Source organism: Pristiophorus japonicus, chromosome 13, assembly GCF_044704955.1.
Source record: "Pristiophorus japonicus isolate sPriJap1 chromosome 13, sPriJap1.hap1, whole genome shotgun sequence".
Taxonomy (NCBI): Eukaryota; Metazoa; Chordata; class Chondrichthyes; family Pristiophoridae; genus Pristiophorus; species Pristiophorus japonicus.
This window is the reverse complement of record NC_091989.1, coordinates 65,821,005-65,965,183: the sequence shown is the minus strand read 5'-3', so window position 1 is coordinate 65,965,183 and position 144,179 is coordinate 65,821,005. Positions and strand designations below refer to the sequence as shown.

Sequence of the window (144,179 nt, the reverse complement as noted above, 5' to 3'; positions counted from 1 at the left end):
CACACTTCCACACACACACACCCCCCGTGATGTTCCGGCCCTCAGTGGTCTTCTTTCCTCCCCCCACCGATATAACAAAGTCTATTGGGGACTGCACCAATACACCCACCTGTAGAATGGTAGAGTCTCCCTCCTTCCACACTGGATTTTGTTGTTGGTCTTTCCCCCTCTCTCTAACTCTTTGTAGAAATGGTAAAGTGTTCAAAGTTTTCTGCTTCCCTCCTCTCCCACTGGGTGAAAGTTGGTGGTGAAGCCCCTTCCTTCCTTCTCTTCCTGGGCTGTTCTCAGGGCTCTCCAGGCCTTCCAGGCAGGAGCGAAGGTTGGTAGCTGCTCCTATCTCAGCAGCTCAGCTCCAACTGTGCAGGACACGCCTCCACTGCTCCACAATTGGTCCTTGTGCATGAAACTCTTTTGAGTTTATCTGTAAAATAAAAAAACATTAAACCTTGCCACCCGCCCTGGATGACACAGCAGACATTTACAAGGCCCTTTTTTTCCCCTTTTTTGTGTTTTTTTTTTGTTTTTCTTTTTTTTTGGTTTTTTTTTGGGCGCTAAAATCACATTTTTCCAAGTGCCCCCTATAAAAGGGGAGGGGGACACTAAAAGCACCGGCAATTAAAACAAATTAAACTTTAAAACGTAAAATCAAATTAAAATTTGGTTGCCGGGCGTGATGATGCACTCCAGTCCCTCCGGTGCCCATCTTTCGCGGAAGGCCGCGAGCGTACCGGTGGACACCGCGTGCTCCATCTCCAAGGACACCCTGGATAGGATGTAAGAGCAGAAGAGAGGCAGGCAGTCAGGTTGAACGACCCCCTCGACCGCCCGCTGCCTGGACCGGCTGATGGCACCCTTGGCCGTGCCCAGGAGCAGTCCTACGAGGAGGCCTTCGGACCTACCCGCTCCCCTCCGCACAGGGTGCCCAAAGATCAGGAGAGTGGGACTGAAGTGCAGCCAGAATTTCAGGAGCAGCCCCTTCAAATAATAAAACTGGGGATGCAACCTCGTGCATTCCATAAAAACATGGAACACGGACTCTTCCAGACCGCAGAAATTGCAGGCGGCCTGGGAGTCCGTGAACCGGCTTAAAAATTTGTTGCACGGCACTGCTCCGTGCACCACCCTCCAGACCAAGTCCCCGATGAATAGTGGGAGGACCCCTGCGTAGAGTGCCCTCCATCGGGGACCCCCGCCTCCTCCGGACGGCAAGATGGTACACCATGGCGTGTCCGGACAGCCGGCGAGGATGGCAAAGTTGAGAGTGTGCAGGAGCAGCCCGTACAGGAAACCCCTCCGCGCGGAACTGAAAGGCACGGAGGAGATTTCCCCGAGGCGGCTCAAGTTGTGAGGCGCCGGCCCCCGAGGGAGGTTCCGGGGTTTGGCGCCGATGAGGAATTCCGTCCGGACGGGGGTCAGTTCGGACGGGATCTCCCCACGTGCTTGAGCCTCCTCGATGCACCTAACGGAGTCAGAGCCCAGACCTGTTTTTAGCGACTCGATGGCATCGGCCGCGTGGCGGACGTTGGCAGAATTTAGGTGCCGCGCCAGCGTGTCTGGCGCCATCCAGCCCGCTCCTCCGCCATCGAGCAGGTCCCTGACCCTGGTCACCTCACCAGTCACAGCCCTCTCTTCCGACCGCCACATAAAACCTCGGTCGTGGAGGTACGGATTCCCGAGCAGCGGCTCCTGCAGGACGGCCGCCACTCCAGCCGGCGGAGAGCTGCGCTTGGTGGAGACTTTGTTCCAGACCCTGATGAATTCCTTGTAAAAGACAGGCAGCTCCCGGAGGGCGGTCCTGACACCCCCCAAGTTCACAAACAGGAGCTGCGTGTCGTAATTGAGGTTGCGCTGCTGGCGGAAGAAATACGTCGCCAGAGCACACCACCTAGGAGGGGGCTTGACGTAAAGGTATCTCTGCAGGGTCTGAAGACGGAAAGTCGCGAGCTGGGCGCTGACGCACACCAACGACTGACCGCCCTCCTCAAGCGGGAGACTCAAGACCGCAGCAGAGACCCAGTGCTTCCTGTTGTTCCAGAAGAAGTCCACCAGCTTCTTCTGTATCTTGGCGACAAACGCAGGGGGAGGGGTCAAAGTGACCAGCTGGTACCACAACATTGCGGCCACCAGCTGGTTTATGACTAGCGCTCGACCCCTGTAGGACAGCACTCGGAGCAGTCCTGTCCAGCGCCCTAGGCGAGCGGCGACCTTGGCCTCCAGCTCCTGCCAGTTCGCCGGCCAGGCTCCCTCGTCGGGGCTAAGGTAGACTCCCAGATAGAGGAGATGGGTCGTGCTCCAGGCAAAAGGCCTGAGCTCCTCCGGCAGGGAGTCCACCCGCCACTGACCCACCAGGAGTCCGGAACATTTCTCCCAGTTGATCCTGGCGGAGGACGCGGCCGAGTAAATCTCCTGGCACTCACGCATCCTCCGCAGGTCAGCGGGATCCTCTACCGCGAGGAGCACGTCATCGGCGTAAGCCGAGAGGACGACCTCCACGCCCGGCCCTTGCAGAGCCAGTCCCGTCAACCTCGTCCGCAAGAGGCGCAGGAAAGGCTCCACGCAAACGGCGTATAACTGGCCGGACATGGGGCATCCCTGGCGCACCCCTCTCCTAAAGCGAAGGGGCGCCGTCAAGGACCCGTTAACCTTAATCAGACACTCCGCGGCGGCGTACAAAAGTCGGATCCGGGCGACGAAATGCGTCCCGAACCCGAAAGCGCGCAGAGTTCCGAGCAGATAGTCGTGATCCACCCTGTCGAACGCCTTCTCTTGGTCGAGGGATAGGAAGGCGACCGACAGACCAGCCTCCTGGGAACAATGGATGAGGTCCCGGACCAGATGGATGTTATCGTGGATTGTCCGGCCCGGGACCGTGTAGGACTGGTCGGGGTGGATCATGTGGTCCAGCACGGCACCAAGGCGAGCAGACATCGCCCTGGCGAAGATTTTGTAGTCCGTGCTGAGGAGGGAGACCGGGCGCCAGTTCTTAAGGAGGCGGAGATCGTCCTTCTTAGGCAGCAGGACGATGACTGCCCTGCGCCAAGAGAGGGGCATCTCCCCGGTCGCCAGACTTTCCCCCAGGACCCGCGCGTAGTCGCTCCCCAGGACGTCCCAGAACGCCCTGTGGAACTCCACGGTCAGCCCGTCCAGCCCCGGGGATTTTCCCCTCGAGAGCCGGTCGAGGGCACCGGTCAGCTCCGCCAGGCTTAGCGGAGCTTCCAGATTTTCGGCGCCCTCCGGGCTGACCTTCGGCAGGTCCTCCCACAAAACTCTACGCACTTCCTCGCTGGACGGATCCGGAGAGAACAGAGCCCCGTAATATTCACGGGCCCTGTTGTTGACGCCCTCCGGATCCGAGACGAGAGAGCCGTCGTCGGCCAGCAGCGTCAAGAGCTGCTTACGGACACTCTGCCTTTTTTCCAGCGAGTAGAAGAAGGGGGAGCCGCGGTCCAGATCCCGCAGGAACCGGATCCGCGACCTCACGAACGCGCCTCGGGACCCGACGAGCTACAGGTCCTTCAGCGCGGCCTTCTTCGCTTCGTACACCGTCCGCAGGGCCGGGTCCTGGACGACTTGACCGAGACGGGCTTCCAGGTCGAGCACCTCCTTTTCCAGGCGCCCGACCCTGGCTGCCCGCCTCTTGGTCGACCCCCTCGCGTACTCTTGACAGAAGACGCGGACGTGAGCCTTGCCCACGTCCCACCATAGCCTCAACGAGGGGAAGCCCCCCTGCTTCCTTCTCCAGTCGGACCAGAATCGACGGAACGAGTCCTGGAACCGCACGTCCTCCAGCAGCCGGTTGTTAAAGTGCCAGTACGCGGACCCCGTCCTCGCGCGGAGCGAAGCGAGCTCCGCCCACACCAGGTGGTGGTCCGAACACGGCACCGGCCGCATGGAGGCTGCCGGGACGCAGGAAACGTACGCCCGAGACACGTAAAGGCGGTCGACTCTGGACCATCCTACTCCAGGCCTCACCCAAGTAAAGGCGCTGGAGTCGGGGTGGAGATTTCGCCAGACGTCCACCAAGTCGAAGGACCCGACCAGGTCCCTCAACTTCTCCATCGCCGTCATGCACTGCGGGGCACCGGAGCGGTCCCTCGCCTCGAGGGTGCAGTTAAAATCCCCCCCGAGGACAATGCAGTCGCCGACGTCGACGGAGCCAAGAAGAGCGGACACCTCTTCAAAGAAGCGCGTTTGCTGCGGGCCGGGCTGAGGGGCGTACACGTTCAGGAGATGGAGCGGCACGTCCCCCAGGCGAACCGTTACGTGCAGCAAGCGGCCTGGCACGGGCTCCTCGACCCCCAAGATCTCCGGCTGAAAATGCGGGCCCAGCAAGATGGCCACCCCACTAGAAATGGCGGTGAGGTGGCTCATGCGGACCTCTCCTTGCCATTCCAGGAGCCACGTGGCTTCGTCTCCCGGAACGGTGTGGGTTTCTTGCAGGAAGCACACCGCATATTTCCCCTCCCGCAGGAGCGAAAAATTGTTAAATCTACGGCGTGCCCCTCTGCCGCCGTTGATGTTGAGGCTGGCTATGGTTATCTTCATGGCAAAAGCATAGTGCAACCTCTACCTTAACCTATTGTGGGGAGGGAGTGGAGTCGTTTGTTGACCTCCACTCCTTCAGCAGCCCAGCGAGGAACTTTTTGTGCCGGCGCAGCTCAAGGCCTTGAGCCTTTGATAAGGGCCCGCCCGCGGCCATGCTTTTAGCGGCGGCGCGGACGGACGCGACGAGCAGCCCCGGCTCGGACCATCTTTCCAGGGCCAGACGGGCTTGGTCGCGGCAACCCCGGCACTGGACCAAAAAGTCCCGGAGTTCCTCTGCGGGAATGAGGAGGGTCTCAGTGGCGGCCGCGAGCAGATCCACCGCCTCACTGGCGATGGACTCGAGATCTTCACCCGCGTCCTCCACCGAGTCCCCGTCCCCCTCCGGGAGGTCGCCGCTAGCAGCCGGCCCGTCGACCGCACGAGGTACGGCAAACGGCCCGGCCGCTCCATCTGGCCCTGGCTCTGCCCCGATCCCACCCCCAGGATCGTCGGCAGAGGAGTCCCCACTGGGCTCTTTTAAAATTGGTGCTGGGTCGGGAAGCGACAGCGGAAGGGGTTCCCCCTCCGCCCCAGGAACCGGGGAACAGGGAGAGACCTGGTCAAAGTAATGTTCCAGGTCCTCCAATTCCCCCAGCTCCACAGTAGGGGGCGAGGGTTGTTGTTCTTCTCCCTCCCCGCTGCCACCCCCCAGCCCAGCGTGTACAGATTCAGTAAAAATTTTCATATTTCCAGTTTCTGCCGAGTCGAGCAAATCCCGGGGGAAGTTGGGTATTGGCTGGGCGGGCTCAGGTCCGGCCTTTTCGGCCCCGCCCGCCTCAGTCCCCGGGATGCTCGAGCCGGCGGCTACGCATTCTTCCGCTGGCCCCACGCCCCCCATGACAGGCAGATCTTCCACTCCATTCCCAGGAGGCAGCGGCTGGGCAGCCTCGACTGCCTCACCCTCCCCGGGGACAGACTCCTCGCGCCTACAGCGCAATTTGGGGGCGCTGGTGGGGGACGCGGGACACGCGGCGGGCACCGCCTCCTCCGCGGAGGGATGTTGTTCCCCCTCCGCCTCATTGGGGCGGTGCCTCCTTTTGTTCCTGGGGGTGCGCGGAGGCAGGGAGACCTCCATGTCTGCCGAGGCCTCCCGCTCCGCCCCCCCCCTTTTCCTTATCTTGCCCTCGCCCGAGCCCCTCTGCGGTATTGATCAAGGGCTCGGGCACGGGCTCAGGGCACCCCGCGCTCGCCGGTGACTGGGTTGGGCTGAGCGCGGTGGTCAAACTTTCTGGCGCACTGAGGGGATCCGCCTCTGGATGTTTTGCCTTCTTCCGCGCCTTCTTTCCGTTCGGACGCTCTCCCTCCCCCCCACCGGAGGCCGTGAAAACAAAGGCCCCCGGCGATGCCCGCGCACCTACGGCTCCCGGCACGCGGACGCAACTAGGGGGAGGGGTGGCGGCGGCGCCAGCCTTGGCCGCCCTCGGTGGTTTGGCGGCCTTGGAGGCGGGGCAGTTCTTACGAACATGCCCCACCTCCCTGCAGGCATGGCACCGCACGCCGTCCGACGTCCAGAAGACGCGGTAGGCAGTCCCCTCGTGCACCACATTGAAATTTCCCTCCGTCGTCTCCTCCCGCGCCAGCCGGACAAAGAGCTGGCGGCGGAAGGAGAACACGTGGCGCAGGCTGTTCTCCCTGAGGCCGAGCGGTATGGGGTTGATCCCCGACCTTACCTCCCCCAGTTGTTGTAGGTGAGGGAGGAGGAGCTCAGCGGGAACAAAGGGCGGGACGTTTGAAATGATGACCCTCTGCGCGGTGGCCTCGAGAGGGTCCACCGGCAGGAACGTCCCGCCCACCGTGAGCTCCTTTTCGAGGGCCAGGGACACCGCCCGCTCCGACCCCAGGAAGAACACGGCCTTTCCAGACATCTTGGAGGCTGCGACAATGGCCGAGGGGCCGACTACCCCAGCCATCGCCCGCACGCACTCCTCGATGGTCATTGTGGGGTGAGTGTAGCCCTTGACCCCGTGTTTTTTTTGTAATAAGTCGAAAAGGTGGCAGGGCAGCGGGTGGCGCAGGAGGTGCCGTGGAAGTGGTTGCCACCTGCGCATATGTCCTTGCTGGCCCTGCCACCGGCGTGGATGGGGTCGCCATCACGGGGTCCCTTTAAGGGCTACACCCACCCCAAAGTCACAGGCCTTAATGGTCTTAATTGGCCTCTTGTCTAAAGACTGAGCAGAGGAGCCCTTAATGAGGCACACCTCTCCCCTAGTTGGCAATTGGGGAGGGGCCTTGCTCCCTCTGCTCAGTTGTCTCAATTGTTTTTTTTTAATTAATTTGGGAGGAAAAGGGCTCTCAGAGAGAGAGGGGAGAAACAGAGAATAACAGAGAAAGAGAGAGGGGGGTGGGAAGGGGGGGGAACTGCGAGGGCAGGTCTCCCCTCGCAGCTGTGGGTGGGTGCAATCCCCAGATGGCAAAACACAAAAATAGTCTTTGGGGTGGTCTTCAGGTGAGGGGAGAAGATGTCTTCACCTGGGGCAGCTAGAGCCACCAGGCACACACTCCTAACGATGTTAAAAATGGGTATTTAAAGAAAAGAAAATAAATCTTCAGCCTGGTAGCTCCAGCTACCCCAGGCTAGGCAATTGAGGGGGGGGGGTTCAGTTGTGTGTGAGGCCTAGTTGTAAGCAAGGCCCCCACACACACTTTCCACACACACACACCCCCCGCGATGTTCCGGCCCTCAGTGGTCTTCTTTCCTCCCCCCACCGATATAACAAAGTCTTTTTGGGAAATGCACCCACACCCACCTGTAGAAGATGTAGAGTCTCCCTCCTTCCACACTGGATGTTGTTGGTCTTTCCCCCTCTCTCCAACTCTTTGCAGAATGGTAAAAAGTTGTTAAAAAGTTTTCTTTTCTCCTCCTCTCCCTCTGGGTGAAAGTTGGTGGTGAAGCCCCTTCCTTCCTTCTCTTCCTGGGCTGGTCTCAGGGCTCACTCCAGGCCTTCCAAACAGGAGCTAAGGTTGATAGCTGCTCTCCTCACTGCAGCTCAGCTCCAACTGAGCAGGACACGCCTCCACTGCTCCACGATTGGTTCCTTGTGCATGAAACTCTTTTTGGAGTTTATCTGCAAAAACAAAAGACATTAAACCGTGCCACCCTACCTGGGTGACACACCAGACATTTACAAGGCCCTTTTTTTTCCTTTTTTTTGTTTTTTTTGTGTTTTTCTTTTCTTTTTGTTTTTTTTTGGGGTACTAAAATCACAATTTTTCCCCAGTGCCCCCTATAAAAGGGAAGGGGGACACTAAAAGCACCGGCAATTAAAACAAATTAAACTTTAAAACGTAAAATCAAATTAAAATTTGGTTGCCGGGCGTGATGATGCACTCCAGTCCTTCCGGTGCCCACCTCTCGCGGAAGGCCGCGAGCGTACCGGTGGACACCGCGTGCTCCATCTCCAAGGACACCCTGGACCGGATGTAAGAGCGGAAGAGAGGCAGGCAGTCAGGTTGAACGACCCCCTCGACCGCCCGCTGCCTGGACCGGCTGATGGCACCCTTGGCCGTGCCCAGGAGCAGTCCTACGAGGAGGCCTTCGGACCTACCCACTCCCCTCCGCACAGGGTGCCCAAAGATCAGGAGAGTGGGACTGAAGTGCAGCCAGAAATTCAGGAACAGCCCCTTCAAATAATGGAACAGGGGCTGCAATCTCGTGCACTCAATAAAAACATGGAACACGGACTCCTCCAGACCGCAGAAATTGCAGGCGGCCTGGGAGTCCGTGAACCGGCTTAAAAATTTATTGCACGGTACTGCTCCATGCACCACCCTCCAGGCCAAGTCCCCGATGAATAGTGGGAGGACCCCTGCGTAGAGTGCCCTCCATCGGGGACCCCCGCCTCCTCCGGACGGCAGGATGGTACGCCATGGCGTGTCCGGACGGCCGGCGAGGATGGCAAAGTTGAGAGTGTGCAGGAGCAGCTCGTACAGGAAACCCCTCCGCGCGGAAACGAAAGGCACGGAGGGGATTTCCCCGAGGCGGCTCAAGTTGTGAGGTGCCAGCCCCCGAGGGAGGTTCCGGGGTTTGGCGCCGATGAGGAATTCCGTCCGGACGGGGGTCAGTTCGGACGGGATCTCCCCACGTGCTTGAGCCTCCTCGATGCACCTAACAGAGTCAGGGCCCAGAGCTGTTTTTAGCGACTCGATGGCATCGGCCGCGTGGCGGACGTTGGCAGAATTTAGGCGCCGCGCCAGCGTGTCTGGCGCCATCCAGCCCGCTCCTCCGCCATCGAGCAGGTCCCTGACCCTGGTCACCTCACCAGCCACAGCCCTCTCTTCCGACCGCCACATGAAACCTCGGCCGTGGAGGTACGGATTCCCGAGCAGCGGCTCCTGCAGGACGGCCGCCACTCCAGCCGGCGGAGAGCTGCGCTTGGTGGAGACTTTGTTCCAGACCCTGATGAGTTCCCTGTAAAAGACAGGCAGCTCCCGGAGGGCGGTCCTGGCACCCCCCAAGTTCACAAACAGGAGCTGCGTGTCATAATTGAGGTCGCGCTGCTGGCGGAAGAAATACCTCGCCAGAGCACACCACCTAGGAGGGGGCTTGACGTAAAGGTATCTCTGCAGGGTCTGAAGATGGAAAGTCGCGAGCTGGGCGCTGACGCACACCAACGACTGACCCAAAAAGTTAGTTTGCAGGTGCAGCAGGTAATCAGGAAGGCGAATGGAATGTTGGCCTTCATTGCGAGAGGGATGGAGTACAAAAGCAGGGAGGTCCTACTGCAACTGTATAGGGTATTGGTGAGGCCGCACCTGGAGTACTGCGTGCAGTTTTGGTCACCTTACTTAAGGAAAGATATACTAGCTTTGGAGGGGGTACAGAGACGATTCACTAGGCTGATTCCGGAGATGAGAGGGTTACCATGATGACAGATTGAGTAGACTGGGTCTTTACACGTTGGAGTTCAGAAGGATGAGGGATGATCTTATAGAAACATTTAAAATAATGAAAGGAATGGACAAGATAGAGGCAGAGAGCTTGTTTCCACTGGTCGGGGAGACTAGAACTAGGGGACACAGCCTCAAAATACGGGGGAGCCAATTTAAAACCGAGTTGAGAAGGAATTTCTTCTCCCAGAAGGTTGTGAATCTGTGGAATTCTCTGCCCAAGGAAGCAGTTGAGGCGAGCTCATTGAATGTATTCAAATCACAGCTAGATAGATTTGTAACCAATAAGGGAATTAAGGGTTACGGGGAGCGGGCGAATAAGTGGAGCCATGATGTTGTTGAATGGCGGAGCAAGCTCGAGGGGCTAGATGGCCTACTCCTGTTCCTAATTCTTATGTTCTTATGTTCTTAGCTTTAAGTTGAAACTGCCCCTTTAAATTTTTTTGGTTACCGGTCTCCTTTAAGGGAGCCTTCAAATCCAATTGGCCACTTGGTGTCACGTGTCACTCCTCCAATGCTGCCCCTCGTGGTCTGGTCGCAGCCATTTTGATTTTAGGTTCTTCTCCTCATGGTGTGGCAGCCATCTTCTGGCTCTCCTCCAGGTAGGCTGTGGTGATCTTTTCTTCCTCAGGTTCGGCCATGGACGTTGGGAATCCACTTCTTTCGATGATGTTCACCTCTTGGAGTCCTGCCCAGGCCCGGAAAGGGGAGTTTGGGTTTCTGGTCCTGGAGATTTCGTAGTGTGGTCCTGGAGATTTCGCCACGCAGTCGAGCTGGACAGTGGGATATCGAGATGCAACGATGGATCCATGTTCGATGTCGATTGCTGGAGCCCAGAGGCCGTTGCCACTTCGACTGATTTGGACCGAGGGTTCATCCAATTCTTTCCCAGCAGCGTGGGACCATCTCCAGCAACGATCCACAGGGGGAGTTTGTTCAACACGCCACCCTGGGAGACCTGGACTTCCATGCTGCCAACGATTTGGATTTTACCTTTGGTGTAGGTGAGCAGTTGCACCTGGACAGGAGACAGTTTTGGTAGCATGGCGGGATTGATCCAAATTTTTTCAAAGGTCGCTTGGCTCATCACAGACTGGCTCGTCCCTGTGTCGATCTCCAAGGAAACTGGGACCTCGTTGATGTCTACTTCCATCGTCCACGGAGAACTTTCGGTAGAGCAGATATAAACTCCATACTCTTCTTCTAGGGATTGAGCAGTTTCATCTTCATCTGTGTCGGAGCCCCAGTGATCAGCCAACTCTTCAGTGACGCGGTGAATAAAGCTTTTTCTGCACATTCTCTGAAGGTGCCCTTTGTCTTTGCAGCCTTTGCATGTATAGTCTTTGTAGCGGCACTGGTGGGCCCTGTGGTTTCCTCCACAGCGCCAGCACGGGGCCAACCGGTTTGCCCCATGTGGCGGACTCAGGGTTGCGGGACTCGGAGCAGCATTTCTGCCTTTAGAAGTAGCCATGCAGTGCACTGCGTTAGCCGGTTTAGAGTCCTGGGTCAATATTTACCTGGAGTCGCCGGTCGAAACCATGTCGGCCTGGCTCACTTGAATTGCTTTCTGCAGGGTGACTGTGATGTCCGTGGAGAGCAATTTGTATAGGAGGCCCTCGTGGCCGATTCCAATGACAAATATGTCCCTTAGTGCTTCATTAAGGTGGTCTCCAAAATCACATGGTGCAGCTAGTCTTCTTAAATGTGTAGCATACTTAGTAATTTCTTGGCCTTCGGGTCACCGGTAAGTGTAGAACCGGTGCCTGGCTGTGAGGATGCTTTCTTTTGGTTTTAATTGCTGTTGTATTAGTGTCACAAGTTCCTCTTAGCTCTTGGTGGTTGTCTTCTCCGGGGCTAGCAAGTCCCTGACGAGACAATGGATGGTGGGCCCACAACTGCTAAGCAGGATGGCCCTGCGCTTTTTCGGTCGTGTAGCCGTTGTGTCCCCATCCAGGTCGTTGGCTATGAAGAAATGTTCCAATCTTTCTACAAAAGCGTCCCAAACTTCCCCATTGGTAAATTGCTGAAAGTTGCTGAGATTCAACATGCTGAGCGTGTAGTTCGTGACCTCGTCACCAGTTGTAGTGTATGCAGACACCTTTGGTAATGACTCCACGAGGCAGGGTATGGTACTTAAACTGTGTAGACTGTAGTCCTTTATTTGCAGCTCCTCGAGTGAGGACACCAAGCTGTGAGCTTCCTTTTATACTGGGTTACCCGCAGTGTGCCGGTAACCCTTAGGTCTCCAGCAGCAGCACCCTCTGGTGTATAGTAAGGTGTGTACAGTGTAAGGTACATTCAGTGTTACAAACATCATATAACAATACAAGCAAGCATACATAACACCCTGCATGGTTGAATAAGCTACCGGACTTCACGGTTAAGGATCACGTAGGGAGAGTATCCACTTGGGTGAGATACCAGAGGGCTGCTGGTACCCGTGGAAACAGAGAAACAGTGTTAACGTTTCAGGTCGATGATCTTTCATCAGAACTAGAAAAAGTTAGAGATGTAACAGGTTTTAAGCAAGTCATCAACGTTATCATAGGCAGTCCCTCGGGATCGAGGAAGACTTGCTTCCACTCTAAACATGGGTTTTCAGGTGGCTGAACAGTCCAATACGAGAACCACAGTCCCTGTAACAGGTGGACAGTCATTGAGAGAAAGGGTGGATGGGACTGGTTTGCCGCATGCTCTTTCCGCTGCCTGCGTTTGTCTTCTGCATGCACTCGGCGATGAGCCTCGAGTTGCTCAGCGCCCTCCCGGATGCACTTCCTTCACTTAGAGCGGTCTTTGGCCAGGGACTCCCAGGTGTCAGTGGGGATGTTGCACTTTGTCAGGGAGGCTTTGAGGATGTCCTTGTAACATTTCCTCTGCCCACTTTTGGCTCATTTGCCGTGTTGGAGTTCCAAATAGAGTGCTTGCTTTGGGAATCTCGTGTCTGGCATACGAATTATGTGGCCTGCCCAGTGGAGCTGATCAAGTGTGGTCAGTGCATCAATGCTGGGGATGTTGGCCTGGTCGAGGACGCTAAAGTTTCAAGTCAATGACCTTTCATCAGAACTAGGAAAAGTTAGAGATGTAACAGGTTTTAAGCAAGTACATAGGCAGGGAAAGGAGGGGAGGGGAGGAAAGAACAAAAGGGAAGGTCTGTGATAGGATGCAAGGCAGAAGAGATTAAATGACAAAAGTGATGATGGTGCGAGGCAAAAGGAGATGGTACTGAAACAAAAGATAGGTCGAGATGAGGTGTAAATGGCAATAACAGAATCATTACCAACTGCTGCTGTCTGAAAAAATGGGAGCAGTGATTACAGTGTGATATTTCCCATTTCCCACTCCAGCCATCCTGTGGTCTTCCATGGAGTGAGATTGCTGATATGGGGGTTGAAGTATCAGGATATGAGCACGGTGAGTTTTGAGCTCACCAAAGTTGGGTTGGTCTGACTGTTAGAACAATCCTTATTCCCCTTACTTTAATGTAATCCCATGGACTCAAAGAGACGTCTGATCGATAACCTTTATTTAGCAAACACTACAGACCCAACATACATAGCCGTTAGGAGGTCAGAACCAATACTCACAGCTAAAGAGCTCATTGGGGATTAACAAACTGAGTCCTCTGATTGCTCACGGTAGCCTGATACAAGACTAGAGTTCTTTGAGTTTACCGGAGTGTCCCATCTTTATAGAATCAGAGAATAATACAGCTTAGAAGGAGGCCATTCAGCCCATTGTGCCTGTGCCAGCTCTTTGAAAGAGCTATCCAATTAGTCCCAACCCCGTGCCCTTTCCCCATAGCCCTGAAAATGTTTCCCTTCATGTATTTATCCAATTCCCTTTTGAAAGTTATTATTGAATCTGTTTCGAGCACCGTTTCAGGCAGTGCTTTCCAGATCATAACAACTCGCTGCCTGAATTTTTTTCCCTCATGTCACCTCTGGTTTTTTGCCAATACTGTACAATACGCAAGGTTAATGTACAGTTGATACGTAAGTGTTGTGTATCTGCAAAGCATGCATTCCCATGTTCAACTGCTGTTCACATGGAACCCTTCTCCATTTCGGCCTTCAAAGTTCTCGTTTGAATATTTGCTACTACCACCAAGATCTGCACCTGCGTCGGCTGCACCCGAGCCCGCGCCCTGGGCTTCCGTGCTCACCGCAGCAGCCCTCCTACTCATTGCGGCCTAGCCCCCGCGAGCTCTCGATTGATGGCGAGCTAACACAGATGAGACTGCACACAGGGAGGTTAAAGTAACAGTGACCTCAGTCTTTATGAAGACACTCCAGAGTGAGGAACAGGCCTTAGGGGCCGGTTTATATACAATGCTCCCAAGGGATGCTGGGATCCCTTGGGACTTCAGGGGATGCGCTCCCTGGTGGCAGAACATGGAAGTGCATGCTTTACAGATACACAACATCACTCCCCGCCAAAGTCAAAGTGAAAACTATTTACAGGGTGAAACATAGAAACATAGAAACATAGAAAATAGGTGCAGGAGTAGGCCATTCAGCCCTTCTAGCCTGCACCGCCATTCAATGAGTGCATGGCTGAACATGAAACTTCAGTACCCCCTTCATGCTTTCTCGCCATGCCCCTTGATCCCCCGAGTAGTAAGGACTTCATCTAACTCCCTTTTGAATATATTTAGTGAATTGGCCTCAACTACTTTCTGTGGTAGAGAATTCCACAGGTTCACCACTCTCTGGGTGAAGAAGTTTCTCCTCATCTCGGTCCTAAATGGCTTACCCCTTATCCTTAGACTGTGACCCCTGGTTCTGGACTTCCCCAACATTGGGAACATTCTTCCTGCATCTAACCTGTCTAAACCCGTCAGAATTCAAAACGTTTCTATGAGGCCCCCTCTCATTCTTCTGAACTCCAGTGAATACAAGTCCAGTTGATCCAGTCTTTCTTGATAGGTCAGTCCCACCATCCCGGGAATCAGTCTGGTGAATCTTCGCTGCACTCCCTCAATAGCGAGAATGTCCTTCCTCAAGTTAGGAGACCAAAACTGTACACAATACTCCAGGTGTGGCCTCACCAAGGCCCTGTACAACTGTAGCAACAGCTCCCTGCCCCTGTACTCAAATCCCCTCGCTATGAAGGCCAACATGCCATTTGCTTTCTTAACCGCCTGCTGTACCTGCATGCCAACCTTCAATGACTGATGCACCATGACACCCAGGTCTCGCTGCACCTCCCCTTTTCCTAATCTGTCACCATTCAGATAATAGTCTGTCTCTCTGTTTTTACCACCAAAGTGGATAACCTCACATTTATCCACATTATACTTCATCTGCCATGCATTTGCCCACTCACCTAACCTATCCAAGCCACTCTGCAGCCTCATAGCATCCTCCTCGCAGCTCACACTGCCACCCAACTTAGTGTCAACTGCAAATTTGGAGATACTACATTTAATCCCCTCATCTAAATCATTAATGTACAATGTAAACAGCTGGGGCCTCAACACAGAACCTTGCGGTACCCCACTAGTCACTGCCTGCCATTCTGAAAAGTACCCATTTACTCCTACTCTTTGCTTCCTGTCTGACAACCAGTTCTCAATCCACGTCAGCACACTACCCCCAATCCCATGTGCTTTAACTTTGCACATTAATCTCTCGTGTGGGACCTTGTCGAAAGCCTTCTGAAAGTCCAAATATACCACATCAATTGGTTCTCCCTTGTCTACTTTACTGGAAACATCCTCAAAAAATTCCAGAAGATTTGTCAAGCATGATTTCCCTTTCACATATCCATGCTGACTTGGACCTATCATGTCACCTTTTTCCAAATGCGCTGCTATGACATCCTTAATAATTGATTCCATCATTTTACTCACGACTGAGGTCAGGCTGACCGGTCTATAATTCCCTGTTTTCTCTCTCCCTCCTTTTTTAAAAAGTGGGGTTACATTGGCTACCCTCCACTCGATAGGAACTGATCCAGAGTCAATGGAATGTTGGAAAATGACTGTCAATGCATCCGCTATTTCCAAGGCTACCTCCTTAAGTACTCTGGGATACAGTCCATCAGGCCCTGGGGATTTATCGGCCTTCAATCCCATCAATTTCCCCAACACAATTTCCCGACTAATAAAGATTTAGAAACATAGAAACATAGAAACATAGAAAATAGGTGCAGGAGCAGGCCATTCAGCCATTCTAGCCTGCACCGCCATTCAATGAGTTCATGGCTGAACATGAAACTTCAGTACCCCATTCCTGCTTTCTCGCCATACCCCTTGATCCCCCGAGTAGTAAGGACTTCATCTAACTCCCTTTTGAATATATTTAGTGAATTGGCCTCAACTACTTTCTGTGGTAGAGAATTCCACAGGTTCACCACTCTCTGGCTGAAGAAGTTTCTCCTCATCTCGGTCCTAAATGGCTTACCCCTTATCCTCAGACTGTGACCCCTGGTTCTGGACTTCCCCAACATTGGGAACATTCTTGCTGCATGTAACCTGTCTAAACCCGTCAGAATTTTAAACGTTTCTATGAGGTTCCCTCTCATTCTTCTGAACTCCAGTGAATACAAGCCCAGTTGATCCAGTCTTTCTTGATATGTCAGTCCCGCCATCCCGGGAATCAGTCTGGTGAACCATCGCTGCACTCCCTCAATAGCAAGAATGTCCTTCCTCAAGTTAGGAGACCAAAACTGTACACAATACTCCAGGTGTGGCCTCACCAAGGCCCTGTACAACTGTAGCAACAGCTCCCTGCCCCTGTACTCAAATCCCCTTGCTATGAAGGCCAACATGCCATTTGCTTTCTTAACCGCCTGCTGTACCTGCATGCCAACCTTCAATGACTGATGTACCATGACACCCAGGTCTCGTTGCACCTCCCCTTTTCCTAATCTGTCACCATTCAGATAATAGTCTGTCTCTCTGTTTTTACCACCAAAGTGGATAACCTCACATTTATCCACATTATACTTCATCTGCCATGCATTTGCCCACTCACCTAACCTATCCAAGTCACTCTGCAGCCTCATAGCATCCTCCTCGCAGCTCACACTGCCACCCAACTTAGTGTCATCCGCAAATTTGGAGATACTACATTTAATCCCCTCATCTAAATCATTAATGTACAATGCAAACAGCTGGGGCCCCAGCACAGAACCTTGCGGTACCCCACTAGTCACTGCCTGCCATTCTGAAAAGTACCCATTTACTCCTACTCTTTGCTTCCTGTCTGACAACCAGTTCTCAATCCACGTCAGCACACTACCCCCAATCCTATGTGCTTTAACTTTGCACATTAATCTCTTGTGTGGGACCTTGTCGAAAGCCTTCTGAAAGTCCAAATATATCATATCAACTGGTTCTCCCTTGTCCACTTTACTGGAAACATCCTCAAAAAATTCCAGAAGATTTGTCAAGCATGATTTCCCTTTCACAAATCCATGCTGACTTGAACCTATCATGTCACCTTTTTCCAAATGCGCTGCTATGACATCCTTAATAATTGATTCCATCATTTTACCCACTACTGAGGTCAGGCTGACCGGTCTATAATTCCCTGTTTTCTCTCTCCCTTCTTTTTTTAAAAGTGGGGTTACATTGGCTACCCTCCACTCGATAGGAACTGATCCAGAGTCAATGGAATGTTGGAAAATGACTGTCAATGCATCCGCTATTTCCAAGGCTACCTCCTTAAGTACTTTGGGATGCAGTCCATCAGGCCCTGGGGATTTATCGGCCTTCAATCCCATCAATTTCTCCAACACAATTTCCTGACTAATAAAGATTTCCCTCAGTTCCTCCTCCTTACTAGACCCTCTGACCCCTTTTATATTCGGAAGGTTGTTTGTGTCCTCCTTAGTGAATACCGAACCAAAGTACTTGTTCAATTGGTCTGCCATTTCTTTGTTCCCCGTTATGACTTCCCCTGATTCTGACTGCAGGGGACCTATGTTTGTCTTTACTAACCTTTTTCTCTTTACATATCTATAGAAACTTTTGCAATCCGCCTTAATGTTCCCTGCAAGCTTCTTCTCGTACTCCATTTTCCCTGCCCTAATCAAACCCTTTGTCCTCCTCTGCTGAGTTCTAAATTTCTCCCAGTCCCCGGGTTCGTTGCTATTTCTGGCCAATTTGTATGCCACTTCCTTGGCTTTAATACTATCCCTGATTTCGCTTGATAGCCATGGTTGAGCCACCTTTCCTTTTTTATTTTTACGCCAGACAGGAATGTACAATTGTTGTAGTTCATCCATACGGTCTCTAAATGTCTGCCATTGCCCATCCACAGTCAACCCCTTAAGTATCATTCGCCAATCTATCCTAGCCAATTCACACCTCATACCTTCAAAGTTACCCTTCTTTAAGTTCTGGACCATGGTCTCTGAATTAACTGTTTCATTCTCTATCCTAATGCAGAATTCCACCATATTATGGTCACTCTTCCCCAAGGGGCCTCGCACAATGAGATTGCTAATTAATCCTCTCTCATTACACAACATCCAGTCTAAGATGGCCTTCCCCCTAGTTGGTTCCTCGACATATTGGTCTAGAAAACCATCCCTTATGCACTCCAGGAAATCCTCCTCCACTGTATTGCTTCCAGTTTGGCTAGCCCAATCTATGTGCATATTAAAGTCACCCATTATAACTGCTGCACCTTTATTGCATACACCCCTAATTTCCTGTTTGATGCCCTCCCCAATATCACTACTACTGTTTGGAGGTCTGTACACAACTCCCACTAACGATTTTTGCCCTTTGGTGTTCTGCAGCTCTACCCATATAGATTCCACATTATCCAAGCTAATGTCTTTCCTAACTATTGCATTAATCTCCTCTTTAACCAGCAATGCTACCCCATCTCCTTTTCCTTTTATTCTATCCTTCCTGAATGTTGAATACCCCTGGATGTTGAGTTCCCAGCCCTGATCATCCTGGAGCCACGTCTCCATAGTACCAATCACATCATATTTGTTAACATCTATTTGCACAGTTAATTCATCCACCTTATTGCGGATACTCCTTGCATTAAGACACAAAGCCTTCAGGCTTGTTTTTTTAACACCCTTTGTCCTTTTAGAATTTTGCTGTACAGTGGCCCTTTTTGTTCTTTGCCTTGGGTTTCTCTGCCCTCCACTTTTCCTCATCTCCTTTCTGTCTTTTGCTTTTGCCTCCTTTTTGTTTCCCTCTGTCTCCCTGCATTGGTTCCCATCCTCCTGCCATATTACTTTAACTCCTACCCAACAGCACTAGCAAACACTCCCCCCCTAGGACATTGGTTCTGGTCCTGCCCAAGTGCAGACCGTCCGATTTGTACTGGTCCCACCTCCCCCAGAACCGGTTCCAATGCCCCAGGAATTTGAATCCCTCCCTGCTGCACCACTGCTCAAGCCACGTATTCATCTGCGCTATCCTGCGATTCCTACTCTGACTAGCACGTGGCACTGGTAGAAATCCCGAGATTACTACTTTTGAGGTCCGACTTTTTAATTTAGCTCCTAGCTCCTTAAATTCGTTTCGTAGGACCTCATCCCTTTTTTTACCTATGTCGTTGGTACCAATGTGCACCACGACAACTGGCTGTTCTCCCTCCCTTTTTAGAATGTCCTGCACCCGCTCCGAGACATCCTTGACCCTTGCACCAGGGAGGCAACATACTATCCTGGAGTCTCGTTTGCGGCCGCAGAAACGCCGATCTATTCCCCTCACCATTGAATCCCCTATCACTATCGCTCTCCCACTCTTTTTCCTGCCCTCCTGTGCAGCAGAGCCAGCCACGGTGCCATGAACTTGGCTGCTGCTGCCTTCCCCTGATGAGTCATCCCCCCCAACAGCACTCAAAGCAGTGTATCTGTTTTGCAGGGGGATGACCACAGGGGATCCCTGCACTACCTTCCTTGCACTACTCTTCCTGCTGGTCTTCCATTCCCTATCTGGCTGTGGACCTTTCTCCTGCGGTAAGACCAACTCGCTACACGTGCTACTCACGTCATTCTCAGCATCATGGATGCTCCAGAGTGAATCCACCCTCAGCTCCAACTCCGCAACGCGTGAGGCGGTTGGGAGCATTTCTTTACCTGGTGGACCGCCTCAGTACAAATGTCTGTTCTGGTGTGTTGGCTGTGCCCTCGCTGGGCTGGCGTGTTGTTGACCCTGCAGGGATGCTGGGTGAGCCTGGCCTTGCTGGGCTGTTGGGCATGATGGGTTCGATTTCCTGGTCCGGGGTGGTGTCGTTGATCCTTTGGGTGTGTGTTGTGGGCTCGAAAAAGGTGGTGTCTGCTGTGGGTTGTTCAGGGCAGTCTGTGAACCGCAGCCTCATTTGGTCCAGGTGCTTTCTGAAAATTTGTCCATTGTCCAGTTTGTCTGCAAACACCCTACCCCCTTCTTTAGCTATCACCGTGCCCGCGATCCACTTGGGACCATGTCCATAGTTTAGCACATACACAGGGACATTTCGATCAATTTTCCGTGACACAGTGGCGCGACCATTGTTTACATTTTGTTGCTGCCGTCTGCTCTCTACCTGATCATGCAGGTTGGGGTGAATCAGCAAGAGACTGGTTTTAAGGGTCCTTTTCATGAGTAGCTCAGCCGGGGGCACCCCTGTGAGCGTATGGGGTCTCGTGCGGTAGCTGAGCAGTACTCGGGACAGGCGGGTTTGGAGTGAGCCTTCTGTGACTCGCTTAAGGCTCTGTTTGATTGTTTGTACTGCCCGCTCTCCATGCCCATTGGAGGCTGGTTTAAACGGGGCTGAGGTGACATGTTTGATCCCATTGCGGGTCATGGATTCTTTAAATTCGGCACTGGTGAAACATGGCCCATTGTCACTGACCAGTATGTCAGGCAGGCCGTGGGTGGCAAACATGGCCCTCAGGCTTTCAATGATGGCAGTGGCGGTGCTTCCCGACATTATTTCACATTCAATCCATTTTGAAAAAGCATCCACTTCACCAGGAACATTTTACCGAGAAACGGGCCCGCATAGTCAACATGGATCCTCGACCATGGTCTGGAGGGCCAGGACCACAAACTTAGTGGTGACTCTCTGGGCACGTTGCTCAACTGAGCACACATGCTGCATTGCTGTACACAGGACTCTAAGTCAGAATCGATATCGGGCCACCACACGTGGGATCTGGCTATCGCTTTCATCATTACTATACCCGGGTGTGTGCTGTGGAGATCTGAGATGAACGTCTCCCTGCCTTTTTTGGGTAGCACTATACGGTTACCCCACAACAGGCAGTCTGCCTGAATGGAAGCTCGTCCTTTCGCCGCTGGAACGGCTTGATTAGCTCTTGCATTTCAACGGGGATGCTGGCCCAGCTCCCATACAGTACACAGTTTTTTACTAGAGACAACAGAGGATCTTGGCTGGTCTAATCTGGCGGGCCGTGACAGGTGATTTGTCATTTTCAGCACTTCCATGACCATTAACAAATCTGCGGGCTGCACCACCATCAACAAGTTGGCAGGCTGCGCCATTTCCACCCCCGTGAGCATCCGCACAGTTCTCGGTGCCTGGCCTGTGGTGGATGGTATAGTTATACGCTGATAGCGCGAGTGCCCACCTTTGTATGTGGGCTGAGGCATTCGTATTTATCCCCTTGTTTTCAGCGAACAGAGATATGAGGGGCTTGTGATCGGTTTCCAGCTCAAATTTGAGGCCAAACAGGTACTGATGCATTTTCTTTACCCAGAACACACACGCTAATGCCTCATTCTCAATCATGCTGTAGGCCATCTCGGCTTTAGTCAAGCTCCTGGAGGCATAGGCGACAGGTTGCAACTTCCCCGCAATGTTAGCTTGTTGTAATACACACCCGACTCCGTACGACGATGCATCACATGCTAGCACAAGTCTGTTACATGGGTTATACTGTACAAGCAGCTTGTTGGAGCATAAAATGTTTCTGGCTTTTTCAAAAGCAATTACTTGTTTTTTTTTTCCCCATACCCAGTTCTCACCTTTATGCAATAACACATGTAGGGGCTCTAAAAGGGTGCTTAACCACGGGAGGAAGTTAACAAAATAGTTGAGGAGTCCCAGGAATGACCGCAGCTCCGTGACGTTCTGTGGCCTGGGCGCGTTCCTGATAGCCTCTGTCTTGGCGTCTGTGGGCCGAATGCCGTCCGCCGTCATCTTTCTCCCCAAAAACTCCACTTCCGTTGCCATGAAGACGCATTTCGACCTCTTCAGCTGCAGCCCTACGCGATCCAGTCGCTGGAGGACCTCCTCCAGGTTTTGTAGGTGCTCGGCGGTGTCCCGACCCGTGACCAAAAATGTCATCCTGAAAAACCACCGTGCGTGGTACTGACTTGAGTAGGCTCTCCATGTTTCTCTGGAATATCACTGCAGTCGATCGAGTTCCAAACGGGCATCTGTTGTAGATGAACAGTCTCTTGTGCGTGTTGATGCAGGTGAGGTACTTTGAAGACTCCTCCAGCTCCTGTGTCATGTAGGCCGAAGTCCGGTTGAGCTTGGTGAACGTCTTGCTTCCTGCCAGCGTCGCAAATAGGTCGTCTGCCTTAGGTAGCGGGTATTGGTCCTGTAACGAGAAATAATTAATAGTTACTTTATAATCGCTGCAAATCCTGAGCATGCCATCACTTTTGAGTACTGCAACAATCGGGCTGGCCCACTCACTGAATTCCACTGGGGAGATGATGCCCTCGTGTTGCAGCCTGTCCAGCTCGATTTCCACTCTCTCCCTTATCATGTGAGGTACCGCTCGCACCTTGTGGTGAATGGGTCATGCCTCTGGGACCAAGTGGATCTGCACCTTCACCCCGGAAAAGTTTCCAATGCCTGGTTCAAAAAGGGAAGGAAATTTGTTCAGAACCTGGGTACATGAGGCCTCATCGACATGTGATAGTGCTCGGATGTCATCCCAGTTCCAGCGGATTTTGCCCAGCCAGCTCCTTCCAAGCAGTGTGCGGCCATCGCCCGGGACAATCCAGAGTGGCAGTGCGTGCACCGTGCCTTCATAGGTGACCTTGACCATAGCGCTGCCTAGGACAGTGATGAGCTCTTTGGTGTACGTTCTCAGTTTCGTGTGGCTGGGGCTCAGAGCTGGTCTGAGTGCCTTGTTGCACCACAGTCTCTCAAACATCTTTTTACTCATGATGGATTGGCTAGTGCCAGTATCCAGTTCCATGGCTACAGGTAAGCCTTTCAATTTTACATTTAGCATTATAGGTGGACATTTCATCGAAAATGTGTGCACCCCGTGTACTTCAGCATCTGCCTCCTCTCTCTGAGGCTCGAAATTGCTTTGATCCACCATGGACCGATCTTCCTCTGCTACATGGTGGTTAGCAGGTTTTGCAGAGCTTGCAGCTCGTCTGCAAGCTCGTTGGAGGTGCCCCATTGTTCCACAGCTCTTGCAAACATACCCTTTGATGCGGCATGAACAGGCTGAATGGAAGCTTCCACAATGCCAACAAGGTGTGAATTGCCTTGCATTCATCCAGAGTCCGGACTCTGAGTCATCTGGGTCACCTGAGGCCTGCTGGCAGTTGCAGACTCATGGTTTCTGCCCTGTACATTTCTGCTCGCAAACACAGTTCCAGTTAATTTCTGAACATTGCTAGCACTTGTGTGCTGAGAGATTTGTTGATATTATCACTGGTGGACATAAACGCCTGTGCTATCGCAATGGCCTTACTGAGGGTCGGTGTCTCTACAGTCAAAAGTTTTCGTAGGATGGTCTCATGGTCAATGCCCAGTACAAAAAAGTCTCTGAGCATCTGCTCCAGGTAGCCATCAAACTCACAATGTCTTGCAAGTCGCCTTAGCTCGGCGACATAACTCGCCACTTCCGGACCTTCAGATCGCTGGCACGTGTAGAACCGATACCTCGCCATCAGCACGCTCTCCCTCAGGTTAAGATGCTCCCGAACTAGTGTACACAGCTCCTCATATGACTTATCTGTGGGTTTCGCCGGAGCCAGAAGATTCTTCATGAGGCTGTAGGTCGGTGTCCCGCAAACCGTGAGGAGGACCGCTCTCCTTTTTGCAGCGCTTCCTTCTCCATCCAGCTCATTGGCTACAAAGTACTGGTCTAGCCATTCGACATCAACTTCCTAGTCCTCACTCTCCGAGAACTTCTCCAGGATGCCCACAGTTTGCTGCATCTTTGCGTTGGATTCGTATACTCGTCGCCAGTTATTGTGTTCCTACCACAAATGAGACTGCACACAGGGAGGTTAAAGTAACAGTGACCTCAGTCTTTATTAAGAGACTCCAGAGTGAGGAACAGGCCTTAGGGGCCGGTTTATATACAATGCTCCCAAGGGATGCTGGGATCCCTTGGGACTTTAGGGGATGCGCTCCTTGGTGGTGGAACATGGGACTGCATGCTTTACAGATACACAACAGTAAGTATGCCTTTAGTATGTGATGTTCGTACATTAGCTGTATGTGGGGTTAGTACGTCAGTACTAAAGCTGTACATGGGTTTAGTACCTGAGTACGTTAGCTGTATGTGGGGTTAGTCCGTGAGTTACTACCTGAAAAAGTGCAACAACCCCACTGACACCTGGGAGTCCCTGGCCAAAAAACGCCTTAAGTAGAGGAAGTGCATCCAGGAGGTCACTGAGCACCTTGAGTCTTATTGCCAAGAGCATGCAGAAATCAAGAAACGGCAGTAGAAAGAGCGTGCGGCCAACCAATCCCACCCACTCTTTCCCTCAACGACTATCTGTCCAACCTGTGACAGGGACTGTGGTTCTCGTATTGGACTGTTCAGGCACCTAAGGACTCATTTTAAGAGTGGAAGCAAGTCTTCCTTGATTCCAAGGGACTGCCTATGACGATGATGATGATGATGGCATTAGCTGTACGTGGGGTTAGTACCTGAGTACATTAGCTGTACATGGCGTTAGTACGCGAGTACGTTAGCTGCATGTAGGTCTAGTACGTATGCACATTAGCTGTACATGGGTTAGTACATGAGTCTGCCTGGGATCACACAGGCCACCTCCCCTTTCTCGCACATGTGCATTGCAACTTTATTTGTTCATTGTTCTCTGGACATTTCACCATCTTGAAAGATCAAGCTGGCCTTGCAGTCTGTACCTTCTTCTCTCTTCAGACATTTTTCACATCCGCTCATCTCCGACACTTATCACTTCTCTGCGGATTGTTTGCCGTGCATCTGCCACTTCACATTCGTTTTTTTCCAACAGCATCTCTTAGTTTCACAGGTTTTGCTGATTGGAGCTGGAATTGAGCCTATTTAACCCCATAATTACCATATCTCTCCATTAGTGATCTAACTTACTGCTATCTCAGTAAAAGAGTAGTCAAAGGAAGGGTTTGGCCGATTCGGGACCAAAAAGATCATCTTGTGAAAGCAGAGGCCATGGCTGAGGTACTAAATGAATACTTTGCATCTGTCTTCACCAAAGGGAATGCTGCCACTATAGCAGTAAAGGTGGAGGTAGTAGAGAAATTGAACGGGGTAAAAATAGATAAAGAGGAGTTACTTAAAAGGTTGCCATTCTTCAAAATAGGAAAGTCACCCTGTCTGGATGGGATAGACCCTTGGTTACTGAGGGAAATAAAGGTGAAGAGAGAGAAGGCTCTGGCCACAATGTTCCAACCCTCCTTGGTGGGAGTGGTGCCAAAGGACTGGAGAATTGCCAATGTTTCAACCCTGCTCAAAATAGGAGACAAGGGATAAAGCTCGCAACTCCAGGCCAGTCGGTCTAACAGGGATACTTTTAGAGACAATAATCAGAGACAAAATTAATTGCCACTTGGAGAAATATATGAGTTAATAAATGACAGCCAGGATTTGTTAAAAGTAATTATGGAGGGTGAGCAAGAAAATCAATCCTTGAAATGATGAAGGCCATGGCTTTTGTCAGCACAGAGGGGGAGATAAGGACACAAATGGGCAATAATTGAGAGATAGAAAAATAATGCCCAACCATGCAAGTGAGCTCTGAAATTAACCAGTAGTATTATATTTTGGATATATTTATAATCACATCCCTGCTATTTGCCAGCCCAGTTTAGCTTTAGCCGGTAGTTGCATACATTTTGTTTATTTAACCTTTGTTCACAAAGTGAAGTATCAGTTACCTAATAAAAAAAAGAAAAAGATGCAAGAGAGATAGTAAATTGTACATTGATGTGTGTATTTACTGTGTTCTGGTGAACTTCTGTACAGTGAACTTTTTCTGTGTCAGTTGTATGGGCTCCCTACTAGTAAGTGCCCCGCACTAGTGGAAACTTGCAGTAGGATGACTATATATCGCCAAGCACAGAGCTGCACAAGACACAGAAAACCCATTAACTTAATATTTGCAACTCACTCGAGGGATCTGAACCAGGGCCAGGCTCTTGTGAAGCACCTAAGTGCGCTATATAAATGCAAGTTGTTACGTCGATAGGGTTAGGTGAAATAGAGTGGGAGGAAGCTCATGTGGAGCATAAACATGGCATAGACCAGATGGGCCAAATGTAAATTCTATGTAATATAATATGTAACAATTTCATTAACATCTCATTAAAATGTTTGAAAAATATGGTTATTACACATTTTTTCCACCATTTCATCTGGCGATCAGCTTCACTACATAACATGCTTTGGGAGTACCACAAATTATTGTAGCACCCTCGCCTCTGAGTCAGAAGGTTGTGGGTTCAAGTCCCAGTCCAGAGAGTTGAGCACAAAAATCCAGGCCGACTCTCCAGTGCAGTTCTGAGGGAGTGCTGCACTGTTGGGTGTGCTGTCTTTTGGATGAAATGGAGATGTTAAGGGAAACAAGGATTTTAATCAGTTGAGGGGCGATTTAATCAAGGTGGTTAAAATGATGCAAGAATTTGATACAGTTGACACAAAGAGACGATTTCCTCTGGTGGGGGAATTCAGAACAAGGGGGCACAATCTTAAAATTAGGGTTAGTCCATTCTGGAATGAAATCAGGAAACACTTTTTCATGCAAAGTGTAGAAGAAATGTGGAACGCGCCCCAGAAAGCTATGGATGCTGGGTCAATTAAAATTTAAAACGGAGATTAATAGATATTTTTGTGAGGTAAGGGTATCAAGAGATATGAATCAAAGACGGGTAAATGGAGCTAAAATAATCAGCTATAATTTAATTGAAAGGCGGAACAGGCTTGACGGCTGAATGGCCTACTCCCATTACTATGGGCTAAAAATTAGTTTGCTCCTGAAAACACCTTGCTGCCTGCTGATTAACATGATTGTGGCATTCATCCCAGCGCTGAACACGCTGCTGAGTGGCTGAACACACAGCAAGTGGCTCACGTTCATGCGAGACTAGCACCAATTAAAACTAACCTGCACAACTTAAAGGCAGTCTGCACCTCTTAAAGGAGAGGTGCATTCTGTCTACAGCAGGTCATTCAACTGGCCGGGGAAGAGAGTCAGAGCAGCAAAAAAAAAACAATGATGTCACAACCGGGGAGAAAGCATGCTCCATGGTCCTCTGATGCAGCACTGGGGGCCTTGGTGCAGGAGGTTAATAGCAGGAGAGAAGTCCTGTTTCCACAGGGGGCCAGGAAAACCCTCCAAGCAAATGCTGAAAAAGCAATGGGAGCAGTTCGCCGTCATGATGAATGCCAGCAGTATAGCCCTGAGGACATTGATGCAGTGTGGCAAGACATTTAATGACCTCACATGAGTGGTCAAGGTCAGTGAATTCATCTTCAAATGACATATCCCACCATCTGCACCAGTGGCCTCATACACTGCTCAATGCACCAAACCCCCATCACTCACCTACCAACAATCGCTACCAAACATGATTCATACCTCACATTCATAGCTTCACCTCACCCTCACACACTTACCACTGCTTGCACACACTATCAGCTATTCAACCACGACAGGCATATCACCCAAACACATTGCACCACACTCACTGATACACTTCCCTTTCTCTTGCAGGCCAAGATGGCTCACAACTGGCACCAGGAGGACCTAACCGGACAGGGGACAGGCATGCCTGCATAACCTGACCCCAATGGAGGAGATGGTGCTGGCCATTATTGGGAAGGACATCGCTGAGCCCATGGCCAGCAGCGGGGCTGAAAAAATACAAGAAGACGGTATCCTCATAAGTAATCCTCCTTCTCACATTCCACTTCCCCCTTGTCCCAGAATGTATTGATTTTTAGGCTGCACATGCCCTTAGTGCCCGTCTTCAATGTGCCCTTGCCTATCGTCCAGCTACCCCTGTGGCTGCGGCCTTTCAGTGGGGGGCACTGCAGATCGCCTTGCAGCTATTGTCACCCAGTAGCCTCGCTCTGGTTTGTCATGGTGCCTCAAATACTGAGGGAGCAGCATACTGGCGCAGAATAAAAGCTTCATGACTGTTGCCCAGAATACCGGGCATTCACCATCGTGATGTGCTCAGCATGGTCACACACCGACTGCTCATTTAGCGAGTGGTCACCTTTGCGGTTGCAGTACATCTCAGCATTTAGATATGGTGCCCGCAAAGCCATGTATGTGCAATCGATGGTGCCCTGCACCATGGGGAAGCCCACTATCCTCAGGTCAGAGAGAAGACAATGAAGTCCCCTCTCCTGGCATAAAGAACATCTGACATCGGCCTTAGGCAGCAGTGGATGGCAAACTGGGAGATGTTACAGATGCCACCTGCTCCAGCCTGGAAGGATCCTGATGCGAGAAAATTCAGGACCATGGTCACCTTCACAGCCACTGGCAGCGCTGTCCATGGTCTGGAGTGAGGGTGAGGGTCTTGTAAGAGGTGGCAGAGTTCTGTGAGCACCTCCTTCATAAAGTGCAGGCACCTCACACACAGAGCTCCTGGCTCGGGCTGAGGTAAGAGAATTGTAAGGCCTCCTCCTGAGAGCCCTTCTCCCCCATCTCCTCCCTCTACAAGCAGTGTGTCCTCTTTGCTGCCTCTGCTCCATCTCCCTGTCATGCTGCAGGCCAAGAGGGATGATAACTGCATCACCCATGAGCAAGTGGTCTGACCAGAACCCTTGAAGTCAGAACCAAGGCCTTCTCCACTTGCAGCAGCACCACTCTCCATCACCTCACTAACTTTAAACAATTCTGGAAAGCTCCAAACACTTCCACAAACTTTCACAGAGCCAGCAGAAATTAATCAGCAACTAACTCGAGAGTGGTTGTTGATCCTTATAAATATCGCTGCTGGGGGCGGTGGGCGGGTGATCCTTGCTGCTGCTGAACACGTTCAGCTGTGCGAGGTTAAGACACGGTGTTAGCTGCAGCATTGAAGATGAAAATGGCACCAGTGGCATTACGATTTGACCACTCAACATACTTGTGGCACAAGTTCCCAACACCAGCCGATCGCCCTCCCCAAAATGGCATCCGACGTGACCCACACCAGAAGTATGCGCATGTGCGCAGACACCATTTACGACACAAGGTGGCACCCGTAGCGCCAAAAAATCGAGCACTATGGAGTCACATTTCTAGTCCTATGTTTCTAAACTACAGGAGCTGATGTAGTAGAGATGATTTAAACATGTTTTAAAATGAAACAAAGTTTGCTTTTTGTTTCACTGTTTTTCATAAAAGTGGCAGAGAAAGGATTTCAGGGAAAATATTTTTATTTAAGAATCAAGAACAGTGCAAAGATAAATATTTAAAACAACAGATCTAAAGCAGCTTCACCATTCATCCCTTTTCATTCTGTCTGGCAAACGGTTACTGGACTCTGCCACTAAGTGCTGGTATAAAGGTAGAATTAGGCTGCAGAGCAGCCAAATATCAAAAGTAGAGCTATTCAATTAAGTGATCCACTAATTTGGATTTATAAAGCTACGTATAATGATAACTTGCGATGATCCAATTGATGGAAAACATTTATAGCTCGATGAATAAGATCAATGAATAAGCCAATCTACAGAAATGTTCTGCCCCAAACTATATCAAATTATCAAGCCTGCTTGACAGGCATGTGTCAGTCTCTTGAGGCCTAACAACACTACATCGGTCCAAGATTGGTGAGAAAAAGCATTTAAAATGGCACATTTTAGAACCGCCTGTGCCCAATGGTTGTGAAAGAATGGGGGGGGGGGGGAAATTGGGAGTCTTCGGCAGGAGCATGAAATGGCTTGTGGTGAATCCACTGCCCATTTTACGCTATGCCCCATTTTCCATGCGAAATGTGCGTGGTGTAGGAGTGGCTGCCGATTTGCTAAGAGCCCGTTTTATGCTACTGGCGAAGGGAAGATCCCAAATTTCTCCCCCATTGCATTCAGGCATCAGATAAAAGTATAGTTTTCAGTTCACAGTCGTCGTTCCACAGACACAACAATTCGTTACGAAAAATCACCCTGATGTAAAGCATCCAATCTAATAGTCGACTTTACTCTGTCCCCACACATTTATTTAAAGGCACAGTTAGTTTGGTACTTAATATAATTCTTGGAATTTTTTTTATATAGATTACTTAGATTTTATAATTAGCAAAAATAAAACCTTTCTAACAAACGTTTTGGTTTCTTTTCCTAAAATGTTTGACTCGAAAAATCGACAACATTATTAAATTTTTTTTACACTGGGGACGAAGTCCTTTTTTCAAACATGCGATTCCCTGTCTAGGTCACTGGTTGTTTTGACTGAAAGGTCTCCATTGTCTGACCTATGGTCCTTGTCCTGATAAGGTATCATTGCAGAACCACAATTGGATGCCGTGCAATGGTCCTTGACTTGGAACTGTTTCTTTACTAGCTGCAAGATACCAAGAAACAGAACCAAGCCCACTCCACGCAATCCTGTTTGCAATCCCAGGAAGATATGCCTGCATGGAAATAGAGAAGTACAATGCATTAAAACTAAAGCTTTCTCTCTTTGATATAAAGTGGCTCAGCTGGTTAGGGCAGTACGCCACGAAAATAAGCTTGCAGCTTCGGTCTGCCCCAAGGTAACTGTTCTCAGTTGAGTTAGCATGCTCCAATTGAGCTAGGATGGGAGATTCCCCACTCCTGGTTGCTCTCCAACCAGCCCCTGTTGGAAGGCATGTGTTTACAGGCACCCAAGTGAACACAGGAATGGATACAGCCGCCATGCTCCCTTGTGGTCGCATAGCCCATCAATGCTCACCGTCTGTGCATCTACATGACCAATGAGCACTCGGAAGAGGCACCAGAAGGGTAGCCCGAGCTTTTTGAAACCAGAGCCCAACAGGAATCAACATTCTGGGGAGAGAAAGATGGCGGAGGGAAAATAAAGTCGCAATTTTGTTTTCGCAAATGTTAATGGGTTAAAATAATTAAAAATGGTAAAGAGGTGGGATGTCTAATTACTTAGATAGGAAGGGCCCATGCTACAACAGCTGAACAGATTGATTGCAAACCTGATCCTTTGCAGAATGCCATTTGGGCTTATCGTTGGGAGTCAGCCCCAATTAAGGGCAAGATCTTCGGATCATTTCTAACATATGCTTATGGAAAGTCTTGTGCAGCAAGAAGTTCCACCAAATCAGATGCTATTTAATGGCATCTGGACAACACTTAATTCAGGGCCTATCCATGGGCTCAATTTTCCCTGGTGATTTGCGCCGTTTTTTTTGAGCAGGCTGCTCTTTTTGGCCTAAGTTGAAAAACCACAGTTTCCACAGTCAATTTGCACCAGTGTAACTCAGTTAGTTACAATTTTTTCAGGTCAGTTTTGTTTTCAGCCACAGGGGGGCGTAACCTGTCACCTATGCCAATTCTGGCCATTTAAGCAAGTTTGGCCAGCTGAGAATTACTCCAGTTGTGATTAGGCCAGCGTATGTGGCCTCTGCAGGAAAAACCTTCCGGAGAGTTAAGGAAATCGGTGCAGCAGATGCCCGGGCACACTAAAAGAATTGAAAAACTTACCTCCAACCCCACCCGAAGGCTGTCCGGTCCCATTCTCGGTCCCCGGTGTGTGTGTGTGTGTGTGTGTGTGTGTGAGAGAGATGAGAGAGAGATATGAGAGATAGAGATAGAGATAGAGACCGGGAGAATGGGGACTGAGAATGGGACCGGACGGGAGAATGGGGACCGAGATTGGGACCAGACCGGTAAGCCCTTTGGGCGGGGTTAGGGGTAAGTTGCTGCTTTGTGTTTTTCAATTCTTTTAATGTGTTGGAAGCTGGCTGTATGCTTCACTTTGCAGCCTCAGCTCGGTCTGTGTTGCTGGTTACCATGGCAGCCCGATCTTTTTAGCGCAGATCAAGGCTCCACCCCCAAAACTAAAGGTCGGGTTAGGCCATGCCAAAATGAAGAAATCCAATGGGGAAACTTAGAATTTTTTTTTGGCGTACTTAGGCCCCAAAAAATCGGGCGTAACTCTTCAAGTACGCCAAAAAAATGCTTTGGGGAAAATTGAGCTCCATCATGGGGTATTGCCAAAGATCTCCAGTGTGGCAAATGGAGCAGATACAATTGGGTATATCTTGTGCTTCTGTTCTGGAAGCACAGGTCACAAAGGGGGTCGCAACACTGCAGCACCACTTCCCTGCCCCACACTCCAGTTGAGTCATGCTGGGAGCACAGGATCATGGTATTAACCCCAAAAAGTCAAAGTTGTTGCAATGGATAGAAATGCAGCTAACAGTTATCTGCTCCTGGACCAACCTTCACAGGACAGGTTTTGTATTGGCATAATAAAGTGCCTCATCTTTATCTGTGCAGAGGAGGGTAAAGAGCTGCTAATTTAGGTGTCAGCCTTGCTCAATTGGTATCACTCTCGCATCTGAGTCAGATGGCTCTGGGTTCAAGTCCCACTCCAGAGACTTGAGCACATAATCCAGGCTGGCACTTCAGTGCTGTGCTGAGGGACGCCACGCTGGCTTTCAGAAGAGATGTGTAACCGAGGCCCCATCTGCCCTCTTAGGCAGATGCAAAAGATCCCATGGCACTTTTCTGAAGAGCAGGGGAGTTACAGGCCAATATTTATCCCTCGACCAACATCAGTAAAGAACAGATTATCTGTTTTTTTATTTCATTGCTGTGTAGTGGGATCTTGCTGTGTGCAAATTGGCAGCTGCGTTTCCTACATTACAACAGTGACTGCACTTCATTGGATGTAAAGTGCTTTGGGTCGTCCTGCCTGAGGTCATGAAAGGCGCTATATAAATACAAGTCTCTCTTTCTAGCTAATATACCCAGTTAGAGGGCCGATTATACCTTCTGATTTCACCTTATTGAATTTGTGCCCCATGCTCTCAATTCTTTACTTTAAAACTTCTAATTCATTTCACTCCTTACGTCAACCATGTCTACAGAGCCAATGAACCCTTCTTACCTGAAACTGTCTGCGTCGTAAAATCTGCAGGCCCCTCGGCCCCCACATCTCTTGGTCCCCCATTTCAGACACGTTGTGTCTATCAAAGCTCCAAAGTAAATCGGAGCAGGAATTCCAGCTGGAAGAGGAAGAAGGAGGCACTTGCAATAGTTATTCCAGCCTTATCCTACAACCATTTACACAATTATGTTAAACCGCTTCATTTTCACAATCACAGAATCATATTATCCCAACGCACATCTTTGTTCAGTCCGGTCATCAGTTATTTATAGAAGCACATTTAAAATGTATTAAGCACAGGATGCAGGAGCCTTAAAACCTTTTTTGCATGGCTGGTTTTTCTTTACCTAACAGAATATCTTGCCGTTAAACGTGATTTATTTTTCACCTCCAGGTAAAAAGCAACATTCAGCCATGCCAATTTCAGTCAATGTCTCTTTTCTCCCACTCTGACGATCTTGAAAAGTACAGACCACAAATTGAATCATCCCCTTTGTTGCTTGCACATTATTCTGTTTACGAAGCTTCAGGACTTTAGCGTCTTGAAAACTATACCTGGGAAAAGGATGGGCACATGGGTTTGGAACGATTGCTTGTGTTGAGTATAAAGACCAACACGGGCTGATTGGACCCATCCACCTCTTTCCGTGTTGTAATTTCTATGTAGTAGCACTGAGTTATACTGCTGGCTCCGCACCGCTCTGATTAAAGGAGGCAGAGCTTAGCACGTGCCTGTAAACTCAAGTATGCAGAGCTCTGCTCACCAGCATTCAATTTTCGAACTGGAGAGTCGGTCATATGCTAAAGTTACAAACTAGGTGATGAATAAAAAAGGTCCCAAGAGGCCACTGAGAACATTCTTGAAGTTGCTTGTATTGGATCTAATCGTACCAAGGTCAACACAAGGCAGAAGTGCGCATTGCACAATTACATTGGGGAGTGGTTATTTAAATTGAGAGAAATTACATAATGCTGCCATACATAGGGACCTGGGGATACTTGTGCATGAAACACAAAAAGTTAGTACGCAGGTACAGCAAGCAATCAGGAAGGCAAATGGAATGTTGGCCTTTATTGCAAGGGGGATGGAGTTTAAAAGCAGGGAAGTCCTGCTACACCTGTACAGGGAGTTGGTAAGACCACACCTGGAGTACTGCATGCAGTTTTGGTCTCCTTATTTTAGGAGGGATATACAGGTTGAGCGTCCAGAATCTAGAGTTCCGGAATCCGTAATATTCCGGAATCCGGACTTCAGGACAATCCGTGGCAGGGTCGTCCGGAATCTGTAAAATGTTCCGGAATCCAGACTGGACGACCCTGCCGACCTCGGGGCCTTGCCTTGCCGCCGCTTGCCTCACCGCCCTTATCTCGGGGCCTCCTCGCCGGCCCGCCCAAACACCTTCTTGGCGGGGCCCGCCCAAACACCACCTCGGCGGGGCCCACCAGACGACGACATCCTTGACAGGGCCCGCCGGCCCAACAACCTCCTTGGTAGGGCTGGACGGTCCAAACAGTTCTTCGGCGGGAATTTTCTTCCGGCTTTCTGACGTTCCGAAATCTGGAAATACCCGAACCTGGGCTTGGGTGTTTCCGGATGTTGACGTTAGAAAGACGTTCCAAAGTCCGGAAAAACACAAAATTCAGAACAGCCTTGGTCCCGAGGGTACCGGATTTGGGACTCTGCACTGTACTTGCATTGGAGGAAGTTCAGAGAAGGTTCACTAGGTTGATTCCTGAGATAAAGGGGTTGACTTATGAAGAAAGGTTGAGTAGGTTGGGTCTATATTCATTGGAGTTTAGAAGAATCAGAGGTGATCTTATTGAAACACATAAGAGACTGAGGGGGCTCGACAAGGTAGATGCAGAGAGGATGTTTCCACTCGTGGGGAATCTAGAACTAGGGGGCATAGTTTCAGAATAAGGAATCGCCCATTTAAAACTGCGATGAGGAGGAATTTCTTCCCTCAGAGGGTTGTAAATCTGTGGAATTCTCTACCCCAGAGAGCTGTGGAGGCTAGGTCATTGAATATATTTAAGTTGGAGATAGACAGACTTTTGATCAATAGGGGAGTCAAGGGTTATGGGGAGAGGGCGGGGAAGCGGAGCTGAGTCCAAGGTCAGATTGAATGGTGGAGCAGTCTCGAGGGGTCACATGGCCTACTCCTGCTCCTATTTCTAATGTTCTTATGGTTTCACACTGTCTCTCAAATGGAATCCGGCTGCATTCTCTCCGGTTGCCCTGATGATTCCTTACGGATTCAGGTTGAACCATTGCAAAAACCTGCGCTATTACTGATTCATAAACCTCACACACCAATTTATTCAAGGGCACTGCAAGGTATTAGGGGCTTGATCTTCTGGTCCTTTGCGCTCAGGATTTCGCCGGTTGGGTTTTGCAGCGGCGCTGAGCAGCATTGCCGTGAACAGCTGCTTCCGGTGTGCAACGCCTCTGGTCGCGACACCGGCAGTACTTTGGACTTTTGCCCGGAAGTGCGCCTGCAATGACCGCCTGGGAAATCAGTGCGGTCCAGCATAGCCGCCGGCGGTGATGAAGGTAAAGTACTCCGAAGGTAAGTGCGAGTGTTTGTTCTTTTAATTTTTTTTGTGATTTGTGTTGTGATGGTGTGGGCAATGTTTTGGGAATGTTTTTGTGTTTCTCACCCCCCGGTCAGGCCTCTCTCGGAGTGCACAATGCCTGGCTCTTTAGTTTGCGAGTTGCCCATCATTGCGCCACGAAAGGTGTACAACGCCTCCCTTTGTGCTGCCCCCCTGACGCAGGGCCCAGACGTTCGAACTTCTATACCAATGCACAAACTATTCCCGGCCGGTAACTTTCCCGCCCCACCACCGTTTTCGTCCCGAAGACAGAAAAGCCTAAAATCCAGCCCATTGGCTGTGTGTAACACTTGTTCTGATCTCACTGAGCCACAGACCAACCAGGGCAATCGAGGTGGGTGTAAGGGGCTTACTCCAGGCCTCCCCCTATGCCTCTCTTCATTGCCTGTTAGCTGGTGCGTAGGACATCCTGTGTACTGTGGCTGCTATAGAATTATCAGTGAAGTAAGGAAGGAACTTAAAGCAGTATCTGTCCAATGCATGATGCAGAGTGCAACAATCGCTACACTGCCTGCCTAGCCGCTTAACCTGCATCTTCTCCTTCTCTTTTAATTTCGGTTTTAGTTTGGCTACTGGAAAAACTCTCACTGCATGTTTCATGCTTTTTTTGCTGAATGTTTTATTAAGTTGCTTCACTTCCTATTGATTGTTGCTTTCCATCTTCGTCCCTTCACTCAGTCTTTTACCTCTCTTTTTGTTTATCTTCTCTTTCTATTTAATTCCTTTTTCTGCTTTCCTCCATCCCTAGCTTGGTGTCTTTCCTCTCTCCATCCCTGACGCTTGGATCTTCTCGGACCGAGAGGATGACTGGCTCGACAGCATTGAAGAGTCACCATTCTGAACAGAATAATAAATAGCACCAAGGCACAGCAAGGCTCAGAGCCTTTCTGCTCATTCCCCATTAACAAGAAACTGTAGATCTGACCATGATCAATAGCCTTCAAATAAAACAGCTTTAAACTACATTTTGGGTGTTTTTCTTTTAAACTAGCTCTTGCTGTATCCAGCATTATTTTTTACAAGCTGCTACATTTCAAACTTACAACACCTTTACATCATAGCTTCTAAATTAACCTCAAATTTTAAATTATCATTCTTGTTTTCAAATCCCCCTCTGGCCTTTCCTCTCCCTATCTCTGTAACCTCCTCCATCTCTACAACCCTATAACAAATCTACATTCCTCTGACTCTGGTCTCTTGTACAACCCCAATCTCCTTCGCCCCACCATCAGCTGTCCAGGATCCAAGCTCTTGAATTCCCGCCCTAAACCTCTCTGCCCCTCTTTCTCCTCATTTGAGACAAAACTACCTCTCACTAAGCCCCAATACCTTCTGATCTGGCTCGCTGTCAATTATCGTCTGGTAACACTCCTGTGAAACGCCCCTTGGGACATTTTGCTATGTTAAAGAAATGCAAGTTTTTCTTGACCTATACTGAATTAGTTTGTTTAACTGGGAAAACTAGACTGCAGTATCGTTTAGTCTATCCTGGGATGAAGATCTCCTTTGGTTGTTTTGCATTAGTGGCATTGTAAATGGCACGAACCCCAAAAGACTGTGGATTCTGGGACAAATGAAGCTTTCAAGACTGAGATCAATACATTTTTGTTGGAGCTAAAGTTGGTAAATGGAGTTGAGGTACAGGTCAGCTATGATCTAAATGAATGGTGGAGCAGGTTTGAGGGGCTGAATGGCCTACTCCTGTTCCTATGTTCCTATTTCCCCAGTTGCTATTTCTAGCAAAATCATTAAGAAGGCATTAAAAAATGTTTTTGGAAACAAAATGAGAGAGGAAGTTGTCTCAACCAGGTCTCCCCCTTCCCCTAGTTATTGCGACAAACTTTTTTTCATTTATCAATAAAGGAAAATGAAGTGACTCACCCAGTGTTCTTGATGTCAAGGTGTATATACCTATTGCCAGTGATTTCAGCTCCGGCTCATTACACCTAACCACAATGAGAAACATTGCTGTCAATGTCAAGGCAAATACATGAAAGAAATATGAGTGTGGAGTATCTTACTGACCAACACTATGTTTGCAGTAGCACTATATTGGTCAAGGGCAGAGGATGGGTGGGTTGAATGCAGGAACACTATTTATACAACATTATAACATTACAACAGTAACTACACTTCAAAAAGTACTTCATTGGCTGTAAAGCGCTTTGGGACATCCGGTGGTTGTGAAAGGTGCTATATAAATGCAAGTCTTTCTTTCATAAAAAGCTTGCATTCTGCTTAACTTAATCTAAGGAACAACCAATATTGGTGAATGACCACACTAAACTATAGACTGATTGTGAAGAGAAAACTCCACAAAGTATAATTGACTGGAGACAGGGAAGATAGTACAAGGTTTAAAACTCTACGGGTTAGAAATTAGCCCCCTCTATAAACTCCATTGAATGGAGTACAGAGGCTTTACCGGCCGGGAGCAGACCCGTCCGAAATTGTCCCCCAGGTCGGAAGTGGCGAGAACAGGTTTCCGCACTGCCCGCGCTGCCGCACTGTCAGGCACGCATTGACCCCACACCGATTGGCCAGTGCCCCTAACAGCTTTTGCCAGCAGAAAGCCGTGTGTGCATGGGCGCGCCTCCATTTTATTTTCATTGTCGGCCGACTGCCATGTTGGCCCGACAATGGCGGCCATAGGTTCGGCCGGGCCGCCAATAGGCAGCCTGGACCTCCCTATTGGGTGCCAGGCCGCTGGCCCGGCCCAAACCCTCCCTGGTGGCCCAGTGAACCTAACTAAAATATCTGGAGAGTTCGCAGCGGCCCTCCTCTTTAACTGAAGGGGAGGGACGTTGTGAGGTGTTAGCGATGCGCAGATGACAGAACGGCACTCCATCTGCGCATCACTGACGCCATGGATTGGGGCGGAGAAAAATGAAAAAAAAAACACAGTAATTGCGCCCCGTTTCAGGCGGAGGGCTATTTCGACCCCTACAGTTATTCAAAAAGAAATTCCACACTTAATAAGTTAAACATAGAATGCACGCTAGACTTTCCTCCTTCTATCACACAGGCAAAGTATTAAATGGAGTAATTTTGCCAAGCAAGGCTCCTATAATGGAGGCTTGTTAGACGGGAGCATGGGCCACAGAATTGAGTCAAGAGTGTTACAGCACGAGGTCTAATGACCTCCCATCTGATTGAGGAGCAATATCTCACAAAATTCTCCTCAGAACATAAATCGTGACCATCAGAAGCTGCTAGGAGATGAATTTAAATAGTGTTAGGATCAGGGTTCACAATGGACAGCCTTAATAATAGAACGCTTGTCATATTGAAATTCACAGGCTCTTTTAGGCTCCTTGCTTTTTTGCCAACCAGTGAGTCAGGGAGCTGCAGTGAACACTTAAATCTGTGACTCAGTATAATCAGAAACTTAAACTATCTTTTTTCAATTTGTCATCCACCACTGCATACATTGCAGAGAGGGCAAGTACAGTACCACTGGTGTAAGCTGTCTGAATAGATTAGGTTTACAGCCATATTTAGAATGACAGGTCATGTCAAGTGCCCTCTACAACTGATGTGATTATTCTGAACAATGAAGAAAGGTACTGGGTCCCAAGTTAATGATTTAATTTGAACCATTAATTTAATTTGGGCTCTTTTGCATCCCGAAAACCCTTTGCCACACCATTAGCGGCTGTGCCTTCAGCCATCTAGGCCTCAAGCTCTGCAATTCTCTCCCTGAACCTCTCCACCTCCCTCTCTTTCTTTAACGACTCTCCTTAAAGCCTACCTCTTTGACCAAGCTTTTAGCCACAGTTCCCGATATCTCCTTCTTTGGATCAGAGTCGATTTTTGCCGGATTTCTGTGACGTGCCTTGGGATGTTTTTTTCTACATTGAAGGCGCTATATAAATGCACGTTGTTGTGGGCAGTGGAAACGTTACAAGGACACCCTCAAAACCTCCCTGATAAAGTGCAACATCCCCACTGACACCTGGGAGTCCCTGGCCAAAGACCGCCCTAAGTGGAGGAAGTGCATCCGGGAGGGCGTTGAACACCTTGAGTCTCGTCAGCGAGAGCATACAGAAATCAAGCGCAGGCAGCGGAAGGAGTGTGCGGCAAACCAGTCCCACCCACCCCTTCCCTCAACGACTATCTGCCCCCCCTATGACAGAGACTGTGGTTCTCATATTGGACTGTACAGCCACCTAAGAACTCATGTTAAGAGTGGAAGCAAGTCTTCCTCGATTCCGAGAGATGGCCTATGATGATGATGATGTTGTTATTAAGGAGGTAGTCAGTTTAACAAGAGCTCAGAATGCGAGAACTGGATCGTTGAGGAATGTTTATTTACGTACTGTAAGCAAGGGCTCCAGGAAGCACTATTTCTGCAATATCGAGGTAAATCTGGGTGAGGACGATACTCTTGGTGAAGCACATGGAAATGTAGGATTAACCCCGACTGTCAACAGACTGTGATACTCCAGGAGTGGTGGGCCATCTTTGAGAGGGACAAAGATGGCATGCAACCCAACACAAAGTAAGTTCACTACTGAACAATGAGGCCACGGTAGCCTACAGATGTCATGAGCTCCCATACCACAATGGCAAATTGTGAAATGGAATCCATTAAATCTGGTCATTTTGGGGGCTGGTGCTGGAAAATGACCACAAAAGTTGCCAGGTTGGTGTAAAAACCCAAGTGGTCGACTCATGTCCTTCAGGGAAGGGAACCTGCCACCTCTATCGCAACTGGCTCTGGGCTGGTCAGTCACTACCGCCTTGACCATGTCAGTGAAATGCCAAGACTAAGTAACACAAAATATTTAAAAACTCAGCTTTAGATTGCAGAGTCACTAAAAAAACATGGATTGTGTTGTAATCAGCCTAGCCAGTGACTTACAGGACAGGAATTTATATACAGTCCCCACCACTACTAGGGAGCGTGTTGGTCGAACCACAATTAACCCGCAGACAGTATCATAGAATCATAGAATAGTTTCAGCACAGACGACCATTCGGCCCGTCGAGCCCGTGCCAACTCTCAGCCAGTCCCACTCCCCCGCCCTTTCCCCGCAGCCCTGCAATCTTTCTTCCTTCAGTTACTTATCCAATTCCCTTTTGAAAGATAAAATTGAGTCTACCTCCACCACCTTTTCAGGCAGCGCATTCCAGATCCTAACCACTCGCTGTGGAAAAAGGTTTTTTTCTTACGTCGCCTTTGGTTCTTTTGACAATCACCTTAAATCTGTGTCCTCTGGTTCTCAACCCTTCTGCCAATGGGAACATTTTCTCTCTATCTGCTCTGTCCAGGCCCCTCATGATTTTGAACACAGTTAAAGCACAAAATGTCGAATGTCAGCAGCCAGTGTAGCTGCCAGCTCCATATTACTTCGGGGAGCAGCGCGAGCTGGTGCAGGAGGGCGACGTCAGCGAAGAGTGACATCATCAAAGTCCAGGTCAGATTGGAGCGTGGACAGATAAAGCAGGAGCGGCGAGAGATTGTTGAGGGATGTGATCGGGGCCCTGGAGAGGCGTGAGTTCGAGCCCAGGGGCAGCACGGGCCAGCCCACACTGTGATATGTGTGCGCACTAGGTCCATGTAGCAGAGCAGGTCTCCAGTCGTCCTGGTTAACCCTTGCCACTGGACCAAGACCTGGCTCTGTCAAGCCCATGGGGTGGCTGGTGTGCAACGACCACCACATGTTAAAAAAATCCATGCACAGGCACCTTCCACCCTTCAGGATGTAGTTCGGAATCTGGAATATTAGGTCCTTCATTGAAACACCTGTGAACTCATCCCTTTTTGGCGTGGCAGCAAGTTATCGCCGGTTCGAGGGACTGCCTATGATGATGTTGTTCATTCTAAAGAGAGGGACAGTACTTGGCAGATGATGGAGAAAATGACAATGACATCTTACAGCCCCAGCGATGTCCAGCTCTTGCATCACTCAGATGCTATTTCACTACAATATATCAGAAATCAGGGGTGTCCAAATTGTATGTGGTTATGCAACTATAACTGTGACGCAAAAAATGCTGTGTTTAAATGGTTATGTCTTGAACTGGAGACAAAGGGGCCAAACTTCAGCTCCCAAAAAGGCCACTTACCGCCAGAAAGCAGCGGCCAGGCGGTGGAGTCGATCGGCCACCGACTTCCGGTCCAATGGCCGCCACCAGCGAAATCCAGCTCGGGGATTTTTCTGGCGGTTCCCACTTCCACCCCCGATCTTCTGCATCTCCATCGCACCTCCCATGAAATTTAGCTGCAAGAAGCTATAATCTGCCGCGCGCTGCCCCCGACAGCTTTTTCTGTCGGTGCACCTTGCTTTCAATCTGTGAGCCATGACAGTGCGGTGGCCCCTCAAGGGGAGGGCGCACTGCCGCTACAGCCATGTTTTTTTTGTCGGCCGACTGCCAGGTCGGGCCGACAATTATGGCCCCGGGTTTGGCCAGGCCACCAACAGGCAGCCTGGCACCCCCCCTCTTGGGTGCCAGGTCACTGGTCCGGCTGAAACCCTTCCTGGGCCGAAGTTTTAAAATGCCGAAGGCTCTCCCCTTTAAGTGAAGGGGAGAGCATGGTGACGCACACGCGTCATGACATCATCGCCGCTCCGCTGCTGATTGACAGTGGCAGAGACTCGGTCCCACCTCCAGTTCCGCCCCTCTAGAGTACTTACCACCCAAATTCTGCCCCCATTATGACCTACTTCTGGTCTGCCAGGAAAAAACGTCAAAGAGCTGAATTTACCGAAAGAGGCGACCTCATCCACAGCGGCAGAAAAAACATTTAAGGAGTGGAAGGTGCGATCTGTTTTGGACAGAGGTAAATTTCGGCCCGAAGTATCTCCTCAGACTGGGATTAGATACTTAGAAATGCTAATATTTTGGTTCCCTGATGAGATGTTATAGCATTCTGCACTTTGACAACAATTATCTGTTGTTTTCCAGTTAAGACTTCAACTTTGTGTATGTATCTTTAAGACAAAGTGTTAAACATTTGCTAAATCACAAAGGAAGTAACACTCTAAGTTTCTGGTTTGGCCTCATGAGATCAAAGGCAGGTTAGAGGTGAAAGATAAGACACGAATTTCAAAGGATGAATCCTGGGAAAGTATAAACAAAGAAAGACATGGGCCAAAATCATGAGACATCTTTAGGGCGGGTTTTGACACAAGAATCGAAACAAAGAATTCAAAACCTCATTGAGTATTGAGTTTTTAGGGGAAATTCTATAGGCCAAAAGGTCTTGTCAGGCCCACCCCTAAAAAGAGAATAAAAGTGGCGTCCTCAAGGCTGTCCTCACAGAGTGATCCCATGCTTTACTGAAGGAAGCTCTAGATGTACAGAAAGAGGCTGCAAGCCAGAGAACTGCTCACGTGCAACATCCTTTTGTTTGATCGGATCAGTATCAGCTACTAGTCACAGTCATATGTTTTTCCTGTATAACTAATGTGTTATATTCTGTCTTAAACTCTAATTAAACATAATATATCCACCAGATTGGTTTACAGTCGATCCTGATTATTAAAGTGACCAGAGATTGCCTTAAACTTAGCTATTTCTAATAGCTCCCCATACAAGCAATGGCACTGCAGTACTGAGACACTTATCTCCTCAGGTGAATAGTTAATGTTACGAACCAAAAGGTATTTAATAAACCCTTCAATTTACCTGAAATGAGTGGAGCTTTTAAAACAGAATATAGGAGAAGATTAATTAATTGAAGTATAAAAAAAGAAAATGCTGGAAATACTCAGCAGGTCAGGCAGCATCTGTAGAGAGACGAGATCTCTGATTTTCACCCTCCATGACATTGCCCGACTCAGCCCCTGCCTCAAGCTCATCTGCTGCTGAAACCCTCATCCATGTCTTCGTTGCCTCTAGATTTGGCTATTCCAATGCACTCCAGTCCAGCCTCCCATTTTCTACCCTCCATAAACTTGAGGCCATCCAAACCTCGGCTGCCCATGTCCTCACTCGTACCAAGTCCCATTCACCCATCACCCCTGTGCTCGCTGAACTCCATCAGCTCCTGGTGAATCAACGCCTTGATTTTTAAAATTCTCATCCTTGTTTTCAAACCCCTCCACGGCCTCGCCCCTCCCAATCCATGTAATCTTGTCCAGCCCAACAACACTCCGAAATATCTACGCTCCTCCAATTCTGGCCACTTGAGCACCCTGATTTTAAATCGCTCCACCATTGGCAGCCGTGCCTTCAGCTGCCAAAGCTCTAAGCTCTGGAATTCACTCCCTCAACCTCTCTGCCTCTCTTTCTTCCTTAAAATCCATCTCTATGACCAAGCTTTTGGTCATCTGCCCTGATGTCTCCAGCTGCGGCTCGATGTCAAATTTTGTTTAATAACGCTCTAGTGAAGCACCTTGGGACGTTTTGCTATGTTAGAGGCATTATATAAATGCTTGTTGTTGTTGTTGAGAGAAAGAAACAGAGTTACCGTTTCAGGTCGATGAACTTTCATCAGAACATTCTGATGAGAGGTCATTGACCTGAAACATTAACTCTGTTTCTCTCTCCACAAATGCTGCCTGGCCTGCTGAGTATTTCCAGCATTTTCTGTTTTTATTTCAGATTTCCAGCATCCGCAGTATTTTGCTTAAGTGATTAAGGTAATCGCACTTAAACATGGTGCAAAGGGGCTTGTTGAATTGTCTGAAATAGTTAGGGCAGTTAGTACATTGTAATCGATGCTTTTGTAATTGACTCCTCATTCATTCCTCATTCATAGGTGGTCCCTCAAACGGGAATGACTTGCTTCCACAAGAGTTCACAGATGTTTCAATGAAGGACCCGATGTTCCAGTCCCGAACTCCAATTGAGGGGGTGAAAGATGCCTGGACGTGGATTTTTTTTAACGTGTGTTGACCGTTGCACATCAGCCACCACTTGGGCTCGACAGAGCTAGGTCTTTATCCAGTGGCAAGGGTTGAACCAGGATGCCTGGAGACCTGCTCTGCTGCACGGACTTAGTGCGTACACATATCGCAGTGTGGGCTGGCCCGTGATGCCCCTGGGCCCTTGGCTCTTCTGGGCCCTGCACCCTCATTCACTGCACCTTCACCCACGATGTTCCAGGGCCTGGCGCTCCAGCTCTATTTATAGCCCTCTATATGGTCTATGTGTTAACTCCTATGGTGATGGTCAATGCTTCATTTATGGTTATAGACTGCCATAAGCGTGGTCAGTATAAGTAGCGGGGACTGTACCTGAATCTGGAGCAGGAAGGGCTGTGGACTACTTTAAGTCAAACAAAATTTTTACCTGAGTAATATCATGAATCCGGGAACCGCTCCGAAGGAAAAACTAAAAGCACTGATCACAGTGATCGCCAAGTAGTAAGTGAACACCCTCCCGCAATCATCTGCCCTTGAGCACTGCCCCAGAAGGGCTGAGGAATTTCCGTTCGTCAAAGCAGAAATACAGCTGCAGTTGTGGAATTCCTGTGTAGAAAAAAAAGAGTCAGTCTGGATTTGTGAGGAGATCGTAGTATTTCTATCCGTCGTATTATAAATGTTTTAGGAAGTAAAGCAGAAGTCTTTTTAAACAAAAAAAACAGGGGTGGGAAACAGGGGTGATATTTTCTGTTCTACACAGTTATTTAGAAAGTTCCATTGATTGAGGATCATGGTGACTTTGTACGATAGTGTAACATGGGCGATAGTGAATCCACAGCCCGGTTTATATCTCTCACGATTTTTATTTCCATTGAAGACAAATCAGAAGAGAGGTAAAGCGAGTTGCCAATTTGCCATCACTCGTTTTACACTAACACACAAAGTCAAAGTTACCCAACTGATGGTAAATCCCAACAACAAGCAAGATGTTGTACTGCAGGGGAGTCAAGGGTTATGGGGGACGGGCAGGAAAGTGGAGTTGAGGCCAAGATCAGATCAGCCACAGCCTTATTGAATGGCGGAGCAGGCTCGAGGGGCCAAGTAGCCTACTCCTGCTCTGAATTCTTATGTTCTTAGGAAGCTACTAAAACATTACACCAAATAAATTGGGGAAATAAATCCTGCTCTAGTATGGAAAAACAGCCTATGTAGTTGGGTCCAGCCAACGAGAGCCCATTTGTGATGGGGGTTGCTCCAATATCCAAAATAGAGAGTGAGCTTCAGGAGGGCAAGAACAGGTAAAAATGTTAAAATTTGTAATTAAAAGAGAAATAACAAATGCACAATAAAAGGGGGAATTATACAACAGAGAGGTCTGTTAGATTGGATAGCGAGTAATAAAATAGTAAAATTAAAATAAAATAACAAGGAAATAGGGAAGGTAAAACCAGGATAAGCAGAATTGAAGTGGAATAATTTTAGGGAATATAGGAATTGCTAGAAAAAAGACTACGGTCTATCTAGTTCACCTTCTATCATCTGGTAGTCACATCAAACAACGATAGTGGAGTTATTGACTAATCATGGCAATCAATCTCTATCAATGAATCTACAATTGACCTAGACATGAGCCAAGGAAAACCCCCAGTGGTGGAGATCATTGGGAAGCATAGGTCCAAAGTTACCTAATCCTCCCAAGCGCACTACACTTACCACGTCACGTCTGAAATTAACGATATGCCGTATCCCAAAATAAAGCAATCTCATTTGCAATTGAATGAATGACTCCCAACTGCTACCACCACATCCCTAGGGAACCTGTTCCATAGATTGACTGCTTGCACACTGAAATATCGGCTCCGATATTAACAGGGAGGTGAGGAAGGTGGAAACCCGGCAAGCCCAGGGACTTGGTGGCCCTGCCGATCTTAATTGCAGGGCCTCATTGAAATAAAAGAATGCAGAGTCCCACCCGACACTTATAATAGTGGCTCAGTGAGTAGCACTCTCGTCTCGGAGTTAGAAGCTTGTGGGTTCAAGTCCCACTCTAGGCGCTTGAGCATAAACAAATCCAGGCAGTGCGGAGGGAATGCTGCACTGTCGGAGGTGCCGTCTTTCGGATGAGACGTTAAACTGAGGTCCGGTTTGCTCTCTCAGGTGGACGTAAAAGATCCCATGGCACTTTTTCGAAGAAGAGCAGGGGAGTTAACCCTGGTGTCCTGGCCAATATTTATCCCTCAATCAACATAACAAAAAACAGATTATCTGGTCATTATCACATTGCTGTTTGTGGGAGTTTGCTATGTGCAAATTAGCTGCTGTGTTTCCTACATTACAACAGTACTTCATTGGCTGTAAAGTGCTTTGAGATGTCCGGTGGTCATGAAAGGCGCTTTAGAAATCCAAGTCCTTTTCTTTGACACCCGGCAGATTGACAACCTGGCCATCGGGCGGGAACAGGAAGTTGTGGCAGGAAGCTGCAGCCAGAGACCCGTGGGAAGAGCCCCCAGCAGTTAGTGCAAGGTATGGCCTGGATCGAAGGGGGGAGGAGGCTTCTGGTCACTAGCAGGAAGGAGGGGCCTGGTGCCATTGGGGGGGAGGGACCTGGCCACTATCAGAGGGAAGTGTGGATCTGGCCTTGATTGAGGGAGAGGGTAGCCCGGCGCAAGGGAGGCCCAAGGCCTCCTTGTGAGGGTCAGAGTGCTCCTGCCCCTCCTCGCCCACAAGGCAGCCTTAAAAATACATTAACAAAAACTGACCTTCGAGGCCTCTTGTCCAGGATCTGACTGCCGGCAGGCTTTACCTGACAGTGGGCCTGACACTGTCCCTCCCCCCACTCAGGTCTCAGCTTGAACTTGGAACTCTGGTCCCGATGGCATAGTCGAAACTGATCTACACATTTAAAGTAGGGCCCCGCTGCCTTTCTGTGGGTGCCCTGCTCAAAAGAGCAGATTAATATGGGACACAGCAGGAAGTGGGATCAGCGTGGGTAACTGACTCCCATTATTTTAACTGCCCCCCTTGTCCGGTTTCTGCCAGGCAGGGGCAGTTAAAATTCGGCCCATTGTTTCCGTAGATGAGTTTTGAATTTACCTCCCTTCAAGCACAGGGCGTGTCCTCTGGTTCTAAAAGTCTGGACAAGGTAAAACAGCTGTTCGTGGGCTATATTATTTGGTCCTTTTAGAATGCTCAAAACAGCAATCAGATCACATTTTCACCTCCTCTTTTCTGATGAGAATGTGCCCAATTTACAGAATCATTCCTCATAATTCAATCCCTCCCCTCATTTATTTTGGATTCAATTATATTTGAGCTGTTTATTGTGAATGCAAAGTTGAGCAGCAAGTACTAGTTTTCAAATTTGGAGTCTTGTAAAATGGATCACAATTCTCATCTGGCTCTGCACTTGACTATGGTTCAAGTCATTTTATCCTTGTAACGTCAGCAGTCATTCTAATATTAAATTGCACAACTTGAAAACAGCAGCACATGACTCCCTCTGTACCTGCCGGGATGTTTTTGGCTCAACCAATGCGGATTTGTTTCAGCAGTGGGTAGCACACTCGCCTGAGTCAGAAGGTTGCGGGTTCAAGTCCCACTCCAGAGACCTGAGCACATAAATCTAGGCAGACACTCCAGTGAAGTGCTGAGGGAGTGCTGCAATGTCACAGGTGCTGCTTTTTGATGAGACGTTAAACCGAAGCCACGTCTGTTCTCTCAGGTCGGCATAAAAGATGCCATGGCATTATTTCAAAGAAGAGCAGGGGAGCTATTTATCCCACATCCAACATAATTAAAAAAGAGGGGTAGAAATTCACCCCCGGGGAAATCTGGAGCACCTACCATTTTCAAAGTGTTGTTACTGTCGTGTCAGGCGAGGTGGACAAGTGATCGATTTTCAGGTCTTTGGCAACTTTTTAGAGCTGACCGGGAGTCGATCATAATGGGGGCGGAAGTGCGGCGGTAAGTACTGGTGAGGGGCGGAAGTGGGGGCGGGGCAGAGTCTCAGTCACTGTCAGTCAGCGGCGGAGCGGTGATGACATCAGTGCGCGTGTGCATCACCTCATCTTTCCCCTCATTTATAGGGGAGAGAAGCAGCGATTGTTTAGATTTGGCCCACTGGGCCACCAGGGAGGGTTTCAGCCGGGCCAGCGCCCTCGCACACAAGAGGGAGTGCCAGGCTGCCTGTTGGAAGCCCGGCCGAACCCGGGGCCATAAATGTCCGGCCGATCTGGAAATTGGCCGGGGAAAAAAAACATGGCGGCTGTGGCAGTGCGCCCTCCCCTTCAAGGCCGTCCCACTGCCATGGCTCACACAGTGAAAGGAAGGTGCACTGAGAGAAAGCTGTCAGGGGCACCGCGCGGCAGATCTATGATTCTTCCAGCTAAATTTTGGGGGTGGTGCCATGGAGGTGTGGGAGATCGGCGGTGAGCCCTGTGATGACACGCTAAGGACGGTCGGCAGCAGTGGGGTGGAAGTGAGGACCACCAGAAAAACACCCGAGCTGAATTTCACTGGCGGCCACTATTGGACCGAAGACAGCGGCCGCTCGACTCTGCCGCTTTCTGGAGGTAAGTGGCATTTTTGGGAGGCTGAATTTCGGCCCCAGATTATCTGGTCATTATTGTTAAGTCCTGACTCTAATGTACTGACTCACACGAGATACATGCTGAAGTCAAGGTCACTCAGGATCTGCACCTTTAATTCCAGCTCTCCAGTGCTGCACTTGCCTGCGGCCTCCCTTTATATACCTCAGTGGGACAGGTATGGAGAGTCTCCTGCAAGTGCACCCCTGGTGGTAAGGTATGCTTATTGTTACAGGTCATTTCCAGTTACAGTCATGTATAGTATGGTAAGATACAGTTATATACAGTAATGTGAGATACATGACATCACCCTCCCCCAAGGTCTTATTGCCTTTATAGATTCAGTCTCTCAGGTGGTCTGCGCTCTCGCATGGAGCGTCTTAGTTGTGGTTCAGTTGTTTGCCTTGGTGCCTGTTTTTCGTTCGGTGTGATTGCTGGTATCTCGCCTGGGCTGTCTGTTTCATTCGGTGTGATTGCTGGTATCTCGCCTGGGCTGTCTATTGAGACTGCCCTTTCCTCAGGTTGTTCCATCTGTCTGTCCACCAGGTGTGGTGTGAGTTCCACATTGTAGTCTGCCTCTGGTCTTTCAGTGTTATCAGTGAATCTACTTTTTACTTGGTCTACATGCCTCTGGCATTTTTGGCCATTGTCCATTTGTACAACCAGTAGCCTGTTTCCCTCTTTGTCTGTTACTGACCCTGCAAGCCATTTGGGACCCCGGCCATAGTTTAGCACAAACACTGTGTCCCCTATCTCATTCCACCTCCCCCTCGAATTTCGGTCATGGTACTCAGTTAGCTTTTGATGCTTAGCCTAAACAATTTCATGCATGTCTGGGAGGATTAACGAGAGCCTGGTCTTTAAGGTTTGTTTCATCAATAGTTGCGCAGGGGGAACCCCAGTCAACGAATGCGGAGGAGATCTGTATGCCAGCAGCAGTTGCGACAGGCGGCTCTGCAGCGTGGGACCTTGGATTCTGAGCATGCCTTGTTTAATGATCTGCACTGCTCACTCTGCCTGGCCATTGGAGGCCGGCTTGAAAGGTGCCGTCTTAACGTGATTTATACCGTGGTCAACTATAAAATCGTGAAATTCTGCGCTGGTGAAGCACGGACCATTATCACTGACCAATATGTCAGGAATGGCGTGCGTTGCAAACATGGTTCGAGAGCTCTCCACAGTGGTGGAGGTGGTGCTCGAGTTTAAAATGGTGCACTCGATCCATTTTGAAAATGCATCAACGACAACGAGGAATATTTTGCCCATGAATGGGCCCGCATAGTCTACATGCACCCGCGACCACTGTTTGGTGGGCCAGGGCCAGGGGCTTAGGGGGGCCTCCCTGGGGGCATTACTGAGTTGGGCACAAATGGTGCACCGACGGACGCAGAGCTCCAAGTCCGCGTCAATGCCAGGCCACCAGACGTGGGATCTGGCTATGGCCTTCATAAGGATGATCCCCGGGTGCTCGCGATGGAGCTCCCAGACAAACGCCTCCGTGCCTCGTAAGGGCATAACTACTCGGCTGCCCCACATCAGGCATTCTGCCTGTAGTGAGAGTTCAGGCATGCGCCGATGGAAGGGTTTGATCTCCTCGGGGCAGGCATCGCGAGCCTCTGCCCAATCACCGGTTAAAACGCATCTTTTAACTAGAGATAACGTGGGGTCGCTGGTCGTCCAGGCTCTGATTTGGCGAGCCGTCATGGGCGAACCTGTGGATTCAAAGGCATTGATTGCCATGACCATCTCACAGTCCTGTTCGTCGGACCCTTCTGTGGTTGCCAGGGGTAGCTTGCTAAGCGCGTCGGCACAGTTGTCTGTGCCTGGTCTGTGCCTTATCGTGTAGTCGGAAGCTGCCAGCATGAGCGCCCACCGCTGAATGCGCGCCGAGGCATTGGCATTGATTGCCTTGCACTCGGATAGTAGGGATGTGAAGGGTTTGTGGTCGGTTTCTAACGCAAACTTGGCCCCGAAAAGGTATTGGTGCATCTTTTTGACACCATACACGCACGCAAGCGCCTCCTTCTCAACCATACTGTACCCGCGCTCCGCCCGCAAAAGTGACCTGGAGGCATAAGCAACGGGCTGCAATTTACCCGCATCATTGACGTGCTGTAAAACGCACCCGACCCCGTACGGTGATGCATCACATGTAAGAACTGGCTTTTTACCTGGGTCAAAAAAGACTAAAACACTCTTGGAACATTTTCTGAGTAGCACCACTTTCTGAGTAGCACATGGAGAGGCTCCAACAGCATGCTCAAGTTCTGCATAAAGTTCCCAAAGTAATTGAGTAGCCCGAGAAAGGCACGCAGTTCCGAGACATTCCGGGGCCTGGGTGCCAGGCGAATCGCTTCGGTTTTGGATTCGGTTGGGCGGATTCCATCAGCAGCAATCCTTCTGCCCAAAAATTCAACCTCAGGCGCGAGAAACAGACACGTGGATTTCTTAACTCTTAGGCCTACCCGATCCAATCCTCCAAATTGTGGAGATGAGAGTCGGTGTCCCTGCCCGTGATGAGTATGTCATCTTGAAACACAACCGTCCCCGGGATGGACTTGAGCAGACTCTCCATGTTGCACTGGAATATAGCAGCTGCCGACCTGATGCCGAATGGGCATTGATTGTACACAAAAAGGCCTCGATGTGTGTTAATGGTAGTGAGTAGCTTAGACTCTTCGGTCAGTTCTTGCGTCATATATGCAGATGTGAGGTCAAGTTTCGAGAAAAGTTTTCCTCCAGCCAACATGGAAAATAGGTCCTCCGCTCTGGGCAGCGGGTATTGGTCCTGTAGGGAGACTCTGTTTATGGTAGACTTGTAATCCCCACAGATTCGCACGGATCCATCAGGCTTCATGACGGGGACGATGGGGCTTGCCCAGTCGCTGAATTCCACGGGAGAAATTATGCCTTCCCGCAGAAGCCGGTCCAGTTCGTTTTCAATCTTTTCCCTCATTACATAAGGCACAGCTCTAGCCTTGTGATGGACCAGTCTGGCATTCTGTGTGATATAGATTCTAACTTTAGCCCCTTTGAAGGTGCCCACACCTGGCTGAAAGAGATGTTCAAAACGGCTTAGAACTGTTGAGCAGGAGGTCCGTTCCTCTGACGATATGGCGTGAACATCATCCCATTTCCAATTAAGTTCTGTTAGCCAGCTTCTCCCCAACAGGGCTGGGAGATCCCTGGGGACAATCCACAGGGAAAGTCGGTTCACCATCCCTTTGTGTGTGACTGAGAGCATGGCGCTGCCAAGGACTGGGACGATTTATTTAGTATAGGTCCTTAGTTTGGTGTCGATCTTTGTGAGTTTTGGTCTGTTGCTTTTGTGCGGTCCCAGCTGTTCAAATTGTTGAACGCTCATGAGGGATTGACTGGCTCCCGTGTCCAGTTCCATGTTGACGGGTATCCCGTTGAGTAGAACCCTCATCATAATTGGAGGCGTCTTGGTGTAAGAACAGTGGACATTGAACGTGTTAACCCGCTGTACCTCGTCGTCCTATGCACTGTTCCAACCGTCTTCTGGTCCGCTTTCCGACCCTTCCGATTCGTATACCAGCCGAGCTGCTGTTTTTCTACACATGCGAGCTAGATGCCCTGTGTAGTTGCAGTTTCTGCAAACGGCATGCTGAAATCGACACACCCTGGTTGAGTGCCTTCCCCCACATCTCCAACACAGACCGTTTCCATTGTTTCCGAAGGATGAGCTGCGTCTGGCTGATCTCCCTTGAGCTTCTCTCAGTCTGTTGTTGATTGCTCACATTGTGGGTTGATGAGGTGTGATCGGCCGTTCATGTGGACCTTGATTTTGATGGCTTCTGACGCCACTGTCTGCTGTTGAAGGCCTGCTCTCCTGCCTTTGTCTGTTTGTGGGGGTAGCGGTTTGTTTCACAATGTGAACCCCTTGTTCCGATGCTTCGTTGGTTGTCGTACCCGAAGTATAGATCAGCCTTGTTTCTTCTTCGCCTGCCAAGAACATCTGTGCGACCAGTGCTGCTGCCTCTAGAGTCAAGTTCTTAGTCTCTATAAGCTTTCAGAATATGCCTGCGTGGCCTATTCCTTCAATAAAAAAGTCTCTCAGTACTTCTCTCCTTAGTTCATCGGGGAACTCACATGAACTAGCCAGCCTCCGAAGTTCCGCCACAAAGTCGGGTATGCTTTGGTCCACACAGCGTCTGTAGTCATAGAACCTGTGTCTGGCCACGTGCAGGCTGCTCGCTGGCTTCAGGTGGTCTCTCACCAGTGTGCTCAACTCCTCAAACGACTTGCTTGCTGGTTTCTCGGTTGCCAGCAGGTCTTTTGTTAAGGCGTATGTTTTCGAGCCACAGTTGGTCAAGAGATGGGCTCTTCTCTTGTCTGCCTTATCGTCGCCCAGCCAGTCTTTGGTCACAAAGTTTTGCTGGAGCCTTTCTATAAAGTCATCCCAATTGTCTCCAGCATTGTATTTTTAATTTGAGCTGTTGGTAGCCATTCTGTGGATTCTGTGATCCCGTAACTCGTTGCCACTGTTAAGTCCTGACTCTAATGTACTGACTCACATGGGACACATGCTGAACTCAAGGTCACTCAGGACCTGCACCTTTAATTCCAGCTCTCCAGTGCTGCACTTGTCTGCGACCTCCCTTTATATACCTCAGTGGGACAGGTAAGGAGTGTCTCCTGCAAGTGCACCCCTGGTGGTAAGGTATACTTATTGTTACAGGTCATATCCAGTTACAGTCATGTATAGCATGGTAAGATATAGTTATATACAGTAATGTGAGATAGATGACAATTATCACATTGCTGTTTGTGGGAGCTTGCTGTGTGCAAACAGGCTGCTCCATTTCCTACATTACAACTGTGACTGCACTTCAAAAGTAGCTCATTGGCTCTAAAGCACTTTGGGATGTCTTGAAGTTGTGAAAAGTGCTATATGAATGCTAGTCCTTCCTATTACATGGTGATTTAATAGAAGCATTTAAATTTTGAAAGGATGGGACAGAGTAGATAGAAGCAGACTGTTTTCAGTAATTGAGGGGTCAAGGATGAGGGCCATTAGATACAAGATCAAGTGGAAGATATTGAGAACAAGAGAAATTTCTTCACACAGAGAGTTGTGAGGCTGTGGAATTCACTTCCAGGGTTTGTGGTTGAGGCAAAAATATGTAAACATTCAAGATTAGATTGGACAGATGGATGAAAGAAGAAGGGTTGGAGGGATATGGGAACAGGGCAGATAAATGGGATCAGAACTATTTGTCCAAGTGGGGATAAAAGCCGACAGGTCCTTTTCTGTGTTGTAATTGCTACGCAGTTTTATAGATGAAACATTAGCCACAATGAGGAAATCAAAGGCTCTTACAGTATTTCTCCCTGATCCACTCGACGTTGTGCAACCAGCGAGACAGGGCGAAACATACGTGACCCCATTTTGAGCACAAACGGGCTCCCACTGTGTCCCTGGGCAAAAGCAGGCAGCATTGCAACCGTGTTGCAGAGCACTTCCCTTATAGGAGATCTGTGAGGTGCTGAGAAACAATGCAAGGGTTCATAGAATGATCATAGAATCATACAGCACAGAAGGAGGTCATTTGGCCCATCGTCCCTACGACGGCTCTTTGTAACAGCTATCCAATTAGTCCCACTCACCCGTGCTCTTTCCCCAGAGCCTTGCAAATTTTTCCTCCAAGTATTTTTCTAATTCCCTTCTGAAAGTCACTGTTGAATCCACTTCCAGCGCCCTTTTTGCTTCGGTCTTCACAGTGGAAGACACAGAAACCATGCCAAAAATTGCTGGTCACAGGAATGTGGGAAGGGAGGACATTGAGACAATCACTATCACTAGCGGGGTAGTGCTGGACAGGCTAATGGGACTCAAGGTAGATAAGTCCCCTGGTCCTGATGAAATGCATCCCAGGGTATTAAAAGAGATGGCGGAAGTTATAGCAGATGCATTCGTTATAATCTACCAAAATTCTCTGGACTCTGGGGAGGTACCAGTGGATTGGAAAGCAGCTAATGTAACGCCTCTCTTTAAAAAAGGGGGCAGACAAAAGGCAGGTAACTATAGGCCGGTTAGTTTAACATCTGTAGTGGGGAAAATGCTTGAAACTATCATTAAGGAAGAAATAGCAGGACATCTAGACAGGAATAGTGCAATCAAGCAGACGCAGCATGGATTCATGAAGGGGAAACCATGTTTAACAAATTTACTGGAATTCTTTGAGGATATAACGAGCACGGTGGATAGAGGTGTACCGGTGGATGTGGTGTATTTAGATTTTCAAAGGGCATTCGATAAGGTGCCACACAAAAGGTTACTGCAGAAGATAAAGGTACACGGTGTCAGTGGAAATGTATTAGCATGGATAGAGAATTGGCTGGCTAACAGAAAGCAGAGAGTCGGGATAAATGGGTCCTTTTCGGGTTGGAAATCGGTGGTTAGTGGTGTGCCACAGGGATCGGTGCTGGGACCACAACTGTTTACAATATACATAGATGACCTGGAAGAGGGGACAGAGTGTAGTTTAACAAAATTTGCAGTTGACAAAAAGATTAGTGGGAAAGTGGGTTGTGTGGAGGACACAGAGAGGCTGCAAAGAGATTTAGATAGGTTAAGCGAATGGGCTAAGGTTTGGCAGATGGAATACAATGTTGGAAAGTGTGAGGTCATCCACCTTGGGAAAAAAAACAGTAAAAGGGAATATTATTTGAATGGGGAGAAATTACAACATGCTGCGGTGCAGAGGGACCTGGGGGTCCTTGTGCATGAAACTCTTTTGGAGTCCTGAAACTCTTTTTGGAGTTTATCTGGAAAACATAAAACATTAATCGGTGCCACCCGACCTGGATGACACACCAGACATTTACAAGGCCCCTTTTTTTTTCTTTTTTGTGGTTTTTTTTGTGTTTTTCTTTTTTTTTTGGTTTTTTTTTTGGGCACTAAAATCACATTTTTTCCTCCAGTGCCCCCTATTAAAGGGGAGGGGGAGACTAAAAGCACCGGCAATTAAAACAAATTAAACTTTAAAACGTAAAATCAAATTAAAATTTGGTTGCCGGGCGTGATGATGCACTCCAATCCCTCCGGTGCCCACCTCTCGCGGAAGGCCACGAGCGTACCGGTGGACACCGCGTGCTCCATCTCCAAGGACACCCTGGACCGGATGTAAGAGCGGAAGAGAGGCAGGCAGTCAGGTTGAACGACCCCTTCGACCGCCCGCTGCCTGAACCGGCTGATGGCACCCTTGGCCGTGCCCAGGAGCAGTCCTACGAGGAGGCCCTCGGACCTACCCGCTCCCCTCCGCACAGGGTGCCCAAAGATCAGGAGAGTGGGACTGAAGTGCAGCCAGAATTTCAGGAGCAGCCCCTTCAAATAATGGAACAGGGGCTGCAACCTCGTGCACTCAATAAAAACATGGAACACGGACTCCTATGTGCATGAAACGCAAAAAAGTTAGTTTGCAGGTGCAGCAGGTAATCAGGAAGGCGAATGGAATGTTGGCCTTCATTGCGAGAGGGATGGAGTACAAAAGCAGGGAGGTCCTGCTGCAACTGTATAGGGTATTGGTGAGGCCGCACCTGGAGTACTGCGTGCAGTTTTGGTCACCTTACTTAAGGAAGGATATACTAGCTTTGGAGGGGGTACAGAGACGATTCACTAGGCTGATTCCGGAGATGAGAGGGTTACCTTATGATGATAGATTGAGTAGACTGGGTCTTTACTCGTTGGAGTTCAGAAGGATGAGGGGTGATCTTATAGAAACATTTAAAATAATGAAAGGGATAGACAAGATCGAGGCAGAGAGGTTGTTTCCACTGGTCGGGGAGACTAGAACTAGGGGGCACAGCCTCAAAATACGGGGGAGCCAATTTAAAACCGAGTTGAGAAGGAATTTCTTCTCCCAGAGGGTTGTGAATCTGTGGAATTCTCTGCACAAGGAAGCAGTTGAGGCTAGCTCATTGAATGTTTTCAAGTCACAGATAGATAGATTTTTAACCAATAAGGGAATTAAGGGTTACGGGGAGAGGGTGGGTAAGTGGAGCTGAGTCCACGGCCAGATCAGCCATGATGTTGTTGAATGGCGGAGCAGGCTCGAGGGGCTAGATGATCTACTCATGTTCCTAATTCTTATGCTCTTATGTTCAGTGCGCCCCAGAGCATATCCACTCGCTGCACAAAAAAGCCTCCTCATGTCGCCTCTGATTCTTTTGCCAATTACATTAAATCAGTGTCCTCTGGTTACTGACCTTCCCGCCTGTGGAAAAAGTTCCACCCGATTTACTCCATCAAAATTTCCTCATATCCCTCATAATTTCCCGAAGGTTGTGGCAAGAGATGACCTGGACTATTTAATTTCAGGGGTTAACATGCAAAAAACAATTGGTGCCATCGGAGAACAGGGCACAGATAAATCAGGCAACAAAAATATTAGCCGGGGGGGGGAAGGAGTACAAGAGTAGATTTTCTTCTTTGAGCCTCAATTGGGCATGCTGTGCCTGTTAAGTGGAGAGAAGCGTGTAATTTTCCCATTATTGCCGTGACCCAGGTGCATTTCCGGTGCTGACTATCCCCTGCTGGAAGCCTTGCGCCCAGCACCACGGGGAGTTGGGGGGGGGGGCGGATGCGGGGAGGCTGCAAGTTCAAAAGGATCGTTCTTGGTGGTGGTGGAGGACTGGGGACAATGAGGTGGGAAAATAAATAGTTTTGCTGCTGCCCATGGGACACCTGCAGATCCCCTCCCCGCCGAGTCCATGGGGGGGGTGCGGTTCTGGTGTAAAGCCCTCCGCTCGAGGAGGGGGAAGGCAGAGAACACCTCTCTCTTGTCCACCGTAGGCTCAGTCCCACTGACAAAATATCTGGGGAGGCCCCGGATCAGAGAGAGAGAGAAGATGTGACATAATGAGTCTTTGGGATGGATTTTCAGCTTCTCCGTGTTCGGGATGAAAACGGAGGCGAGGCGGGAAATTCACTGCCCAATTAACGTTAGCGATTAATTACTTAACTTTTGTCATTTGGGGTCAGCACCAGGGGCACAGTGCAAAGGGAGGTGTTGAACTATTTTCACGGCGCAAAAACGGGAACTTCGCCAACTTTAGTGCGGGGCCAGGAGCGCTCCGAGAGAGGCCTTGGGAGTGGGGGAAAAATGTTTTTAAAACTTTCAAATAACATTGCCAACACCCTTACCTCACAAATCGCTGCAAAAATATAAACAAATAAAATCTTTAACTTGCCCTTTCTTCAGTTAATCCAAGTTACCTCCCACGGCAGGGCTGTTTTCACCGGCAGGTCATCGCGGGGCGCGTTTCAGGGCACACGGTTCGAGTGAGACTCGAAACTTGCAGCGGTGTCGCAATGCGAGCCACTGCACACCCGGCGGAGCTCTCCCCTGGCGGTGCTTCTAAGCACCGCCGCAATAGCCGACCCGAGGATTGTGCCTGGGCGAAAAACAGCTGACTGCTCGATGTTTCGCCGCAGAGGGTCAAAACGCGGCGAAAACCCGGTCGCAAACAAGCCGAAAATCCACCCTTTATCTCTTTTTCTTCTTCTCAATGCTTGGAAGCTGAGCAGTTCCCAGTCATAACAATGAGGAAAATCTTTCGATTTGGGGAATTTGCCATCAGTTACCTTGGTAACAGTGCCACTTGGTACAAATGCAAAGTGATCAGATCCAAATTATCATTACAACAGTGACTGCACTCCAAAAGTACTTCATTGGCTGTGAAGCGCTTTGAGACGTCCGGTGGTCGTGAAGGGCACTATATAAATGCAAGACTTTTTCTTTATTTCTATCATTAGGGCTCCTGTCTACAGCAGAAATTCCAATCAACTGGAGAATTATCAATACACAACATAATGCACACCATTACCAAAACCAAAATGGCGGATCGACTCCTCTGTCAACATCTTTTTTTTTTAAGATTGACAGACAAAAAGATTCAGAATCATTTATATAATCCAGTAAAATATTACTTACCCCTCATAGGAGACAGTTAAACCAGCCACATGGGAGTTCTTACAGCCCATTGCAAAGTAGGAAAGGGATAATAACCAGCCCACAGTGGAACACGTAAGGGACAACTTTGCTGCTTGAACAACGTTGAGCTTGAACTTTTTCATCACAAGTCCACCAAAGAAAATCCCAAGGCACACTGCAGGGATATTTATCATTCCTGGAAGAGCAAAGACAATGAATTATACAAGTCATTTCAGATGAAATGAATAAAATCTTACACCACAGAAGGAGGCCATTTAGCTGACTGTGCCTGTACCGGCTCATTGAAAGCTATGCAATTAGTCGCACTCCCCGCCCATCATTCCCCATAGCCCTTTTCAAGTATTTATCAAAATCCCTTTTGAACTTTACAACTATCGAATCTGCTTCTACCACCCTTTCAGTCAGTGGATGCCAGATCATGACAATTGGTGTGTAAAAAAAAATAAATGCTCCTCATCGCCCCCTCTGGGTCTTTTGCCAATATAATCAAGATTACTCATCTATTTCTCAGCAGAAACTGCATATTGCATAGTTCCGAGTAGCTGGAGTGCTGCCTGATGTCTAGTGTATTCTGAAACCATCTCCAGCTTCAGAAGTGAGCGCTGTACAGACCCCGTGTGTGACCCTGAAGTCAATCAGAAATCAACAGCTGCAGGAGAAATAATTCAATTGATGCGTTTGTGTTGTCGAAGTGGAAAGCTGCCGTACTAAATCTGAAGTGATCTCTCTTCACCTGGGTGTTGCTCACGTTCCTGACTGCAGACCATGAAAACTCTGAAGACCCAGGTGTCCTCAGATCAGAGTAAAATGTATTGAAAATATTTTACATACAGTAATATCACACACATGTCTCGCATGCTAAGCCGCTCTCATTCCCCTCCAACCTCTGTGGTTGGAACTCCTTTGCTAATTCGAGAGGAGTGGGGAGGAATACAACATTTGGGCTCAATGGCCAGGCATGTAGGAGATCAAAAGGATGCATGCGGATTCAATAGATGGACCCAAGTAATGAGTGAGTGTGGCACTTTACAGCCTTCTGGACTCAACATCAAGTTCAACAATTTCAGACCTTAACCTCTGCCCATATTTGCTGCCTTTCCTCCTTTATTTTTCAACCCCCCTCTCCGATCTTATGTATTTTATCTCTCTGTTTCCCATGGCAGTTGGCAATTATTCCATCGTTCACACCCTATCCAGACATCTTTTTCTAACTTCTGCCATTACCCTCTCAAGTCAGGCCATCACCCCTTTTGTCTCTCTAATCTCTCCTGTCTTCCACCCTGTCACAGACCTTCCCTTTTGATCTTTCCTCCCCTCCCCCTTTCAGTGCTCCTTAAGACGCAGGGTCATCGACCCGAAACGCTAACCCTGTTTCTCTCTCCACAGACGCTGCCTGGCCCACTGAGATTTCCAGCATTTTCTGTTTTTATTTCAGATTCCAGCATCCGCAGTATTTTGCTTTTGTATTAATGAGTGAGTGTGATGGGCTGAAAGGCCGGTTCCTCTTCCTCACTTCACACAGTTATGGAGGAACATCAGCTTTGGATGAAATTGGAGCAGCTCAGTTACTCAGTTACTTTATCTCCTCGAGTTGACCACCTGTGGTATTTATCACAAAAGTCAACATAAAATTTCTCTCTCTCTCTTCCTTTGTCTCATTGCTTGTCTCCTCATCTCTAATTCTTTTCATAGAAATTTACAGCACAGAAGGAGGCCATTCGGCCCATCGTGTCCGTGCCGGCCAACAAAGAGCTACCTAGCCTAATCCCACTTTCCAGCTCTTGGGACGTAGCCCTGTAGGTTACGACATGTCAAGTGCATATCCAAGTACTTTTTAAATGCTATGAGGATTTCTGCCTCTACCACCCTTTCAGGCAATGAGTTCCAGATCCCCACCACCCTTTGGGTGGAAAATGTTCTCCTCAAATCCCCTCTAAACCTCCTACCAATTACTTCAAATCTATGCCCACTGTTTGCACTGCTCAATCACCCTCTTTCTACTGATATAATTGTGCATGTTATTAATATTGCTCCTTCTCCTGTCCCAATTTCCCTGTCTTCTCTAAAGATCTTATAGCTGGAATATTTTGCACCCAATCATGCGTAGCTTGTAGCCAAGACTCTTTAATGGCTATTACACCATACCCTGTAAGCTTAGTTTGTGCTTTTGTGTACAGAACTTTTATGTCATGTGAAGGATATACTTACCATAGAGGGAGTGCGGACCAATTCCTGGGATGGGAGGATTGTCCTATGAGGAGAGACTGAATAGACTGTGCCTATATTCTCTAGAGTTTAGAAGAATGAGAGGTGATCTCATTGAAACATACACAATTCTGACAGGGCTGGACAGGATAGATGCAGGGAGGATGTGTCTTCCTCAGTCTATTAGTCCATTTTCCACTCCCTTTTCTCTCTAGGATTCTCACAGGTCTTTTCTCATTGCTGTCTATTACCTAATCTTTCTTACTCCTCTATCTGCAATCCCTCCTTTCCTCTGCCTTGTTTTGGGGGTAGAGCCCACCCTACCCCCCTCCTGTATGGTCATAAGCTCATGTAAGCTCATGGTCTACAGGGCTGTAGTAATACCCGCTCTCCTGTATGGCTCAGAGACATGGACCATGTACAGGAGACACCTCAAGTTGCTGGAGAAATACCACCAACGATGTCTCCTCAAGATCCTACAAATCCCCCGGGAGGACAGACGCACCAACATTAGCGTCCACGACCAGGCCAACATCCCCAGCATTGAAGCACTGACCACACTTGATCAGCTCCGCTGGGCAGGCCACAATTGTCTGCATGCCAGACACGAGACTCCCAAAGCAAGCGCTCTACTTGGAACTCCTTCGCGGCAAACGAGCCAAAGGTGGGCAGAGAAAATGTTACAAGGACACCCTCAAAGCCTCCCTAATAAAGTGCAATATCCCCACTGACACCTGGGAGTCCCTGGCCAAAGACCGCTCTGAATGGAGGAAGTGCATCCGTGAGGGCACTGAGCACCTCGAGTCTCATCGCCGAGAGCATGCAGAAAACAAGCGCAGGCAGCGAAGGAGCATGCGACAAACCTGTCCCATCCCCCCTTTCCCTCAACGACTATCTGTCCCACCTGTGACAGGGACTGTGGTTCTCACATTGGACTGTTCAGCCACCTAAGGACTCATATTAAGAATGGAAGCAAGTCTTCCTCGATTCCAAGGGACTGCCGATGATGATGACCCCCCCTCCCACACACTATCTGCCTGCTCCCTCTGAACCCCAAATTTGTTCCCTCCCCCAACCCATTTATTCATTCTGCGAGGACCTCCCTCATTCCACCCCCAACTCTCCCCCCAGCCTGGATCCCCTCCAATCCTTCCTGGCCTCATGCTCCCAAGTTCCATCTGACCCTCGTGTGTGGGTAATATATCCTTGAAGGCAAAATTTAAAAAACTTCCTTGAATGATGCAAATACCAGTGTTCCTTACATCATCCTCAGACTTGCCCCATTTTTATACAACATATTTTTTTGCTTGTGGGTTTTCAGTGTCCCTTTTAACCATCTCATGTGTGATTGAGAATCACTTATAGGATCTGTTGAATATCTCACATATACATTGCTACAGTGTCACCTAGTGCCTAACACTGGTACTGATTCGTCATCTATTATCTAAACTTGGGCACAGATCCCTGTCATGTAATAGGTATGTGTGTGTATAAATGGATGTAAGGGAGTGGGAATGCCAAACTCCATTCACAACCATTGAGGAAAATCTCCAAAATCCACGTTAAAGATGGAGTTTGCTCAACATTACCACGCTCCACTTCCTCCCGGGGGCGGGTCTGGGGCACTAACGGGGCGAAGGTCGGAGCGCTCGCGGCCTCTCCACGTAGCGCTGACGCGATCACTGGGCTCTCCCCTTCTGTTAAAGGGGAGGGCACGCTGCGAGCGCCACATGGGTCTGAGGGGCCTCCACTAGGCCATGAGGGATGCAGGGTGCCGTGGCCACAGCCCGGCACCGAAGCGGAATGTTGGGCTGCACCATCGCGGCACGGACCCCACGGAAAAGCTCAGGGACGAAAACGTAAAATGGTGCCGTGCACCTCCTCTTTAACTTTCGCCCCTCACGACCCGCGAAGCTGATGCTGATACCGCCCATGGCAGCCTCACGGGGCGCTGCTCAATTTCCGCCATGGGACGAAAATGGGTCACTGGGCCGGAGGCGGAGCGGCCTGGGATGCTACCGGCTTTACACCTCCGCTAATCCCCCTCCCTCCCCACCCCCGCCCCGCCGGAAACATATTTGCCCACCGTTAGCGCCCCTTGGAGGCGCTAACGGGAGGTACACAGCAGACCGATTTCACCCCCTTGGTGTCTAAAGCTGAAAAGTTATTTTCACATGGCTGTGTGTGTCATATGCACATCTGTGCCAACCCCAACTCTTAACGCTAATAAATTAAAAAGACACCGGAGATTGTTGCTTTAATTTGAAGGATCCCAAAAGTTTCAAGTTTGTGTCTGTATAGATCACACTCAGAGTCATTTTTTACCGAAAGGGCCAGTTTCCCACTGCACGGGGTAGGTTAAAGTAACTCCCGACATGATCTGGAATACATTACAGCAACAACTTGCATTTATATAGCACCTTTCATGTAGTAAAACATCCCAAGGCCTTTCACAAGAGTGTAGACAGGCAAAAATTGACACCAAGATAAAGAAGGAGACTAAAAGCTTGGGTTTAAGGAACCTGTTAAAGGATAGAGGTGTGGAAAGGTTTAAAGAGCTTAAGGCCCAGACGTCTGAAGGCATGGCCGTCAATGTTGGGGCAAAGAGTGTGGGGGCGCATTAGTGTAAATCTCCATGAAACGCATGACCCATGCTTAAAGCATGAATCAACCAAAAGGGTGACGTTTTAAATGATTTGCGAATTCTTATCTCCTCCCCGCCCTCCCTCAGAACGGAGCCTCAGGAGCCTCGGAGTACTTCACGTTACATATTTTCAGTTACTAGACATGTAGGGCACACAAAGGATTTTGGTCAGTAAAAAGGACAGAGTAATAGGATATTTAAAATGAGTTAAGCCTCATTGCCTTCTGCCTTGCAGCAGTCTCATTTCACGAGCACTGGCTCTGGGTTGTACACAGAGCTTGATATGAATGGATTCCAGATCAAGACTGATTGGTGAGAGTGCCACAAGATATTTCAAAAGGGAATTGGATAAATACTTGAAAAGGAAAAAAATTGCTGGGCAATGGGAAAAGAGGAGGGGCGTGGGACAAACTGGATAGCTTTTTCAGAGAGCCGGCACAGGCATGATGGGCCAAATGGCGTCTGTAATGTATTTGCTTCATGGGTTCTTTGCTTAAGAAATCATAGCAACACATTGCTACTAAGAACTAGCTGGTTTATTAGCAAAAATTTTAAAAATCACTACACATTAGCAGTTTATCCACCAGGCTCACAACCACCTGCCTAATCGTGGATTCCCCGAACCCAACTGGCTGGGGTTTTATGGAGTCTTGTGAACATCACGTGACTGGCTAAGCCACTTAACAGCACTACAAACCTGTGAGCATCCTCACAGATGCATACATTACAGTCTCCTTCTGTGCTATATCATTCTATGATTCTAGGAAGTACCCTTGAGCATTCTTTTCACTATCACTTATATTGACAGCTCCCTGTTCCCTCCCTTTTGTGCTCGAAGTTCTCGGGCATGGAACATATCATTGTTTCGGGAGCCAAGTGTTAACATCAAGCATCGCTAGTAAGTGAAAACCCTACTAGTATGGACAAAGTATTGTCTGAGAATGGATGCCAAGCAATAGGCAGTCCATTGCCATTAAGCACTGGAGCACTAAAGGCTTTGTGCGATGGAGAAAAATAGAAGAAGCCAGTCACTACCCCACAGCAAGGAAGACAAAATCAAGAGCAAGATTCAAGCCCCCAGATCACACATATATGGAATCATACAGTACAGAAGGAGGCCATTCAGCCCATCATGACTGTGCTGACATATATCTTCTGCTGATTAGTTTAGAGCAGCATGGTTTTTGGCTCAAGAATAAATCATGAACCTCATTGGTCACAAATGTCGGAATAATGGAAGCAAAATATTGGACAATAAATTGTTCTGCACAGATGTACAGACAATACGTACCGATGATGAAGTTGGATTTGGATGCTGACTGTCCATAATGCTGCTCAATGAACTTGGCTTTAAAGGTCAACATGCCAATGAGAGAATTCATTTGTATGACTATCGACAACAAATACAAGATGTAGATGCGGTTTGAAAACAGTATTTTCAATGAAGAAAAAAAACCTGGAGAAGCAAGAAAATGCAAGAGTTATTTCAGATAACCCCGTGGAACATAGTTTGAATGTATTCCATATATTTCGCCAAAGAACTCCTCAAATTTCAGTGCAAATGTTCACTTTTGGAATTTCCTACAATATTTTGCGACTCATTTTCCAATTCGGGTTTAGTAGAGATTTGGGGGTGTTGCCCTGTGCCTCCCGTCCCATTTCCCGAGTGAGCAGGAATGGTGTGTTCCTCAAACATGATATGACTGGAAGGTGGATCAATCACTAAGTTCTGTACACAGCCAGCTTTCCTTTATAAAACTAATCGGCCCTTACAACAACACCGCTGAACACCATTTTTGGTTCCAAGTACAACTCATGTCCTCAGCATAGCAGGTCTAAAGCTTTGCAAATCAAGCGTATTTGCAGGTAGATACTTGAACCAATGCTGTACCTTTATGAACACAATGTTCACACTAAATCCCTCCATGCACATTTAATGCAGGTGTTAATCCATTTAGTTTACAATGGTTCCTTGCTTTCATGTTCACTTATATGACATTTGTCCACATTGAATTGCATCTGTCACCTATTGGTCCAGTTATATAAAAGATTGAAAGCCTCCTGCATCTGTTTACATTGTTCATTATTTGTCTTCATTCCTATTTTTCTATCATCTGAAAACATGGAGATTTTGCTTACTATGCTCTCATCCAAGTCATAAGAACAGGAGTAGGCCATTCAGCACCTCAAGCTTGTTCTGCAATTCAATCAGATTGTGGCTGATCTGTACCTCAACTCCATTCACCCACCTTTGATCCATATCCCTTGATACCCTTCCCTAACAAAAATCTATCAATCTCTGTCTTGAAAATGTCAATTGACCCACCATTCACAGCCTTTTGGGGAGAGAGTTCCACATTTCCATTACCCTTTGGGTGAAAAAGTCATTCCTGATGTCACCCCTAAATGGCCTAGCTCTAACAGTTTCTCTGTAGCTGCCCCATCAAATCCTTTTGTAATTTTAAACACCTTGAGCAGATCACCCCGAAACCCTTTAAACTCAAGAGAATACAAGCCAAGTTTATCCAACCTGCCCTCATGCTTTAAACCTTGGTATCATGCTGGTCAGTTGGCTTTGTACCCCTCCAAGGTCAATATATCCTTCCTGAGCTGCGGGGCCCAGAACTAAATGCAGTACTCTAGATGGGGTCTGACCAAAGCTCTGTACAACAAAAGCATAACACTCTCTGCATTGTAATCCAGCCCCCTTGAGAAAAAATCTTTCTGCTTCTCCACAGTTCCTAGTTTCTCACCATGAGGAAAATATTCCGATTGGTGTTTCATTGATCCAAAGTGGATGATCTCACACTCTGCACACTGAACTCCATCTGCCACAGTTGTTTCCACTCACTTAGTCTGCCTATGGCCCTTTGTAACCTCTTGCTCCCATCATCCTGATAGGCTGCATCCCAGAGTACTTAAGGAAGTGGCCCTAGAAATAGTGGATACATTGGTCATCATTTTCCAATATTCTATTGACTCTGGATCAGTTCCTATGGACTGGAGGGTAGCTAATGCAACACCACTTTTTTAAAAAGGAGGGAGAGAAAACAGGGAATTATAGACCGGTTAGCCTGACATCGGTGGTGGGGAAAATGTTGGAATCAATTATTAAAGATGAAATAGCAGCACATTTGGAAAGCAGTGTCAGGATCGGTCCAAGTCAGCATGGATTTATGAAAGGGAAATCATGCTTGACAAATCTTCTAGAATTTTTTGAGGATGTAACTAGTAGAGTGGACAAGGGAGAACCAGTGGATGTGGTGTATTTGTACTTTCAAAAGGTTTTTGACAAGGTCCCACACAAGAGATTAGTATGCAAAATTAAAGCACATGGTATTGGGGGTAATGTAGAGAACTGGTTGGCAGACAGGAAGCAGAGAGTCGGAATAAACGGGTCCTGTTCAGAATGGCAGGCAGTGACCAGTGGGGTGCCGCAGGGTTTAGTGCTGGGACTCCAGCTCTTTACAATATACATCAATGATTTAGATGAAGGAATTGAATGTAATATCTCTAAGTTTGCAGATGACACTAAGCTGGGTGGTGGTGTGAGCTGTGAGGAGGATGCTAAGAGGCTGCAGGGTGACTTGGGCAGGTTAGGTGAGTGAGCAAATGCATGGCAGATGCAGCATAATGTAGATAAATGTGAGGGTTATCCACTTTGGTGGCAAAAACAGGAAGACAGAATATTATCTGAATGGTGACAGATTAGGAAAAGGGGAGGTGCAACAGACCTGGGTGTCATGGTACATCAGTCATTGAAGGTTGGCATGCAGGTACAGCAGGTGGTGAAGAAGGCAAATGGCATGTTGGCCTTCATAGCTTGAGGATTTGAGTATAGGAGCAAGGGGATCTTACTGCAGTTATACAGAGCCTTGGTGAGGCCACATCTAGAATATTGTGTTCCGTTTTGGTCTCCTAATCTGAGGAAAGATGTTCTTGCTATTGAGGGAGTACAGCGAAGGTTCACCAGACTGATTCCCGGGATGGCAGGACTGACATATGAGGAGAGACTGGATCAAGTGGGCTTGTATCCACTGGAGTTTAGAAGAATGAGAGGGGATCTCATAGAAACATATAAAATTCTGACAGGACTGGACAGGTTAGATGCAGGAACAATGTTCCCGATGTTGGGGAAGTCCAGAACTAGGGGACACAGTCTAAGAATAAGGGGTAAGCCATTTAGGACCAAGATGAGGAGAAACTTCTTCACTCAGAGACTGGTTAACCTGTGGAATTCTCTACCGCAGAAAGTTGTTGAGGCCAGTTTGTTAGATATATTCAAAAGGGAGTTAGATATGGCCCTTACGGCCAAAGAGATCAAGGGGTATGGAGAGAAAGCAGGAAAGGGGTACTGAGGTTGAATGGTCAGCCATGATCTTATTGGATGGTGGTGCAGGCTCGAAGGGCCGAATGGCCTGCTCCTGCACCTAATTTCTATGTTTCTATCATAACTTACTGAGCCTCCTAATTTAGTGTCATCTGCAAACTTGACTATATAATGCTCCGTTCCTTCAACCAAGTATTTAATAAATGTAGTGAAAAGCTAAGGTTGCAGTACAATGCCTATTCTAATCCTGCCTCACAACCAATTTGCAATCCATGTCGCAAGATTGCTTCCAATTCTGTGTGTTTTCATTTTTGCTAATAGTCTCTTGTGTGGAACCTTATCAAATGCCTAGACAACATCCATACACACTCCCCCATCCACCATGTTAGTGACATCCTTCACAAAATTAAACTAGATTAGTCAGGCATGATGTACACTTTGCAAATCCATGCTGACCCTCAAATATTTATCAAGAACAGTAAAAGATCCCAAGACCAACTCCTTACATTCTCAACTAATAACCACTTCTCAGCACGAAAATTTTCTATTTTTAAGCTAATATTCTATCCAGTGCCTGGCTTAATTTCTATTCTCTAACTCCTTACTTTGGCCATTAATCAGTAATGTGGACCTGAGCAAAAGCTGCCTGAAAATATAGGTACACGGTATCGCTTGCTTTTCCCTTGGAGATCATGTCAATAATGTCTGATCTCTCTCTCTCCCTCCTAAATCACATTGATGGTCCTTACATAAGCTTTATTTTTTCAAGTAAAACAAGAAAAAATTGCAAATGCTAGAAATATGCAACAGGTCAGTCAGCACCTATGAAGAGCAAAGACAGCTCATGACCTGTCAAGGCGTGTAACACTTGATCAGTTCTGCTAATGGAAAGACCATTAATCTGTTTTTTTTTCTGGGTAAGTGCTGACTGATCTGTGGGTTTCTACCACTTTCTATGATATTTCCAAGTGCTGGACCACTAAATCTCAAAAACATTGGCTTTTCCTATAACAGATGTTCAAAAACAAAATAGTCGACAGTTCCAAAGAAAGTCTCTTCATTTTTTGAAACGCCAATTGTTGAAGTAGTAAAATGGGAATGAGTGACAGGAATCCCATCAAATTTAATGAACTGGGAGTGCTGCAGCAGTCTAGTCTGTGCTGCAACAACCGATTGTGGTTTTGATGAGAAGGACATAGGTTTGTGCGGGGTAATCCTACTCTCAACATGTCATTATAGGGAGGTAGTTTGCATTGTACAGACCACCCTGCCAAAGACTGGTAATTTCCTCGGTATCCTTCTCAGTGGGATTCCCAGACACCATTACAAATATCATCAATGTCTTGCCGTTCTTGGTAAGCTTCAGATGTACAGAGGCTTTTACTTTTTGTGTGGAGACCCCGACCTGCGAGTGAACATCAGCGGCAGGTCGGGTCCATAAAAGGAGCGGTGAGCGGCGGCCATGGGCAGTGTGGAGGCATACCACGGCAAGGTACAGCGCGAGCTGGTGCAGGAGGGCTATGACAGTGAAGCGGGACGTCATCAAGGTCCAGCTCGGTGATTGGAGCGTGGGCAGAGCAGCAAGAGCGGTGAGATCGGGGCGAAGGGGCGGCGAGAGACTGTGGAGGGACGTGATCGGGGCCCAAGGGAGGCGTGAGTTCAGGGCCAGGGATCCAGGGGCAGCACGGGCCAGCCCACACTGTGATACGTGTGCGCACTAGGTCCATGCAGCAGAGCTGGTCTCCAGCTGTCTTGGATAATCCTTACCACTGGATCAAGACCTAGCTCTGTCAAGCCCGTGTGGTGGCTGGTGTGCAATGGCCACACCACGTTAAAAACATTCACGCACAGGCATCTTCCATCCTTCAGGATGTAGTTCGGGTTCTTCATTGAAACACCTGTGCACTCGTCCTTTTTTTTTGGCGTGGAAGCAAGTCATCCTCGTTTCAAGAGACCGCCTATGATGATGATGATGATGATGATGATAGGGAGGTAGGTAAATGAATAATAAGAACATAAGAAATAGGAACAGGAGTATGCCGTTTGGTCCCTCGAGCCTGCTCCGCCATTCAATAAGATCATGGTTGATCTGATCATGGACTCAGCTCCACTTCCCTGCCCGCTCCCCATAACCCCTTATCCCCTTATTGTTCAAGAAACTGTCTATTTCTGTCTTAAATTTATTCAATGTCCCAGCTTCCACAGCTCTCTGAGGCAGCAAATTCCACAGATTTACAACCGTCTGAGAGAAGAAATTCCTCCTCATCTCAGTTTTAAATGGGCGGCCCCTTGTTCTAAGTTTATGCCCCCTAGTTCTAGTCTCCCCCATCAGTGGAAACATCCTCTCTGCATCCACCTTGTCAAGCTGTTTCGATAAGATCACCTCTCATTCTTCTGAATTCCAGTGAGTAGAGGCTCAACTTACTCAACCTTTCCTCATAAGTCAACCCCCTCATCCCTGGAATCAACCTAGTGAACCTTCTCTGAACTGCCTCCAAAGCAAGTATATCCTTTCGTAAATATGGAAACCAAAACTGCACGCAGTATTCCAGGTGTGGTCTCATCAATACCTTGTATAGCTGTAGCAAGACTTCCCTGGTTTTATACTCCATCCCCTTTGCAATAAAGGCCAAGATACCATTGGCCTTCCTGATCACTTGCTGTATCTGCATACTATCCTTTTGTGTTTCATGCACAAGTATCCCCTGGTCCCACTGTGCTGCGGCACTTTGCAATCTTTCTCCATTTAAATAATAACTTGCTGTTTGAAATAATTTGATTTTTTCTGCCAAAGTGCATGACCTCACACTTTCCAAAATTATACTCCATCTGCCAAATTTTTGCCCACTCACTTAGGCTGTCTATGTCCTTTTGCAGATTTTTTGTGTCCTCACACATTGCTTTTCCTCCCATCTTTGTATCGTCAGCAAACTTGGCTACGTTATACTCAGTCCCTTCTTCCAAGTCGTTAATATAGATTGTAAATAGTTGGGGTCCCAGCACTGATCCCTGTGGCACCCCACTAGTTACTGGTTGCCAACCAGAGAATGAACCATTTATCCTGACTCTCTGTTCTCTGTTAGTTATCCAATCCTCTTTCCATGCTAATATATTACCCCCAACCCCGTGAACTTTTATCTTGTGCAGTAACCTTTTATGTGGCACCTTGTCAAATGTCTCCTGGAAGTCCAAATACACCACATCCATTGGTTCCCCTTTATCCACCCTGTTCGTTACATCCTCAAAGAACTCCAGTAAATTTGTCAAACATGACTTCCCCTTCATAAATCCATGCTGACTCTGTTTGACTGAATTTTGCGTATCCAAATGTCCTGCTATTGCTTCTTTAATAATGGACTCCAACATTTTCCCAACCACAGATGTTAGGGTAACTGGTCTATAGTTTCCTGCTTTTTGTCAGCCTCCTTTTTTAAATACGTCACACTTCCAGGGAGAGGAAGTCAGTTAAGTAAGTCAAACGGTGGTTCCCTTGGGCTTCTCCTAGTGGCAGCAGCACAGCAGGTGTGAGAGCATGAAACACACACCTGGGTGTTGAAAGTAAGGGGAGATTCAAAGGTAAATGATGGTTTCAGCCTCGTCTCAATGGATAGCACTCTCGCCTGAGTCAGAAGGTCATGGATCAAGCCCCACTTTAGAGACTGGAGCACATAATCCAGGCTGTCACTCCAGTGCAGTGCTGAGGGAGTGCTGCACCATCAGAGGCACCGTCTTTCAGATGAGACGTTAAACCGAGGCCCCGTCTGACCTCTCAGGTGAACATAGAAGATCCGAGAGCACTATTCGAAGAGCAGGGGAGTTCTAGTGTCCTGGCCAATATTTCCCCCTCAACCAACACCTAAAACAGATGATCTGGTCTTTATCTCAATGTTGTTTGTGGGGACCTGGCTGTGTGAAAATTGGCTGCACTGTTTCCCTACATTACAATAGCGACGACACTTCAAAAATACTTCATTGACTGTAAAGTGCTATGAGGTTGTAAAAGGCGCTATATAAATGTAACTTTGTTCGTTGGGAAAATTAAATGCATCACAATGAAGAAAATATCTCACTGGTAGTTTGTTTAATGAAGCAATGGATAATATTGAGTTTTGGTATGTCAGCACAAAATGGTAGTATTTTTGGTACTTGCCTTTGTTCACTGTGGAAAGCGGTGGTTTAGGATTGCTTCCTGCATGTTCACTTTGGTCCTGTTTGATGAACTTCATATTTTCAGAGGACCTGCTAAGTTCTTTCTTTCTTGGCTCTTTGGTTAGAGACTTTGGAAAGAACCAGAATGGTATGGCAGCAAAAATGGCAATCGTTCCAGCAATTAAAAACCCGAGCCACCACGCACCAACCCATCTCGCATCCGTCGAAGTAATTGTGACTCTCTCTATAAAACAAATGTCCAAAAACATGTTACAAGATGGGTACAGCTTGGATTTAAATAAAACCATGTAATGGCCATTGATTAGATCAGTGTAAAAAGGGACAGGTCAATGGGTATTCTGATCCACACTCACATTGTGTCTGGATTTAGTTACAAATGGTATTGTCCCACCACACATTCTCTCTCTCTCTCTCTCTCTCTCTCTCAATTGACATTCTGGAGGTAGAAACTCACTCCTGCTGAATATTTAAATTTATGCTCACATAGAAAACGCGCAGTATTGAATAACAGCCAATTTCCCATCCAGATTGTCTGGAAGCTCATTGCTACCCATCCTGGGTACAACTGAACCCACTCTATTCAAAATGGATCACAATGTCAGAGTTCTCAAAACAATGGCCTGGATTACCAGCCCAGTCACATTAATGGAGCTGTTTAACTGTGTGAAGTACAAAGGTTACATTCATACACAAATCTCCACGATTGTCACTGGAACCAAGTCAGAATCGAATGAACTGGGATAGATTAAAAATCACGTGAAAAAATACAAACTATTGCAATGTTATGAAGCGGAAAGGGAACCTTGCAATCTAATAGTTATGATTGAATACAACCGCTGCGGTGTTGTAGATGGGAGCTGACAATAATGAAGAATAGATTGAAATCTAAAAAATACAGAATGTTGGCACAGAACTCCAGCAAATATTTCTGCTGTAGTTTGAAGCCAAGACATAAGGTTAGACTTTCCATTATTATTGCTACCGTTCCAAAATGGGCGATATTTCCGTTGTTTTACTTTTCAGGATCGCCAGAAGAGTGCCCATTTTAAAAATCGCTAGTTTCGCCTATTTAATTTGGTCGATAGCCGTAGCGATGTGAAATGGGCCTTAGTGCTGTATTCAGTCATGCAAGGCCTGCGTCCATAGCAACAGGCGTTCTGCGCATGCACGTTTATTTTTCAGTCAATTAACTTTTCCCGTGATTCGGAAAGTCAGGGGTCATCTGCACATGCTCAGAAGACAAAGGGAGGGAGAGAGAGAAGGAAGGTTGTCGATGCAATGGAGATGGAACACAAGGAGTCGAGAGAGAGTGATGTCACGGAGGTTGCAGTGAGAAGGAGGGTGGAAGCCTTTTCTGATGAAGCCAAAAAACTCTGGTCCATGAGGTGGAGACTCGGTGGGGCCAATTAACCCGGGGTGGGTGTGGGAACCCCCCCGCCAGATATGCCAGTGAGTATGGATGGACATCGCCAAAATGGTAACTGTGGCAGCCCACGATGTGAGAGAGGCAAACCAGTGCCGCAAGTGCTGGAACAGTCTGGTGGCATCTGCAAGAGTAAGTATTAAATTATTAAATTTATAATTGTAATGATGCACTGACTCATTAATTAGAATGTAAATCTGCCAGATTGTAATTAATGCTGGGTAGTCTTGGGTAGCATCCCTGGTAAGATTTGGACTGGGGTTGGAACCTGTGCCCCCAGGACTCTGACCCTGGGAAGGGGGGGCCCAGGACTCTGACCCTGGGAGGGCAGGGCTCCAACCCTGGGAGGGCGGGGCCCAGGACTCTAACCCGGGAGGGCGGGGCCCAGGACTCAGACCCCGGGAGGGCGGGGCCCAGGAATCTGACCCTAGGAGGGCGGGGCCCAGGACTCTGACCCTGGGAGGGCGGGGCCCAAGACTCTGACCCCGGGAGGGCAGGGCCCAGGACTCTGACCCCGGGAGGGCGGGGCCCAGGACTCATACCCCGGGAGGGCGTGGCCCAGGTCTCAGACCCCGGGAAGGCGGGGCCCAGGACACTAACCCTGGGAGAGCGGGGCCCAGGACTCTGACCCCAGGAAGGCGGGGCCCAGGACTCAGACCCCGGGAGGGCGGGGTCCAGGACTCTGACCCCAGGAGGGCGGGTGTTCCAGGAACCATTCCGTGTAAATGTGCATTCGTAATCTGGCTCAGATGCATTAAGCTGAATCGACTGTATTAATTATTTTTTAAACGCTTTGATCGAAAATTGATGCCAAAGGAATGACTGGATACAGACAGACCGCAAACACTCGACATTTCTACCACTTTACTTTAGAAGGATAATTATTAAATTATTTCGCTGCTTGTGTGCTGTGAGCAACTCTTTAACTTGGGCACTGTCTCCTTTTTGGTTAGGTTGGTGGATGGGGACACGACTGAGTGCTGAGAGGGCTGCTCAGCTTTGCCCAGACTGTGTGAGTCTCTTCGGCTGCTATCAGTCACACAGTGACCCAGCCTCGGCTGGGGAAGGGCTGCCCTGGCTCACTGTCTGCCCTGGGACACTTGGGACATTAGGTCTGACCACACGGAGGTCTCCAAGGACAACCCAGGGACACGGTGCCCCCTCCTGTCATGATCCTGTCATTGCTGAGCTCACCAGCTCATCAGCGGTCCTGATTCCCCCCCCCCCTCAGGGACCTCCATCGATTGCAATAACTTGGCTCCCTCCCCTCAGGCGCCGAATGGCACGGCCCGTGGATGGGGCCTTTCCCGGGGATTGTACATGAGGGGGGTTGGTGTCACGCATTAGTTCCTAACCACGATCTTATGAAATTTCTTCTCTGAACGTAGATGTTATAACCATGCAACAATTGCATACAAACCGTTTTAGCATATAACATTAATGACGAATAGCATGTGCGATGACTAATTGTGGATTACAATAATATCTAGGCAATTAGCTTTTGCCATGCTCTTGTCACGTTTGCAGAAGAAGATATCTAAGAATCGGGCGGAGCGCAGGCGGATCGGAGGAGGACCTGTGGATCTTTTTCAGTTAACCGACCTGGAGAAGCGTGTCTCAGCCCTTGTAGGGGCGCATAATCGTTCTGCCACCTGTGGTGGTGCAGATTCCATTATTGTGCCATGTGAGTAATGTGTAAACCAGTGGTAATTTAAAGTAATTTAATGCCATTTGATTATTATTTATGAATGATGCAATGTTATGCATGCAGCTTCTGAACTCTTCTGTACTCTCATGCTAATTATATGTAATGTCTCGCGTTCACATTTATTATGGTAGTATTGCTCCTCGTACATATGCCTGCACAGCGCAATCATTCTCATGTCTCCCCTTCTCTTCTACTAACCTCAATCATGTTTTCCAGCTCCCCAGGCGCAACGGGAGGCACCTGGAGCATTACCCCAATCGCTGCAGGTTGTGCTGACCATGGGGAAAGAACAAGCTATGACCGAGGAGGAGGATGATGAGCCGGTTGAGGAATCTGTAGTACCTGCGGTCATGTCATCCTCAACGGATGAAGTAGCGGGGCCAAGCAGCTTGCAGCAGGGCACTCCAAGCCGTCCAGTGCCCATGCCGACCCCGCGGAGGTTGGGTCGGCGAGGTAGGCACGAGTAGTGACAGGCAGATGGTGTCGCTGTCGAGGGCAAGCATCGACATTGGTCGAGAGCTCCTCTAGGCGATTGGTGGGTTGCCCGGCAACATTGCCACACTATCTGCATGAATCTCGGAGGGCATGGGGCAGATGGTTGCAGCAATGCGGTGAATGGCCGACTCCATCGATGCCATGCGGCAGGCGATAGTTTCGGGATACGGCACTGCACCCCAAGGTGCCGTACCACTATCAACTTCAACAGATGCAAGTCAGGAGGAACCAGTTGCTTCTGACTCAGAAGACATTTCTTCGGAAACGTCTTCTCCTGGGCCCCCTGAATTGAATCTGCCAACATCACCCACCCCCCCACACCCTCCCCCACCCCCACAGCAGCAGCGCTTGAGGTGCCTTGCTGCAAGAAGACTTGGCCCCATTATTAGAAAGGGGAGCATGTGGGAAAGGGGGGTTTATGATGAGGTGGGTAGAGGTAGAGGAGGGAAGCATGGCCGCAGGTAGACGGGGGGGGGGGGCATAAATCTATTTTAATTAAAATTGTTGACTGTTGTTCTTATTGTTATTAAAAATGTGTTGAATGTTGGGGTGGTGGGAGGGTGTTTTTGTAGTGTTATCGTTATTGAAAATTTATTGTTGGGTGAAAAATGTTGTAGACTGTTGGGGGTGTGGGTGGGGGGGGGCGGCGGGACCGATGGGCGTTATAGTTTGTTTACATCTTTTTTACATCAATTGTTAAATTATTAAAAAATGTTATTGAACTTTACAATTGTTATGAAGTGTCTTCTATTAACGTATGGTTAAACATCAATACAAGGGTTACAAATAATCGTCAGGCCAGGCCAGACAAGGATGAAAAGTAACGCATCTGTAACTGTCACCAACGTAACTACACGCAAAGCGTTCATTTATGAGCTGGTGATGCAACAGTCTTGCAGCTGCATAACCACGGGGCTTTTCCAGTGGTGTGGGGGAGCCTGGGGACATGGGTTCATCGCCAGGCTGATAGTCCTCCCCGAGGTCCTCGTCCTCCTCCTCCTCTTCTGCCTCCCCTTTCTCCTGAGGTGGACCAGCAGTCCCATCAGGCAATTGTTGTCCTCTCCTGATATCTAGGTAATGCAACATGCAGCACACCACAATGAACTCAGTGACCTGCTCAGGGTGGTATTGTAGGTTGCTTCCTGAGTGGTCCAGGCAGCTGAAGCGCTGCTTCAGCACTCCAATTGTCTTTTCAACGATATTGCGTGTGGCTATATGGTTTTCATTGTAGCGCTTCTCGGCTTCTGTCTGAGTCTTTCACAGGGGGTTCATGAGCCAGCTGATAAGGCCATATCCTTTATCCCCCACCATCCAACCATGACCTTGTGGCTGACTCTTAAACAGGTCAGAGACAGTGCTCTCACGCAAGATGTGCGCATCATGGATACTCCCTGGAAAATGTGCATTTACTGCCATGATTATTTACTTGTGGTCGACAACGAGCTGCACATTCAGGGAGTGGAATCCCTTTCGGTTCCAAAACACCTCTGCATCCTGTAAAGGTGCTCGCAGGGCAATGTGCATACAGTCTATTGCTCCCTGCATCTTGGGGAACTTTGCTATTCTCGAGAACCCCAAAGCCCTCTCTCTCACTCTGTGCCTCCCTGGTCAAAGGGAAGTGTATAAAGTCCATCCTGCATGCGTAAAGGACTTCAGTCACCTGTCGAATGCAGCAATGTGTGGCATGCTGAGAGATGCAGCAAATGTTGCCAGCTGAGGCCTGAAAGGAGCCCAATGCATAGAAGGAAAGTGCTGCAGTAATCTTAATCTTAGGCAGTGCGGTCCTGATGGTGCTGGTAGGCTGCAGATCTCCCTTAATTAGCTGGCATCTCTCACTGATGACCTCCTTTCGGAAGCAAAGCCTTCTAATGCACGTGTTATTGGACAAGTCCAGGTATGATCACTTATCCCTGTAAATGCGTTGGGTGTAAGGTCTCCTCCTCAGCAGTCTGCCACCTCTTTGATTGGGCACATAATGCTCTTCAATGAACCTTCTCCCATCTCTATTCTGCAGCATGTGAGTACAGGGGCAGGGAGGTGTTGCTACAGTTGTACAGGGCATTGGTGAGGCCACACCTGGAGTATTGTGTACAGTTTTGGTCTCCTAACCTGAGGAAGGACATTCTTGCTATTGAGGGAGTGCAGCGAAGGTTCACCAGACTGATTCCCGGGATGGCGGGACTGACCTATCAAGAAAGACTGGATCAACTGGGCTTGTATTCACTGGAGTTCAGAAGAATGAGAGGGGACCTCATAGAAACATTTAAAATTCTGACGGGGTTAGACAGGTTAGATGCAGGAAGAATGTTCCCAATGTTGGGGAAGTCCAGAACCAGAGGTCACAGTCTAAGGATAAGGGGTAAGCCATTTAGGACCGAGATGCGGAGGAACTTCTTCACCCAGAGAGTGGTGAACCTGTGGAATTCTCTACCACAGAAAGTTGTTGAGGCCAATTCACTAAATATATTCAAAAAGGAGTTAGATGAGGTCCTTACTACTAGGGGGATCAAGGGGTATGGCGAGAAAGCAGGAATGGGGTACTGAAGTTGAATGTTCAGCCATGAACTCATTGAATGGCGGTGCAGGCTAGAAGGGCCGAATGGCCTACTCCTGCACCTAGTTTCTATGTTTCTATGTTTCTATGTCATCAATACTGGGTGAAAAATTACAGGCCCCATCACTATAAATCACTATAAATGCCCTAATCTGGCTTCAAAATTCTTAAGTTGTCCTCAACAAACACAATATAAACTCGAAATTGACCACAGTGTGATTAGATGATTGGAAAGATTCTAAAACGCCCTTAAAATCACTCACGAATGACTTCAATGCTCCCATCCACTACAAGTAGCCTTTTATTAAACTTCCTCCGATTTACAAAATGGAGTCCATACCACCGGGTTAAGGCCAGATGATTGCAGCTTTTCTTGAGCGTCTTTTTGGGCGAGCAATCATTTGGGCGGTATATGGGCGAGACGCCGAAAGTAGCGCTCGGCGATAATCTGGGCGATATTTGGGCGCTAGTTTCCATTATAAACATTATTCTGGGCCTTACACAAGTGATGAAATCATATTTTATTTTTAAAAATAGGCCGGGCGATTCAGCTCATTCCTGTAAGCCGAAAGTTGCGCCAGCAATAAATGGGCGATAATTGGGTGCTAGTTTCCATTGCTCATCAAAAATGGGCGAGAAACTGAATCTCGCCGGTTATATGGGTGCTAAATGGGCGATAAATGGGCGAATATGTGCTGGAAGTCTAGCCTGATATAACAATATAATGGCTGCAGTGCACCTTAGGTGTTGCTGCAGAGCAGTTTGCACATCTCAGTCATGCAATCTTAGCAGTATAACTGAGGCTGAACCAGTATCAAGTTTGCAAGGGAGGCAGAGGGAGTCACTAGGAGACGTGATGCCTGGCTTCAGCTTCACACTGAGCGGGGACTCGGCACAAGGTCAACTTTCAAAACTCGAGTTTAAAAGGCCAACATTCTAATGTTAAAGAGAACAAAGGAGAGCAGAGGATTTGATCGTTGCACTATTCAAAGTTATAGTTGGAGGTTGGGGGCAGCATATAGCCCATACAAGATTCACAGTAATCTGATAGGGCCTCGTCAGTAAAACAGGCCTTATTCTCTCCCTTGTATTGCTATAGCTAGACTGACAACAAGGTAGATTTCCTGATCGGTCACACACGATAAACAACGAGAAATGGACTTAACCAATTGGAAACAAACACCCCACTTCACTTTCTGGTTGGGTGGTTAAGTGGAGCCAATGGCACCCAATAGTTTCTTAATTGCAACATTTAAATAAGGCTCCATAACATCATTTAGGTAGCCAGGCAGAATTTCCCCAGAGTTGACACTGGAATAGCTCTGATTCATAAATCTGTCCATGTAGAATGACCATCCTTGGTTGGCCCATATAAAATGACCATCCCTGTTTGGTAGAGACTAAGTTTCTTTAAAATATTTTGCCACTCCCATTTCTTTTGGAATGCCCGCATTATTGAAACAATGGATTGCCCCAGTGGAATCACTCCATACTTGTGTGAGCAGAAGTTTCTTTTAAAGAGGCATACAAGAAGAGGCCTACTGTTGTGTTGTGAGGCTGATTGTTCCAGTTTTTATGATCACCGGAGAAGAGTTGTGTCATCTGCTTGCAAGGATACCTGCAGTTAGTATGCACCATAGGGTTGGCACTGCCAGTGGTGCTTAGCCTCAGCTGTGCCCAAGTTCTCTGGCCCTGCCTCCTTCCAGGCATGCTGGTGTATAAGAGGGGAGCCTCGATGAGGACATGTCCACACTGAGCACTATCACCTCCTTCAGCACCATCATCACTGTTCCAGGTATAACGCAGTGGATGAGACTGCCGTGCCACTCCATGTCTTGGCCAAAAACTCATTCCAGCCACCAAATATATGGTGCCATCCATTTTTCCTTAGTCCAAAACAGCCTTTACAAAGGCTAAATTTGTCCTCGTGGCCACATACCTTTGAGTGAACGCATCCCTTTAAATTAATCCCCCCCCACCGCCCACCCCAAAGCAGCTTACACTGAATTTCACAGCCCCCATGTTGAGCTCCCAGAGCCAGGTTCAACATGGGCCGTGAGCTGGTTCATGTTATGCGTATAAAGCAGACCCCACAAAACCATGTGCAACCTATACAGAAATGGTCAGGCAGGCACGGCGAACATGACACCTGACTAACACCGAATCACAACAGTGAGAAAAAAATCCTTTAAGCTTTCCTTACCCAAATCAACAAATCCAATGTCAACAAAAAGCTTAGCACAGTACGATCCCAGTAAATATCCAAACAACGGGCCGATGAGGGCTATTGTATGTAAAATTCCTAAAACGCACAAGAAAAAAGGTTTCTCAAGACACTGACTACAACATATTTAGTTTATCAAATATTTTGACATCATTACATAACAATTTTAAGTTACCTATATAAAAAGAAGCATTTTCCTCTGTGGCATGATCGTCAAGGTAAGATATCCCCAATGGTCCAGTTGGTGTTTCACCGATTCCTCGCAAAAGATTTCCAAGGAATATATATACCCACATGGAGGAGCCAACCTCTTTCTCACAACCTGACCAAGATCAGAAAACATCCTATTTATAACATTATTCCATTTAGATCGACGATGTTCCACTCTATCGGAGCACTTACCATGTAGGAGGACATCCGCAGAGGGCTCCCCAGGTGTCGGGGTTAATGGACTGTTTGACTTGTTTGAACACTGAGAGGTGCTGGTCGTCGAATTGCTTGAAAACGTAAGTGCTGTTTCATAGTTGTAGCTGGAGCAAGAAAACCATTGTCAATAGCTTATTGCATATATTACAAGTGATGAATAAGGAAGTGTACATATAGCGAAAGTGAGACTAGCATCAAGAGTACATTTCATGCTATCAACGGAAAGCTGCATTTGAAGGGAGCGGGAACTACATATTATACATATACATGTGTGTGTATACATGCACAACTACATATTATACACACACACAATACATTTATATTATACACACACAATACATATATATTAGACACACACACACGATACATAATTATACACACACAATCCATATACATTACACTCAATACATATATATTATACACACTCTATACATATATATTATACACACACTGCACATATATATTATACACACACTATACATATATATTATACACACGTGCATTATACATATATATTATACACACGCACACTATACTTATATATTATACACACTCACACTATACACATATATTATACACACACACAATACATATGTATTATACACATATTCTTTGTTGAAGTAACAGAGAAGGTTGATGAAGGTAGTGCAGTTGATGTTGTGTACATGGACTTTCAAAAGGCGCTTGATAATGTACCACATAATAGACGTTAGCAAAATTGAAACCCATGGGATTAAAGGGGCAGTGGCTGCGTGGATACAAAAGTGACTAAGGGACAGAAAGCAAAGAGTGACGGTGAATGTTTATTTTTCAAATTGGAGGGAGGTATAGAGTGATGTCCCCAAAGGCCGATATTAGGACCACTTTTCTTTTTTGATATACATTAATGACCTAGATGGGTATACAGGTCATAATTTCAAAGTTTGCAGATGACACAAAACTGGTAAATGTAGTAAACAGTGAGCAGGAGTGTCACAGACCTCAGGAGCACACAGGCAGGCTGGTGGAATTGGCGGACACATGGCAGATTCAATTTAATGCAGAAAAGTGGGAAGTGATTGATTTTGGTAGGAAGAATAATGAGAGGCAATATAAACTAAATGGTACAATCTTAAAGGGGTGCAAGAACAGAGAGACCTGGGGGTGTATATACACAAATCTTTAAAGGTGGTTTGGGCAAGTTGAGAAGGCTGATAAAAAGGCACATGAACAGAGACAACGGGTACGACAGTTATGCTAAAAAAAAGACTTAAAGACCATTGGATGTCTCAAAGTGCTTCACAGCAAATTAAGTACTTTGGAGTGTTGTAATGTGGGAAACGCAGCAGCCAACTTGCACACAGCAAACTCCCACAAACAGCAATGTGATAATGACCAGATAATCTATTTTTTTTTTGCTATATTGATTGTGGAATAAATATTGGCCAGGACACTGGGGATGACTCCCCTACTCTTCTTCGAAATAATGCCATGGGATCGTTTACATCCACCTGAGAGAGCAGATGGGGCCACGGTTTAATGTCTCATCTGAAAGATGGTAACTCTGACAGTGCAACGCTCCCTCAGCACTGCACTGGAGTGTCAGCCTAGATTTATATGCTCAAGTTCCTGGAGTGGGACTTGAACCCACAACCTTCTGACTCAGAGATGAGTGTGCTGCCCACTGAGCCACAGCTGACACCAACCTTTATAAATCACTGATTCAGCCCCAGCTACTACTAGCACTAGAAGTTCCAATTCTATTGCATCTTTAATGTAGGAAAACATCCCAAGGTGCTCCACAGGAGTGTAATCAAACAAAATGTGACACCAGCTGGAGTATTGTGGCTAATTCTGGGCACCACACTTTAGGAAGGATGTAAAGGTCTTAGAGAGGGTGCAGAGGAGATTTTACGAGAGTGGGACCAAAGAATTTAGTTATGTGGAGAGACTAGAGAAACTGGGATTGTTCTCCTTGGAGCCAAGTAGGCTAAGGGGAGATTTTATCGTGTTAAAAATCAGTAAACAAGAAAAACTATTTCCGCAGGCAGAGGGGTCAGTAACCAGAGGACTCAGATTTAAGATCATCGGCAAAAAAAACAGAAAGGACATAAGGGGAAAAAAATCATACAGTGAGTGGTTGTGATCTGGAATGTACTTTCTGAAAGGGTGGTGGAGGCAGATTCAATAATAACTTTTAGAAGGGAATTGGATAAATATATGAACTGGAAAAAATTACAGGGCTATTGGTAAAGAGCAGGGCAGTGGGACTAATTGAATAGCTCTTTCAAAGAGCTGACCCAGGAACGATGGGCTTAATGACCTCCTTCTGCGCTGTATTATTCTATGATTCTATATATTATACACACACACATATTATGCGTACAAATATGTATGTGTGTGTGTATAATCTGTGTGCATGTTCTTCTTCTTAGGCAGTCCCCCGGAGTCGAGGATGACTTGCTTCCACACTAATATAAATTCTAAAGTGACTGATGAGACCAATGCGGGACCTACAGACTGTCACAGGTGGGGCAGACGGTGGTTGGAGGGACGGGTGCATGGGATGCTTGATTTGTCGTACGCTCCTTCCGCTGTTTGTACTTGGCTTCCGCATGCTCCCGGCAAAGAGACTCTAAGTGTTCGGCGCCTTCTCCGATGCTTCTCCTCCACTTTGAGCGGTCTTAGGCCAGGGATTCCCAATAGTCGGTGGGAATGTTACATTTTTTCAAGGAGGCTTTGAGGGTGTCCTGGAAGAGTTTGTGAGTGTGAGTGTGTGTAATATTACACACACATATATATATACTACGCATACATATACTACATTCACAGAAAAAGGGACCTAGCTATAGAATTCAATCGCCAAAGTACCAGTAAAAATCTTTGAATATCAGTGAATGAAGTTGGAATTTGTCGCTGTAAACCAGTAGTCCCGAGATCCTCCTTCCATGACATAAATACCCTTACTGTGGCAGACTGTGTATCCTCCAACTCACCACGAGCAACACCACGGGAGATCTGCCAGTCAGTTATATTGTAGTGATTTATCTGTTAATTAAGTAGCACCCAATTATTAATCAATATTGGAGCTGGACAATGACAGTTTGTTCCCGTCTATTAGCTCACTGAGAAACAGCATTGTTGCTTCCCTCTCACTAATCATTCTGAGTGCTTGCTCATTTATTTTAATTGTGTTTTTAACTTGTGTTCCAGATCGATTGTCCTCCACTTTAGTTTGATTACCTATGTGCAAACCTAGATGAATAATTTTCTGACATTGTGCTCCTGATGGGGGAATTTTTCCTCACTGGCAGCATAGAACAGAAAGCGGGAAGTGGCTGTGGGATATTATCTGCTGAGTTAAACGGTCTGAATATAGCATGGGCCTTAATTACTGGTGTTCGCTCCCAGAAGGTGAAGCCCTCTGCCTGCTGCACAAAGTCAGAGAAATACTCAATATAAAATATTAATAATAGTAATTTAAAAACTCACTGTCCCATGAAGAAATGAGGCAAAGCTATTAAAATAGTTCCAAGAGCCATGACTAGGGCTCCAACTGCAATTAGCCTGGGCCTGTGAAATTTCGCTCCAAAATGGCTCACGAATGCAATCACAAGCAAATTCCCTTAACCAAAAATAGAAAAAAAAACTCGTTAATGGCTTGCAGTTTAGGTTCCTGTTTTGTTTCAGAATTCCGGCACGGACACAATGGGCTGAATGGCATCCTTCTGTGTCATAGTTTTTCTATGATTAAGAACATAAGAAATAGGAGCAGGAGTAGGCCATACGGCCCCTCGAGCCTGCTCTGCCATTTAATACAATCATGGCTGATCCGATCATGGACTCAGGTCCACTTCCCTGCCTGCTCCCCATAACCCCTTATTCCCTTATCGGTTAAGAAACTGTCTATCTCTGACTTAAATTTATTCAATGTGTCAGCTTCCACAGCTCTCTGAGGCAGCGAATTCCACAGAATTCCCTCTGAGAGAAGAAATTCCTCCTCATCTCAGTTTTAAATGGGCAGCCCCTTATTCTAAGATTATGCTTCCTAGTTCTAGTCTCCCCCATCAGTGGAAACATTCTCTCTGCATTCACCTTGTCGAGCCCCCTCATAATCTTATACATTTCGATTAGATCACCTCGCATTCTTCTGAATTCCAATGAGTAGAGCCCCAACCGACTCAACCTATCCTCATAAGTCAACCCCCTCATCTCCGGAATCAACTTAGTGAACCTTCTCTGAACTGCCTCCAAAGCAAGTATATCCTTTCTTAAATATGGAAACCAAAACTGCATGCAGTATTCCAGGTTTGGCTTCACCAATACCCTGTATAACTGTAGCAAGGCTTCCTTGCTTTTATACTCCATTCCCTTTGCAATAAAGGCCAAGATTCCATTGGCCTTTCTGATCACTTGCTGTACCTGCATACTATCCTTTTGTATTTCATGCACCAGGACCCCCAGGTCCTGATTCTAGATCAACACTTACCGATTTCAAAGCTTCCATCGACAACGCCAATTAGGGAACTCGATATGTCAAAGCGTCTCTCTATCTGTGTGATTGTACTCTTCATATAGCTCCCAGATAATGTTTTCGCCAGGTACAAGAAGGACAAGGCTGCAAGAAATAGCTTCAAAAATGCAAGACATTTGTAAATGAATGATTAATTTCTATTAATGATCACTAAGAAATATTTGTGGGTTAAAGTCTGCCGATGAAATGAAGCCCGATGAAAGCAGAAGAAACGAGGCTCTTCCAGACTACAGTCTTGTTTACTCTGATAGAGCATGACTGTAGAGTAAGGATTCTGATCAGTTCCACTTCATTAACAGGCGTAAAGTAGGGAAAATGTGCAGATATCCATTTCATCAGACTTCCGCCCATTTAACATGTCATCTGATTTTCTAGCCAAAGTTTTTTATAACATTGGTGCTAGTTTACAGTTAATTAAATGTAAAGCTCAATAAATTGTTCAGATGTCATCGTAATTTCCTGCTGGCTATTCTGGTACGTCAGCTCCCCACCCATAAAGAAAGGGGTTCCCAGGGCATGCCGATTGTGGAAGTGTATTCAAAAAGCCCAATGGTAAGATTTGCAAATGGTGTTCTGAGGCGATTTCTTAATTTTTTTTCTTTTTTTTGTTTCTTTCCAGTTTACTTCTAGTTGGAGTCTTTGTGCCAAATGTTCTGGCACCGCTCTCTGTTTGGTGGATCTACAATGCAGGGAATGCCACTTTACTTATGTTTTTCCTGAGTGGTGAGGGGAATACTATCAGGTCAGGTTGCAGCAGTCAGACTGTGCCAGCTGTCAGTACCCACTCAACTGGCATTTTCTGCCTTGACATATTACCCTTTATTGGTCTTGAACTTGGCTTTTACCAGTTTGCCCTCATGTCTCTTTATCCTCTTTGCCTTGTGCCTCAGTGATGAGAACCAAATGCAATATTCAAGGTGTGCCTTGACCAGAGCACTGTACAGTTCAAGTATGATGACCTCAAACTTATACTCTTACTGATTGGGCAATATAACTCAACATTCTGTGTTCCCTATCATGATTGGACATGGAGGGACCAATGACTAGCTGGAGCACCAACAGTCATTTGCTCCCCAGAAAATTGGTCACTGAGGCCTAGAATAGACCTGATGCACCCAATGCGAGTTGCTAGCGCAAATGGGTGCTTGAGGCAAGGGGGCTTAATTCCACAATGTGGTGGCACCCCAGATGTGCTGTACTCTACTTCCTACAGCTCCCATTTAAGTGATTAGAACATATCTATTGGTGAAAATTGGTTTAAGTAAAGCTAAATACATCTAAACTTGTATTACTCACAACCCCCCCATCTTCGCACGCGCCCACGAGATATCTGCGCTCCACTAATTCTGCCCTCTTGATCATCCCTGATTATAATCATAGAATCATTGAAATTTACTGCACGGAAGGAGGCTATTCGGCTCATTGTGTCTGTGCTGGCCGATAAAGAGCTATCCCGCCTAATCCCACTTTCCAGCTCTTGGTCCGTAGCCCTGTAGGTTATGGCACTTCCAAGTGCACATCCAAGTAGTTTTTAAATGTGGTGAGGGTTTCTGCCTCTACCACCCTTTCAGGCAGTGAGTTCCAGGCCCCCATTACCCTCTGGGTGAAAACATTTCCCCTCAAATCTCCTCTAAATACTTTAAATTTATACCCCCTGGTTGTTGACCCCTCTGCTAGGGGAATAGGTCCTTCCTATCCACTCTTTCTACTCCCCGTCTAATTTTATACACCTCAATTAGGTCTCCCCTCAGCCTCCTCTGTTCCAAAGAAAACACCCCCAGCCTATCCAATCTTTCCTCCTAGCTAAAATTCTCCAGTCCAGGCAACATCCTCGTACCATCAGCAGGCCGGGGCCATTAGAGGGAGCAGCATGCAGCGCCTGGCCTGAAAATGATCACCAGCACCAAAATACTCTCCCACTGATATCCCTTCCACCTGCCTAGCTTCATTCCCTAAAACTTCCAGAATCACCTCCTCCCTTGTTGGGCATGCTACTACTGGCTAAAAAAGTTCTCCATTGATGGCCGTGCTTTCTGTTGCCTAGACCTTAAGCTCTGGAATTCCTTGCCTAAACAGCTCCACCTCTCCTTCCTCATTTAAGACACTCCTTAAAATCTACTTCTTTGACCAAACTTTTGGTTAGCTGCCCTAATTTTCTCCTCTTGTGGCTCAGTATTAAATCTTTAGTCTTATAATACTGCTGTGAAGCGCCTTGAGACATTTTACTACTTTAAAGGTGCTTTATAAATACTACAATTTATTGTTGTTAATTTTCCAGTGAGAATTCCTGCACGAGGGAAGAATCTCACAACATGATTTTCAGGCTGGTGCCGTGTCAAACCAGACACAGGAAGTGCCTAAGGGCTCCCTTGGACTTCATGTGACTTTTTGTTTGCACTAGTTTGCAATGAATTTACAATATTTATCCTGTGCAAAGTCTGCCACAAGCACTAGCAACATCGAAAGTGTGACCGCTGTATATAGGTATTCCCAGAGCTCTCTCACTCAGGTGCACAGAGCAGTGGCTGGAATATAAATACACCAAGGGGGAGATATCGGCCCAAAAATTCCTACCTCCCCGGGTCTGTATGGAGTGTCTATGGACCCGGGAAGGCATCGAAAAAGCCGGTTTTCAGCGCGCAATGCATCTCGGGAGCAAGGACATTTGCTTGGGCAAGATTGCGGGATTTACCCATATTTTGCCCAGCAAATGTCCTCAAAATTCTTGAGCCTGATAAAAGCAGGCGCATGGCCAACTTTTACAGGCACAGTGTTTAAAAACAAACATAACCATAATAAAATTAAATTAAATAAACACATTTTATTGTTAAAAACTCTGCCCACTAAAGTAAGTTTATTTTTAACCCAAATTACAAAACTTTAAAAAATCGGAAAAATATTGTTTTTTTCTAAGCCATTTATTAACTTTAATTTCAATTAATTTTAATTATGTGAGGTCTGTTTTTTATTTTTTATTAGTGTGTGTTTGTTTTTTTTCCCATTAATAGCAATGACAACTGGTAGATACGGGGTTCTCATTGCTATTAATGGGAAAGCTGTGGAACACAGTACCTGATTGGCTGAGCAGTCACACGTGACTGCATCTTCTGCCTGGGAACCCTCCGGACGGGAACGCATTTTGCAGCGCAGGAAGAGAAGGCCTCCCCACCGGAATCCGGGGTGACTCCTAGACCACCAGGTACTTTCATTAAAATTCTCCGGTCGGAGGCCCACGGGAAGCCTCCGACTGCAATTTCCAGGCCCTCATAGGATCTCCATAGCTAGCTTATCAAATGGGCAAACTGTTCCATCTGCTCTGTGTTTTTATAATGAAGATCCTGACATATATAACTCCAGACCTTAAATTAATTTGCATCCTTCCTTCTTCTACGACTATATCTATATCAGTACTTGGCGTAACTAAAAAATTCTGCTTAAACAAACATTTAAATATATTTACTACAATTGCAAACCCAAGTTGATGCCACCTCAAGGTTTGCTTTCATGGCAGTGTTAATTCAGACCTGTGCCAGTGTAACTCAGTATCCAATCTGATGGTGAATCGCCCTCACTGCACCCACCATAATTACTTGCCACAGCTCCACTCAGTACCACAACTACCGAATTACCCTTGCCATCGGGTGTGGTTTTAATTCAGTCAAACTGAAGTTAGCAATATGCATGTCCAAATCCAAAACAAAGGTTTTAGCATACAACTGTTTCACTGAGCTTGTTCAATATAATGGGCTCAATTTTCCGGCTCATTTGCGTCATTTTTTTGGCACGTGCCATTTTTTCTGGCATGATTATTTAATTCAAAGTTTCCTTCTGGAATCTGCAGTGGCGTAACAGCTTTAGATTTGTCTACGTTAGATTTTTTTGACGTTCCCAGCTTTCTGCATTTTTCGCAGTTTGCCCCCAAAAAATGTATTCTAGGTCGGCGTATCTGGCCACTCCCGAAAAACCTTCTGCTGAGTTAACAGAAAGCAGCGCACATTGAGAAATCCGCGCTGAAAGACGCCATTGTTTTTCATCAAAGTTTTTGGAGGGAGACTTGAAATATCCATAATAAAGTTCAACTTTTTTTTACCTTTCAATGGAGTACATGGAAGTTTCTTGGATTTCTGAAGTTTTCATTTTTTTTTACTCACATGCCACCACCGAACGTTTTCAAGCAGGGCTGGAGGGGGGTCATGGCTTCGGCCGTCAGAACCGGCCCCGTGCCCGGACACAGGGGCTTGGGGCTCGGCTCGAAAACAAGCCCCGGGGTGGGGGCGGGGGGGCGCGGAGGGAGGTGGCGATCGGAAGGCTTCTGCACTAGGCACAGGCACAAGACTGCAATGAGTTTGGGGGATGGGGGGAGAAGGGGCGAAGTCACAAGACTTGGTTATGGTCCATCCATACACACCTTGGGGAAAGAGAACAAAGAACTTGTCCTGACTGCCTTCCTGCCATTTTGAGCTCCTTGCAAAGGTAAAATGTAACTATGGGGGCAATACTGACAATGCCATACCTTGTGCGAGCCTTCTGCATGATGGTGCTATGTAGGAGACAACTGATTCGACGTCATCGCATGAGGAACATCAGAGCCTGTAGGGTGCTGGGCAGGAGGCCTTACCCACGTCGGATATGTAGAGACAGGCATTCGTACCTGCACCTGAGTGATGCAGACTATGTCAGAAGGCTGCGTTTCTGCAAAGAAGTTGTTCATCCTACGCAAGAGCATTATATCTGCCATGTTTCAGCAGCAGCCAGAAGGGCCAGCTGGCTACTGGGAGACAAAGGGTATGGCCTCGTCACCTGGCTCATGACACCCCTACACATAAACCGGACGGAAGCTGACCAGGAATACAACATGTCTCACATTACAACACGCAGCATCATAGAGAGGGCCATTGGCATCCTGAAACAGTGTTTCCGATGCCTGGACCATTCAGAGGCTACTTGCTATACTCCCCTGAGATTGTCGGTCAGTTCACTGTTGTGTGCTGCATGCTGCATAACTTAGCCATCATGAGGCAGCAGCAGCTGGTAGGAGAAGACCCACCTGCGGTGAGAGTGGCTGATGATAATGATGAGGAAGATGCAGATGATGAGCAGGAGAACGAGGACGAGGAAGCCATGCAAGTATCTGAACCCGAAGCACGGCGACGGAGGAGGGCGGGCCATCGTGTCCCTTTAACGATTGCTCGAGCCTTGCACCAGCAGCTCATCTGTGAACGTTTTGCTGCCTGAAGGCTCAGCGACAACTATTCCAAATGGACCATGTTTACTGCTTGGACCTGTTCAATAATGTTGTGTTGTGTTAATGGAACAAATTAGGGAAATGATTCTTGTTTACTTCAAAAATTGTGTTAATAAACGAACAAACAATGGAAATGATTCTTCGTGAGTTCCAAAAGTTGTGTTATGTGTCATGTATTCAACCAGCATTGTAACCCATGTATAAACTGACCTAAGTTGTACACCGTGAGAACAATGACCACTAGGTGGGAGACACTCCTAACCTGGACCTTCAGGTAGAAAAGGGGAAGCTCCACCCACTTCCTGCACTTGAGTGCTAAGGAATAAAGGACAGGTCACAGACTGACCTTCTCTCAAGCATGGGCCTCGTGTGCATTTATACTGTATAGTAAGGATGTATCAATGGCGACAAGAAACTGGGATTTAAACCACGCGAGCATGGCCACGAGCAGAACAGATGAGAGGTACTGTGTTAAGGAATGGTTGGGACAGAGATTCAACATTGTTAAAGCAGCACACAGTTCTCCAGGCAGACAAGGGCAGCCAGGCATGCCCCAACATGTAGTCGAACCCAGAGGGGGAGTTCGACAGAGACAATGGCAAGCCGAACGGCGATTCACGCCATTGCAAGGGACAATGCGGGCAGTAATGGGGCCATCACCACCTGTTAATGGCGCATTTAAGGGCAATAATAGGGGTAGTCTGGGACGATCGACTGGCAAGGGACATTTTGTATCAAACCGCATCTCATGCTGGAGGCGTGGAGGCACACACTCAGCCGGAGTTTGCAGAGATGAGCAAAATACCTGCAGAAATTGCAGAAATGGAAACTTGGGGAAATCGCTGGAAGCTGAAGTTCAGCGAGTTCATGTGGAGCACGTATACAGTTCATATACCAGGAAGCCACCGATAATGATGAAAGTGCTCCTCAATGGCATCCCAGTATCAATGGAGTTAGACATGGGTGCCAGCCAGTCCCTGATGGGTATCAAACAGTTCGAAAAGTTGTGGGCGTCCAAGGCCAGGAGGCCAAAATTATCACCGATTGACGCACAGCTACGGACTTACACAAAGCAGATCATTCCGGTGCTAGGCAGTACCACGGTAGTCATGATCCACAAAGATTCGGAGAACAGACTGCCACTCTGGATTGTCCCAGGGGACGGTCCCGCACTACTGGGGAGGACTTGGCTTGCTGTCATGAACTGGAAATGGAGCGATGTCAATGCAATTTCCTCTGTGGAGCGAGTATCATGCTCACAGATCCTGGACAAATTTGAATCATTATTTCAACCTGGCATTGGCACGTTCATGGGTGCCAAGGTAGTGATTCACATAAACCCGGACGCCAGGCCAGTACACCACAAGGCCAGGGCGGTGCCGTACGTGATGCGGGAAAAGATAGAAGGCGAATTGGACCGCCTGCTGAGGGAAGGCATCATCTCGCCAGTCGAATTCAGTGACTGGGCGAGCCCGATTGTGCCGGTGCTCAAGGCGGATGGGTCGGTCAGGATATGTGGCGATTACAAGGCCACCATCAATCGGGTATCACTCCAAGACCAGTACCCGCTACCGAGAGCGGAGAACCTCTTTGCGACGCTATCCGGTGGCAAACGTTTTTCAAAATTGGACCTGACCTCAGCTTACATGACCCAGGAGCTGGCGAGTGAGTCGAAGAAGCTGACCACCATCACGACACACAAGGGGTTGTTTGAGTACAACAGATGTCCGTTTGGGATTCGCTCGGCCGCCGCGATCTTCCAACGAAATATGGAAAGCCTCCTCAAGTCAATTCCAGGGACGGTGGGTTTTCAGGACGACATCCTCATTACGGGTTACGATACTGAAGAACACCTCCACAACCTGGAGGAGGTGCTACGCAGACTGGACCGAGTAGGGCTGCGACTGAAAAAGGCGAAGTGCGTCTTCCTAGCTCCAGAGGTAGAATTCCTGGGGATGAGGGTTGCAGCAGACGGGATCAGCGCTACTGTGTCCAAGACGGAAGCGATCCAGAGAGCACCCAGACCCCGTAACACGACGGAGCTGCGTTCATTCCTGGAGCTCCTGAACTATTTTGGTAACTTTCTTCCTAAATTGAGCACGCTGCTAGAGCCGCTACACGTGCTCCTACACAAAGGTCGCGAATGGGTCTGGGGGGACAGCCAGGAAAGGGCTTTTAATAGAGCACGCAATTTGTTATGTTCCAACAATTTGTTAACGCTATATGACCCATGTAAGAAACTTGTGTTAACGTGCGATGCGTCGTCCTATGGTGTCGGGTGTGTGTTGCAGCATGTCAATGCCAAGGATCAGTTACAGCCGGTAGCTTATGCCTCCAGAAGTCTGTCCCAGGCAGAAAGGGGCTACGGGATAGTAGAAAAGGAGGCGCTCGCATGTGTATATGCGGTAAAGAAAATGCACCAGTACCTGTTTGGCAGGAAATTTGAGCTGGAGACAGATCACAAACCCCTAACGTCCCTTTTGGCCGACAACAAGGCCATAAATGCAAACGCATCGGCCCGCATACAGAGGTGGGCACTCACGTTAGCCACCTATGACTACACAATTCGGCACAGACCGGACACTGAAAACTGCGCCGATGCACTCAGCAGGCTCCCACTAGCCACCACTGAGTGGGCTACCGAGCATGCTGCTGAGATGGTCATGGCTGTTGAAGCTTTCGGAAGCGAAGGCTCACCCGTGACAGCCCGTCAGATTAAAGCCTGGACAAATAGAGACCCGCTATTGTCTCGAGTCAAGAAATGTGTCCTGAATGGGGACTGGGCAGCCACGTACAGGGCTGAGAAATTTAAACCATTTCACAGGCTCAAGGATGAACTCTCGATTCAGGCCGATTGTCTACTGTGGGGAAACCGCATAGTCATGCCCCAGATGGGCAGAGAGGTGTTCATCAGAGAACTCCACAATGGGCACCCGGGCATTGTCACGATGAAGGCAATTGCCAGGTCACACATATGGTGGCCAGAGATAGACGCAGATCTGGAACTTTGTGTTCACAGGTGCAACACGTGTGCCCAGCTGGGCAATGCACCCAGGGAATCCCCCCTTAGCCCCTGGCCATGGCCCGCCAAACCTTGGTCACGCATCCATGTGGACTACGCAGGTCCTTTCATGGGAAAAATGTTTTTGGTTGTAGTAAACGCCTACTCCAAATGGATCGAGTGTGACATTTTAAATTCAAGCACTTGCCACGGTAGAAAGTCTACGGGCAATGTTCGCCGCCCACGGTCTACCGGACATCTTGGTCAGCGACAATGGCCCGTGCTTCACAAGCACTGAATTCCAGGACTTCATGGCAGGCAATGGAATTAACCATGTTAGAATAGCACCGTTCAAGACGGCCTCAAACGGCCAGGCAGAACGAGCAGTGCAGATAATCAAACAGGGGATGCCTTGAATCCAAGGGGGTTCCCTACAAACCCGCTTATCACGCCTCCTGTTGGCCTATAGATCCCGACCACACTTGCTCACAGGGGTTCCACCCACAGAGCTACTAATGAAAAGGACGCTCAAAACCTGGTTATCCCTTATATACCCCACCATTAAAGAAATTGTCGAGAGCAGGCGCCAGTCACAATATGACTACCATGACAGGAATGCGAGGGCGCGATGTATTGATGTAAATGATCCTGTTTTTGTCCTCAACTACGCTGCAGGGCCCAAATGGCTCGCAGGCACTGTGGTTGCCAAAGAGGGAAATAAGATTCTGGTAGTTAAACTTACCAATGGACAAATCTGCCGCAAACATGTGGATCAAACAAAAAGGAGGTTCAGCAACCCCATAGAAGAAGCAGAGGAAGAACACGATACAGAGTTCACTCCACCACAGGTGACCGAACACCGGAACCAAAGGGAGGAGAGCCCAATCACTGTGGGCAGTCTGGATAGGCCTGAGGCACCGCAAACAGCAGACACTCAGGCCAGCGCCCAACAACCGGAGTCCCAACTCAGGCGCTCTACAAGGGAGCGTAAACCACCAGAGAGACTTAACCTGTGATCCCAATAAGACTTTGGGGGGGGGAGGTGATGTCATGTATTCAACCAGGAATGTAACCCATGTATAAACTGACCTAAGTTGTACATCGTGAGAACAATGACCACTAGGTGGGAGACACTCCTAACCTGGACCTTCAGGTATAAAAGGGGAAGCTCCACCCACTTCCTGCACTTGAGTGCGAAGGAATAAAGGACAGGTCACAGACTGACCTTCTCTCAAGCATGGGCCTCGTGTGCATTTATACTGTATAGTAAGGACGTATCATTATGGAACAAATAATAAAAATGATTCAGATTTAATGTAAAATATATTTTATTCAAAAGTTTAACAAACAGTTCCTTGTACTTAACTTAACATTAATAAAATTATTCTTGTATCAAACTTTAAAGTTTTCAGTTACAATCACTTACACACTTTAAGATCACTTACAAACTCTAAGATCGCTTACTAACTTTTAAACTTGTAAATTTACATAACTTACAAAAATCTTTTAATTTGAGAACAAGAGTTCCAACAGTAACAATAATAATAACAGCAGCAGCAGCAAAGAAAGGCTGCACCCATCTCTCCTCCACCTTATTGTAAGACTGCATGCCGCGCTTGTTTTTGGTGACTCCACCACCCCTGCCCGCAGGTTGTGGCGCAGTGTTTCTGGTATTGGTACCAAGCTTATTCTTTCTAAGATCTCAGGTAATGTGCACCTGTTGAGTGGGGGGGGGGGGTGGGTGGGGGTGGGGGGTAGGTGGACGGCAGGCGGCAATGTGAAGGGCCCGTCTTGGGGCTCTTCAGAGGCTGGTGTGGGGATTGGAGTGGGAGTGGCAGTTGATTCTGTCAATGGGCACGGGGTCTGGGCGTGTTCCCTTTTTGCAGCAGCTAACTCCAACATGCTGTCCCTCGTGCGCCCTGACAGTGTCTCAACGACCTGCAACATTCCCTCCCTCATGTTGAGCAAAACTAACTCAACGACCTGTGACATTCCCTCACTCATGTTCGGTGGTAGTGTTTGCACCATCTCTGACATTCTCTTCCTGATGTTCACTGACAGCGCATCAGCTACCTGTGACATTCCCTCCCTCATGGTCACTGACATGGTTTCAGCTGACTGAGATATTCCCTCACTCACAGTCCCGGACATCATTCCCATTTCTCATGAGATTGCTGTTACTTCTCCCGATAGTCCTGCTACTTCATCACCCAACCCACTGATGGTGGCCAGGAGTGATTGCGCAAAGTCATTGCCATCATCTGAACCACGAGCTCTCCTTCCCCTCCTCCCCATGGGTGTGGCTTGCACCCCACCACTGGGACCCACAGCCTCGGAAGGTGGGGCCCTAGGTGTACCTTGCTGCACCCCAACACTGGGACCTGCAGCTTTGGAAAGTGGGGCGCTGGGTGTGCCTCGCTGCACCCCACCACTGGGATGTGCAGCCTCGGAAGGTGGGGCCCTGGCTGTGCCTCGCTCCACCCCAACATTGGGACCCGCAGCCTCAGAAGGTGGGGCCCTGGGTGTGCCTCTCTCCACCCCAAAACTGGGACCCGCAGCCTTGGACGTTAGAAAACCATGGAATATCCCACCAACACTCAAACCACTAGTCACAGAAGTGGCTGGCACCTCAATGGGTAGCATCTGCACCTCCACCAAAGCTAGTAAAACAGTGGGGGCTTCATCCATCCATCCCCTCCCCCTTACCCTCACCCCCATGCTCTTGGTCTGGAGGGTGAGATTGGAAGATGTTCTCCTCTTCAGGTTCATCTGAATCTTCTTCTGCATCGTCAGGGTTGGCTTCAAGTTCTGCAAAATATAACAGAACAGATAAATGATTATCAGTAGAGAAGGGGGCAGGGTGGGTAGCATAAATAGGCTCACACAGCGCAGGCAGCAGGCTGATTTGAAGGACCACAATGAATGATAGCACATTGCATCAACCCAAGCGTAGCTGACAGAGACATCCCCATGAACCAAAGCATGGCTAGCCCACGCAGTACTTAACATTTAGCAAAGCCAGACTGTGGAATTTGCAGGACTTACCCTCTCTCTCGAGTGTGGGCCCAGTTTGTACAGTGGTGGTTGCTTTTCTCCAGGCAGCGGAGCAACCCTCTCTTCCAAGGATGTCAGTGACTGCAGATTTGCCGGGCCTCCTCCTGTTCGAGTTCTTTCCCTTTTGTTATGTGCCACCTTCCTCTACAAAGATGAAAATGCAACTTTTTAGAGAGGGTGCCTTTCTGCTGGGTGGGACATATACAGCTGGTCACATTTACAATTGCAATTCCATTGAATAAATGAAAATGTTACTTACACTAACTATTTGACCAAGGTCCTGCCACTTCTTTTTACGCTGGCCTCCAGATTTCGTGATGGTCACCATTGTGCAGTAAGCTTCTGAAACTTTGTTCAAGTGTTTCTTCATTTCTTTTGGGTGGAACTTTTATGGGACCACTGCTGGTGTCCAGCTCCTGCCATCTGGTCTCAATCACAGTAACTAGTGCCTCCACTTCTTCCTGTAAGAAATTCTTGGTCCTTGCACCGCATTGCATCTTGAATTGCTGCAGATCCGATTTTTCTAATGCTCTCACACAGCACACCTTCTCACACAAATGGCTCTTTAAAAATGGCCGATTGCCAACCCAGAGCTGTACTGCGCATGCGCGTCCATTGAAATAACGTCAAAAACCTCACTTTTTTTGTCGTGCATGCGCAGAAGGTGCAGCATCGTTTTTTCAGCGTAGACAGCAAGCTCCACCTCCCAAGGTGACTGGACACACTGCATAGCACCAAATTTGAATTATGCATCGGGGAAACTTTGGCAAAATATTTCTGCCGCATTTCTGGCCTAGAAAACTGGGCGTGACTCTGGCAATATGCCAGAAAACAGGCTTGAGCAAAATTGAGCCCACATTGAGTGGTATTTTGCTAATCTGTCAACACAGATTTGGCATCCTGAGCTTGAATTAAGATACCAGCCGGGTGCATGCAACCAAGTTTGAATTTGGTTCCTCACAGGCACGATGGATCGAGTGGCCTCTTTCCGTGTTGTATGATTATGATTGTCCCCTGGTTGGAACTCTGAAAAGTTGGAAGGAGTCCAATGGAGTTCGTGTTGCCACATTCAAATTGGATCACCCTTAATGTCAGATGTATTCTGACATGCGAAAGGGACTTGCAATGCAAACAGGTTTTGCAAGAGCTGAACTTTAACACTAAACAAACTAGAAGGGCGGGGTGGGTTGCGCTAACGTATTCAGCAAAACACATACCCCTAGTTCAAATATCAGCCACTGGTTTAAGAAAAACTGTAAAAATATATATTTGCAGCATTATATAAAAACGAATGTAACTCGGTATCCAATCCGAAGGTGAATCACCACCATAATTCCTGTTCTACTTGCCACATCTCCACTCAGTCCCACATATCCTTACACTGTTGAATGTCCAAAGTCTGTCCCTTGGATTAGGACTAAAGGGCCCATGTATCAGCCGAGGTTCATACAGCTTTACATAACAATGTTCCCATACCTTTAGATTATTAAATCGGGAGTGTTTCTGTTTTGCGGGGGGTAACTCATTGTTCGAATCAACCTTTTCCTTGAGTGGATTTTCCATTTTGAAGCTTCAAGCGGTAGACAGGAGACAGATTACGTGAAAGGTGCAACGGGATCGTGGCTCGATAAATACACTCTCAAATAATTTCTATAAATGTAAAGCAAGGCAAATATTTCGGTTTAACAACAAAAGTAAACACATGGGTACAAAATAGCGAGAACTTATTCAATCTAGCGTGGAGTAAGTGAGAAGTGGTCTTACTTGAAGTCCTGGTCAGAGAGGCTGCACAATTCCCTTTGAGGACACGACTCCTCCAGTGAACCCAACCCACTGCCATTAATGATCAACGCATTGAAATCCCTCTTACCTTTAACTCCTGAAACCCAAATCCTGATATTAACTCTTCCCATTATTAGCTGCGAACTCAGCTTTGCTCTGATTCAATTGAGGGCCATTCCCAAGACTGTCCATTGTTGGATTCTCACGAACTCGGGGGTTAGTGGCCTCTGAGATCTCACTGGTTAAGGCCAGGACCCTACCAGGTGGATTAAACCCCAATAAACCCCGAGAAAGCAAAGAAATAACGCTGCTCATTCTCGGATAGTAATTAAAAATCGACACGTGATAAAGCTTTATAAAATGTGATCTCCTTACACAAATATGCCTTTTCAGTCCAACTTATTAAGGATGAATTAAGACAGAATGCAAGCATTCAGCGGGATTATTTCTGTTGTGCTAAACTGCGACATTTTTAATGATTTGAAGTTCCAGGTACATTTATAAAGGACATTTTTCTTAAGTTCTGCTTCAGAACTGTGTAATAATATTGCAACTAATTGACTTAGAGAAATGAGACCTTTTTTCTCATTAAATGGTAATACGTGAGCCTTTGGGACACGGGCCATTCTCAAGAATGTAAAAAGTGAACTGAATAACTGATATAGTTGGCTGCAACATTTCTGCATTCCCCGTCCGCTGTCCCAGCTAGTGTTACTGTCTGATTCGAACTCCCAGCTTCAGTAAGTTTAAATGTCACACACACACACACACAGAGCCTAAAACGCTGCCAGCACATTAACATTTATTACCACTTTCCAAGGAACGAGTGTGGTTAACAACTGAAATTACAAAATGTGGAATGACATACTGGAAAAGGGTGCAAGACGTAAACATGGAGGGGGGGGGGGAGGTAGGAGATTGTATTTACATAAAATTGCAATGTGATTTGAACTTTGAATGAATGACACACTCAACGCTGCTTTAAATGCATTTGGGGGGCGAGGGGGTTTGAGCGCCTGAAAAGTGAAAAATAAATACAAGTTCCTCTTTCCTTAATACCAGTCAAATATTGTGTTAGCCAGTAAATCTTTCCGTACGTCGTTTGAAGATTTTTTTTTAAATACAATTCGTACTTGCCGTTCGACTTCTTGAAAATCCCTTGTGCAGCCTCCCGCTCCCCAAGTGACCGCTGTAATTGTTAACAATCCCACTGAAGGTGCAACGGGTATACGTCTTGCGAGTTGTCACACAAATTATCCAGCTTCCTCCTGTGAGCACGCTTTCGTTTAAATGACCATTCTGGCATAATCTTCAAAAGATGAAGGTGGAAAATAGAGGAAGAGGTGGTTCTGGGAGCTGAAGTGTGGGGCATACAAGTGCATTGAACGGGATTCTGACAGGACATTTACCGCTTAGCCATTAAAGCCGAATATGTTGGCTTTTAATTAGATGCAAGTTGACATTTTTTCAATTTATCTTTCTGGCTGGGAGAAATCAGTCACTTTATCGCTGCAAGTCATCTGACTTATTGTTGAAGACAAATAGCAACAAAAGACATTTATACTGCACTTTGCAGCTAAAAAAAATGCCTCAGATAACTTTTTTTCATTCTCGGTGGTGGAAGGCTGTGCGGGGGGGGGGGGGGGGGGGCACTGCAAATGGCTTTGCTGGTCCATCTTGAGCTGGTTGCTGGGAGTGTGAAATCCAGTGACGGGGTTTCTTCTTCTTCACTCTCCTCTTCACTCTCCTCTCCCTCTTCTTGGTCAACTATTAGCTGGGCGGGCTGCATTTCTTGGGTGTGTGAAATGAGGAAGGCACAAGGGTGGAGTTGTGGTAAGAGGAGGGTGGGAAAGCAAGAGGTGCATGCGAGAAGGAGGATAACGTATGAGGATACCAGCATCTTATATTCTTTCAGTCTTGCCGCTGGCCAAGGGCTCAGCCATGTCCCTGCCAAGAATGGCCAGCACTGTCTCCTCCAAGAGGGTGAGGTGAAGCTTGGAATAGGAGGTGTGCCTTGTGCTTGGTACAGATTGTTGGTAAGTGAGTGATTGGGAGATGGGGGCATCGTGCATTCAGAGGCTAGTGGTGCAGTTGGTAATGGACAGCTTTTGAAGATGCATTCATTGACTAGTGGTCTGAGGTCATGAAGCATCTTTGGGCACTGGAGCCAGGCTGTGGGGGCAACACTGCTGGCAGTGACGGCCTCGGTGATCTGGTCCCACATGCTTCTTTCTGAAGAACCTCCTGGCCCCTGTGGGTAGAGGACCTCTCTTACAGTATTAACCCCCAGCACAAAGCTAGAGTGCTGCGTGTGAGACCCTGGGTGCCCCTTCCCTGGCTTGCTGAACCATTTGCAATAGTGCTGAAGCACTTTTGCCATTTTCTGAGATGCAGAAGGGAATTCAGCTTTAAGAGCTGGAGACTCCCATTTGGGAATGTTTTTTTCCAATTGTTAATTTATTTTTAGAAGGCAATAAGGGCTGTAAACTGCATTTATTTAACATTGTTTTTATTTTTATCAGTTAAGAAGGCATTGCCCTTTTAGTATTCCACAATGCCTAGTGAAATCATGGCCTCGCTTCCATAGGCTGTTGAAAGATGCATCATCATCGTTGGTAGTCCCTCGGGGTCGAGGATGACTTGCTTCCACACAAAAATGAGTACACAGGTGACTGATGAACTCATTTTAAATGGTGGAAGATGCCTGTGCGTGAATGCTTTTAACGTGGGGTGACCGTTGCACACCAGCCACCACACGGACTTGACGGAGCTAGGTCTTGGTCCAGTAGCAAGGGGATCCAAGACGACTGGAGACCAGGCTCTGCCGCATGTACCAATACAGACACACAAACTCAAACATACTCCTACTCTCCTCCTTCCTTCCTCCTTCCCGCAGGACCTCTCTCTACATGGAATTCACAGTACGCAATGTGAGCCTCACCACCTCACAGCCTCACAATTGGCCCATGCTGCATCTTCCCTTGGTCTTGCCCATGCTGCTCCACCTCTGGGCTCTGACCTCTCTGCTCCTCCGTGCCTCATCCGTCCTCTCCTCTCCGCTTCTCAAAGACACAACTCCACTTCCAGGCGGCACATTTAAGACCGATTCCGGGACTAACGCCACCAGGAGGGTTTTACCTCATCCTCAATACGAGGGACCACCGAAGAAGAAGAAGCCACCATAAGCTTAGCGATGGGCTCCTAATCAGTAGCCCCAGTGTGAATTTTTCAGCTCCACCGATGCCACCATTTTCAGTGGTATTTAACCTGCGGCTGCAGTGGCACCAGCAGCTTTTGTGACGCAGACAAATTTTTACGGCCGTTGCGTTGTCACTGCATTTGCTAGTGTATATAATGGCTTATATTTAACATCATTATCAAGGAGGAGAGGTTACCAGAGGTGCAACAATACACAGAAAACAAACAAAAATAAAATACTGCAGATGCTGGAAATCTGAAATAAAAACAGTAAGTGCTAGGAAGCAGGGCTACGGAGAATGGGCGAGGGGGTGGGACTAGCTGAAATGCTCCTGCAAAGAACCGGCCCGGGCTCAATGGGCCAAATGTCCTCCTTCTGTGTTGTAACCATTCTATTCTATCAATATTCAGCCAATCGGGCAGCATCTGTGGAAAGTGAAACGGAATTAACGGCCGCGATGTTACTAACCTCAGCAGGTTGGGGGCGGGCGACGTCGGTGGCGGGTCTCGACCCTGCGGCTGGCTCCATCCCGCTCTGTGAAATAAATTTCCGTTGATTGGGCTTGTTAAGCCCACCCAGTGCCTGTCCCAGCCAATTAGAGGAAGCGGGTCTGATGACATCATTTCACATCATCAGTCGGTTTCCTTAAAGGGACCATGGCCAAGTTTATTTTGACATTTGTACCATCACTATTCTACAGCATTGAGGTGCTGCAAACACTGACAAGCACTGCACAGAGGTGCAGGGCTGCACCCAGGCTCTCCCATAGCTCCCTCCATAAGCATGCAGGGTGGTTCTCTTCTCTTCCGATGGATGGAAGAGATCTCCCCAGGAGACCAACACAGCCTGGTTGCACATTGCACAGGAGAGCACATGCAGGGATGTCGTCAGGAAGACATGGCTGGCGTAGTGCCAACCTTTCAATGATCGCATTAGATCACAAAACGTTAGTACAAAGCTTCTCTCACCTTTATCCTGCTGTGTGTCTCATCACATCCCCATCACTCTGCCTTCCCTATTCTACTCCTGCACCTATGTCCTCACTCACACCAACTTACCTTGCACATCCACCCATCCCTCTCTATCTACATTATCACATCCCCATCTCACTAGCCACCCCTCACACTCACCCTCAACCTAATGCAATCATAGCAACGAACAACACAGAAGGGTTGGCACTTGGGTGTTTTATGCAATGTTCATGTAAATTTTCTGTTTATGTGTCAAACATTGAAACTTTTATTTTCAACATGTTGCATTCTTGGACAGATTCGTGTGCACCTTTGGAAGTGGCTTAGTGAGTTGCAGTGAATGTTGGAACATAACAATACCTTCCCCCCGTCCCCACAATGGTGATGAGTGTGAAAGGAATGGCTTGGGCATTGTAGGGATGCTTTATGGTGTTACTGTGGGGTGATGCCAACCTGGCGCATCATTTGGCAGCCAGGATGTACAGCATCAAGTGAAGTAAATCTGTCCATGGTGAGGCCATCCCTGGCCTCCTGGGCAACAACCTGGTCAGGTGCTGATGCCCTGTGTCCTGTGCAGCATCAGTTGATTGTGGAGAAGGTTGGTGTTGTTGTTGGTGCTGCTGGTGTGCCTGGTGCTGCTGGTGTTCCTGGTGCTGCTGGTGTTGGGGCTGATCATGGTCAGCCAATCCTTTATTCATGCTAATATATTACCCCCAACCCTGTGAACTTTTATCTTGTGCAGTAACCTTTTATGTGACACCTTATCGAATGCCTTCTGGAAATTCAAATATACCACATCCACAGGTTCCCCCTTATCCACCCAAACTGTTGATGTAAGGTGGAAACTTTTACTGTAATCGGCTGGAGCAATGGCTGCTGAACTCCCACCTCAGGTTGACAGACATGGTTCCAAAACAGCGTGGTTCCTGTGGCCATGAAGTTAAAATGAAATGTTAAGTTTAAAAAGCCTGCTAATGATCTGTCAACAAGGCAATAATGAAATTAATTGGGTCCCCTGGTGTTGCCTATTGGGTCAACTCAGCGCTGACATTGGTAAAGGCGCATGGCAGCAGGTTGACAACGGGGTCCAAACCCGCTGTCAAAAAAAGTACTTTCCCTCCTGACCCGCCACCGATCCCACCCGCTGACCCCCCCCAAAAGATTCCTGAAGGGGTTAAAAGTGAGATCGCAGCTTAACTGACTAGCTGACTGATGTAATAAAAGAGAAGTCTTGCAGGACAAAGACAGTTGCTGACAGTTGGAAAAAGCATATTACACGATAATTGGGGCCATGCATTGAACAATGGGCCGCCAATCAAGAACGTGCAGAGAATGAGATAAACAAGATGTGTTTTGAAGATGTGGTAAAGTGTACGTAAATTAGATAAAAGCTAAAGAGTAGAACAATGGTAAATGTGGAAACAGGGCAAATGAAATAAACAAGGTGTGTTTTGTGGAGATGTGATTAAGTGTACATGACTTGGATAATTATTTGGCCAAGTCCCGAATATTTTATACAAACCAATTGCTCGAATGTAAAAATTAGACTCTCGTCTCAGCTGTGGCTGAGAGAGCCTCTCCCTGCATCTGCTTGAATAAAGATCACTTGAAACTCGTAGCCGCTCATCTCCGTCTGCATTGGGGCAGAGAGAAAACCCCCAATAACTCCCCCCAACTTTTCAGGTCATTAATCTTTCATCAGAGCTGGAAGATGTTAGAAATGAACAGCTTTTAAGCAAGCATGGAGCCAGGAAAAAATGGGGTATGGAGGAACATAAGAAAGAACATAAGAATTAGGAGCAGGAGTAGGCCATATGGCCCTTCAAGTCTGCTCCCTCACTCAATAAGATCGTGGCTGATCTTCGACCTCAATTTCACTTTCCGGCCCAACCCCAATATCGCTTGATTTCCCTAGAGTGCAAATATATATCTGTTTTAACCTTAAATATACTCAACGATTCAGCGTCCACAGCCCTTTGGGGTAGAGAATTCCAAATATTCACAATCCTCCGAGTGAAGAAATTTCTCCTCATCTCAGTCCTAAATGGCCGACCCCTTATCCTCAGACTATGCCCCCCCTGGTCCTAGACTGCCCAGCCTGAGGAAACAACCTCTCAGCATCCACCCTGTCAATGCCTCTCAGAGGGAAGGAAATAACATTGAGAGAGGTCTATGATAAGATGGAGGGCAAAAGTAATCAAGTGGCAAAAGGGATGACGGTGCAAGGCAAAATGGGTCGATAATGAGCCAAGTTAATAAACAAAAGATGCCAGAATAGCACAGGGGGAGTGAAGCATAGAAAATCTAGCAAGGAGGTGAAGGCCCCCATGGCCCAGGAATCTGGTGGAGAAAGGTAGGTAGACCCCAGGGGTATGGACCACCACCGGCCATGTATCGATAGGGGATCCCCACCCCAAGCAACAGCCCACAGCACCTCCACTTCCAGTGGCTCTGGTGCAGCCAGCCTCCATTACCAGCACTTGCTGTCGTAGAAAATGGGAGCGGTGGTTAAGATCTAAAGTTGTTAAAATTCGATGTTAAGGCAGGAAGTGCCTAATCTTCTTCTTTGGTAGCAGCAAAGCAAATCAAATATCAAGATCTAAGTCAGATATCCAGGCCAAAGCATCTGGTGTATCAGCCTGGATATCTTGTAGGCTGCCTGCGAATTTCCTCTGAGGGTAGTGCTCAATGATGTGCCCTACAGTCGCATGATGGGGATACTTTAATCTTCCACCTATGGAGAAGGTGGCAGCATTTACCATTACTGGTTCTGAGCTGGTTGATGGTTGTCCACTGTTTGCGATGAAAGTTTGATTCTTCAGGTTGTACTGTGGGGTCCTCTATACGGAATCCATTCCGTATTGCAGTTCTTCCAAGCATTTCGCCATTGCTCATCAAGGCTGAGGGGAGATCGCTGAAGGGCTTCGGCGATGGTCCTAAATGGTCTTCCAGATTTGAGACGGGTTGGTGGTAGCCTGTTCAAGTTGGTCTGGATTGGCATGTCTTTGCAGGTGTTGTTCATCATCATCATCATCATCATAGGCAGTCCCTCGGAATCAGGGAGGACTTGCTTCTGCTCCCAAAGTGAGTTTTTTGATGGCTGAACAGTCCGATACGAGAGCCACAGACCCTGTTACAGGTAGGACAGACATTCGTCGAGGGAAGGGGTATGTGGGGCTGGTTTGCCGCGCGCTCCTTCCGCTGCCTGCGCTTGGCCTCTTCATGCTCTTTGCGTTGAGACTCGAAGAGCTCAACGCCCTTCCGGATGGACTTTCTCCACCTCGGGCGGTCTGGGGGCAGGGTCTCCCAGGTGTCAGTGGTGATGTCGCACTTTACCAGGGAGACTTTGAGAGTGTCCTTATAATGTTTCCGCTGTCCTTTGGCTCGTTTACCATGAAGGAGCTCTGCATAAAGCATTTGCTTAGGGAGTCTCGTATCTGACATGCGTACTATGTGGCCTGCCCAGCGAAGCTGATCGAGTGTGGTCAATGCTTCAATACTGGGGATGTTAGTCTGGTCGAGGACACTGATGTTGGTGCGCCTGTCCTCCCAGTGGATTTGCAGGATCTTGCGGAGACATCGTTGGTGATATATCTCCAGCGACTTGAGGTACCTTCTATACATCGTCCATGCCTCAGATCCATACAGGAGGGCGGGTATTACTACAGCACTGTAGACCATGAGTTTGGTGGTAGATTTGAGGGCCTGGTCTTCAAACACTCTTTTCCTCAGACTGCACTGGCACACTGGAGGCGATGCTGAATCTCTGCTTCAATGTCTGCCTTTGTTGATAAGAGGTTCCAGAGAAATGGGAAATGGTCCACGTTGTCCAGGGCCACGCCGTGGATCTTTGATGATTGGAGGGCAGTGCTGTGCGGTGGTGACAGGCTGGTGGAGGACCTTTGTCTTATGGATGTTAAGCGTAAGGCCCATGCTTTCATATGCCTCAGTGAATACATTGACTATAACCTGGAGTTCAGCCTCTGAATGTGCACAGACGCAGGCATCATCCGCATACTGCAGCTCAACAACAGAGGTTGGGGTGATCTTGGACCTGGCCTGGAGGCAGCATAGGTTAAACAGCTACCTGCTGGTTCTGTAGTTTAGTTCCACTCCAGCGGGAAGCTTGTTGATTGTGAGGTGGAGCATGGCAGCGAGGAAGATTGAGAAGAGAGTTGGAGCGATAACGCAGCCCTATTTGACTACGGTCCAGATGTGGATTGGGTCTGTAATGGATCCGTTGGTGAGAATCACGGCCTGCGTGTCATCGTGAAGCAGGCGAAGGATGTTGACAAACTTTTGGGGACAGGTGTTGTTATGTATGTAATAACTCGATAGACTGAATACTGTAAACTAACACAGGTACAAACCTGGCTCTGCTTTATTAGGGCCCAAAGTGATTACATTACATGATGGCTTGCCTTTTATACCTGGGCTGCACACGCGTGCATACAGCCCAATGACCTTCGACAATGGCGCCACCTGGTGGCTAGTAACCCCACACATACATACATGACAGGTGTAATGGTTGTAATCTCTGGAGACTGCATATTCGTGGCATGGGTGTGGTGGTGCAATGTTTGCAAGCACGGGCAGCCAAGGTGTTGGTGTGGATAAAAACGTACTGGTGATAATTCTCATAGAAGAATTCAGCTGAACATCAACGGATTTGACATGCAGGCTCGATAACCATGCTGGAGAGCAATACTCCGCTGTAGAGTACACCAGGGCGAGTGCTGCCCTACAGAGGATTTGAGCGTCTGCTCCCCATGTGGATCTGGCAAGTTTTTGGATCAAGTTGACCCTACTCTTTAATTTCTTCCCAAGGTTCTGGAGATGTTGTCTATATGACAAGGTGTAATCAAGCATGACTGCTAAATAGGAGGGTTTTTTGGCCTGGTTTAACTCTGCGCCGCAAAAGGAGACTTTCAAAGCTCGGTTTGCTTGATGGGTGTTGAGGTGGAATGTCGAGCTGATGGTCTTTTGCGGGTTTGGCCAGTGTCGACGTGAACGGAAGTAGGCCTGCATCCTCTATAAATCACTGGTTAGGGTCATAGAAACATAGAAACATAGAAAATAGGTGCAGGAGTAGGCCATTCGGCCCTTCGAGCCTGCACTGCCATTCAATAAGATCATGGCTGATCATTCCCTCAGGCCTTTCCTGCTTTCTCTCCTTAAGAAAGCAAATGGCATTTTGGCCTTCATAACGAGGGGATTTGAGTACAGGGACAGGGAGGTGTTACTACAGTTGTACAGGGCCTTGGTGAGGCCACACCTGGAGTATTGTGTACAGTTTTGGTCTCCTAACTTGAGGAAGGATATTCTTGCTATTGAGGGAGTGCAGCGAAGGTTCACCAGACTGATTCCCGGGATGGCGGGACTGACATATCAAGAAAGACTGGATCAACTGGGCTTGTATTCACTGGAGTTCAGAAGAATGAGAGGGGATCTCATAGAAACGTTTAAAATTCTGACGGGTTGAGACAGGTTAGATGCAGGAAGAAAGTTCCCAATGTTGGGGAAGTCCAGAACCAGGGGTCACAGTCTAAGGATAAGGGGTAAGCCATTTGGGACTGAGATGAAGAGAAACTTCTTCATCCAGAGAGTGGTGAACCTGTGGAATTCTCTACCACAGAAAGTTGTTGAGGCCAATTCACGACATATATTCAAAAAGGAGTTAGATGTAGTCCTTACTACTAGGGGGATCAAGGGGTATGGCGAGAAAGCAGGAATGGGGTACTGAAGTTGCATGTTCAGCCATGAACTCATTGAATGGCGTTGCAGGCTCGAAGGGCCGAATGGCCTACTCCTGCACCTATTTTCTATGTTTCTATGTTTCGATACCCCTTGATCCCCTTAGCCGTAAGGGCCATATCTAACTGGCATCAACAACTCTCTGCGGCAGGGAATTCCACAGGTTAATAACTCTCTGAGTGAAGAAGTTTCTCCTCAACTCAGTCCTAAATGGCCTACCCCTTATCCGAAGACCATGTTCCCTGGTTCTGGACTTCCCCAACATCGGGAACATTCTTCCCGTATCTAACCTATCCAGTCCCGTCAGAATCTTATACATTTCTATGAGATCCCCTCTCATCCTTCTAAACTCCAGTGAATAAAGGCCCAGTTGATCCAGTCTTTCCTCATATGACAGTCCAGCCATCCCTGGAATCAGTCTGGTGAACCTTCGCTGCAATCCCTCAATAGCAAGAACGTCCTTCCTCAGATTAGGAGAGCAAAACTGAACACAATATTCCAGGTGAGGCCTCACTAAGGCCCTGTACAACTGCAGTAAGACCTCCCTGCTCCTATATTCAAATCCCCTAGCTATGAAGGCCAACATATCATTTGCCTTCTTCATCGCCTGCTGTACCTGCATGCCCACTTTCAGTGACTGATGAACCATGACACCCAGGTCTCGTTGCACTTCCCCTTTTTCTAATCTGCTGCCATTCAGATAATATTCTGCCTCCGTGTTTTTGCCCCAAAATGGATAACCTCACATTTATCCACATTATACTGCATCTGCCATGCATTTGCCCACTCACCTAACCTGTCCAAGTCACCCTGCAGCCTCTTAGCGTCCTCCTCACAGCTCACACCACCACCCAGTTTAGTGTCATCCGCAAACTTGGAGATATTACACTCAATTCCTTCATCTAAATCGTTAACGTATATTGTAAAGAGTTGGGGTCCCAGCACTGAGCCCTGCGGCACTCCACTAGTCACTGCCTGCCATTCTGAAAAGGACCCGTTTATCGTGACTCTCTGATTCCTGTCTGCCAACCAGTTCTCTATCCGCGTCAGTACATTACCCCCAATACCATGCGCTATGATTTTGCACACCAATCTCTTGTGCGGGACCTTGTCAAAGGCCTTTTGAAAGTCCAAATACACCACATCCACTGGTTCTCCCTTGTTCACTCTGCTAGTTACATCCTCAAAAAATTCCAGAAGATTCGTCAAGCATGATTTCCCTTTCATAAATCCATGCTGACTTGGTCCGATCCTGTCACTGCTTTCCAAATGTGCTGCTATTTCATCCTTTATGATTGATTCCAACATTTTCCCCACTACTGATGTCAGGCTAACCGGTCTATAATTACCCGTTTTCTCTTTCCCTCCTTTTTTAAAAAGTGGTGTTACATTAGCTACCCTCCAGTCCATAGGAACTGATCCAGAGTCGATAGACTGTTGGAAAATGATCACCAATGCATCCACTATTTCTAGGGCCACTTCCTTAAGTACTCTGGGATGCAGACTATCAGGACCCGGGGATTTATCAGCCTTCAATCCCATCAATTTCCCACCTAATAAGGATATTCTTCAGTTCCTCCTTCTCACTAGACCCACTGTCCCCTAGTACATTCAGAAGGTTATTTGTGTCTTCCTTCATGAAGACAGAACTGAAGTATTTATTCAATTGGTCTGCCATTTCTTTGTTCCCCATTATACATTCACCTGAATCCGACTGCAAGGGACCTACGTTTGTCTTCACTAATCTTTTTCTCTTCACATATTTATAGAAGCTTTTGCAGTCAGTTTTTATGTTACCTGCAAGCTTCCTCTCGTACTCTATTTTCCCCCTCTGAATTAAACCCTTAGTCCTCCTCTGTTGAATTCTAAATTTCTCCCAGTCCTCAGGTTTGTTGCTTTTTCCAACCAATTTATATGCCTCTTCCTTGGCTTTAACACTATCCTTAATTTCCCTTGTTAGCCATGGTTGAGCCACCTTCCCCATTTTATTTTTACTCCAGATGGGGATGTACAATGGCTGAATTTCATCCATATGATCTTTAAATGTTTGCCATTGCTTATCCACCATCAACCCTTTAAGTATCCTTTGCCAATCTATTCTAGCCTCATACCGTCAAAGTTACCTTCCTTAAGTTCAGGACCCTAGTTTCCGAATTAACTGTGTCACTCTCCATCTTAATAAGGAATTCTACCATAGTATGGTCACTCTTCCCCAAGGAGCCTCGCACAACAAGATTGCTCATTAGTCCCTTCTCATTACACATCACCCAGTCTAGGACGGCCAGCTCTTTAGTTGGTTCCTCGACATATTAGTCTAGAAACCATCCCTAATACACTCCAGGAAATCCTCCTCCACCGCATTGTTACCAGTTTGGTTAGCCCAATCAATATGTAGATTAAAGTCGCCCATGATAACTGTTGTACCTTTATTGCACACATCCCTTATTTCTTGTTTGATGCTGTCCCCAACCTCACTACTACTGTTTGGTGGTCTGTACACAACTCCCACTAATGTTTTCTGCCCTTTGGAATTCCACAGCTCCACCCATACCGATTCCACATCATCCAGGCTAATGTCCCTCCTTACGATTGCATTAATTTCCTCTTTAACCAGCAAAGCCACCCCGCCTCCTTTTCCTCTCTGTCTATCCTTCCTAAGTGTCGAATACCCCTGGATGTTGAGTTCCCAGCCTTGGTCACCCTGGAGCCATGTCTCCGTGATGCCAATTACATCATATCCGTTAACTGCTGTCTGCGCAGTTAATTCATCCACTTTATTCCGAATACTCCTCGCATTGGGACACAGAGCCTTCAGGCTTGTCTTTTTAACACACTTTGCCCCTTTAGAATTTTTCTGTAATGTGGCCCTTTTTGTTTTTTGCCTTGGGTTTCTCTGCCCTCCACTTTTACTATTCTCCTTTCTATCTTTTGCTTCTGCCTCCATTTTATTTCCCTCTGTCTCCCTGCATAGGTTCCCATCCTCCTGCCATTTTAGTTTAACTCCTCCCTTCGGTGATGGACACATTCGTGTTTCGCCTGGCCTAATGGAAAGATTAGGTAGTGTTCCTTGAGCTTGTGTTGAGCAACATTCAAACAGTGTAGAAGGCTGAGGACAGAGAGGTCAGAGTGGGAGTGAGATGGCGAACTAGAGAGGTCAACAACCGGAAGCTGAGGGTCATGCTGGTGGACTGGATGGATGAGTTCAGCAAAGCAAAACACAGAAAACAAAGCTTTCTGAAACAGCCCAGAAACACTGACATGTTAGAATTACATAATGCATTTAGATTCTTTATGAATTTAAATTTAAAGATTTAAAAAAATCATAAGCAATGATTACTAAAGGAAATGCATAGACTTACCTCTCATTTTTCTATTGGACATGCAACACTATTAGGTCCAAATAAGCACCAAGTCTGGCATCTTAGAGTCATTTCTGACGCTCATTCTTAACACCAGGGAATATGAAGTCCGCATGTACAGATAATTTTACTTATAGTTGCTATTGGATATAGGTTTGGCAGGCAGAATTAAAATGATTCAGATGACCACTGCACATTTTGAGGACATTTTGTTGTGATTGCTGATGTAGGAATTTGTGGACAAGCAGCAGATGATTTTGTGAAAACATCATTTTAGCTAATCATGAAAACAAAACCACCTTTGAACTATAAAAGGGAAAATGATTTTATTCAAGGCTGAAAAACGACTAAAACGCTTAGGGCTAGACTTTCCCTAAAGCCCCTCAACGCCCGATTGCCCTCTGAGAAGAACCGCTAATGTTCGGTGAGTAACGCTGGCGAGAATTTCCATTTTTATGTTTAAAGTAATGAAAACTAATCGCCCGGCAAGAAAATGGTTGCACACTCATTGTCGGTGATTTTCTCGGCGGTTAAGTGGAAAGTTAGTACCATGGGCGGTCGTTACCGGAATGGACGGTAAGTACTAAAATTTTGTCCGAGGCTGCGGTTGGGCCTAGTGAGGGGGGAAAACTTTTTTTAAAAATTTAAATTTTAAAAAAACATACAAAGCATTCCCAAGACAGTTTTATACTTAATTGCTGTTTTAAAATTTTATAAAAATAAATAAAAATCCTTTCACTTACCTTTCTTTTCAGGGTCATCCCCCTTACTGCCCTGTTTAAGCAACTTTTACAGGGCGGGTCCCTTGGCGATCTGGACACCGGCAATTGAGGCTAAACTTACACCCTGGCAGTTGTTCTCAGCATTGCACTTGGGTGGTTTGGTCCCGTTGGGCGTCTTCATATGTGGGCGATACCATGAAAAAACTTAAGGGGAAACTTTCATCGGGCAGAAAAACAGCTGTACCACTGAGAAAATCACAGACAATGAAGGCGAAATCTAGCCCTTAAATAGCAAACAGATTCGGGAAATGAGTAACAAACATTGAATAATAATCATGGAGGATTTCAATTACCCCAAAATTAATTGGACAGAAGAGATAGGTAAAAGGGATAAGGGAATAGAGTTCCTACAATGTGTACAGGACTCCTTTCTAACACAATATGTAAGATAACCAACAAGGGAGGATTCACTACTGGATCTGGTAATGGGGAATGAACTAGAGCAGATCAGAGAAATAAAATTGGGGGAACATCTAGGCAATAGTGACCATAATATAATATGGTTTAGGATAATAATTGAGAAGGACATAAGCATGACAAAAACCAGGGTTAGAAATTGGGAAACAAATCTGATTTTGAGCGGCTGAGAATAGAACACGTAAAAATAAAATGGACAACAATATTGGCAACAATGATGTAGAACAGCAGTGGGAAACATTTAAACCTGTGTGCAATAGAGCCCAGGAAAAAAATATTCTGATAAGAAACAAGAACCAACGAAACACAAATGAGACACCAAGAATGAATAAAGACATAAGGGAAAAATTAAGGAAAAAGATATACACAAAGTACATGGACAGCAGAGGAGAGCAAGATAGGGGAGAATACAAAGAGATTAGGAGAAAAGTAAAAAAAAAACACAATTCGGAAGGCAAAGAGGAACTATGAAATTAAATTATCAAGGAACATAGAACAAAATATTAAAATATTCTCCAGATACATAAATACAAAAAGGAAAGTCAGGGAATAAGGCCAGTAACGGATGGTCAAGAGAAAATCAAAGGCAGCAATAGCAAAATGGCAGAAATATTAAATAATTATTATGCTTCAGTATTTACCGGGGAGACAGATCAAGTGCACATGACATTGGAAGATGAGATTAGAAATTATATGACTACATTTAAAATAAGAAGAGCAGAAATATTAAATAAACTAATCAAACTCAAAGAGGATAAAAGCCCAGGTCCAGACAGATTGCATCTGTGCACTCTAAAAGAATCTAGGGAAGAGATAGCAGAGGCACTATCACACATGTTTAATAAATCATTAGAAAAATGTGTAGTGCCAGAGGACTGGTGGATAGCTAAAGGTGTACCTATATTTAAGAAATAAAATTCATGAACTGGGTTTGCGAACATACAAACATAACGGATAAACAAAGATCCTACATAAGAACATAAGAAATAGGAGCAGGAGTAGGCCATTTGGCCCCTCGAGTCTGCTCCGCCATTTAATAAGATCATGGCTGATCTGATCATGGACTCAGCTCCACTTCCCTGCCCGCTCCCTATAACCCTTTATTCCCATATCACTCAAAAATCTGTCTATCTCCGCCTTAAATATAAGAACATAAAAAATAGGAGCAGGGTCCTCTGGTCCATGAAACCTGACCCACACAACTGCGATGTCTTTGTGTAATACAATATAGACAATCCCCAATCCACCCAGAAGCCCTGTCACCTCCTGGGAAAAAGGGATAGAAATTGGGCTTAGACATTATAATGGACAAAAGAAGCATTTAGTCTTGTGCCAAAAAAAACAGCCGGACAACCTTAGTTATTTGTGTTGCATTCTGTCCTCTTTCATTGCTTCATGCCTCTCAAGTTGTGCTTCAACCTTTGGCTGGTGTTCTGCATGTGATCCAATTCCCCCTCATTCTCTTCCTGGGCCTACCTTGCTGCAACCTTTCTTCGCCAAGCATGCGTGTGCCTTTTTTAACAGCAATATTGTGCAATGTGTGACATACAACAATTGCTCTTCCACTTTGCTCACCTTAAGCCAGCAGCAGAAGGCGTCTGCAAATGTGCATCAGAGACTTGAGCGCGTAATCTATCCTGACGCTCCAGTGCAGTGCTGAGGGAGTGCTGCACTATTGGAGATGCCATCTTTCGGATGAGATGTTAAACCAAGGCCCCGTCTGCTCTCTCAGGTGGAAGTAAAAGATCCCACGGCACTATTTCGAAGAAGAGTAGGGAAGTTCTCTCTAGTATCTTGCCCAATATTTACCCTTCAATCAAAACACTAAAACAGATTATCTGATCATTATCAAATTGCTGTTTGTGGGACCTTGCTGTGCAAAAACTGGCTGCCGCGATTCCTACATTACAATAAGTGACTACATTTCAATAGCACTTCATTGGTTGTAAAGCGCCTTGTGACGTCCTGGGGTGGTGAAATGTGTTAAATAAATCCAAGGGCTAGAAATTGCGTAGTGCCTCGTTTGAGGCACTGACCTTTCAGACAAAAGTATTGGCAGGTGAAAAAGATTTTCTGCTGCCAGGAACTTCTGCTTCAGTGCTCCGAGAGGGAAGTGGAGTGCTGAATCAAGTCCTACCACTTGCCTTAGAGCGCTAAAGAGAATGAGAGGGGCGGTATCGGCAGAGCGCTGGGCAATGTTCAGTGCAGCGCTGCTGTCTGTACAGGCTTCTTCCTTCATGGAAAGGGAAGGGCCAATGCTGGGGCGAATGGGTTTTCCTGCTGTCAGTGTTGGGCCACAGCACCTGCGCTACATGCATAGCAGAGAGTGCAGGGTTGAGGAATCACAGGGGAAAAATAAATCAGGAGGCAGCAGAAAGGGGAGATAAATAAATGTTACCCTACCTGACCACCGCTGCCTTTAATTAGCGCTCCCCAAGCGGCCAGCTGAGGTGACCACTCCACCTGCAGCTGCCGTTGTTCACGCTGGGCGACAATGCAGGGGATGAGAGCAAATATTACAGCCAGGATGATAACCTGGCGCTACATACCGAATGACATCACGATCTACGGGGCGCAAGAGAGCAAGGCGGTAAGTGTTAGCACCAGCACAAAACCGTCAAGGAAGTTCGCGGACGTCGGTGAGTTCACCACACCCAGTCAGTAACCCGAGCGTCCCAGTTACCGGCCCCCATTACCGCCCCTTGCAGGCGCTGATGGGAGGCACAAACCAGGCCAATTTTACCCCCAAGTTCTTTCTTTCTTTCACCAGAAGTCCTTTTCTGTGAGGTCACAAGTCACGTTAAAAGTCGGTAACCATTGTTTTTTAGGAGGCAATCTGATGTTCTGCATTTCGTAGAATCATAGAATTGTCACAACACAGAAGGAGGCCATTCGGCCCGTTGAGCCCCTGTTGGCTCTCTGCAAGAGCACTTCAGCTAGTCTCACTCCCCCGCCCTTTCCCCGTAGCCCAGCAAAATTTTTTCCGTCAGGTACTTATCCAAATCACTTTTGAAAGCAGCAATTGAGCCTGCCTGCACCATCCTTTCAGGCAGTGCATTCCAGATCCTAACCACTCGCTGTGTAAATTTTTTTTCACATGATGTCTTTGGTTCTTCTACCAATCACCTTAAATCTGTGACCCTTCCGCCAATGGGAACAGTTTCTCTCTATCTACTCTACCTAGACTCATGATTTTGAACACCTCTATCAAATCTCCTCTCAACCATCTCTGCTCTAAGGAAAACAACTCAGCTCTCAATCTATTCACGTAACTGAAGTCCCTCATCCCTGGAACCATTCTCGTAAATCTTTTTTGCACCCTCTCTAAGGCCTTCACGTCCTTCCTAAAGTGTGGTGCCCAGAATTGGACACAAGAGTCCCTAGTCTCCATTTTTGAAATTGGGCGTTACCGCGAGCGATATGAAATGGGCGTTAGCATTAAATCTCTCTGACTTTCTGCCGTAAAGTGTCGCCGTCCTTAGCAACGGTATGGCAACACTCGATTCCCGCGATTCAGGAGGTCAAGGGTCATCATGATATGTGCAGAAGAGGAGACAGATAGAGAGGGAGCTGAGAGGGAGTGAAGGTGTATTTGGGTGTGGTGTGGCTGCTTTGGGAGGGAGAGTTTAGAGCTTTAGAGCAAATTGGGAAAATAAATTAGCTGTTACAGATATTTGCTCGAAGTTGGTGCCTATCATGGAGGGAGAGGAGGAGGCGACGCAGCATGCTGTGGAGACTGACACTGGCGAGAGCAGTGAGCTTGGAGAGGAACACATTAGAGGGTGCAAAAGAGTGAGGAGGTTCTCGGACGAAGCAAATGCCTCCCTCCTGCAGGAGATTGAGTTATGCTGAGGTGATTTGACCCAGCGAGGGCGTTGGAAGTCCACCCCAAAGGTCTACCAGAAGATATGGGCCGAGATAGCAGAGGTGGTCTCATCAGCAATCAATGAGGTGCGTGAGGGCAACCAACGCCACAAGCGATGGAATGACTTTGTTGGATCCGCAAGAGTAAGCATTACATTTATTTACATGTACTTATATATTTATATAATTTGATTTGTGAGAGTCATGAGTGACTCTAATCAGATTTAAGGTCTTTCACTTTTACCAGGAATGTTGTACTCAAAGCCTGCATTCATGGTGTACATCTTTAGGTAAAGAATGATAATTATCATAATAATCATGATTACATCTGTCGGTTATGTGTTGTATCAGTCTTTGTGACAGTACCTTGCAATGATCTCATGCAATGATCTCATGCCATGTCGTCCTGTTACCTTTTACGGAAGAAGCTATCAACGATGAGGTCTGTGCAAAGGCGAATGGGTGGGGGGCCCCCAGTCATCAGCAACATCACCGATATTGAGGAGCGGATGCTCACGCTTGTGGGGAAGCACAGCTGGACGGCCATGCAAGCAGCTGCAGACCCTGAAGTGATGCCACGTGAGTAAAGTATACACCATTGCATGATGTAAGGTCAATTGATGCCACACCCACTCATATCCGAACAATAATATATGATAGATGGTTTCTAAAATTGTCCTATAAATAATGCTGGCCTAATGAAAATCATTGCAATGCATAATGTGTTGATGGTCATGAAATGTGATGTCTGTGATGATTTTGATAGAGGTGGTGCTTTTGTCATGCATATGCTGTGTGTAGCACTGGACTCACCTTGTGACTCTAGCACTCCCTTCTCTAATAACCTAATTTGTGTTTTGCAGCTCAGCCAGCAGCGCGGCCAAAGAGGCAAGACCACAGAGGCCAAAAGGTGGGGGCGCGGGGCTGGTCTCGGCGGACGATCTTACATCTGCTGAAGAGCTCCAATTCTCGCCCTACAATCCGCTGGATCTGTTCTCCACGAATGAGAGTGCCGACTTTGAGGGACCTGCATCACCAGGCTCCAGAAGGCATTCCACCCCAAGACCATCTAGTGCTCCTCCAGCCATTCCCGCCTCCACTCTGGAGGTACCGGGCCCAAGCACCTCACCACATGGCACCCCATTTGTCCCCAGGATGGCGCTGACCTCGCAAAGATTTTGTGGATGCAGCAGGTCTGGTCCACGAGCGCCAGATGAGAACGGAGAGATGGTTACGTTGTCTAGGAGAACTGTAGACATTGGTGGCCAGATCCTTGATGCATTGGGGGGCATATCCCGACAGCTAGCCACCATCTCTGGCATCATGATGGAGTATGTTCCGCAGATGTCGGAGACCCTGGAAGCGATAGCCAGGAACACTGCTGGCACAGGCCTCCCAATGGTCCCGTAGCGCGGCACTCCACCCCTAGATTCCGCACCACCAGTGCCAATGACAGATGAGAGGCAGGACCAAGATCCTGCTTCTGGATCGGAGAATGTTCCCACCTGGGCACCCCCTGCTTCCGGATCCATGCAACCACCGCCTCTGCCTTCATCCCCCCCAATGAGGCACCACCTGAGGAGCTCTTCAGCCAGGCAGCATGGAGCGAGGAGGGGAAGGGGTAGAGGTGAGGAGAAGAAGGGGAGGGGGGAAGGAAAGTGAAATGCATGTCTGCAGGTTATGGCTATGTTATATCTCCATCTGGGTGTAAGCAATTTGTTGTAATGTATGGGGGGAGAGGGCCACCCTCCTGCTTTGCATTTGTATTCTGTGTTACTGGACATGTTGATCATTTGATTGATGTCAATGATCGAAAAAGTTGGGTGGAGGTGGGGTGTTTTTGCCCATGATACTAATGATTTCAGACCAATGGTCGTATTAAACATTTTTTATTCAACATAACCTTGTTGTGCATTGTCTCAGATAGCTGGACTGTTACACACTGTGATTCCTTAACAATAAAGGGTTAAATAAAACTTAACTTGAATCGACTTAAACTTTAACTGGCACCAAGGTGATGCCCACCATTGATGTCTGAGCTGCACATACAGCAGTGTGTCAGCTTTGTCAATTACAGCAACGTTCTTTCAGGCAAATCGCTCATTTATGAGCTCCTAACGTAAGAGTCTTGCAGACTACCGGAAAGGGCCACCACAGGCCCTTTCCGGTAGTCTGGAGGGGGGCATAGGCATGGTTGCATAATCAGCCTGATTGTCTGATCCTTGGTCAGCGTCCAGCCCCTCGTCCTCCTCTTCCTCTCTCCTGAGGTGGACCATCAGTCCCTTCTGGCAATTTTTGTCCCATCCTGATAGCCAGGTTATGCAGCATGGAGCACACGACCATGAATTTAGCTACTTGCTCAGGGTTATATTGTAGCTTCCCTCCTGAGTGCTCCAGGCATCTAAAGCGCTGCTTAAGCACAGTAATTGTTTTCTGGATCACATTGCGTGTGTCTCTGTGGCTCTGGTTGTATCGCTTCTTGGCTTCGGTGTGGGTGTCATGCAGCAGGGTCATCAGCCAGGTGGCGAGGCCATATCTGTTGTCACCAAGCAACCAGCATTGTCCTTGTGGCTGACTCTTAAACATGTCAGAGACAGCGCTCTCACACAGGATGTGAGCCCCATCGAAGCTGCCCAGATATTTGCCATTCACTGCCATTATTATCTGGTTGTGGTCAACAACTAGTTGGACCTTCAGGGAGTGAAATCCTTTTCTGTTACGAAAAAGCTCTGGGTCCTGAGAAGGTGCCCGCATGGCAATTTGAGTACACTGTATTGCTCCCTGCACCCTGCGGAACATGGCAATGTGGTAGAATGCTCCAGCCCTGTCAGTCTGAGCCTCCGTGCTCATGGGGAAGCTGATAAAGTCCCTCCTATGCCTCCGTGACCTGTCTAATGCAGCGATGTGTGGCATGGTGAGACAGAGGGGAAATCTCGACCACGGCGGCCTGAAAGGAACTAGACGCATAGAACGACAGTGCCGTGGTGACCTTGACCTCGACGGACAGTGATGTCCTAATGGGAGTCTGCATGTCTGGTCTGATGAGCTGGCATATTTCAGTGATCACCACCTTGTGGAAGCGCAGTCTCCGAAGGCAGGTGTTATCGGACACGTCGAGGTAAGACCTCTTCTCCCTGTAAGTGTAGGGTGTGTATGGTCTGGACCACCTCCTCATTTTGGCACATCTTAGATTGGGCACATAATGATGTGCATTAGACGTTGTGCCATTTGTACTCTGCAGCATCTGCGTACTAATCGATGCAGGCTGAGAAATGGCCGGCCCTATTCCAACGAAAGTTTAATAGCGATTGATCAGAAGCAATAATTTCAACACTAAAAGACACGTACAGTAAAACCTAATCATCCACAGTTTGAAAAGATGTCTGTTGAGATGGTCACTTCACCTGAGAAGAACTTCAGAGTCAATCCAAATTCCCCGAAGTTGAAACAGCCTTTTCAAAGAAGTAACCTGCAATTTGAAAAATTGCGCCCACACCTAAGATTAGTCTAGAACAGTTCCACTTTTTCAGAGCGGTGTTTTGGATGATCGATATTGTGGGTGAAGTGTGTGCGAGGTGGTGAAAGTGACGCTGGGAGATATACTGGGCGTTAGTTATGGCAAATGTGATCTTTATGACAAAAAAAAGTGGGATGTCGGCATTATTGAATCTCGGTGTTAATTACATGCCGAAAGTAACGCTGGACGATATCATGGGCATTGATTTCACCCATTCTGATGATTCCACCCCAAAAAAGTGAGCGGGTGGTATTATTTTTTTCCTGACGTTACATACATGCTGAAAGTAACGCTCGGCGATAAGATTCCGAAAAATGGGCGTCAGTTTCCATTTTATGGCTAAATGAGCGATATCTAGGCATTATACGTCATTTCAAAATGGACGTTAAGTGGGCATTATGCATGCAAAAATAATGGAAAATCTAGCCCTATGCCTTTAACAACCTTCTCAACTTGCCCTGCCACCTTCAAAGACTTGTGTACGTATATCCCCAGGTCTCTCTGTTCCCGCACCCCCTTTAGGATTGTACCCTTTAGTTTATATTGCCTCTCTTAGTTCTTCCTACCAAAATGTATCACTTTGCACTTTTTTGTGTTAAATTTCAACTGCCACATGGCCGCCCATTTCACCAGCCTGTTTATGTCTTCTTGATCACTATTGTCATGTATTCAACCAGCATTGTAACCCATGTATAATTTGACCTAAGTTGTACACTATGAGAACACTGACCACTAGGTGGTGAACTTGTGGGAGACACTCCTAACCTAGACCTTCAGATATGAAAGGGGAAGCTCCACCCACTTCCTTCACTTGAGTGCCTTGAAATAAAGGACAGGTCACAGACTGACCTTCTCTCAAGCATGGGCCTCGTGTGCATTTATACTGTATAGTAAGGACGTATCAATGGCGACAAGAAATTGTGATTTAAACCATGCGAGCATGGCCACTAGCAGAAGAGACAAGAGGTACTGTGTTAAGGAATGGTTGGGACAGAGATTCAACATTGTTAAAGCAGCACACAGTTCTCCGGGCAATAACAGGGGCAGTCAGGGACGATCGACTGGCAAGGGACCTTTTGTTTCAAACAGAAGCTCATGCTGGAGGTGTGGAGGCACACACTCAGCCGGAGTTTGCAGAGGTGAGCAAAATACCTGCAGAAATTGCAGAATTGAACTCTGGGGGAAATCGCTGGAAGCTGAAGTTCAGCGAGTTCATGAGGAGCACGTATACAGTTCATACACCAGGACGCCACCGATAATGATGAAAGTGCTCCTCAATGGCATCCCAGTATCAATGCAGCTAGACACGGGGGGCCAGCCAGTCCCTGATGGGTATCAAACAGTTCGAAAAGTTGTGGGCGTCCAAAGCCAGGAGGCCAAAATTATCGCCGATTGACGCACAGCTACGGACTTACACAAAGCAGATCATTCCGGTGCTAGGCAGCGCCACGGTAGTTGTGACCCACAAAGATTCGGAGAACAGACTGCCACTCTGGATTGTCCCAGGGGACGGTCCCGCACTACTGGGGAGGAGTTGGCTTGCTGTCATGAACTGGAAATGGAGCGATGTCAATGCAGTTTCCTCTGTGGAGCGAGTATCATGCTCACAGGTCCTGGACAAATTTGACTCATTATTTCAAGCCAGCATTGGCACTTTCATGGGGGCCAAGGTAGTGATTCACATAAACCCGGACACCAGGCCAGTACAACACAAGGCCAGAGCGGTGCCGTACGTGATGCGGGAAAAGATAGAAGGCGAATTGGACCGTCTGCTGAGGGAAGGCATCATCTCGCCAGTCGAATTCAGTGACTGGGCGAGCCCGATTGTGCCGGTGCTCAAGGCGGATGGGTCGGTCAGAATATGTGGCGATTACAAGGCCACCATCAATTGGGTGTCACTCCAAGACCAGTACCTGCTACCGAGAGCGGAGGACCTCTTTGCGACGCTATCCGGTGGCAAACTTTTTTCAAAATTGGACCTGACCTCAGCTTACATGACCCAGGAGCTGGCGAGTGAGTCGAAGAAGCTGACCACCATCACAACACACAAGGGGTTGTTTGAGTACAACAGATGTCCGTTCGGGATTCGCTCGGCCGCCGCGATCTTCCAACGAAACATGGAAAGCCTCCTCAAGTCAATTCCAAGGACGGTGGTTTTTCAGGACGATATCCTCATTACGGGTTACGATACTGAAGAACACCTCCACAACCTGGAGGAGGTGCTACGCAGACTGGACCGGGTAGGGCTGCGACTGAAAAAGGCGAAGTGCGTCTTCCTAGCTCCAGAGGTAGAATTCCTGGGGATGAGGGTAGCAGCAGACGGGATCAGCCCTACTGCATCCAAGACGGAAGCGATCCAGAGAGCACCAATACCCCGTAACACGATGGAGCTGCGTTCATTCCTGGGGCTCCTGAACTATTTTGGTAACTTTCTTCCCAAATTGAGCACGCTGCTAGAGCCGCTACATGTGCTCCTACGCAAAGGTCGCGAATGGGTCTGGGGGGACAGCCAGGAAAGGGCTTTTAATAGAGCACGCAATTTGTTTTGTTCCAACAATCTGTTAACGCTATATGACCCATGTAAGAAACTTGTATTAACTGCGATGTGTCGTCCTATGGTGTCGGGTGTGTGTTGCAGCATGTCAATGCCAAGGGTCAGTTACAGCCGGTAGCTTATGCCTCCAGAAGTCTGTCCCAGGCAGAAAGGGGCTACGAGATGGTAGAAAAGGAGGCGCTTGCATGTGTTTATGCGGTAAATAAAATGCACCAGTACCTGTTTGGCAGGAAATTTGAGCTGGAGACAGATCACAAACCCCTAACGTCCCTTTTGGCCGACAACAAGGCCATAAATGCAAACGCATCGGCCCGCATACAGAGGTGGGCACTCACATTAGCCGCCTATGACTACACAATTCGGCACAGACTGGGCACTGAAAACTGCGCCAATGCACTCAGCAGGCTCCCACTAGCCACCACTGAGTGGGCTACCGAGCATGCTGCTGAGATGGTCATGGCTGTTGAAGCTTTCAGAAGTGAAGGCCCACCCGTGACAGCCCATCACATTAAAGTCTGGACAAATAGAGACCCACTATTGTCTCGAGTCAAGAAATATGTCCTGAATGGGGACTGGGTAGCCACGTACAGGGCATGCCCTGAGAAATTTAAACCATTTCACAGGCGCAAGGATGAACTCTCGATTCAGGCCGATTGCCTACTGTGGGGAAACTGCGTAATCATGCCCCAGATGGGCAGAGAGGTGTTCATCAGAGAACTCTATAATGAGCACCCGGGCATTGTCACGATGAAGGCAATTGCCAGGTCACATGTTTGGTGGCCGGGGATAGACGCAGATCTGGAACTTTGTGTTCGCAGGTGCAACACGTGTGCCCAGCTGGGCAATGCGCCCAGGGAAGCCCCCCTTAGCCCCTGGCTATGGCCCGCCAAGCCTTGGTCACGCATCCATGTGGACTACTCAGGTACTTTCATGGGAAAAATGTTTTTGGTTGTAGTAGACACCTACTCCAAATGGACCGAGTGTGACATTTTAAATTCAAGCACATCCTCTGCCACGGCAGAAAGTCTACGGGCAATGTTCGCCGCCCACGGTCTACCGGACATCTTGGTCAGCGACAATGGCCCGTGCTTCACAAGCACTGAATTCCAGGACTTCATGGCAGGCAATGGAATTAACCATGTTAGAACGGCACCGTTCAAGACGGCCTCAAACGGCCAGGCAGAACGAGCAGTGCAGATAATCAAACAGGGGATGCTTAGAATCCAAGCCGACCAAGAGCTGGAAAGTGGGATTAAGCTGGGTAGCTCTTGGTCGGCCGGTGCGGACACGATGGGCCAAAATGGCCTCATTCCGTGCTATAAATTTCTATGATTCTATGTCTGTTTTATCGACAGAAAGGGTTACTCTTTCCACAACATTCTTGTGGTATGATACGTGACCACAAAAAAATTTAATCAAGTTAATATTTGAATTCCAGTGAACTTATATCAAGGAAATCAAGCATTCCACAACTATGTTTGGTGGATACGAAATTGGCTAAGTGACAGAAAACAGAGAGTAGTGGTGAACAGTTGTTTTTCTGGACTGGAGGAAGGTATATAGTGGTGTTCCCCAGGGGTAGGCTCGAGGACCACTACTTTTCTTGATATATATTAACAACATGGACCTGGGTGTACAGGGCACAATTTCAAAATTTGCAGATGACACAAAACTTGGAAGTATAGTGAATAGTTGATACGTCCTTACTATACAGTATAAATGCACACGAGGCCCATGCTTGAGAGAAGGTCAGTCTGTGACCTGTCCTTTATTTCATAGCACTCAAGTGAAGGAAGTGGGTGGAGCTTCCCTTTTATATCTGAAGGTCTAGGTTAGGAGTGTCTCCCACAAGTTCACCACCTAGTGGTCAGTGTTTTCACAGTGTACAACTTAGGTCAGATTATACATGGGTTACAATGCTGGTTGAATACATGACATCACCTCCCCCCCAAAGTCTTATTGGGATCACAGGTTGAGTCTCTCTGGTGGTTTATGCTCCCTTGTAGAGCGCCTGAGTTGGGGCTCCGGTTGTTGGGCGCTGGCCTGAGTGTCTGCTGTTTACGGTGCCTCAGGCCTGTCCAGACTGCCCACAGTGACTGGGCTCTCCTCCCTTTGGTTCCTGTGTTCGATCACCTGTGGTGGAGTGAACTCTACATCGTGTTCTTCCTCTGCTTCTTCTATGGGGTTGCTGAACCTCCTTTTTGTTTGATCCACATGTTTGCGGCAGATTTGTCCATTGGTAAGTTTAACTACCAGAATCCTATTTCCCTCTTTGGCAACCACAGTGCCTGCGAGCCATTTGGGCCCTGCAGCGTAGTTGAGGACAAAAACAGGGCCATTTACATCAATACATCGCGCCCTCGCATTCCTGTCATGGTAGTCATATTGTGACTGGCGCCTGCTCTCGACAATTTCTTTCATGATGGGGTGTATAAGGGATAACTGGGTTTTGAGCGTCCTTTTCATTAGCAGCTCTGCGGGTGGAACCCCTGTGAGCAAGTGTGGTCGGGGTCTGTAGGCCAACAGGAGGCGTGATAAGCGGCATTGTAGGGAACCCCCTTGGTGCACATTCAAATATCTTTTAAATGTGGTGAGGGTTCTTGCCTCTACCATCCTTTCAGGAAGTGAGTTCTAGATCCCCACCACCCTCTGGGTGAAGAAATTTCCCCTCATATCTCCTCTAAACCTCCCCCCAATTACTTTAAATCTATGCCTACTGGTTGTTGATCCCTCTTCCAAGGGAAACAGGTCCTTCCTTTCCACTCTATCAAGGCCCCTCATAATTTTATACACCTCCATCAGGTCTCCCCTTAGCCTCCTCTGTTCCAATGAAAACAGGCCCAGCATCTCCAATCTTTCCTCATAGCCAACATTCTCCAGTCCAGGCAACATTCTGCACCCTTTCCAATGCAATCACATCTTTCCTGTAATGTGGTGACCAGAACTGCACACAATACTCCAACTGTGGTCTAACCAGTGTTTTGTATAGTTCAAGCATAACCTCCTTGCTCTTGTATTCCCTGCCTTGACTAATAAAGGCAAGTATTCCATATGCCGTCTTAACCACTTTATCTACCTGGCCTGCTACCTTCAGGAATCAGTGGACAAGCACTCCAAGATCCCTTTGTTCTTCTGCACTTTTCAGTGTCATACAATTTAATGTGTATTCCCTTGCCTTGATGGACCTCCCAGATGCATTACCTCACACTTGTCTGGATTGAATTCCATCTGCCACTGTTCTGCCCACCTGACCAGTACATTGATATCTTCCTGCAGTCCGCAGCTTTCTTCTTCATTATCAACTACACAGCCTATTTTAGTGTCATCTGCAAACTTCTTAATCATACCGCCAACACTTAAGTCCAAGTCATTGATATAAACCACAAAAAGCAAGGGACCCAGCACCGAGCCTTGCTGAACCCCACTGGATACAGCCTGCCAGTCATGCTGCCTGTAAAATAATAACTAAGTTGGGGAGAAACTAAAGAGTAGGGTCAACTTGATCCAGAAACTTGCCGGATCCACATGGAGAGCAGACGCTCCAACCCTCTGTATGGCAGCACTCGCCCTGGTATACTCTACAGCGGAGTACTGCTCTCTGGCATGGTTAGCAAGTCCGCATGTCAAATCTGTTCATGTCCAGCTCAATTCTATTCTGAGAATCATCACTGGTACACTTTTATCGACATCAACACCTTGACTGTCCGTGCTTGCAAACATCGCACCACCACACCTATGCCGCGAATATGCAGTTTCCAGAGAATACAACCGCTACATCAGCAAAGGTATGCCAATCCAGGCCGACTTGAAAAACTTACCATCAACCCATCTCAAACCTAGAAGGTCATTCTGGACCGTCGCAGAAGCCCTTCATCGATCTCCCCTCAGCCTTGATGACCAACGGCAAAATGCTTGGAAGAACTGTGACATATGGAATGGATTCTTTATAGAGGACCCCACAGTACAACCTGAAGGATTAAACCTTTCTCGTAAACAGTGGACAACCATCAACCGGCTCAGAACCGGTCATAGAAACATAGAAACATAGAAAATAGGTGCAGGAGTAGGCCATTCGGCCCTTCTAGCCTGCACCACCATTCAATGAGTTCATGGCTGAACATTCAACTTCAGTACCCCATTCCTGCTTTCTCGCCATACCCCTTGATCCCCCTAGCAGTAAGGACCTCATCTAACTCCTTTTTGAATATATTTAGTGAATTGGCCTCAACAACTTTCTGTGGTAGAGAATTCCACAGGTTCACCACTCTCTGGGTGAAGAAGTTCCTCCGCATCTCGGTCCTAAATGGCTTACCCCTTATCCTTAGACTGTGACCCCTGGTTCTGGACTTCCCCAACATTGGGAACATTCTTCCTGCATCTAACCTGGTAGATGCTGCCACCTTCTCAATAGATGGAAGCTTAAAGCTTCCCCATTATGCAACTGTGGAGCTCCTAATCAGACCCTGGAGCACATCATTGAGCACTGCCCTCAGAGGAAATTCGTAGGCAGCCTACAAGATATCCAGGCTGTTACACTGGAAGGTTTGGCCTGGATATCCAACTTAGATATTGACATTTGATTTGCTTTGCTGCTATCATACGAAAGAGGAAGAAGTTAATAACAGACATGAATGCAGTCAATGGTGCCTTGTTCTTTGGGCAGTCCAAATTACTGATTGAATTAGTTCTGCTTTTTGGCCGATGATGCATGATTCTGTTGTGTTTAATGTTTTTTTATATCATTCTGTGGATGTGGACGCTGCTTGCAAGGCTGGCATTTATTGCTCATCCCAAATTCCCCTTGAGAAGGTGAGAAGTTGGTGGTTAGTCTTCTGCTTGAACCATTATGGTTCATGTGAAGGTACTCCCATAGGGCTGTTAGGTAGAGGGTTCCAGGATTTTGACCCAGCGATGATGAAGGAACGGTGATATATGTCCAAGTTGGGATTTGGAGGGGAACTTGGGAGGTGGTGGCGTTCCCAAGTGCCTGCTGCCCTTGTCCTTCTAGGTGATGGAAGTTGCAGGTCTGGGAGGTGTTGTCGAAGAATCCTTGGCGAGTTGCTGCTGTGCATCTTGTAGATGGTACACACTGAAGCCACGGTGTGTTGGCGGTGGAGGTACTGGATGTTTAAAGTGGTGGATGGTCAGACTGCTTTGTCCTGGATGGTGTTGAGCTTTTTGGCTGATGTTTCAGCTGCACCCATCCAGTCAAGTGGTGAGTATTCCATCACACTCCTGACTTGTGCCTTGTAGGTGTGTAAGCTGACATGTAAGAGGGCATCTTCTACTTCAATGTTGCCACAGCGAACTCCACACTAGCTGATCTGAATGATGGCTGCTATGGGTGCCTGTAGCTACCCAGTGGCGTAGAAGTCAAATGCAATGGCAACTTTCACTGTGAGTATCATCTAGATATTGCTGCATGTCCGCATTCAAAGTATTAACACAGGTCTGAGATGGAGTTCCCCTTCAAGGCTCAGCCTTCTCACTCTCTGTGCTTTGCTGAGGTCCAGGTAGAATAAGAAGTCAGTGTTGCATCAGGGAGTATTGAGTCCTGAAGCCCACCACACTATGGGCTCAAATTTGGCCAGTACAGATTTCTGGCGCACTCACCAGAGGTGCGCCGTTTTTGTAGAACTCCAAAGGCGCCAAAAATCTTTGGGCTGAGTTTGGCCACTCCCCAGCCTCTCCTCCATGGTGGCGTAGTGTGGCAACTGGATTCGGGGGTGGAGCTAGGTCCCAGCACTGAAAACAGTGCCGGGACCTCTGCACATGCGCGCTAGAGTGTGCACACATGCGCAGTAGCTCCTAGCCCCCAGAATCTGAGAGTGTGTGCTGTAGGCTGTGTGGGAAGGGCCGACGATCAGTGTCCCTATACTGGGCCGAGTGGCCTGCCGCACAGGCTGGCCACTGGCTTCCCGCGCTGAGGGCTGCAAGAGACAGGTTGGTGGGGGGAAGAGTTTTGATCGGGGGAGGAGGGGAAGGGTTTTGCGGGGGGGGGGGAAAGAGTTTTGATCTGGCGTGGCGGGGGGTTTCCCGTCCTGGATGGGGTGGGCCCACTGTGGATCTCTTCCCTCCTCCCCCCCCCTTTAAGATGCCGCGTTCACCACCCACCACCCTCAGCCCCTGCCCCCCCACCCCCCTCCCCCAGCCTGCCACGGTGAACCTTTTCCCTCCCTTCCCCCAGTCCAGATGCCGTGTTCGCCCGCACCTATCTCAGGCCGAAGGGACTCCCGCACGGCCAACTGCTGCCGAGTTTAGTCGAAGGTAGGATTTACTTCAGTTCTTTATTTTTTATTGAAAACTTATCACTTTTTGTGCTTTGTTTGGTGCTTGGTGGTGCTTTAAATGTAGTTACTTGCACCGATTCCTTAACTCTAGGTAAGGTTTTTCTGTGCGGACAGAAGTGGCAACATATAGACATAGACATAGAAAATAGGTGCAGGAGTAGGCCATTCGGCCCTTCGAGCCTGCACCTATGCTGGCCTAAGTAAGTTCGGAGCAACTATTTGCTGGCCAAACTTGCTCAAATGGGAACGACCCTTTTGAAAAAAAAAATAAACAAAAAAAAACCTAACTAACTCACGTACACTGGCGCAAATTAAATGGCCAGAATTGCAACTAAAAAGACAGTCCAGAAAAATCAAGTTGCTCCAAAAAAAACGGAGCAACTGGGGAAATTTGGGCCCATATCATCTACTCTGTAAGAATTATGTATGTTTCAATGAGATCACCTCTCATTCTTCTAAACTCGAGAGAATATAGGGCTTGTCTACTCAATCTCTCCTCATAGGACAATCCCCCCATCCAGCAATATGAGACAATGCTGCAGCCATGCTGCTGTGCCCACTGACAGTCTCCTCTTTGATCAGTTCTGTGAGCTGTTGGCTGCTCCGCTCACTCCAACTGTTGCCTACATCGTCACACGTTGCCTCAGTTGGCTTTATGCCAACTTCAACTGCATGAGATTAACACAATATGCAAATTCATACGTCAATTACTACTTAACAAGCAAAAGGGAAAAGACCAGGTCAGAGCACGAATGCATGTTAGATCAATTTATTTCTGGAAGCACTTCTAAAAAGTGGGGCAAAAGTTACTGCCCATTCTATAAATGTTAAAAACTACACACATTAAAACAATAGTGCCAAACCAACAAACCATTGGCAGAGTTTTTAGTGATCATACCTGGATGGAGAGCCAGTAATTCATTCTGATGAGACAGTTGTTCGTCAGGCTGCATATTTCCTTTCAGCTGTCTACGATTACAATAGAATTTTGGAAAACGTTGTTCAACTACCAGTCTATTATCAAGGTTATATACCCACACTGATTAAATATTCTTAAGAAATTCCCTTTGCTGAAAATATTCTTTGACTTTTAGGCAGACACTTGCTAGTACTAAGGACTAGTTTTAATGCAATTCATATTAAACACATTTGTAACAAGCTACATTATTTTCCAACTGCAAAATAGTAATCATGATATGATCACAGTTTAAATTACTAGCCTAAAACAAAACTGGATTGTTTTTATACTCTATGGATTATCAAATGTCAATCCATGTTGATCACCATGTTAGACACCTGTAGTTAGGATTTCTGAGACTAATTTCAAGGATTTTACTTGTATTTCAAGCAATGAGTATTGAGATCTCTTTAGCCACCCATTATGTTGTGAAAACCTCCTGCATTGTACAAAGTAAGGCCCCAGATTTGCCCTTATTCTCAAAGCTGTTTAAATTTTCGATGTAAATAATTGGCAGTTGGATGAGTGACTCGAGACCTATTGGAGATGGGTGGTATGTCGTTGGTACAAGACTGAGCAATAAGAAATGGTCGGTATAACGTTGAGGACATTTGCTGTTGATTGAATGTGGTTTGAAGACTGTAGAACAGCAAGAGATTCGGTAAACAGATTGCAATGCAAGAGAATTGAGAGACGACTCTCGAACTGCAGAGCATCCCTTCAACAAAAACATCTTTTTTTCAGGAAAATCCAAATTATCAATGTGTACATTACCTCCCAAAAGCCTTGCTTAAAAAGTAAAAGTAGAAAAATGTTGAGCTCGGACCTGGTAGGGTGGATAGTCACCTTGCAACATCGCGGATCAGCTGCCTGTTATATAATGGAAATGAAAACTGGGCAGTTTCTATGATGGGCACTCAATCTGCAACGTCAGTTTTATACCAGGTCGCATGTTGAAAATCTACCCCATTGTCTGTGATTTGTTAAGTAATTGGATGTGTTACTGATGATACCGGGGCTGTGTGCTGAGTGTCATCATTGCTATGCTCTGCTCCAGTCTTGCTTTCCCAGAAGTGCCATGGCAGAACTATGACAATAAGAAAACATTTATGAAGGTAGTTCAAAGAATCCTCAAAAGTCCCTCGAAATCGAGGAAGACTTGCTTCCATTCTAAAAGTGAGTTCTCAGGTGACTGTACAGTCCAATATGGGAATTATAGTCTCTGTCACAGGTGGGACAGACAGTGGTTGAGGGAAAGGGTGGGTGGGGAGTCTGGTTTGCTGCACGCTCCTTCCGCTGCCTGTGCTTGATTTCAGCATGCTCTCGGCGATGAGACTCGAGATGCTCAGCACCCTCCCAGATGCACTTCCTCCACTTGGGCAGTCTTTGGCCAGGGACTCCCAGGTGTCAGTGGGGATGTTGCACTTTATCAAGGAGGCTTTGAGGCTGTCCTGGAAACGTTTCCTCTGCCCACCTGGGTCTCGCTTGCCGTGAAGGAGTCAAAGAAAATGTAAAGCATTCCTAAAATGCTGGCAGCTGAGCTTCAAACTCCACATTCAGACCATCACCATGACAGCTTACTTTCTTCTCCAGAATATTGATTTCCCCCAACCCAGCCTCATCTCTAGCTTAACCCTGCCACTGCTGAAACTCTGATCCATGCCTTTGTCATCTCAAGGTCTGGCTTCTACAATTTCCTCGTCACCAGCCTTTCCAGCTCCACCTTACATGCACTACAACTCATCTAGAATTCTAACCAACATCCTATCCTGTTCACCATCACTCCTGTCCTCACCAATCTCCACTGGCTCCAGGGGCCCCTGCATAGCAATATCCTTATCTTTGACTTCGAATCCTTTTATGACCTTACTACACCCTACTTCTGCAATCTTCTCCAAATCTAAAAGCCATCAGGCAACTGTGGTCTATTGTTTGTTGCCCCTCCTTTTGTCATTGAATATATTCAAGGTGGAGGTAGACAGCTTTTTGAACTACAGGGGAGTCAAGGGTTATGGGGAACAGACAGGAAAGTGGGGTTGAGGCCAAGATCAGATTAGCCATGACCTTATTGAATGGCGGAGCAGGCTCGAGGGACCGAATGGCCTACTCCTGCTCCTATTTGTTATGTATGCAACACCATGTAACCAGCATTCTATCGCCACCAGAGGGCGCATCTGTTGGAGTCCCAAGGGATCCCAGCATCCCTTGGGAGCACTGTATATAAGCAGGCCTCCCATGCTGTACCAACACTCTGGAGTTAGAATAAAGAGACTAAGGTCACACTTACTCAAGTCTACAGTACTCAGTCACATTGCTTTATTCATGACATATCTGACGACGAGATAATGAACCATCATGTGAAAAGGCAGAGAATTATTGGTATCCTGGAGAAATTTTCAGAAGGTGATGATTGGGAAGCCTTCGTGAAGCGACTCGACCGATACTTTGTGGCCAATGAGCTGGAAAGGAGTTTGAACGCTGCCAAACGAAGGGCGATCCTCCCTACAGTCTGCGGGGTAACAACCTATGGCCTCATGAAGAATCTTCTTGCTCCGGTGAAACCAACAACCAAATCATATGAAGAACTGTGTACACTGGTCTGGGAGCACCTAAATCAGAAGGATTGCTTTCTGATGGCAAGGTATCGATTTTACACATGTCAACAGTCTGAAGGCCAGGAAGTGGCGGGCTACGTCGCTGAACTAAGGCGCCATGCAGGACATTAAGAATTCGATGGATTCCTGGAGAAAATGCTAAGAGACCTTTTTGTGCTTGGTATTGGCCATGAGCTTATCCTGCGCAAACTATTGACTGTTGAAACACCAAACCTGAGCAAAGCCATAATGATAGCCCAGGCATTTAAGTCCACCAGTGATAACACCAAACAAATTTTGCAGCATAAAGATGCTTCGTTAAATACTGTACACAAAGTAACGTCGTTTTCAGGCAGGAATGCATATGGCAGAAGGTGCACGCCTGCAGCTGCACGACCTCAGATGACTCAGAGTCCGCCATCAAGCGTGAATGCGAGGCAATTGACACCTTGTTGGCGCTGCAGAGGTGATCATCGAGCCCAACAATGCCGCTTCAAACACTATGCATGCAAAGACTGTGGAACAATGGGACACCTCCAGCGAATGTGCAGACGAGCTGCAAACCCTGCAAACCACCAGTGTTTCAGGTCAAACTCGCAAATGGACTAACTTGCAGAAAGCATTTGGACCAAACTAAACTGCGATTCACGGACAGCCACGAGCAACCCGAAGAGGACACCATCAACTTCGACCCTCCGACACACACACAAGTGGCAACCGACATCACGGTTGACCACGAAGCTGAACTCATCATCCCCCAACAGCCCAGCAAGGCCAGCTGCGCAGCAGCCCACCGAAGGCCCAGCCAACTCACCTGCACCTGTGTTTGTACCAAGACGATCGACTAGGGAGCGGAAAGCCCCAGATCATCTCACCCTGTAAATAAGTGTACTATTGACTTTGGGGGGGGGGGGGGGAGTGATGTTATGTATGCAACACTATGTAACCAGCATTCTACCGCCACCAGAGGGCGCATCTGTTGGAGCCCCAAGGGATCTCAACATCCCTTGGGAGCACTGACTATTAGCAGGCTATAAGCAGGCCTCCCATGTTGTACCAACACTCTGGAGTTAGAAGAAAGAGACTTAAGGTCACACTTACTCAGGTCTACAGTACTCAGTCACATTGTTTTATTCGAAACACAAGACTATTTCTTATGTTCTTATGTTCCTTCCACTGCACCTTTAGTGACAGAGCCTTTAGTCACCATCCACTCTGGGACTTTCCCCCTAAATATTTCCACCTCGATACTTTTCTCTCTTCCTTCAGATCCCCCCTCAAAACGTACCTTTTCATCCGGGCATTCAGTAATCTTCCCACTACCTGCTTAATGACCATTATCTCTACTGTCAGCTCTCTGTGCCAGACTCGATCTTCATTTCTGGAACCTGGGAGGGTCCAGGGACCATTCATTGCCTCAAGATTCAGCTCAAGTTGTTCCTATTTTTTTGGAGCAACTAGTTTAGAATGAAGTATCTTAGGAATTGTAATTCTCGGTATTTAGTTTGTTCCAATTCTAGTGAGTTAGAATAGTTTTGTTTTAGAACAGATTTTTTTTTCAAATGGTGGCGTTACCAGCAACTTACGCCTGTTTTTCAAGTTTAGGCAGCGAAAACTTATTCCAAACTAACTTAGAATGGAGTAAGTGTAGATTTTTACAAATAAAGAGCCATCATCAATAATAAATGATAAATAAATCAATAAATCAATAAATCAACCCAAAAATAAATAAAAACATTTAAAAAATCAATCAAAAAAAATTAATAATTTTTTTTTTAAATCAATCAATAAATAAAAAATTAAAAGTTTCTACTCACCTACCGCAGCACCGGGAGCCCTCCAATAGCCTGCTGGGACAGGACCCGCCCCCAGCAGACGCCAGACCGCCGACCAGGACTTCGCCGGCCCTGCCGCTGCCGTCCAGGACTTCGGGCGGGTGCTGGGCGGGCTGCCGCGGAAGAGGTAAGGGCAGTCAGGCCACTCGGCCCAGGATAGGGGCGACGTCCCTTCAGTCAGGGATAGGGTCGTCGCCCGGAGACAGGATGCGCTGGGAGGGCCAGGAGCTACTGCGCACGCGCGCAGCTGCCGGCACTGTTCTTGGCGCAGGGCTGTAGCTCCGCCCCCAGCAGCTCCTGTTGCGCCGTGCCGAGCTGGAAACGGGCCTACAGCTATCGGAGAATCGCGAGGTAAATATTTGGCGCAATGTCTGTTCTACAAATTAGGCGGGCCTCTCCGATGTGCGCCGTTCTAGCGGGGTCCGAAACCTGAGCCCATTGTGAGGCGGAGTTCTTACTGTTCAGCTCCAGATAATCCTGTCAGCTGATGCCTTAGAGGGTGAGGTGGTCCTGGATGGCTAACCCATGGTATATCTACCAGTGCTAGTAAGCCATATGATATAACTGGTTAAACAATTGGTGATCCATTTCCAACTTGTGCCTAAAATCTCCACCAGGCAAACAGAAATCCGATTTGTGTGGATTAGTGTAGAAATTCTTGAACGTAGGGTTGGGTTTCCACATGTCATACCCACCTCACCGAAAAAAAACTGTAAAATGCTTTGGGATGTTATGTGCTGTGAAAGGCACTATACGAATCATAACAATAAACAACAGATTCACTCGTATAGTGCCTTTAATGTAGAAGACATCGTAAAGGTGGAGATGAAAAAAAAACGCTGAGTCATGGGGATAGAGTTAGAAGAGGCGGCTAAAAAGCTTGCTTGGGAAGAGGGGTGTAATGTATGCACATGTGAGTATGCTCACAGGTTTGTAGAGCTGTTGCATTGTAAGTGGCTTAGCTAGTCACGTGATGTTCATAAGGCTCAATAAAACCCCAGTCAGTTGGGTCTACGATGAGGTATGCAGTTGTGAGCCTAGTGGATGAACTGGTAATGTGTAGTGGGATTGTTAAACCTTTATTAATAAACCATGAAGCAAATACATTACAATGGCTTTTAAGAAACCAGTAGCACTTGGCAGCAAGTGGCTGCTCAGAGACAACAGGGCTTAAAGGGAAACTGTAGTTGTAATAGATTTAAGTGTGAGGGGACGCAGCTAAAGTTAAGGGAAGGGAGTGGGGATGAGGTCAAAAGAAAATAAGCGATTAAGGCAATATTATTTCAGTAAGAGTGTGTTAGAAATGTGGAACTGATTACTAGCTGGGATTAGTGGAACAGAAAATCATGGTAAATTATAAAAAAAGAAGATGAACTTCTGTTAGTAAACAGGATTCAGGATTGCTCGTTGTAGAATTACAGTAAGGAAGCTGATGGGAGGTTTGGAGGATGAGTGGTCTTCTACTGCCTAAGACACTACTATGTTACTAGGCCCTGATTTTAACTCCAAACGGGTTTTGGGTGGGTGGGTGGGTAAATGTGACCCGCTGCTCCAGAAATGACGCCTGGGGCTTCATTTAAATCCTGTTCGCCTGCGACAGGCAGGAAGCGGCAGCAAAAGACGCAGCGCGGACACTGCCCACTGACACCGGGTAAGAGGCAGGATTGGCTTCAGCTGTCTTGTGGGGGGAGGGGGTCTCGCATTCTGGGCCTAGCACCTCTTCCCACTGCATTCATCTGGTGGGGAACTCACTGTGCCTTCTCATCTCAGGCCACCAGTTAAAATTGCAGTCGGGTCCCGATGATGTCGACACGCTGATTTAAAGAAGGACCATCCCCTCCGGCTTTAGGTGGGTGTTCTTGTCACCTGTTTGGTACAGCAGGTTAATATTCAGAATTATGGATTCCTGGCGGGTGTAATATATTTGCTTCATGGGTTCTTTGCTTAAGAATTTATAGCAACATATTGCTATTAAAAACTAGTTGATTTATTAACAAAGGTTTAACAATCCCACTACACATTACCAGTTCATCCACTAGGCTCACAATTGCATACCTCATCGTGGATCCCCTAAACCCAGCTGACTGGGGTTTTATTGAGTCTTGTGAACATCACGTGACTGGCTAAGCCACTCACAATTCAACAACTCTACAACTATTTTTGTAGACACCCCTAATCAAGAGTCCCCATATTAAAGGGAGGGGACACACCAAAATCTTTTCAAATGTTCCCTTTTATTTTGTTTTCTTTTTTTTGAGGGCACTAAAACACAAATTATACAAGTGCTCCCTGGCTAAAAGGGGGGGGGGGGGGGGGGGCGGTGGCACTAAAATCAACAATTTAAACAAATTAAACTTTAGACATTAAAATCAAATTAAAATTTGGTTGCCGGGGGTGATGATGCACTCAGTCCCTCCGGCGCCCACCTCTCGTGGAAGGCCACGCATGTACCGGTGGACACCGCATGCTCCATCTCCAGGGACACCCTGGCTCGGAATTAACCGCGGAAGAGAAGCAGACAGTCGGGCTGAACGACCCCCTTGACCGCCCGCTGCCTGGACCGGCTGATAGCCCCCTTGGCCATGCCCAGGAGCAGTCCTACGAGAAGGCCTTCTGACCTGCCCGCTCCTCTTCGCACAGGGTGCCCAAAGATCAGGAGTGTGGGACTGAAGTGCAACCAGAATTTGAGGAGCAGCCCCTTCAAATAATGGAATAGGGGCTGCAACCTCGCACATTCAATAAAAACATGGAACACGGACTCTTCCAAACCGCAGAAATTGCAGGCGGCCTGGGAGCCCGTGAACCGACTTAAAAACTTATTGCACGGGACTGCTCCGTGCACCACCCTCCAGGCCAATTCCCCAATAAACAGAGGGAGGACTCCCGCATAGAGTGCACTCCATTGGGGATCCCCACCTCCTCCCAATGGCAAGATGGTGCGCCATGGCGTGTCTGGACGGCAGAAGAGGATGGCAAGGTGGAGAGTGTGCAGGAGCAGCCCGTACAGGAAACCCCTCCGCACAGAACTGAAAGGCATGGAGGGGATTTCCCCGAGAAGGCTCAAGCTGTGAGGTGCCGGCTCCCGAGGGAGATTCCAAGGCTTGGCGCCGATGAGGAATTCCGTCCTGACGGGGATCAGCTCGGACGGGATCTCCCCACTGCTTGAGCCTCCTCCTGTGAGCATACCGACAGGTGCATACATTACAGCGGGTAAACAACCTGAGTGATATTAATTGTCCACACACCCAGTTTCCACCATATCTTAAAAGTGGAGGGAGAAGTGGGGAGGTGAGGAGATTTGGTTGGAGGGGGGTGGGCAGGGGATTCCAGTTTTTGAATTACATAACATAGAAAGCAGGATCAAGAGAAGTTTCTGAGTGAACATTCCAGTTGTAAATGTACAACACGCTGAACATAGATTACATGGTATGTGAAGTGCATTAATATGCTAATTTATAAGCAATCCGAACAACTTTCTAAATCACCTGAAGCTTAATTTTACTTTCTTCTTTTCCCTGCTTTTAATTTGGTGCACTTAGAAAGGCAGTGTTTGGTAAGCATCAGAAATGAATGCTCCTGTGACCATGAAATCAAAGAATAATTCAATCGTCTGGTAACTGCATCAACATGAATGGAATAACGTTAGCATTGCTTGCAAATTCTATAGAGCCACAATGAAAGTTGCAGATAATCCCTCAGTAATGATTTGGCAAAAGTGCACAAAAGCTTTCAAAATCACTTCACATAATGCCTCCTTCTAATGATCTAACAACCAGAGCTTGTGCAAGGCACAAGGCAGAAGCTGAGATAGCATTGCATAATTTGGGAATTTTCCTTCACAAGTTTGATGATGGAGGCAGTAAATACAAAAGGTCCCGTTACTATGTTACATTTATGGACAAGTCCAGCTGCGCTCTGCTCAGCCCTGGCATCCATTATTTTTCATTAATTACAAATCCAATCTTTCGTATTTTCTTAACGTAATTTTCCCCAGTAACTTGCTTTTCCAAGGTGAATCATAGCGCACAGTATTAAAAAAATGATGAAATAGCGACAAACTTAAAACGCAGACAACTTGCCGAGAAATTGTGGTTAGATTATAATTTTGAAGGAGTTGGAACTCTCCTGCAGTTAAAGTCAGACTCGAATGTAAGATCTAGGAATTTGTGAAGCGGCAGAACTGCATTCTTGGGCATTCTGCCCATACTTTCATGACTGTCGAAAAGCATCCAATACCACAGGAGTTCAACATACCCACCAAGGTGCCTGACTGTATTTCAGGCAACCAATTGATTTTGCCTATGGCAGTTCCTGGTTGACTTATTGTAAATCATATGCTTACAAAGCAAGTTGGAAAGTGAGTAAAAGATGACATGTTATATTCACAAATATAATTAAGTGCCAAAAATAACAAGATAGTTCGAGAAAGAAAGTTAAACTGGATGTATTATTTGACTAAACGTGTTGCTGTCATTGTGTTAATGAACTGTAGGTTTCATTGACTTAAAAGATCAAAACTATTTGACCATTGATTGAATTAGCTGCAGTGCTCTTGGAATAGAAAACAATGTTTTGTTCCATTGTATAGATGTATATTGCACTGTCATAAGACGTGCTTAAGTCGACCAGGATTATTGAACTTTGCGCTTGTCAACATCTAATTTTCCAGTGTTAAATCTATATGATGTTTTGTAGAGTGCACATAGAAAAATGGACGGAAAATAAATTGTTGGGTTTGACAGCAAAGATGCTGGAGGGTGAAACAGGTCAACGGTTCTTCTGAATTCTGATACTTGATCAAATGAAAGGCTCTCTTTCTCGCCGTATTGAGTGAAACAGTATTTAGTATCAACAATATAGAAAGTTTTGTCGGAAGAAGTCAACTGAATTCACCATGCCAGAGAACAGAACTTTATTCTTTTTTATTTGTTTTTAGGATTGACCGACGCGGCGAGGAATCGGCACTGGAGGAAGCGGCAGACCATAAAGAGAGTGGGAAGCGAGGCAGCGCAGACTTGCGAGGAGTTAGCATCAGAGGAGGAGGCAGTATCGCCGGCGAATTCTAAAACAACCAAATAAAACAAGGAGTGACATCACAGGACATCAGGTAGGCGATTGTTTTTTTAATATATTCGTTTCTGGGATGTGGATGTCGTTGGCGAGGCCAGCATTGATTGCCCGAATATACCTTCAGAAGCTGGTGGCGAGCCCCCTTCTTGAACGGCTGCACTCCTTGTGGTGAAGATACACCCACAGGGCTGTTAGGGACAGAGTTCCAGGATTCTGACCCAACAACAATGAAGGAAAGGCGATATATTTCTATTGTGTTCCAAACACAGATGAGACTGCACACAGGGAGGTTAAAGTAACAGTGACCTCAGTCTTTATTAAGACACTCGAGGGTGGGGAACAGGCCCCAGGGGCTAGCTTATATACAATGCTCCCAAGGGATGCTGGGATCCCTTGGGACTTCAGGGGATGCGCTCCCTGGTGGTGGAACATGGGAGTGCATGCTTTACAGATACACAACATCACTCCCCCACCCCCAAAGTCAAAGTGAAAACTATTTACAAGGTGAGGCAGTCGGGAGCCTTTCTTTCCCTGGTGGACCGCCTCAGTACAAATGTCTGTTCTGGTGTGTTGGCTGTGCCCTCGCTGGGCTGGCGTGTTGTTGGCCCTGCAGGGCTGCTGGGTGAGCCTTGCCTTACTGGGCTGTTGGGCATGATGGGTTCGATTTCCTGGTCCGGGGTGGTGTCGTTGATCCTTTGGGTGTGTATTGTGGGCTCGAAGAAGGTGATGTCTGCTGTGGGTTGTTCAGGGTAGTCTGTGAACTGCAGCCTCATTTGGTCCAGGTGCTTTCTGCAAATTTGTCCATTGTCAAGTTTGACTACAAACACCCTACTCCCTTCTTTAGCTATCACCATGCCCGCGATCCACTTGGGACCATGTCCATAGTTTAGCACATACACAGGATCATTCAGATCAATTTCCCGTGACACAGTGGCGCGACCATCATTTACATTTGGTTGCTGCCGCCTGCTCTCTACCTGATCATGCAGGTTGGGGTGAACCAGTGAGAGTCTGGTTTTAAGTGTCCTTTTCATGATTGGCTCAGCCGGGGGCACCCGTGAGCGAGTGGGGTCTCGTGCGGTAGCTGAGCAGTACTCGGGACAGGTGGGTTTGGAGTGAGCCTTCCGTAACTCGTTTGAGGCTCTGTTTGATTGTTTGTACTGCCCGCTCTGCCTGCCCATTGGAGGCCGGTTTAAACGGTGCCGAGGTGACATGTTTGATCCCATTGCGGGTCATGAATTCTTTAAATTCGGCACTGGTGAAACATGACCTGTTGTCACTGACCAGTATATCAGGCAGGCCGTGGGTGGCAAACATAGCCCTCAGGCTTTCAATGGTTGAGTGGCGGTGCTTCCCGACATTATTTCACATTCAATCCATTTTGAAAAAGCATCCACCACCACCACCAGGAACATTTTACTGAGAAACGGACCTGCATAGTCGACATGGATCCTTGACCATGGTCTGAAGGGCCAGGACCACAAACTTAGTGGTGCCTCTCTGGGCGTGTTGCTCAACTGAGCACACACGCTGCATTGCCGTACACAGGACTCCAAGTCAGAGTCGATACCTGGCCACCACATGTGGGATCTGGCTATCGCTTTCATCATTACTATAACCGGGTGTGCGCTGTGGAAATCCGAGATGAACGTCTCCCTGCCCTTTTTGGGTAGAACTACGCGGTTACCCCACAACAGGCAGTCTGCCTGAATGGACAACTCATCCTTTCGCCGCTGAAACGGCTTGATTAGCTCTTGCATTTCAACAGGGATGCTGGCCCAGCTCCCATGCAGTACACAGTTTTTTACTAGGGACAGCAGAGGATCTTGGCTGGTCCAAGTCCTAATCTGGCAGGTCGTGACAGGTGATTTATCATTTTCAAACACTACCATAACCATCAACAAGTCTGCGGGCTATGCCACCATCAACAAGTTTGCAGGCTGCGCCATTTCCACCCCGGTGGTGGGCAATGGCAGCCAACTGAGAGCATCTCGGTGCCTGGCCTGTGGAGGATGGTATAGTTATACGCTGATAGCGCGAGTGCCCACCTTTGTATGCGGGCTGAGACATTAGTATTGATCCCTTTGTTTTCAGCAAATAGGGATATGAGGGGCTTGTGATCGGTTTCCAGCTCAAATTTGAGGCCAAACAGGTACTGATGCATTTTCTTTACCCCGAACACACACGCTAATGCCTCTTTCTCAATCATGCTGTAGGCCCTCTCGGCCTTGGACAAGCTCCTGGAGACATAGGTGACAGGTTGCAACTTCCCCGCAACGTTAGCTTGTTGTAATACACACCCGACTCTGTACGACGACACGTCACATGCTAGCATAAGTCTTTTACATGGGTTACACAATACAAGCAGCTTGTTGGAGCATAAAATGTTTCTGGCTTTCTCAAAAGCAATTACTTGTTTTTTTTCCTCATACCCAGTTCTCACCTTTACACAATAACACATATAGGGGCTCGACGAGGGTGCTTAACCCCGGTCGGAAGTTACCAAAATAGTTGAGGAGTCCCAGGAATGACCACAGCTCCGTGACGTTCTGTGGCCTGGGCACGTTCCTGATAGCCTCTGTCTTGGGGTCTGTGGGCCGAATGCCATCTGCCGCGATCTTTCTCCCCAAAAGCTCCACTTCTGTTGCCATGAAGACGCATTTCAACCTCTTCAGCCACAGCCCCTACGCGATCCAGTCGCTGGAGGACCTCCTCCAGGTTTTGTAGGGACTCGACGGTGTCCCGACCCATGACCAATATGTCGTCCTGAAAAACCACCGTGCGTGGTACCGACTTGAGTAGGCTCTCCATGTTTCTCTGGAAGATCGCTGCAGCCGACCGAATTCCAAACGGGTATCTGTTGTAGACCAACAGTCCCTTGTGCGTGTTGATGCAGTTGAGGCCCTTCGAAGACTCCTCCAGCTCCTGCGTCATGTAGGCCGAAGACAGGTCGAGCTTGGTGAACATCTTGCCTCCTGCCAGCGTCGCAAATAGGTCGACTGCCTTAGTTAGCGGGTATCGGTCCTGTAATGAGGATCGTTTAATGGTTACTGTATAATCGCCGCAAATCCTGACCGTGCCTTCACTTTTGAGTACTGGAACAATTGGACTGGCCCGCTCGCTGAATTCCACTGGGGAGATGATGCCCTCGCGTTGCAGCCTGTCCAGCTCGATTTCCACTCTCTCCCTCATCATGTGAGGTACCGCTCGCGCCTTGTGGTGAATGGGTCATGCCTCTGGGACCAAGTGGATCCGCACCTTCGCCCCGGAAAAGTTTCCAATACCTGGCTCAAAAAGGGAAGGAAATTTGTTAAGAACCTGGGTACATGAGGCCTCATCGACATGTGATTGCACTCAGATGTCATCCCAGTTCCAGCGGATTTTGCCCAGCCAGCTCCTTCCAAGCAGTGTGGGGCCATCACCCGGGACAATCCAGAGTGGCAGTTCATGCACCGTGTCCTCGTAGGTGACCTTGACCATGGTGCTGCCCAGGACAGTGATAAGCTCTTTGGTGTACGTTCTCAGTTTCGTGTCGATGGGGCTCAGGGCTGGTCTGAGTGCCTTGTTGCACCACAGTCTCTCAAACATCTTTTTACTCATGATGAATTGGCTAGCGCCAGTGTCCAGTTCCATGGTTACGGGTAAGGCATTAAATTTTACATTTAGCATTATAGGTGGGCATTTTGTCAAAAATGTATGCACCCCATATGCTTCAACATCTGCCTCCTCTCTCTGAGGCTCAAAATTGCTTTGATCCACCATGGACCGATCTTCCTCTGCCTCGTGGTGGTAAGCAGATTTTGCAGAGCTTGCAGCTCATCTGCAAGCTTGTTGGAGGTGCCCCATTGTTCCACAGCTCTTGCAAACATACCCTTTGAAGCGGCATGAATAGGCTGAATGGAAGCCTCCACAACGCCAACAAGGTGTGAATTGCCTTGCATTCATCCTTTGTTGCGGACTCTGAGTCATCTGGGTCACCTGAGGCCTACTGGCAGTTGCAGACTCATGGTTTCTGCCCTGTACATTTCTGCTCGCAAACACAATTCCAGTTAATTTATGAACATTGCTAGCACTTGTGCTGAGAGATTTGTTTGGTGTTATCACTTGTGGACATAAATGCCTGTGCTATCGCAATGGCCTTACTGAGGGTCAGTGTCTCTACAGTCAAAGGTTTTTGTAGAATGGTCTCGTGGCCAAAGCCCAGTGCAAAAAAGTCTCTGAGCATTTGCTCTAGGTAGCCCTCAAACTCACATTGTCCTGCAAGTCGCCTTAGCTCGGCGACGTAGCCAGTCACTTCCTGACCTTCAGATCGCTGGCACGTGTAGAACCGATACCTCGCCATCAGCATGCTCTCCTTCAGGTTAAGCTGCTCCCGAACCAGTGTACACAGCTCCTCATACGACTTATCTGTGGGTTTCACCGGAGCCAGAAGATTCTTCATGAGGCTGTAGGTTGGTTCCCCACAGACTGTGAGCATGACCGCTCTCCTTTTTGCAGCGCTTCCTTCTCCGTCCAGTTCGTTGGCTAAAAAGTACC

At 47.6% G+C, this 144,179-nt stretch overlaps 1 protein-coding gene across 1 annotated transcript; it reads right to left on the bottom strand.

Moving 5' to 3' along the window:
* Positions 1–30,010: 30,010 nt before the first annotated feature.
* Positions 30,011–98,260, bottom strand: LOC139278022 (solute carrier organic anion transporter family member 1C1-like). The gene is made up of 14 exons (XM_070896681.1): positions 98,174–98,260; positions 85,353–85,494; positions 84,356–84,488; positions 80,861–80,988; positions 80,634–80,780; positions 80,438–80,536; positions 72,035–72,277; positions 64,846–65,010; positions 58,685–58,880; positions 54,070–54,235; positions 44,567–44,745; positions 37,205–37,269; positions 32,708–32,825; positions 30,011–30,233 (listed from the first exon to the last, which is right to left on the bottom strand). The coding sequence occupies exons 1-14, from the start codon at positions 98,258–98,260 to the stop codon at positions 30,011–30,013; spliced, it is 2,091 nt and encodes a 696-aa protein (XP_070752782.1).
* Between the last annotated feature and the right edge of the window lie 45,919 nt (positions 98,261–144,179).

Coding starts and splice junctions, on each gene's coding strand:
- LOC139278022 (XM_070896681.1), bottom strand. CDS start 98,260: ATGGAAAATCCACTCAAGGAAAAGGTTGATTCGAACAATGAGTTACCC. Junction 80,989..84,355: donor CCTCATTTCTTCATGGGACA/GTGAGTTTTTAA, acceptor TTCTTGCTCCAG/CTACAACTATGAAACAGCAC. Junction 30,234..32,707: donor TACGACGCAGACAGTTTCAG/GTAAGAAGGGTT, acceptor ATTTCCATGCAG/GCATATCTTCCTGGGATTGC.